We start from the raw sequence: 144,179 nt of genomic DNA on the forward strand, positions 1-144,179 counted from the left end.
GTGTGAGAACAAAATACTCATCCACGAACAAAGGACTCAAGCACAAAATGCGCATTATGAGGTATGAGGGGTCCCTCTGCTGGAATTTTTACATTATTCTAGTCAGATAAAATGCACGGAAAAGTTCAAACTACATAGTTCAAACTATTTCTAAATCATGTGAGCAAGAAATTAATACTTCTGCTAGTCTAATTACGGTAATTCTTAAGATTATTGTAATGTGCACTGGTATGGAAGACAATAAATGATATCACAGCCATGTCTGAGGAAAATGTATCAATCACATTCAGGTACATTTAAACTGTTGTAGAGCCATCTAGATTTCAACTTCAGGAAGAGTTATATAAATTGCAATACTTCTAAGCTACCATTTTCAAGGAATCCATGCTAGCTGAGCACTGAAGGTATGCCAGTTGGACACTTAGTATTCAGTTTTTCAGTGTTATAAAAACTTACATAGAAAGACAGGCTTGGCTGCAAAGTCACCTCTCACATTACTCAAAATCTTAATTCCAGATGGAATTTCAACATTACAATGCTAAACCAAACGGTTCTGACAGTAAGATGGAACAAACTTGGGAAAGTATGAAACGGTTAAATAGGAATCATAACAGGAAAACAGACATGTAAAAACATGCAATCTTCAGAAAAAAAAAATTGAATAAGCAATGTAAGGTAACACAGGTAAAGCCAATCTGGTTCAAAACTATTTTCTGAGCAGAACTGTGAAAGAAATTCTGACATAGTGCTACACACAGGATTGGAAACAGAAACAGAGATAACCTTCCGTTATGCTATCAAGTAGAACAATTCTGCTGGAAACTGTATCATGATGGAAAGAAAGAACACATAATAGAAAGAATAAACAAAAGTAATCAAGTAAATAAGGTTATAAACACTAAATTTTTTATTCTATAAAATTCCAATAGTTTTATGGAATTAGCCAAACTATGGACTTCAGAGGCCTGAAATTGGAGGTACTTTGCAGCTTCTCCTAACAATCAGGAATACACTAGCAACAGATCCAGAAAAGCTTAGAGGTGTTCAACTGCTATAGCATACGCTCTCCAATGTCTAAGAGCAACACAGGTACAGCGCAGGATAGACTGACTCCTTGTAGTGAGGGTCCTTCCCTAGCACTGATGAGTACCTGAAACCCTACATTGAATAAAAATAAAGAAGTATGCTTTTGAAGCAAATAACCAAGAGGAATTCTTTAAACTGTTCTGTGTATATCTGAGTTCTTCCACATAGTGATAGCTCCTGAAGTTCTCTCCAAAATCCTACTGCTCTAGAGCAGGTTATGTATTCTCAATGAATTTTTACTGTAATAGGAATGTCAGATTTCACCTGCATCTTTCAGCATACTAGGCTGATGTTTTTTCATTGTACATACAACTCATTCCATATGTGTACAAACTGCTTGAGTTTAATTTTCCTTATTTTATCATGACATTTCAGGGAGAGCCTGTTCTCCTTTAGAAACAATTTCTGGTTCTCTATGCACTGTAACAAGCATGATGAAATATCTTACAAAGTCTCACTTCCTGTTAGATGTTGAATGTTTTATTCATTTCAGCTTGCACAACTTATGCAAGAGAGACAAAGTGGATAGAAGAGATGAACAGAAAACCTGCTGGATGTAAATTAAAAATCCTCTTAGTGGATTTAACGCTGTAGCTCAGTACCACTTTGATGTCTTTTTATGGAGTTAACTTCACATCAGACTGTTACCACCAGAGGTTTGTTTCTAGGAGTCAAGGTGCATGTGAGAAATAGCTCTGCTCTGCCACTGTTGATGAAGTCTTTGAGAAAATGCATTTAAGCACAGCCTGTTAGTGCAATAAACATTTTGCCTAGTTCCTATTCAGCAAGAAAATGTCCTCTATTACCTTTTTTCTTTTCAGTCTAGGGCAGCTAGAGAAAAGATTTGCATTTAATTTGAATTTTTTTTTTTGTAGCAAAATGTAGCTTGGAGATTAGCAATTACTACATCAAGGGTGTGCAATACAGGAGTAGTTTAGAGAAAACTTTTTTCCTGAAGCATTTCACAAAGGTGTTGAAAGGAACACGCTTCAGAAATAGTCTTGGCCATTCACTGGGCAGCTCTTATCTGGACTGTTATCAGTTTAGCTGCTGAAGTTTACTGCAATTACTTTTCCGACATATGTATGAGTTTTTTAATACTCAGAAAGACTATTTCATATTGTAGTCCACTCTGACTTATTAGACAAAATGTATTGTTTCTAAGACCCACTCAGAAATATTCCTAAAGCTATTTAAAAACAAACAAACAAATCCCAAACCAAACAACCCCCTAGAAGATATAGAAAGTTTTAAGTACCACTTTAGGGAAAAGTATGTCTGATTTTTCTTCTAGGTTAGTCAGAGAAAGAAAATTTTCAGATACTGGCCTTCTAGGGTTAAAAATGTCCAGAGCAGGAGACATGCTCTGCCACAATAAAGCATCACTCACATGGAGCCTGATAATGTCACTGCACCAACACAGCAAAAGAAGGGAGTTCTGAGGCATGCTGGATCCTCAGCTGGCCTCTGACATGGTTTTGGTTTCTTTGAACACATTTTCTTCAAATAGTAACAAGAGTACAGAAACAGGAAGGGAAATGGTGTTGCCTCATCCCAGCACAGATTCACTTCTTGTTCCAACACGTTTAGGGCACATTTTAAGAGGTAATACCAAGTAATTACTCTGAAGTGTCTGAACACAGCCAAAGAGAAAAAAAAAGCACGAGTTCTGTGGAAAATATATCCACTTGAAATATAGACTAGGCTTTGTAAATAATAAAGCTTTTGTTTATAAATTCAGTCTTGTAGTCCTAACTAATCTGAGGATCTTTACTGAAGCACATGGAACATCATTAAGTTTTTAATTAGTTAAATATAAGAATAAGACTATCCCACCATGGTGAGACTCAATCTCTAATTCACTAGATCCAAATATAAAAGGAAATTATTTCCTGACTGAAATAACTGTGTACCTTTAACATATTCAGAAAAGGGAAACTAGCCATTATAGAAAAGGGTATAACACTCAGAGTAAATATTTGGAGCTGCAAGATGAGACAAGTATGAAGATGAATCAACAGGAATGTTTTGTTGAGCCTTTGTAGTTGTATTCCCATTTATCTAGAGCACTGTAATGGCAAAAGGCAAAATGACCATGTGATAGTTTCAGACTTTGGCTAGTTGGTTTTAAAGTTTAATGTTTGAGCTCATATTCTGCAGCTCTGATTTTACTGTTAAGCTTGGAGATTCCCAAACCTTTGACTAAAAACTGTTTCTTCATGCTTTTATAACTCATTCAACCAATTCTACTATCTTAGCAAGGGTTTTGACATGGTGTTCCAAGGTAGCTTTTAGTCAAGTTGGTGAAATAATTTCAACACAAGGGCTGTAAGATGAGTGGAAAATTGTCTGGCAGGCTCAAAAGAGTTGCAATCAACAGTATAAAGGGCAATTGAGAGTGAGTTCCCAACAGTGTTAGTCAGGAGTCTATGCTGGGTCTACTGCTTTCAATGTCTTTTTTAATGACCTGGACAATAGAATTGAATATACTCACAGAGATTTTTAGAGATATAATACTAGGAGGAAGGAGTCAGTACACTGCAGGATGGAGGAATTTCTGACAGAGCAATTTCAACAGACTAGAGATAAAGACTGATCTCAAGTTCAACAAAGGCAAATGGAAAGTCATGTATTTTGGATGGAATAACCGCACTCAGCCACACGTTCTGAGCGCTGCCTGCTAGAAAGTAGCTCTGCAAAATGGACCTGTGGTCCTGGGGAGCATGAAAATGAGTCAATGTTGCACCCTTCCAGCCAAGAAAACAAACTGGCTTCTATTAGCAAGAGTTGGCAAGAAGGTCCAGGAAAATAATGAGTCTCTTTTATTCAGCACTTGTGAGAACTCGTCTGGAGTACTGTGTCCACTTTAGAAATAAATCTAAAGAGAAATCTACAACTGCTTAAAGTTAGGGTATAGAGAAGGTAGAGCCAGATTTCTCTTAGAGGTGCAGAGTGGTAGGAGAACTGGCATGGACACATATTGCAATAAAGGAAATTCTGACCAGTAAAAAAAACATTCACAATGAGGGTAATCAAAAATTGAAAAAGGGTGCCCAAAGAGACTGTATCCCATCATACTGGAGATACTCAAACCTCAGTGGGACACACCCCTGTGACCTCCAGAGGTCTTTTTCCCCATCTATTATATTCTGTTAAGAAGATTGATTCCTCTATAGGCCAACTTATTCCACCTGTTCCAGGATGAAGTGACTTAAGTCCCTCTCTCTTCATTGCCTAGAGAAGCAGCATACAAAACTGCTTATAGAACTGATAACTCATAGGTGGTAAATATTATACAAAATTAATTCATTCTTTAGTATTCTTCATTAACCAAATTGCTCATAAGCAACTAGTTTGTTAGTTATTTAATGCCCAGAACAATCTACGAACTGAAAAGAGAAATACCAAAGAAAGATAAACTAATCCTTAGATGAGAAGTTTGAAGATTCAGCAAAAGAAATAGCAATATTTTATTGAAGTACACTTGCTTCTATACAAGATTTATTTTTGATAAAGAAATCCATAGACTAATACAATCACAAGCTACAATCCTTAGTCTATATACCAGAAATTACAAATGTATAACAGAAGCACTCAACAATTTCTTTAAAACACTTAAGCTTTTGAATAGATCCATTCTAATAGATCAGAGGTTTTTAGCCAAACCATCTAATAGCTGGGTTTGGCTAAAAGCCTCAAACACTTGACAGCTGATACTGATCAAAGAAAATGATGTTGTTTCATTTAGGAATAATAGATTTATTTTAACTGTTAAGGTGATCTTTTTTTTTGAGCAACTAAATAAAATACTTAGACTGATATTACTTACATATTAGTGAAGTTGGATTCTAGCTCAAAGCTACAATTTTAGCTGTTAGACGTCTAAGCCTGAGCTACTCGTAGATTCCTTCTATATCAATAAACAAAAAAAAAAAATTCAAGACATCAATCACAAGAGAGTGTCTAAGTGCCATTAAATCACATTTTGGAGTTGCTTATTTTCCACTATCTATTGGTAAAGAAACCTCAGATGACTAACTCAAGTATATTAGTGTTTTGTGTCAGGAATATGTTTCTAAAACAAATCTCCTGATCTTAAGCAGAGACAATGCTTTCATCTGCATCACAGAGTCATCTTGCAACATATGAACTAAATTCCTTCGAGAAGATGTATTCAAGGATCACAACTGAATACATCTTTGTTCATTATTTGACAGAATGAGACTAAGCAGGACTAATCCCTCCAAAACTTGCATAGTGTAGATCTCCACTCCTCAGAATCAACTGGTTTGGTTCTACAGATTCTTTCCTATTGCTTGCATAACTTCCTAATGAAGACGTAACCCATGAGTGAACTTTTGACCAGTATGTTTAATAGAGATTAATCTCATTTCAATAATCCAGTCACTAATTCATTCATAGAATCATTAAATCATAGAATCATAGAATAGTTAGGGTTGGAAAGGACCTTAAGATCATCTAGTTCCAACCCTCCGGCCATGGGCAGGGACACCTCACACTAAACCAGCTCACCCAAGGCTCTGTCCAACCTAGCCTTGAGCACTGCCAGGGATGGAGCATTCACAACCTCCCTGGGCAACCCATTCCAGTGCCTCACCACCCGAACAGGAAAGAATTTCTTCCTTATATCCAATCTAAACTTCCCCTTTCTGAGTTTTAACCTGTTACCTTTCTTCTATCACTTCAGTCCCTAATGAAGAGTCCCTCCCCAGCATCCTTATGGGCTCCGTTCAGATACTGGAAGGCTGCTATGAGGTCTCCACGCAGCCTTCTCTTCTCCAGGCTGAACAGCCCCAACTTTCTCAGCCTATCTTCATACGGGAGGTGCTCCAGTCCCCTGATCATCCTCGTGGTCCTCCTCTGGACTTATTCCAACAGTTCCGTGTCCTTTTACGTTGAGGACACCAGAACTGCACACAATACTCCAAGTGAGGTCTCACAAGAGCAGAGTAGAGGGGCAGGATCACCTCCTTTGACCTGCTGATCACGCTTCTTTTGATGCAACCCAGGATACGGTTGGCTTTCTGGGCTACGAGCACACACTGCTGGCTCATGTTCATTTTCTCACCGACCAGCACCTCCAAGTCCTTCTGTGCAGGGCTGCTCTGAATCTCTTCTCTGCCCAACCTGTAGCTGTGCCTGGGATTGCTCCAACCCAGGTGTAGGACCTTGCACTTGGCATGGTTAAACTTCATGTGGTTGGCATCAGCCCACCTCACAAGTGTGTCAAGGTCCCTCTGGATGGCATTCCTTCCCTCCAGCATTATCAACTGAACCACACATCTTGGTGTCATCGGCAAACTTGCTGAGGCCGCACTCAATCCCACTGTCCATGTCAGCGATGAAGATGTTAAACAAGACCGGTCCCAAAACCGGTCCCTGAGGGACACCACTCATTACTGGTCTCCAGCCGGACACTGAGCCACTGACGACAACTCTTTGTGTGCAGCCATCCAGCCAGTTCTTTATCCACTGAGTGGTCCATCCATCAAACTGATGTTGCTCCAATTTAGAGACAAGGATGTCGTGTGGGACAGTGTCGAACGCTTTACACAAGTCCAGGTAGATGACATCAACTGCTCTGCCCCTGTCCATCAGTTCCATAGCCCCATCACAGAAGGCCACCAAATTGGTCAGGCAGGATTTCCCCTTAGTGAAGCCATGCTGGCTGTCACCAAGCACCTTGCTGTTTTTCATGTGCCTTAGCATGCCATCCAGGAGAATCTGCTCCAAGATTTTGCCAGGCACAGAGGTGAGACTGACTGGTCTGTAATTCCCCGGGTCATCCATTTTACCCTTCTTGAAAATGGGGGTTATATTTCTCATTTTCCAGTCATCGGGAACTTCACCTGACTGCCATGATTTCTCAAATATGATGGGCAGCGGCTTAGCAACTTCATTTGCCAGCTCCTTCAGGACCAGCGGATGGATCTTATCAGGACCCATGGACTTGTGCACGTGAGATCCAGTCTTGTAGGCATGCTAATAATTCTAAAGAACTATCAGACAGGTGACTAAGCTTCTTTTCAGGGAGGACCAGTCAATCGGGTCTACCAGACTTGAAACAGTTTCAAAATTCAGACTCCTGGTACACAATTCAGATGAAAGTGAGTGACAAATGAAACAATTAAATCAAAATAATTTTATCTACTGGATATCTTACTGATGGATCACAGGGAACATATAGGAGCAGAAGTCACTGGTGATGGATTTCATAATTAATTTTTATATGAATTTGTTGTATATTTCTATTTAAAGTATTGTTTCTATTTTTGTTATTGCTTGCTTCATTTTTTCAAGGTTTATTCAAGTTCTGGTGTTCCTTTTACCTTCACTGTATTGTAAATTTGATTAATAAAACTAAATAACTACACCTAATAAAGATATGCCAAGTTTTTTCAGGTGGTATTACCATTTTATCCTTTCTTCCAATCTAGAAAGCCTGGTCCTAAATACTGACCTTAGCATATAGCAAGGAAATGGCCAGGGATACATGCTAAGGAATAGAAAGTAAATGTGTCAGACTTCATCTTAAAGAGTCATAAAGTGTGGGGTAGCTGTAAAATTCCCCAAGTCTCATTGTTAAGTCATGATCAGAGAAGTTCCACTTATTGTCAGGAAACCCACTAATGGAATTCAATGAGTTAAAAGTATCAACTCAATCTGGAATTGGCAGGAATGCAGTACACAACAATGGTCCATTTCATGAAATGGAAGTATAAAACAAAACAAAAACTGAGTTGCGCATTAAAAAGCTTCTGCAGGTTATTGTAAAGTGAGGGGTCTAATTTGTAGGAAGGGTGGAGAGTACTTTCCAGCCACTGCTTAAAGTGAAACCATTTAGTGCTAATGAAATGAAAGCTAGGTATTGAACATTATGATTTTGCTCAGTGAAAAATAAAGTCTGTTATGCAACTGGAACAATCTAAACCATAAGAAATTAGAAAACTTGCAATTTTAGCTATGTGTATATAGGAAGAGTATATATACCTGGCCCTCTAGTGACACTACTTTTGAAGACCAAGGCAAAGCTGATTGATTTATTACACAAACATAAGTTTTTCTATTCGGAATTGAGTTTGGGGCTTTGTTTGTTTGTTTTAAAAAGGTAGCTTTTTCAAACTTCTTCACTGGTTTTCTTACCAGCTTCTGGCAATATTTTTATACATATGTATATATTTATATACATACAGATCACTTTAGAATATCGAGTATCTAGATATTTAGAATACCTAGAATATCTCACAATTATGCATTCACCATGTAAGATATCTTACTGAATTCTGATAATGGCAAGAATGAAAATAAACATCTCTCGTTTTTTGTCTTTCATTAAGAGATGGGTAAATGTACTACTTTATGCTGCTCTGAAATATTCTGGGATTTGGGGAAAATTGTATCTTCTAAAAAAACATGAACAAGTTTATGACAAAAAATTAAACTAATTGAAATTACACTTGCTACGTATTTTCTATTCAGAAATAAAAGTTTCATACTTTTAAGTTTCTAGGTTGTGTGAAAAGCCAGGTACAGATTTTTAAGACCAGTCATTATAAAATGCCTTTGTAATGATGGTGCATTTTCCCATAAATACCCTGTTTAAAAAAAACAATCAAATATGGTGATTGTTACTGCAAGTCAAGACAGAGCTCCTTAGAACTAACAATCTAAATGATGTAGTTTTTCTAAATGTCCATTTCTCTGAATTGAATATAAACTGGCTTTATTCTCTCCACATTTGTTACCTCCTCTTCCCATTCATTTTGCATTGAAGTTAAGCTTTCCTAAAGCACTTTGACTGCAATGAAACAGAAACTGCAGAGTGCTTAGTATATGTAATAATTTAAAAAACGTCTTCTATAATTTTTGCCATCTAGAAATGATTAATATTACTAATGCTTATGAAAATCTCCTTAATTTAATTCAGTCTTGTTATACAACCAATGGGTGGAGGTAGTCCAACCCTGTATTAACCATTCCCAAACTACCTAGGTTCACTTACCACATTGTGAAAAATCTCTTGTCTTATACTAAGGTACTTGCCTTGTGTGCATCAGTCATTAATTTAAACATACCTGCACAAGTGCCATGAGCCTAAAATATTTTATTACAAATGGGGCTGGCACCATCTGGATTATGTGGCTGCAGTGCGTTAAGCAGAGGAGAATTCTGACCTTAGGTCTCCTCCTACTTTTAGGATGCGGATTTATTTACTGGGCTTTACATAAATATGAGTGGTCTGCTATGAATTTTTAAAGAAATGAAACCTCTTAAGTTTTCCCAAAAAACAAAATTATGTTGCTTAGTCTTTGGAGCCTTCCAACTGCACTGTATGGCAGCAAAAATGAGGCATTTGGTTTTACCACACACTCAGCTAGTTTGTCAAATCTGCAGTTAAGAATGGAAAACAGAAGCAGCAGTAATTGCAAAAAACCCATTTCAGATGTGTCCATACTCTTCTGCCATATTTTTGTAGATGAAAACCCCCTTGACTTCTGTAGATGTACTTCAGAACCGAGGACATTAAATTTTCACTAGAAAAAAATATATTCTTTTTATATTGTATTATCCTTTCTTCCTGGTTCCTCCCTTTTTTAATCCTCAAGATTCTTAATGCAGTAATTAGTAATTAACTACCAGTTTCTAAAAGGCTGAAAGTCCCCTGGACATTTCTAGTTTCATTCACTGTTTAAATGTCAGAAGTCATGTAATGAAATTTTCCTGTAGGTGGGTGGAATCTTGTTAATAATGGAGTTTTTCCAAGTTATATGTTAATGCATATTTACCAGCTACTGATATATTGGGGGTGGGGAGTGAGTGGGAAAGTAGCTATAATGGTAGGCAGTAATGTCTGCTTTCATAAAAAGGACTATTTTAGAACAAGTCCAAAAAGGATTTAATTAATATGATTAAAATGAATTAATTCATGCATTATACAATTATGTTCAAAACTTCAGTTCTGGAAGCCTTAGAAATGCCTGAATTTAACAGATTCTCAGCTTTTTTTACATTCCTTTATTCCAGCCATTCAATATTCTTCTCCTGTATTGTACTGAGCCTGTCCAGCATCTGATGTTTAAGCATGGAATGGATTTAGTATCTGAAACTCTCAAGGAAGCCAATCAAATACTTTGGGAAGACAAAATGGATCAGCTATCTAGAGAAGTCAATGAAGTCTGTTTTTAAAGCATGTCTGGAGAAGAAAAGTAGTGCCCCTCTTCTCCTTTACGTGATAATAAATGAAACACATATTCTTGAACTGAAAGCATATCTATCTCTCACATTGCCTGTAACTGCCTTAGCAATCAGTTGAGGCAGGCACAGGACTTAACATTAGCATTAGTTAGCACAAGTTGAGTGGTTATTATGCTCATCCACAGTCAGTACAGACTTCCTTAATCACCAGGTTATAGTTCATTATAAACTGAGGGCATCGCTCATGTTTCTGGCTGTGGTTTTCCACCATTTTTATCCTCATGCATGGCAGTATAGGTTTTTCATGTATCGAGGTAGATGTCAGTCATTTACATTTTCAACACTGAAGTACATGGCTAAATCCATCCATATTTTAACTGAATTTACCTTTAAATAAGTGAGAAATTGATGGGAATTAGTTACTTGATCAGAATCTTAGTTTTACATTTCAAATAATGAACTGTCACATTTTACTGAACAGCTGAACTCTAAGGCTAACTAATGTCCTGAAAACTTAAACCAAAGTCCTTCCAACATGAACTCAGAAATATCTGGCACACAGAGCTAGGTCATTGCATGGAAAATTGTACACAGAAAGAAATGAGTGAGAATTCTAAAACATGCGCATAAACTTCAGGAACAGAAAGCAGTGAGCATTAAATGCTACGGAAGGAAATGATACCAAAAGTAGTAAGGATTAGCCATTCTCAAACACGGTGGAGGTGCAACCAGAATGTTTAACTAATTCAATAGTTTGTACAATTTTAATTAGGGGTGATGTGGTTGTGACAGCATCTGGGAAAGAGTCATTTTCTGGCTTTTATATCACAATTCAATCTGGCTGAGTTAAAACATTCTGAAGGATGTTTAATTTAGCCCACACCTTACTAAAAAAAAACCTAACAAACTTCTAAAATCACCAAATCCAGCCTCCAGCTCGGACACACACTGAATATAATGGTTCTCATCAGCTTATAAAGCTTGTATGTTAATACAAAATATAGAAAAGTTGAATCCAAGAATCCAAGAGCTCCAGAGACTGGGATTTTTTAGAATTACAGCTAAATACTGGTATATTTAAAATGTTCCCTCTATAGTGGAGTATCTCTCAAAACAGCTGTGTTAAATACTCTGGAAAACCTGGCCCTAATGAAATCAGGGAGCCATGCGTCCTCTGTGATATTTCTCTAAATACAGGGAGGTTCCTTCAGTTTCTTAGAAGTACCTAACTTGAGATCTGAAGAATGACATCTTCGCACACTCTCCATAATTGTCAGTCTCCGTAACCTACTCCCACTACCTAGTGATGCCACGTACTCAGAGCTTCACTATAGCCAAATAAAATAGAATTAAACCCCCATACATGCCAAGTTGGACTTCTCCATTCACCCTCTGTATTCTTATATATCTGATGTCCTAATAGTCACAAAAATATTATAATGCTACAAAATTTCATTTAAGTTAAAAAGTGAGACAATTTAATAGCTGTTTTTTTTTAACCAACCTGAATTTATTACTCATTAAGCATCAGGTACCTATAGATGTCACAAAATACTGGTATTCTCTCTCCTTCCTGGTAAACATTTTAGTTTTAGGATTTTTTTATTCTAAGCTATAATGAATTTTCAGAACAGCTACCTTGAAACAATAAAGAAAAAGGTATACTGTGTAAACATTTCCATGGTTTACATCACCCTGCAGCTATCACCACTATGAATGGTACAAATGGTTAGATTATGGGAAGAAAGTTCAAATTGCTGAGTCTCCAGAGAGCTTGCTGTTCATGACTCTGCAACTGATACATGTTCTCACCTAGCTTTTTCTGCTTTATTCTGCAACAATATTCAGATGGCTTTCTGTAGACAGCAAACCTTCTGTTAAACAATAGTCCTAAATTTCCCTATGAACACTCATCTAGAGATAAAAATTAAAGTAGCGAAGAAAAAAGTGATTGCACAAAAGTCGCCAAAATAAAAAGTCTGGATGTCCAGATCTTCCAAGCTTTCAGTGCCTTAAAGATGAGTTCTAACCCACATTTATACCAGACCTAACTAAATGGAAGTTAATAATTTCCTTGCTATCCACCTTCTTGAACTAATGAAAGTAGAGAGCTACAATGCATTTCATTTACAGGACTCTAGTTCAGAATTCTAAAGCACTGAGTTTAGATGTTTAATTTCTGCTTTTTGGGTTGGTTTTCCTGGAAAAAGTAATGCAGGAAATGACTTACTTTCAGGTGTGTCTTTCACTTTCTTCAGACACACTTCATACAGTAAGGGGTGCCTTTTCAAAAAAACTATTAAAAAAAAAAAAAAAGGCAGGGTGGAGCACAAACACCCTTCCGACACACATCTGTCCCAAAGAGAATAGGAGCTTCTAGCAGGAGGATAATTGTATAGCAATACTGACAGTATTCAATTACTTCACTTTAAGAAAATGAGCTATTTCCTCTGGCAAACCAGCAGAAAGGGGCCAAAACACAACACAAACTATGGCTCTTATGTTCAATAAACACTCCATGAAATATTTTTCTTTAGCTAATTCTTATGGAAGTCTTTTGGCTTGTTTGTTTGGAAATGTTCTAGTTTAGAAGCACAGCATTGTAAAAATTTTACTACATCACTACCAAGCATCCTGTAAAAGGAAAACCACAATAGAGGGAGAAAACATTAAAGGAAAAAAAACTAAAGTGTTTCAGACGCCTAGCCTGCTAACTCATGGTGCGCCAGCACACAAAAGGAAATGACAACATTATCCTGAAGTGTGAAGATTAATGCTGAAAGCTAAGCAGAATGAAAAAAAACCAAAACTGGCAAGTTTTCAAATACAGACATTTGACAATCATTTTTCAGACCAAGAAAAGCCTATCACTAACAGCAAACAAGTAGTATCTATGCTTTTGTCATTAAAATAGTCTAATTTTAAAGATAAACACTTTTAAAAAATCTGGTATTGAAAGATTTGTAGGTTCAAATAGGATTATTTACACAGCTAGAAAAAATGCGTTGCTTCCTCTCTTTATTTGCTTGTTGCTCTTTTACCTCAAAAGAACGTATTGGGATTCCTATGTTAGACAAATGATTACAAACATTCACACAAGTGAATTGCAGGTTCACAATACGGTTATTTTATCAGTCTTCTAAGGAAAAACCTCCATTAGCAAACATAACATAAAAAAAACATCTTCATCTTTTGAAAGCTGATTTGGTTTAGCTGCAGCCCCATTGCAGTCCTTCCTTGAATATTCTCTCCAAAGTGGTCCAAATTAATTAAATTGCATACAATTATAGAAAAAATAGCTACAGTTTAGTCATGAAATACTACACAGACATCATTGTGCATCTTCTGTTCCCCAGTCTTGAACTCTCAAAAAGTCACATGGGGAAAAGGAAGATATGCAAAGACAAAAATAAGAAGTATAGGCAATTTTCATGCAACTCTCATCCCCAAAATGCTTCTCTAAATTTTTCCTATAGAAAGCTCACTGAAGGTGTAATATATAACATGCATTTTCCAGTTTTTACTGATGTGTTGTGGTTTAAACCCAGTCAGGTAACTGGTTCACTCACTTCCCCCCTTCTTTCCCTCCCCCTATTCCCGGAGGGACGGAGAGGAGAATTGAAAAGAATGCAACTCCCACGGGTTGAGATAAGAACAGTTTTAGTAACTAAGGTATAACACAAATCACTACTGCTACTACCAATAATAACAATGATAAAGGAAATAACAAGGGAAGAGAATACAACATCTCACCACCAGCCAACCGATAACTCACCCCCCTCAGCCCGACCAAGCTCTGACCGATACCTCCTCCAACCCTGCCATCTACTAGCCCTTCCAGCTAACTCCCAGTTACATCCTGGGCATGACACGCTGTGGTATGGAATACCTCTTTGGTCAGTTTGGGTCAGGTGTCCTGCCTCTGCTTCCTCCTGGCTTCCCTTCCTCCCTGGCAGAGCATGAGGCTCAGAAAGTCCTTAGCCAAACCAAAACATCGCTATCAGTTCTGTTACCAGGCCAAAAGTCAAAACATTGCACTGCACCAGCTACCAAGAAGGAGAAACATGACTGCTACTGCTGAACCCAGGACATGATGTTGAATCAAAAGCAAACCTTAAACTAAATATGACATGAAAAATTTAGGATACCACTGTTTAGAGATATTTATATTAACATACATAACATCCAAGTTAGAACCTAAAACATAACCAGCACGGTTTCCTGTACATAGGAGTAACACATATTTAGCCCCAACTAGCCTATTTAAAACATTTTACAAAGTTACTCAGTTCACAGGGAAACTAGTATTTTCTCTTACAAACAGGATACACCATTTTAGAATTTCAGAACTGCTCCTTTATAAGGTTGTTCATAGAAACCAAGTATCCAACTAGTAAACAATTTTCTGTACTGAATACCAAGAAATGTACAGTGAGGTTTGCACACAGCTTCAGTGGTCTAAAATTTAATTCTTGAAATTTAAATTAGTAATCAGTAAATTATCACCTTTCTTATTTTTGTTAGGTATTGAAAAGTCAACAAATCTGAATGTAAACAAATCCCTACAGATTCACATACGTAGCACCAAGTTAGGTAGCCAGGCAGCTTACACTGAAAGGTGTGATCACACTAAAAATGGTTGTTTTAAAATGTTCTAGCTTCCAGCACTGTACTGTTCCTGATGTCCTCTTTGCCCTAATATCACTGTTCTCTATTCAGTTCTCACATGGCATTATGCTAAAAGAGTAGTACCCAGAATCCTACCCTTCCCTAGTGGCTGCCTGCACCTTACAGTAAATCTACTGCTGAAAAGGTGCTCATGAAACATCTCCAAGACAAGATAAAATGAGGCCTGTCTTGCTACACTCATCTAGCGACTTACTATCAGAAAAGTGGCCAAAATTGCCCTTTAATTCCAGGTGCTAGGTTTCTTATTACAAATCCTGAAGTGTTATGAATGGCATATAGAGAATAGACATCTATTAGCATTAGTAAAGTATATTTATTAAGGATGGGCAGTATTCTGTAAAAGGAGAAAATGACAAAATGTAACAGATGAAAGATACAAATATGATCTTAATGAGCTTTCCAGAAGTTGGATGTTGGATGTCTAATGACTTTTAAAACTACAAGGCAATCCACCTAAAAAACGCTAACAATCCACCTTTAAAAACCTACCACAAAACCCTTTCTGTCTGCAGGTAATACAGTGCTTAACATCTGGACAAACTATCACATAGAAACTTTAGGCAGTAAGTTGAAAGGGCTCAGACAGGTATGAAATAACAAGAACAGTACAGTTGGATGCTAGAGTTGCTTTAATAGTACTTAAAAGCCCTGGGGAGAAAATGTAATGAAAATATAATATCATTATTCAGAAATTTTCTAATTTGGTGGGTATTAGCTCTCTTGTAAATTAATTCTCTTCAGTACACCTAACTTACAGTCAACAATAAACTTACTTTGCTGATCACTTCATAGCACTTGGTGTAACTTGGGGAAGTAACATGGATAGAAAGGTATGTGTGTGACATGTATGTATATGTGTACATATGTGAGTTCGGATTTTACATTTGAAAGTAAATATAATATTGCAGACTATCAAGTTAGATGTTCACATAGAATGAGTACAATTAAACTTTTTTACTATCATGTTCAACATTATTTATACAAGTATAAACCACATGGAGTAAGTTATCTGAAATTCTACATTCATAATGTAAATACAGAAGACATTTCTTCATTTCAAGAACAGGGTGTTTTATATTTTATCACCTGTACCTGAATATTTACAAACTTAACTATAAATGTGTTGTAAAATCAAGTAACATAAAGATTAACATGTTGACTACAGACTTCAGCAATCTAGTTTTTATTTGTTTAAATAAAAACTTTAAAATGTGGCCTCTATACCACCTACATATAACCTCTCTGTTGGCTGGAAATCATCATACCTGAAGAGATAGAATACTGAAAGAAGGAAGTTTCGCTCTGCATCATCTGCTGAGAGGAGGTGTTCAGACATTTGTAAAAGTGGGAGAAGAGCATTTAAAAGGGACTGAGGTAGGTGGCAGGTTGGTACCCCACAAGCCCTCCAGAAGAGTACATCAAGAGCTGAATATTATCCACAAGGTAGGCTTCTTTGATTTTACTGCTGATTTTTCTGAATTATATTAATTTACTTATTTCATTTTTCCTTTTTTACTTTACTTCTGTAATGCCAAATGAGTTCTGTGAAAACAAAATCTGACTAAAATATAATCTTACATTTAGAAGCAACAGCTTTAAATGTTACAAATTACAGGTAACAAGGTTACAGATATTACAGACAACAAACTGCTGGAGAGGAATAATACTTTTTTATTCATTATTTTCAGGCAATAGTTTACATTTAGTCAAATCTACTATAGCAAATAATACCAGTTTTCTAGACATGGCATTTGTTTATCCATATAGAAATAGTATTTCAGAAAATCAGAATAGAATTTTTGAAAAACACATGCAATAGTTTACATATTATATGAATAGTATAAAAAAGGTTTTCTTACACATTTTTTTTTCCTCTTTATACATTGGATAAACATTTTTAAATTTCAAGTGTTCTACTGCAAAATATGAACTCATTAAGCCTGTCATAGCATACCAGTAAATACAGATTAAAAGTGAATAAGCAGGAGCAAATGCTCAGCTGTGCTTGTGTGACTTTACAAAACTGTAAAACCATCCTGATATTATTAAGCTTTCTGTCTTCTTCTTCTTGTTCCAGACCACATCTAGACAATGTATTGCCCCAGGAACTCTTTCTTCCTCCTAACTGCCTGCTTTATTGCTACATCCCTTGGCAATCGCCAACGCAACAGTCATCAGTGCTTTGGAAGCGTGCAGTGGAGTGAGCTTTTAAAGGACTTTGAGGAACTGGTAAGTCAGTGTGCAAAATATTGTCACAATCTATAGATGTCATTTTCAATCTTTCTTCAGTTTGCATACTTCAAATGTGTAATAATTGACTGATTTTTTTTTCATTATTAAAAAGTTATGAGTCAGATGTTCCTTTTCTAAAAAGCCAAAAGTCCTAAATTTACTTTTTTCTTAATTCAAACTCATCCTGATGCATATATGACATCTGTGTGTCTTTCCAAGAAGAGCTCCACATCCTCCATGCAGAAGTCACGTTTCAGAGTACACAGTCAGCTGGGATTCCTGCTAATTAGCATCAGACTGAAACCATAGCACATTAATTTACTTTGCCATGACATAATCCCACTCCACTGGCACAAAGTTTTTGGGACGAATACTCTTTGAAGATGTTTTTGGAAATCAGCTATACGGAAAGATTGTTTCCTTTCCCAATTTGGCTTCTTTTGTGACCTGCCCTTTCCCCAACACTTTATAGACTGAGCCCTTTAGAGCATTTGAGATAAGGTGAAATAGGTAACTAGAAGCTATTTCTTGCATTTTAGATAGGTTTGGGAACATATAAGCAAATGAATCTTCTTCACACAATCTCATGAGATATACAATGTCCTGTATTGTTGTGTTCATTCATACATTTCTTTGTTAAGACACCAACTGATAAGTGAACTCTTCTATGAATTGTTTCTATAATAAACCTGTTTTTTCATATGCTTAAAATATCTACACTGTTTTGTTTAAGAACAAACAAGGCTTTTCTTTGGATTGTAAGGAAGTAAGCAATGAAGATTTGTGTTTCCCTGAGGAGATGCTAAAAGCAGTAAGTAGAAAATGATATGTACTTGACATGAGCTCATTGTAACAGCTTTACCTCAAATAGCCTATGCACCTTTTCACAAGAATTTACACTAGAATTTAATATTACATACTAAATTACAGGTTTAAATGATAAATCTGGCTGTTGACTTTTCATTCTAAACTCTTTTCCCTGAGAGGTTACATACGGAAGTTGCCACATCTTGCTTTTCCTATTATTTAAGTTATGAGAACACATTTACATGGATAAGGTTAGATACTTTTTTGTTAGTCCTACTGTTTAAAATGGAAAAGTACATGGGATCAGTCTTGTAGCCTGGAAACTGCCAGAATGGCATGCCAACTTCAGTTTCAGTCAGAAGCAGACCCCGTAGAACTAGTGCAGGGATAATTATGTGCTATTCAGTCCATGCATGCACCTTATGTGCACGATTCACCTTCAGTCGGGGTCTATAATGTCACAAAAGAAGGAGGTGCTGAGTTGAGGGTGAGCTACTGCACCAAAGCAATTCATTCAGCCCACTTCTAGTTCATCTCTTCAACAGAGCTTCTAAAATGCAACCAGGGAACAATAAGGAAGAGACAGCCTCTCTTGTATTTCCATCTTCTCTAAGACAGAGGGAGCTCCTCTTCATCGTATATGCGCTATGCTTGTAAGGAAAGAACTGCACATTCTTAGTCTATTTATTGTCTTGGATCTGAATTCAAAAGATCTGCTTTTAACTTCTGGCCTCTTACTGACTATTCCGCATGCACTGTATATACCCAAGATTATCAATGCGGTCCAAAAATGCAAGATCTATTTACATTACAAAATTGGGGTCCACTTTATGAAAGCAAAAATTGCAACTGGAAATCACATATATAATACCTGATTTTCAAATAAATACCATCTTTGAAATGCATGTTGCTTTCTAGAACTTTGTACAAAAAAATTTAGAAGACCGCAAGAAAGTGGTGGAAATTATAATAACTGGACTCAGGCAGTTTAAAAATGTACCATTAACTGAAACTTGAGTGCAAACTTCAGAAAGAAAATTTGCATTTTTGTTTTGTCATCACAGGTTAATTATGATAATGCAGCCATTGTTCATATAGTGCATGAAATTGCTGAGTTTTTCAAGAGAGCAGAAGCTCCTTTTCAAAATAAGAACATTTTTCTAAGAAGAATATATGAAGATCATGCTCAGCTCAAGACTTGTGTAAGTATAGGGTTTTTTTCTTTTTACACTGCATGATATTCAAGTCAGGTATTCATGGTGAACAAAACCAATAATATGTAAACTGAAAATGCAGTAGAAAACTTTAAAGACTACATTTTCAAATAATGGAACCTAAAACATCTGCATGCAAGTAATTACAGGCAACTTTTGCTAATTTTTTTTTTTACAGAACAATTTTACAGAAGTTTTACTTACCTCTATGATACAGGCACTTTTAAATTCACACATGTAAATTTGAGCTTATTTTGAGATGTGATGCCTAAAAATGTGACTAAGCCAGTATTTAACTTGCTTCTCCTTAAACTACACTAGTTGTACACAGAACTAAATATTCTCACCAAATAAAAATTTCATGTTTTTCAACTATTTATGGCCTCTGTTAAGACAAGGAAGAACTACATGTAAACTGTATGCAAAACACTTCAGGAAAATATTAGGTCTGCAGAACCTTTTTCACAAAACAAAAAAAATCCATAGACCTCTTACCTTCCTTTGAACATAAATATATTAATTTCCTGATCTCCTTGTAGACATAGCAAGTGTGTGCTACACTACCTTTAACATTAACACATTCAGCAGGCTTGCATGTGACAGAAGTGCTACAATGCTCTCAGTCATGACCATGTCTATCAGAGGTTACTGTTTTACTGACTCATGTTGAACTACTATTCACTTGTCACTGTTCAAGCTAACACTTTCTTTCATTTTCTGCTAAAATAACAGCTGAAGTCCAGACTTAACATTATCCATAAATCCATAGTGAAAGACTGCTTCAAAAAAATGGATCAATTTGTGGCCAAGGTAAGTAGGTTGTTTTTTTATACTTCCAGCTAACTTTAATGAATTTTAAAGACATAGAAGAGCTTTTTAGACAAGCAGTCCCACATTACCAAGTACTATGTATTTTCACTCACACAAAATGTTTTGGCCCACATCCATTTCGAGGTCAATGCATCATCACAGGCTTTTAGAAAACATTTAATTTCAATTCAGCACTAAATCCCATAGGAGTCTGCACCTTTTTAGAAACACTTTACATCCCATAGGTCAGGATTAGCCATGCAGCTGATGATACCTATTTTGTTTGGAAAATCAATGCTCATTCTATATACCAAAGAACATTTGAATCTTAACTAGATTTTATAAAAATATTTTTCATGTTTTCTTCAATTTCTTTGAATAAATCCTTACATGCTTGTTCTCAATTCACATTTTGCTTGCCATAATATTGGATGTCATTTTTTACAAATCATCTAATAAACACTTCTTAATAATCTTTTCTTCACAGTCAAATGATCACTGCACTTGGCAAGAGATCCATGCACAATCGAGAGAGATACTTCAAAGAATTGAAAACTACTCTTTCAAAAGAAGAGCATCACATAAGCAAAGTTAACTTCCATAATACTTTGAGAATCTACCATCATGTCAAGATAAATTATCCTATTTTTCTAAAAATTAAAGGAAGTAGTATACGTAGTTCCTATTTAAAAATATAAATTGCTTATTTTTTTCAGGATATTTTTTCTAAAGTACTAGAATAACTTTAGCCCTAATAAAAACAATGCAAGAGAGCATGTAAATATGTTTATGTTTATTGTTTTTGCAAAAAAAATGGGGACATTTTTTATAAAATAGATATCATAGATATGGCTCTCCAAATTTTGTGTTCAGGCTAAAAAGTGTGAAATCAACTAGTGTAACTGATATGCTCAGCACATTCATCAAGTTATGGGAGTATGAACCTAGCTTCCGGGTGGAAGTATGAACAGGAGCTTCCGGGTGGAACTCGTTTTCTTGGCCGGTGGTATCGTATTCTCTTCCCTTGTTATTTTCCCTTATCATTGTTTTAGCTGATAGTAGCGGTGGTGATTTGTTGCTGGACTGTTCTTGTCTCAACCCGTGGGAGTTGCACTCTCTCTATCCTCCTCCCCGTTCCTCCGGGAGCGGGGAAGGGGAGAGCCCCGGTGCAGGGGGGGGGGAGACGGACACGGACCTTGATTGTTGTCAGCTCGGCACCACTCACTGGGAGTGAGTGAACAAGTTACCTGACTGGGTTTAAACCACGACAGCCAGTCTAACGTTTTTCCAGTCAGATCTCATACCACACATTTGTACTGCAGTTACAAGGATACCTCGCTGCTCATGTGTGAAGATATGACTGTTTCCACAATGCCATGCTGCCAGGTTTCCACAAGCATCCATGAAAATTTTGAGATTTCAGTTTGATTGTCCTGGGTTCAGCAGTAGCAGTCATGTTTCTCCTTCTTAGCAGCTGTGTGTTTTGACTTTTGGCCTGGGAACAAAGCTGATAACACTAATGTTTTAGTCTGACCAAGGACTTTCTGAGCCTCATGCTCTGCCAGGGAGGAGGGGAAGCCAGGAGGAAGCAGAGACAGGACACCTGACCCAAACTGACCAAAGAGGTATTCCATACCACAGCACATCATGCCCAGGATGTAACTGAGAGTTACCTGGAAGGGCTAGTTCACTGTGGGGTTGGAGGAGGTATTGGTCAGTGCTTGGTTGGACTGGGGGGATGAGTTATTGGTCGGCTGGTGGTGAGGTGTTGTATTCTCTTCCCTTATTATTTCCTTTATCATTATTATTATTGGTGGTAGCAGTAGTGATTTGTGTTATACCTTAGTTACTATACTGTTCTTATCTCAACCCATGGGAGTTGCATTCTTTTCAATTCTCCCCTCCGTCCCTCCGGGAGTAGGGGGAATGAAAGAAGGGGGGGGGGGGAGTGAGTGAAAGAGCTGCCCAACTGGTTTTAAACTACGACAATTATCCAGATGAAAACTATACAGACAAAACCAGCAACAAACCAAACAAACCCCTCTGCATTTCATTATACAGAGAAGACCCTAAATAGCAAAACACCTTTAAACACTCACATGGTATCTAATAAGCACTGGCAGAACTGTATACTGGCACATTTTCCAAACAGGTCACTGATTATTTGAAAGCAGTAGAAGAAGATAACATCTAAGAAACTGACAGTTTTGAAGAAGAGAAAGGAGGAGTACTGTGAATGAACACTGTTTTGTTTCATCTTTTGGCAGAGATAAGCCTTATTCCTGTGGTTTCAGAGTTTCTTTACTTTATGGTAAAAGCTCTTTCCTGTCTGGTTGTGTTTTTATATTCTCACACCATTTTTCTTCCTGCTTAACATGCATTTTCCCTGCATACACCAAAACTGTGTATCAGAAAAGAACTAGAAAAGTCTAGCTTAGATACCAAATCCTTTTCCAAATAAGGCTTTTCTTGCAGCACAGACTCTTGAAAGAAATTACATCATCAATGATCTGAGTTCATAAGACAGTGTCACCATAAATACTGAGTTTACCTGGAACCCCAGCTTTCCCCTCCAGAATGGGTAGTCTAACACAGAAGACACTTTTAGCATTTGTTCAGCACAACAGATTCTGGATTTTTTCTATACTAAACCTTGAAACTGTCATGGTAACAGGACACACGGCTGTCAATGTCTATACTGCTAAAATCACGAAGATAACATTTTCCTCTCATGATAAGACTTTCCTCTTTCTTGTCATGAACCTGTTAATGTTGTTGGCTACAATGAAAGTATTACTTTTTAACTTCTGTTAAACCATAAAGCTGTAGCATACAGAAATGTTAGAACATGAATGTGCATGTCATGGATTCTTACTGGAAAGGGCAGTTGCAAACAGAAGACAGTACACAAAGCAGATAAAACTTGACAATATGATACTATTATCCTGTTTCTATGTTTACATTCATATCTTAGAAGCAATATGCTTCTTGTCACATTTCTATACAATCAGCACTACAAATGAACAAAGTGACTTTAAAATTAACCTGTCTTGGAGTAGTTCTGCAGAGTCAGGAACATGGATGGTGGCTAAGGTCGCTGACACAAAAAATCATACAAAAATGGTGGCCAAGTGTACTAAAAATAGTGCTTACAATATTGAACAGTCTTCAGTGAGAGGAATGACAACTGAAGACAGCTGAATCTTTCAGAGGAATATAAATTATTTTATGCTTTATATTCAAGAATAAATGTCAGTAATACAGAACCTAAAGTTACATATAATGACTGCCAAAATCAGCCTTTCTTGAAAAAAAAAAAAGAAGACCAGTATATCCCTAAATTAGCACTGGTAACAACAGTGTTACTATTTATACACATCTCAAAGTAACAGTAACTGTGGGAATAAAGATTACTATCAGTCTTTTTTAAAGTTATGCTTGATAATGAAATACTAAATTACTAGAAGATAAAGAACAGAAAATAATTTTGTATTGTGGCATCAGACAAGTGGCCTATCCAACCATTTCTACCTCAAACTTCTATGAAGTTATTAAACTGCACTTTCGTCATGAGTGGCACAGAGAGACAGGAAATAAAAAACATTTTATAACTTGCAGATAACTCTTATCTCATGCAAATGAAGTTTAACTTGGAAGCCATAATCCACACCAGTACAGAGCCTGCACTGTGAACACAACCATGAGAACTGCAATGGTTGTAAAACTGAATTAGCTCCATTATAAAGGAACAGAGTACAGATTTCCCCCCATAACATGATCCCTGTGCTGGACATACGCTCAGCTGTTTCACCTTCCAATGCCCACATTATAACTTTCCTGTTAAGGACATTTATTACACTTCGTCCAAGTGTTTGCGGACTGACAGCTGCTTGAGGTTACCATGTGAGGGACTGCTGCTCCAGACCAGCTGACTGCTGTCAGACCTACTCTACAAGTTATCTTGTTTCATTTTCACTACTGTCCTGACTCCATAGCAACATCCTACAACTTGATGACATCATCTACAGCAGCACAGACTGTGGCATCTCATCCATGTGCTTGGCTTTGGGGAAAATTCTGGTCCTAACAATTAAAAAGAAAATGACTGCAATTCCAGTGATTTTTGGCTTCTCCATGCTTCTCATGATTCTTAGAATCACAGAATCATAGAATGGTTAAGGTCAGAAAGGACTTTAAGTTCACATAGTTCCAAAACCCCTGCCATGGGCAGGGATGCTTACCCCTAGACCATGGCACCCAAAGCTCTGTCCAACCTGGCCTTGAACACTGACAGGGATGGAGCATTTACCACTTCTTTGGGCAACCTGTTTCAGTGCTTCACCACCCTCACAGTAAAGAGCAGCTTCCTTATATCTAACCTGAACTTTCCCTGTTTAAGTGCACATTCAGGTTTCTAAGATGATCTCAGACTTGATCCTCTACTTCATGGGCCTGAGGTCTTCATTCTCAGTCCCTGCATCTGCCTTCCAAGACTTGAGTGGTGTGGCTTAGAGCACTTGTCAGTGAAGACTGAGGCAAAGAAGTCACTGAGAACTTTTCTTTTTCTTTACCCTAGACATCTAGGTACTCCATGGGTTTGACTGTCTTCAAACCATGAAGTGCTCCCTGTTTGATCATTAATCAAATATTGCATTGACTCATGCTACTCATCATGCTGGCTGCACAGCAAGAGTTTCCTCTCAGGATCACAAGATTTTAAAACTGCATTGATTCTTTCTTAAAACAAAAATACTTTCAGAGCAGCTGCAACTCAGCTGGCAGTCTAACCATGCACATAATTTTCAGATGTTTTTATCCTGTAACTGTCACTCTTCCCTTCCATGCAAGATGCTATAAAATATCTGAAAGTACAGTCACAAACTACCATGGGACACAAGGGAACAGGTCAGTCACATGGACCTTCCAGTTCCCTGTGAAAAAAAGTTGAAGACAGCTGTACCACAACACTCATGAAAGCAATGTTGTGAGACATTCATTTTAAAGACAAGATATTGTGTGAGGCATTCAGTCTCAGCAGCAAATTGAGGCATTCAGTATACAAGGAACAGTGTTTTCCTGGAAGGGAAATGACAAGCCCAGGATAATTGACTATAAACATTAAACATGCTCCATCTATGTTTGATCAAAACAATCACCATTCAATTTATTCACAATATACTGACTATTTTCACATAATGATTCTAACTGTTATAGAATCATAGAATCATAGAATAGTTAGGGTTGGAAAGGACCTTAAGATCATCTAGTTCCAACCCTCCTGCCGTGGGCAGGGACACCTTACGCTAAATCATATCACCCAAGGCCTCGTCCAACCTGGTCTTGAACACTGCCAGGGATGGAGCATTCACAACCTTCCTGGACAACCCATTCCAGGGCCTCACCACCCTAACACAAAAGAATTTCTTCCTTATATTCAATCTAAACTTCCCCTGTTTAAGTTTTAACCCGTTACCCCATGTCCTACCACTACAGTCCCTAATGAAGAGTCCCTCCCCAGCATCCCTATAGGCCCCCTTCAGATACTGGAAGGCTGCTATGAGGTCTCCATGCAGCCTTCTCTTCTCCAGGCTGAACAGCCCCAACTTCCTCAGCCTGTCTTCATATGGGAGGTGCTCCAGTCCCCTGATCATCCTCGTGGCCCTTCTCTGGACTTCTTCCAACAGTTCCGTGTCCTTTTTATGTTGAGGACGCCAGAACTGCACACAATGCTCCAGGTGAGGTCTCACAAGAGCAGAATAGAGGGGCAGGATCACCTCCTTCAACCTGCTGGTCACGCTCCTTTTGATGCAGCCCAGGATACGGTTGGCTTTCTGGGCTGCGAGTGCACACTGCCGGCCCATGTTCATTTTCTCATCAACCAACACCCCCAAGTCCTTCTCTGCAGGGCTGCTCTGAATCTCTTCTCTGCCCAACCTGTAGCTGTGCCTGGGATTGCTCCCACCCAGGTGTAGGACCTTGCACTTGGCATGGTTAAACTTCATGAGGTTGGCATCAGCCCACCTCATGAGCATGTCAAGGTCCCTCTGGATGGCATTCCTTCCCTCCAGGGTATCAACCGAACCACACAGCTTGGTGTCATCAGCAAACTTGCTGAGGGTGCACTCAATCCCACTGTCCATGTCAGTGATGAGGATGTTAAACAAGACCAGTCCCAACAGCGATCCCTGAGGGATGCCACTTGTTACTGGTCTCCAGCTGGACACTGAGCCATTGACAACAACTCTGTGTGCAGCCATCCAGCCAGTTCTTTATCCACCGAGTGGTCCATCCATCAAATTGATGTCGCTCCAATTTAGAGACAAGGATGTCATGTGGGACAGTGTCGAATGCTTTACACAAGTCCAGGTAGATGACATCAACTGCTCTACCCCTGTTCATCAGTTCTGTAGCTCCACCATAGAAGGCCACCAAATTGGTCAGGCAAGATTCCCCTTAGTGAAGCCATGCTGGCTGTCACCAAGCACCTTGTTGTTTTCCATGTGCCTTAGCATGCCTTCCAGGAGAATCTGCTCCAAGATTTTGCCAGGCACAGAGGTGAGACTGACTGATCTGTAATTCTCCAGGTCATCCATTTTCCCCTTCTTGAAAATGGGGGTTATATTTCCCTTTTTCCAGTCATCGGGAACTTCACCTGACTGCCATGATTTCTCAAATATGATGGCCAGCAGCTTCACAACTTCATTTGCCAGCTCCTTCAGGACCCACAGATGGATCTCATCAGGACGCACGGACTTGTGCACTTTCAGATTTTTAAGACGGTCTCGAACCAGATCCTCTCCTACAGTGGGTCCAAGGTCTTCATTCTCACAGTCCCTGCACCTGCCTTCCAAGACTTGGGTGGTTTGGTCAGAGCCTTTGCCAGTGAAGACCGAGGCAAAGAAGTCATTCAGAACCTCAGCCTTCTCCAAATCCTGTGTAGTCAGTTCCCCCTGAGAGCTTCCTCAGGGGAGCCTACATTCTCCCTAGTCTGTTTTTTATTTCCTATGTACTTGTAGAATCCCTTCCTGTTATCTTTAATAGCTCTAGCTAAGTTTAATTCTAACTGGGCCTTAGCTTTCCTAACCTGGTCCCTAGCTTCCTGGACAACATCCCTGTACTCTTCCCATGCCACCTGTCCTTGCTTCCACTTATTATAAGCCTCTTTTTTCATTTGAATTTTCCTCAGGAGCTTCTTATCCATCCAAGGAGGTCTCCTGGCCCTCCTGCTGTACTTCCTTCTAGTTGGGACGCAACACTCCTGAGCTTGTAGCAGGTGATCCTTGAATATCAACCTACAGTCTTGGGCCCCTCTGAACTCTAGGGTTATATCGCATGGAACCTTAGTAAGCAGGTTCCTGAAGAGGCCAAAGTCTGCTCTCTTGAAGTCCAGGGCAGTGAGCTTGCTGCACGCTTTTCTCACTGTTCTGATGATCTTGACTTCGGCCATCTCGTGATCGCTGCATCCAAGCCTGCCCTGGTGAGTCACATTTCCAACGAGCCCTTCCCTGTTGGTGAGCACGAGGTCAAGCATGGCACCTCTCCTTGTCTGCTCCTCTATTACTTGCAGAAGGAAGTTGTCTTCTACACAATCGAGGAACCTCCTGGATTGCTTGTGCCGGGCCGTACCGTCCTTCCAACAGATGTCAGGGTGGTTGAAGCCACCCATGAGAACAAGGGCCTGTGAGCCTGAGGCTTTTCCTATCTGTCTATGGAGTGCTTCATCCACAGGTTCTCCTTGATCAGGCGGTCTGTTCTTGCATTCTTTTCCATTCTCCTCTCCGTCCCTCTGGGAGTAGGGGGAGGGAAAGAAGGGGGTGAGTGAGTGAACAAGTTACCTGACTGGGTTTAAACCACGACACAGATACCCACATTAATGTCTCCCATAGCTATATTCCCTTTAACCCTGACCCACAAACTCTCTGTGGACTGCTCACCTGTCCCCAGAGAGAGTTCCATACTCTCCAGCCTATCCCTAACATAAAGGGCAACTCCCCCTCCCCGACTGCCAGGCCTGTCTTTCCTAAACAGCCTGTAACCTTCCATTCCAACACTCCAGTCATAGGAGCCATCCCACCATACGATGTATTCAAATACCTCATAAAATAAGTTATAAGGCCACTTCTGTAAACAATCAAAGAAATGAATTTTTTGTTTATCAGAATTCCAAGGAATTCCAATGCAAGTACAGTCTTGGTTTTGTCTTTTTTTTTTTTTTTTGCTATGTTATGTGAGATAAATGCTATTTCTGGTGTCACAGTTGGCAAAAAATGTGCACAAATGCATTCTTACAAGAAATCAATATTAAATACATCTCTGCTATTAAAATTTCACAGACAAGGAGAAATGAGTAGATATTATTAAACCCCTCAACAGGAAGAAACCAGACAGCATTTCATAAGGCATCCAGACTGGCTTCCTGCAAATGAAAATTACTCTGCTAGTTATTAAAGGCCATTTTTCCTTATTCCACAAATGGAAACATTACATATTTTTCATCATCAATTATGACCTCAAATCGGAGTCATAAAAAATATTTAGAAGCAAGAATACAAAATGTGTACCTGTCAACTACTACATTGAAACTATCAACAGGACTGAAAAAAAACTCCTGACATTCTTCTTAACTTCAGCATTAAGACAAAGAAAGAGGTGGGAGAGAAGTTACAAGCAAGGAGGTGCAAAGTAAAATAGATTGTAGGAAAATAAAGGAAAGAAAGAAAAGGAAGGCTGGAGTGGGGAGAAAGTGAATGAAGAAGTGCATACTAGGAAATAACAAGTATTGACTGACCAGGAAACAGAGTAAATAAAAGTAAGTATGTCCACCTGAAGAAACAATCTTTGCTGTTATGTATTATTTACGATACCATAACAGAATAAAACAACAACAACAAAAAAGCAAACAAACAGAAAAAAAACCCAACAAAAAAACCCACCACCAAACCAAAACCAAACAAACAATCAAAGGTGAATACTGCTTCTTGAAGTGCAAATTATTTGGATCAAATACCTAACTTTATTGCTTTCTCTAAGTACTTGTAACCTCTCTCAGAAACTGCTGGCTGCTAACACACAAGCTCTAATGATGGCCCGACTATCTGCTTTACTGCCAAAATTGCTCTTTTAGTCTCCTCTGTCCTGCAGAAAGAGAACTTTGTGGCACTGCTCTCCCCAGATAGTTTGTGGAGGAGACAAAGATGCCCTTCAGATTCTGGAATACATTTCGTTTTCACCAGTTATGCTTCCCTCCCACTTCACAATTCCCTAAATTAATGTCTTCATTAGGTTCAGGCATTTTGAATACTGAATCCTCTTTCAATCCAATAGTAAGATAGCACACTATAATAAGACCATTTGAAGGACGAGGGTCATAGCAGCAACAATAAAAAGCAGAGTCATATACCATTCCATCTGAGCAATCTATCACTAATGGCTGCCTGAAGTCTCCACAACCACCCAGGTTATTTTAAACACTGCTAGAACCTTCTTCCATTTGCAGGCAAGCCACAAAACTGCAAAGAAAAATATGCATAACCTCTATTACAAAGAGTGAAATCTATCCTCAAAGGGAAAAAAAATCCCAAGATAAATATACGTCAAATCTATTGTTTATCAGTGCTAATTAAAGCAATATGAATACTATAACTTATGCAAAAACATACAGCAAGAAGGAAGTTCACTATTTAAAATGCAACAGAGACCAAATTCACTTGTTTAACTCTCTTGCATCATCAAGCATGTAAAGACTGCAGATCATAAATCAGTTTCAATTACTTGAATTTTAGATAAACAAAAATTCTCCAGCATCATGGGACCTGCTGCATATAAAAATATTTGGGAGGACTGACTGCATTTTTAATTCATCATATCAGTAACTGTGTAACTATATTACCTTAATTATACTACCATGTTAATTTGGGATTATAAAATTCAAGTATTTGTGAAAGGGAACAACCATTGTCATGTCTGTAGAACATCAGAGCCTAATTTAGAAATGAAGTTACACTTATCAAACCAACTGAATTAGATTAGATTAAATCATTACTACTAGTACCACTTCTTGAAGTATAATTGAGGGTATATAATTTTAGGTAGAAAAACATTTCTGTGTTTTTTGGTTGTTTTCCACATAAAAATGATCCCCAAGGTCATAAAAGAGGGGAAGAAGTTACTCTTTCCTTAAGCAAGCCTAAATTACACAAATCATGTAAATTCTTCATCTTCCCTAATTCTTTCAGATTTTTTTTTTTTTTTTCCCTTGCAGTTATTTCCATGAATTCTGCTGAGGGAAGAAATCAGAGACAGCTTCAGGCCAAACTGTCCATTTGGCCACAATCCACCTAAGCACTTAGTTATGTGCCCTGCATTCATGCCTTTCCGGAAACAAAAGACTAAGCATTATTCCAACCAAACTCTCTGGAAGAATATAACAAATCTTCAGAGAACTCCTTATTGTCATTCACTCTTCAACAGAAGTGACTTCCATGTAAAATTACACAGTGCTCACCTTTTCTATAATATGGCCTAACAATTACAGCATATGACCAGAATGTGATGCTCCTGAGATCAGTTTTGCTCAAGTACATTGAAGCCAGTTTTGCTCAAGTACATTGAAGCCTTCCTCCTCTGCCCTATCAGTCAGGAAGACGTTTTTCAGGATAAGGACACTCCAATGCTCATACTGAAGCTGTTAAAAAGAATCCAGTAATCCAGAAGTACTGTACAAAGGATAATATCATCTAATAATCACATAGTTAGGGCACTCATCTATAAGAAAGAAGTTCTGTATTCCAGACAATGTTCTAAGGTTATTGTTAATATTTTTACATTATGCATTAGAGCAGACAAACATAATTCAAATCACATAAATAGTAAGAAATCTTGGTATCTTAAGATCATTTGCACTACGTAAGAGAACACTGTAGAAGTACAACATTCTGCTTATACCATGATTAGTCTAATACCCTTTTACTGCAGACTGTGAATATGTACATTCACCCTACCCACTTCCCAAGCAGATATATACCCTTTGTGGCTCATAGTACAGCAAGCTTACAAATTATCCAGTGGTGCCAAATGATGGCTCACTGTGGAAGTTTTCTAGGTAAGAAAGAAAGACTTAAATATTCTTCTCCCCCAAATCAGAAGAGATAACTTAGTCAATTGTATGATTCATTGATCGTTTAATGAGCACGGTGTTTCCTTTGCATGAAGTGTCTTTTTCTGTTTCTGAGATTTTTTTAAACTCTGAGCAATTATTATACATGCATGACTAGCATGGCTCACTTTTTTCCAAACCTAGTGCATCTGACACAATATGTCTTTCACAATAACACAAATCCTCTTTGATCTGCATGTTTTTGGGTGGCACTCAGTTCAGTCATGAGTTTTCCTACCCAATAAAACAAGAAAAACATGCTCCTAAATTAAGAAGTGGTCTTCAGATTTTGTCAAACCACAGAAAGATGTATTTTTAGGGGCTTAGAGAATTTTTGGTTGTTTTTTTTTTTTTTTTTTTTTCCCAAGAATCAAACTTTGAAAGTTAGGTAACCTACAAATATATAGCATGGTAATAATACCTGTTTGACGGTGGCACTGAACAATGCCACACAATGACCCTGCTGAACACAAGTTAGAAATTTTAATATGTGTCATTTAAGAAAACACACATGAATTTATCAGGGAAGAAACAACTAACAAGCCTAAAGACCACACTGACCCTTCCTCCATATAGTTATGTTTCTATATAAGTATTTATAGAATACTTTCCACAAAAACTTGGAGGCTTCAAAACTCGTATGAGCTGAACAATACTTACTGGGTTTGAAGTTACATTCTCACTCAAAATATATTAGCTAGGAATTAATTTGCTACTGTTTTATCAGGTATTACATTTAGATTCTGAGATGGAAACTGTGAGGAAGAAATAACTTCTGGAAAAATACTTCTCAATCACAGCTTTTTTTTTTTTTAATAAAGAACAGTTATAATTAAGTAAACACAGGCATTATATTTGTGCTTTTCTTTCACAGAAGGCCTGATTCAAGTACCATTAAAAATCTTGCCATTTGATTCTAGTGGGAATTTCCTCAATGCCTTGGATTTGTACTTAAACTCTCAATCAAAGTCAGGCAAATTCAAAGCAACAGCCATTTGACATTCAAGAAGAAGTTGTAGCTGATGTTGAATATGTGATTTTCTTTCATGATGAATATGGTGATACTTTACATTATCATCCCCCACTGGAAATAATAAAACATCCTTTAGGGTTGACAGTTTTTCCCTCTCCCACGTCTTGTGTTAATGTGGGCAGTGTAAATGGCTTACACTTGCTACAGTACGTTAATAAGTATTTTTATCCCTGTGTAAAATTGGCATATTCATAGACCACTGATATGACTTTCTCTCTTTTAAAAGCTGACAGTGCAATCAATCACGACATCGTCTGTCTTTACAGAGAAAATTATTTTGATGCATTTTAGATTACTACTGTGAAGTATCATTAGCATTTTCACCACCTTTTCCATAATGTCTGTGTTGGTCAGTTTTAAGTAAATTTCTCTCTAAGGCTATGTTAATTGATGTTCTCTCTCTAAAAAAAAATCAGTACAAACCAGAGACAAAACCAGGAAAAATACATCAGAAAATCTTATTTGAATATTTATTAAAAGACTTCACTATTCTTCTCACAACTGAGTTATCTTTCCATTGCTTTCATCTCCCTTCCTTTCTCAACCAACTCCACTAACAAGTCGTTTGAATCTCTTGGAGACTTTCCTATACCTTTTGTACCACACTAGTTCTAGATTTACTCTCATTTACACCTTAAATTTCTAATATAAAGAAAGCCTTGGGTATGTTAGTGTCACTGGGACTGTCATTATGCAAGAGAGAAATTAAAAAAAAAAAACACAAACAACAAACAAAACCCCCCAACAAAACAACACTGAATCCAGCCCTTGTACTACAAAATTTATACTGTTAGAATGACACAACTGAAGCATGAAAACATACAGGAAAGAGACTAAGTAGTAGAAGAGTTTATGTGCAGCATGTAGGGCCATGGAATATTGTAGTATTAATGGAAGAGAGCACACAGTTCTCTTCAAGAAATCACTGTCACCATCTGCCCAGAAATGACATCTCGTGACTTCTTCTTTCCTTCTTTTCATGCTAATCTGTGCATTCCATGACTAGCTCGCTTCATTTTAAAATGCTGTGATTTCTATAAATCCTTCCATCTCATTCTCTGTTCTCTGCCTGTTTTTTAATAATATTAAGAGGTTGAACATGCAAAAGTTAATTGTCTTTATGATTCATAAGTCTCAAGGAAAAATGACAGCTAGGCAGAAGAGACAGCTCCTACAAGTGCCTCAGACAAACCTGAAGTGTGGGCTCACATACCACTAGACGCCAGGGAATCCACATATGAAAGAAAGGTCTAGCTGCAGAAAGTAGTTTCATTTGGCTGGAAATCCATTCATTCAACTCTGTTACTCATGCAATAACTTCATTCTTTCTGAACATGACTTGTTCATCCTAATTTAACTTCATTTCAATGGAAGATGTGCTAAACAAAGTACTGGACGCATCTGTGGTACTACATCTAGGATATGAACTGTTCTTTAGTTCAAAGGCAGCATGTGTAATGATGTTGGCACAGAAAGTTGAGGTGAGTAGCAATCCAAAATATATTTAAAGGGTCAATCAGGATTTCTTAGGTAGTGACAATACTTAAAGATGAGCAGATAGAGTAGATTTAGCTGGCAGGGAACAAATGGGAAATGGGAAAAAGATGCAGCAAAGCATCTGCAATAGCCAGTATCAGGGAACAGTCAAAACCCACCTGTCCTCTCCCTACCCAATGTAAACTGATTCTATTTCGTATTACAATAAGAGGACAATTAAAGCACCTAATGTAGTGTGCAAATTACCTGCTGAGGTTTTATTTGGATATTTATTATCAGTTTGCATATCTCAAGAGCCTATTCTCTTAGTGTCAGTATGATTTATACAGGTGTACCTAGCTGCATTGCAACCATATCCCACAAGGTTAAATAAGACTGTTTACCCCAACAGTCTTCAGTACTCAAGCCAAGCAGTCACTCCTTTTAAGTTTATAGGCAATTGTATTGCTGGAAGAGATTTAAATATATCAAGACAGCCTCAGGAACAAACAGTTCCACATCCCTTTCTCTCCTCCCACCTCTACTTTAATAACTTGACACAGACAAAATAGAATTATTTCCTGACAGATCTGTTGAAGAACAATGTAGCAGCTGCATAAATTATGAAAACAGTGAAATCACAAGCAGCTTCCTAGTTACACAAGGGTGGGGAAAAAAAAACATCACTCATAAGTTCATAATGCCCCATAAGGCAATTTGAGGGAAAAAAATACTTTCAGAAAATAACAGCTCCTTAGCATCAAGGCTGTATTTGAAAGCAAGAGGGACAGGTCTACCTACAGTGTGAATGCTAGAGTGAATAAACAAGGTAAGCCAATTCTAAAAAAGTATAAAGTATCTGCACCAAACCAACCAGAACCAATTCAAAGGTTCCTCAAAGAGTTGCTCAAATGACAAACTATCATTGGTCCATGATCTTGAAGTATTCACAGCATTTTATACTAGCTAAAGACTTTCCTACTGATTTTACAGGCTTTGGATCAAGTCACAAATCACTCAAAGAACTTAATTTATCTTTTGCAGAGCTACTCTCCAAGAAACTAATGTGATTCTAATTCAAACCACAAACCTTTAAGGAGACTATGCCGTTATTGGGGTTTACATATTTCTATAATACAAGTTCACCTTTATTATAATCTATGACTCAGAATGTTCTTTAGAATCAGGAAAGAATACAGTAAATTCCCCTGTAGAATCACTATTGTTCATGGTATGGAAACTATTTGGCAACATGTCTTTTCTGTCACACTCATTTTAGCCTCTGAGTAGATTTGCAAATGTGAGCTGCCCACATACTAGGTATAGCGATCTATTTGCAGGTATGGTTTCTTCAAACATTTATCTGTGAGTAGTTTCAACTGAACTGCTCAACTGACTGTACTTCTGCATGTGACTGTGTGAAAGTTGACAGAATGATCATGTATATTTTTACAATGTGAGCTAAGTCTAAAATGTGATGAAGATGTTGAGTAACAATAGTAATTATTACAACAATTAAAATATAAAACGTGAATCAGCATTTTGCTGCTGTTCCTGACTCTCTCCCCGACTTGCTTTATAATTTTGAGCAAGTAACTTAGCCCCTGATTCTGCAAATACTTTTACCTACACTAAGTACCACAAAGCATATGGGATAATATGGATTTACTTGCTTAAATTAAGAAAACCCAGGTCTTAAGCTGTTTCTGTGATGACATACATTGCTATGATCAACAGAATTATTCCATTGTACTCCAACATGGTGTTACAATACAGAGTTTAAGAGAGTGTTTCTCTACCAGTACTAAGCACTCCCCAAGAAAAAAGACTCAGTGTACAACAGAACGAAAAGGAAGGCAGGACTGGGATTCCTATCTAATCTCTTCCAACTGCTTTGTCTCTGTTGCCCTCTTAGATTCAACCTTTGCCTCCAAGCTGTACTTACAGGAGGTAACTACGTTTCCTACTGGCACCTGAACGTCTGCTACAGTTTCAAGGACGAAAGGGAAAGGCAAAAAGGGAATGAACAGAACTCTAGGCCTTTGGGTTTCCCTGCCTGACAAAGACATACGTGGAGCAGACCCAGTGACACAAACCCTGCCAGGCGAAGGCAGCAGTAACTCTCTTCGCTCATGGTGCATTCACTGTGTTCCTCGCTCACTGCAGAGCAACAGCTGACCATGGCAGGGCATTCCAGGCCCCCTCAGAGCAGTCGGGCGGCAGGAGCCGACACACCAGAGGCAATTCCCCTCTCGAGCCCCAGGCAGAACCGGGCACCCCCACACGTCCGCCTGCGGCCAAGGCTCGCAAGGGACAGCGGGGCTGCGCCGGGTCGTGGGTTCCGGCCGGCGCAGGGCAGACGCAGCCTCACCCCAGCGGGGCCCTCACAGCGGCTCCGGCAGGGCTCTGTCCGCCGCAGAGCTGCCGCAGAGCTCCCGCAGAACGGGCAGCCCACACGCTCGACAGACACGCGGTACCGCTCAGCCGCTACGACGGAGGGGATGAACTAACTGGCTCACCGCGCTGTCTACCCCCACCACTACCGCCAGCCCAGGCGCCAGCCATGCTCCCGCAACGCCCGCGCCTCGGGCGCCGCCGGAGGAGGAGGGCCGCAGGGACCCCCGCCCCCCACCTGCAGCCCCGCCCTCCACCTCTCCGTCAGCCTCGCGTTACCCCCTCCCCACCTGCCAGCACTCTCAGACCGTAACTGCACGGCCACGGCCACGCCCGCCGCAAAGGCCGCCGCATCTCGCCTTCCCATTGGCGGCCTGGCCCGCCCGTCAGCCGCCGCTCCCCGAGGGGGTGTCGGAGGGCGGTGTCGGACTGGGCTGTCAGCGGGAGCGGGGAGAGGAAGCGGCGGCGGGCACGGCGGGGAGGAGGCGGGAGGCTGGCTGGCTGCGATGTGAGGGCTGCGTCTCTCACCATCTTCCCTCCCTATCCCGGTCTATTTCTCACTGCCGCTCTCTCCTCTCATATACCTGTGTGTAAACACGCACCTACACCGTTTTTTCTCGGCTTTTTTTCCCTGCAGAGGCTAGATACTCGATCCGGCGGAGTGCGCACGCCGGGTTAGTAGGGCAGACCCCCGCGGCTAGGGGCTCCCTCAGCGACCGCGCTCCGTCTCGCCCGGCGGTGCCGCCACCACAGCGCCATGGATCACCAACCGAAGTTCTTCGAGAACCTCTCAGGCACCGGGAAAGCCATAGGGGTGCTGACCAGCGGCGGTGATGCCCAAGGTAGCTGCTCACGCCGTTCGCGCGGGGAAGACGAGGGGAAGGAGCCGCGGAAGGAGAGGCAGAAGATAGGGGAGGGGGAAGAAACCATGGATACTGTGGGGATTGGGGGCAGCGGAAAGGCACGGTGAGGAGTCCCTAGGGGATGGTGTGAGGGAGGCTGGGGAAGGAGCCGGTGGGGGTAGCAGTGCCGGAGACAAGGGAGCAGGAAGCATGGGCTGCTTTGGCGTGGCTGCGGCGGGAAGCCACGCCGGTAGGGGCACGTGGGGGTGGTGGATGGAGAGGGCGTCTGGGAGTGGGACAGGAGATTGCCGTGATCCTGTTCCTTTTACTGTGCTGGCCTTCTAGCTGTCTCTCTTAGTAAGAGCATTTAAGAGATAAATTACTTTTGTGCGGCCTGGGCGCCTGAGCTGCGACCATGCCCTCATCCTTCCTCTCTCACACATTTCCTCTGCGCCTGCCTTGTAGGGGAGAAGGTAGAAGCCGTCCGATAACTTTTACAACCAAAATGTCTTCACTCCGCGTGAGATGGAGGGGAGAGGAGGGAGAGAGGCCGTGCTGCCCTGCACGGCGGTGGGAGGCTGGCTGCGCTGCTGGGGCCGTGCCAGTCCTCGCCTCATCTGCTTTTCACTTCTTGTTGGTACCAGAACACTTATGTTCTTAACAGTGATTTAGAACGTTCAGATGGTAGTGTACACTCTACCCTCGTTGGAGTCTGTTGGAAACGTGCTTCACCTCCTGAAATATCTTCACGCATAGAGGCAGTGCTTGCTACAGGGCAGGACGCACAAAAGACCTGTAGATGTTAGAGGGAAAGGAAAGAGACTTAATCCCGATATACTTAGTCATAAAGTCGTTTTCTTACACTTTAATTTCCCCTTTTCTACGAGAAAATATTATATATGTTAATAGCTTGAAGTTTCAGTTAATTAAGATTTAAAATATGCGGTACTCCATGCTATTTGAGAGGACTTTTGCTCTGCTTTTGCCAGGAGAGTTGTTTAGTGATGATTGTTTTTAGCTAACCCTAAGCATTTCCTTAAATGACGATTTTTTTTCTTTTTAGTTATTATTTTTTTTGCCGAGAATGGCTTGAAAGTACCTTCACTTAAATAAGAAACAGCACTCTTAGTCGCGTTTCTGAACCGAATGGGGGCATGGGGAAGCCTCTCTTTTTTTTGTCTGGGCTTGGTACTTAATGACCAATTTTCCCAGCTTTCTACGCGGGGACGTGCAGAGACCAGCCTGCATCCGTGGCTGGGGGGTTCTGCCCGCTTTCCCGGCGCAGGCAGCTTCCTCTCCTCCTCTCGCTTCGCAGCGCGTCCATGCGGGTGGTGTAAGCCTGCATGGACCAGTGTCTCCACGCGCCCTCCCCACCGCCGGTGTGTACGTGATCCACCGCGAGTCGCTGCAGATTCCGCCTCCTTGCGTCATCTGGGCTGGGAGAAGCATCCTCCCTCCCTCCCTCTGACCGCAGGAATAACGGGGAGCCCCGGGGTTTACCTGAGATTATCTGAAATTTAATCAGGGGTGGAAAGGATTTAGTAGCAATCGGAGAGGAAAACGCTACACTTCCGGAGAAAAAGCAAATTGATTCCTCTATATGGCTTCTCTTTTGCCCCTCAGTGGGTTTGCACTTGTTTGAGTTTTATCCACAGTGTCATCAGTTCCACTGCTAAACGATTCTAGGAGGAACCATGAATCAAGTCATCCCTGATTCAATTGTCTGGTCCCCAAATCGCCATTTTAATTTTAAAGTAAGACAGAGCTTTGCCTGAAGCAGCAGTAGCATGTTCGGCAAGAGACTGAACCCTGCCACTTACTTCCGCGTGGCTGGAGATTATATAATGCAGCAGCAGATGTATCTCTTTATGAAGTATTAATCTGCACTACATGAATTAAAGCATTTAAAGGACTTGTAGAATCCATGGGTGACACCTAGATTTTATTTTCTGGCAGGTGCTGCTGGAGCACATTTACGTGGAGGCATAAAAAGTAACAGCTGGTGAAAGTTGTTCTGAGGAGTGAGGTTGTCACAAAGACCAAAGTAAACTGGATGCCTTCCATGTTGTTTTGCAGGCAGTGGTGTTGTCCTGACTTAGAAGAACAAGGAAAAAAAAAAAAGCCAAAACAAAACCTGGATAATTTCAACTGAATGATGCAACACAATTGAGGTTCATAACCCTTATGATCCTGGTAACAGTGTAGATGTGTGAAATGCACATCAAGTCTATTTGCATGCTAGGTTAGGAGTTAAACAAGGGACAGGGTGAGTCATGCCCTGTCAAGGTCATTTGCGTTCTGAAGGGCAAATGTTCAAGAGAAGTGAAGTTCTGAAGTATAAGCAGAAGGGCATATGTTGCTATTATTGTAGAGCTGTTCAAGCAAATTGGAGGTGAGGCAAAACTACTAATACTGAAGTAGGCAAAAAAAGTACTAACACTAAAAAAAGTTCCAGTCTCCTGTGTTTTTCTTGGAGGGAGGTGGGTGTGGATTTGTTGGTTTTGTTTTTTTTTTTTCATTTGGTTTGTTTTTGTTAGGGTTTTCTTTTAGTTAGACACTAGAAATTCTCAGAATATCTGTAATGCAAACTAAGCTCACAGGAAATTGAGTGGAATGAACACTTATTAGTGTTTCAGTAAACACATGATTTTCACATGAGCAGGTGCCTTGATTTAGATTTGGCTGCAAATCTCAACCCAGAAAAATATGCTTGAATCTGTTTTGAAATAAAGTTGTTACCTCTGCTGTTACTGTACTTATTAATAATTTAGAAGTAGCATTATGTAAATTACACAAGTCTTTCTATTTATAGGACATGTTATGTTTTAAATTACTTCCTGACATCTGTGGTATTTCCTTGAAAGGGTTTTTTGTTTTTCCTTTTCACTACCTGTGGAATATTAAAGACTGTAGAATGTGTATATGTTATACTGGAACTATTATGGTTTAGTCACTGTATTTTAAACAGGTATATTCTTCTGTTTGGTGGAGTTGAAGAATTTATCGCTGACTTATTTAACTGGAAAAAAAAGATTTGCATTTTGTACATTTAACATATATAAATACTAAACTTGTCCGTCCAACACTTCAGCTAGCCAGCTCTTAAATTGTGAGCTAAACCAAGTAATTTTAACCATAATCACAGTACATTGAGAAGCAAAAGAAGCTGACAGTTGATTCTCAAGATTTATGGGGTCAATTTCTGGACTATTTCTAGATTGTAGTGGTTGCAGCTCAGAAAGGTAGAGTAAGAAATGGGTTTTAAGTCATGCTTCTGCTTTCAGTGTGTGGGACTCTGGCCGTAGTCTGCTTCTGGTCATGAAGTACATTGGGTGTATTTTGTGCGGGTTACTAGTGGCTGCCACAGACAATTTTTGCTGCCATAGGTCACTTATATTTTCATTTCACCTCTGATCTGACTGCTTGTTCTAGGATTGTGATAGGTATGGCTCAGCAGCAGGAGCACTGTCATCTGAAAACTGCTGCCAACAGGTGTTTGTGCTATTGAGGAATGATGTGCTTGTGGCCACTTTGAGCTACTGCCCAATTTAGTGGCTCAAGATTACTGTCTTTGAATGTGACCATGTTACTTTTGAGAGAAACTCAAAGATTTAGTGTCCTGGAAGACAGCATAAAGGACCTATGGATTGTGTGATAATGGTCTGGGATACCATAGACCATGACTGTTGAAGTAAAGATTTACATATCTCTAAGTTTGAATCATTACAGGCTTCCCAACATTTCGAGGCATATTTAATATAGTAGTGTAGATGTACTACTCTTGTCCTGAAAATTTACATTGGACAAAGAAATCTTGCCATTGAACAGATAATAGAACTCCACTCCTGGGGCAAGTACTGAGATTAGAAACAACTAAAAAGAAGCCTATAGCCTCTTGTATTCCACGTTTTAGAGTACCACAGATCATGACTGTGGAAGCAAAGAGTTATGTATACTTCTGTTGAACCATTACAGACTTCTGAGGAACATGACATTTAATATAGTAGTGAAGGTGTACTGATCTTGACTTGCTAGCAAATGATGGAAAAAGAAATTTACCAATGGACAAAGAAATTGGACAAAAAAAATAAATGGACAAGAAATAAAAACCCCACTCCTTTTGTGCCATTCAGATTACAGAGTTTATTTAACTTCGGTAATTTGAATATAGTGTCAAGGAGTTTTGAATTCTAAAGGCACTTTTTCCAGATAAGAGTGTGTGTTTGTATAGACATCTATATGAAATACATATACATGTGTGTTCATATATATAGTAGTATAATTTGTATGTAGACTTGAGGGAGGAATGTAGATGTTAATGGATAAGTGTAACTATTTTGATGAATTTAATATTTTGGAAGAAGTGCTTCTATAGTTAGTGGATTCTATGGTTGAAACGAATCTCAAGATTTATTTATATCTTGGAGGAGATACATATGTAGATATGTAATTCTATTGTATATATTCAGCAGAATGCTCTGATCTTGTACAGTGTTACTGCTTAGAAAAATTGTATTTTCTTCAGATATCTAGAATCGTTGTTATATGCAATAAAATGTTAGGTAATCAAAAGCAAATTAAACCCAAATTGAAACAAACCCCAAATTGTTTTCTTAATTTTTTGTTCTTGTGTTTGACTGCTTCTTCTTATCTTTCTTTTTGATGGTTATATGCTCGTACAAAATTACTGCTGTATCTATCCATTTGCATACTTGAATGAAGTCTTTGTAGTTATTAATGTTTAGACATTTTGCTTAGTTTGTGTGTTTTGCTAAATAGTCTTTTAAATCTGGGTCTTTATTCCGGATAGCACTTAAACATACGTACTAAGTCATTACCATGCATTGAAGCCAATGTTTATCTTTAAAATTGGTGGTACTTAAGTGTTTCTTGATGCTTGTCCAAGATGCATAGTTGTGATTTTTCTTTTATATGGTTAGTATTACGGTTATTTAAAGGCCTGTCTAGCTGACTGAAGTGAGGCAAACTTGGCTTCAACATAAAATAGTGTAGCATGTCCTCTGTTGTGGTGGCGCATATGTATGTTGAACAGGATGTAAGTGCAGGAGAGCAATACTTTTGGGGGAAGGGGTTGCCTTTCAAATAATTCAGATTTCTGCAGAATTGTTTATAGCCCTGCTATTAAATTATTGCTTTCAAAGGCAATTGAGTAGACAATACCAAGAAGGACAGTAAATCAGCTCTTTAATTCAGACATTGTATAAAGCCATGTTGGTAGTTGCAGTTTAGTTAATCTTTGCTGAGTACAAAAGAGCAAAATAAATCTTTTTTGCTGTCAAAGGCTTTAATGCAAAAGCAAGTGGTAATTCTGGAAAATTTTAAATAATTCTTACATTAGTAAAAAATACTGGTTTTACTCGTGGCTTTCTTTTGAAGCTGCTATTCTAATCCTATGTTTATCAGGCTATATTTATTATTCAGGACTAAATCCATGGTTAACCCAGTAAATCTCTTTTTTAGTAATAAGCATATAATTACAATAGTATTGGTGAATTACCATAATAACTATGAAATGTAAGACTCCACAAATAATCAAATACAACAATATTTTGTTAGACAAGTTCTGCGGAGACTTCATGAAATTTTCTGTCTTCACATACTTGAATCACTGCAAGTAGTGTATTCAGATTTAGATAGCCAACATACAGAAATCTAAAACTTCAGTGCTCTGTGTTTTGTAAATATCAAATGATAACATTCTTCAGTCCTCAGCCATTCTGAAATGTAAGCCACTTCTTTAGGAACTTGCCAATAGACACCCAAGTCATCTTTCTGTATAAAGAGATAAAATATACATTGACAAATAATAATAAAATGTATGTTGCATAAACTGGTAAAGTTACACTGGTGCTACTGATAAGATGCACTCTAATATGTGCTTTTTTTGTTTCCTGAGCTTTTGCTCTTTTTTGCAGCAGGTAAATTATGAATTTTACCAAATCTTCATGTAAGATACATGGGAACTAGAAAGTATTCACTAAGAAAATATGTCTGTATTATGAATATATTCATATGGAAAAAAATAATGGATTTGTCATTTTGAGAAATAAATGCTTTCATTCTGCATTCATGCTTCTCTGTTTGGAAGAAGTATGAATGTTGAGCTAAATCAGCCATTAAAGGCTAATTTATGCATAACAAAGGTATGGCAGATCTGGAGAATTTGTGATGAGAGCAGAATAACTATCCTTCTTTAAAATACTGAGAGTTGCATGCTAAAGATAAAAAGGTAGGGTACATAGCCAATAAAGTGGAAATGTGAGCAAGAGCAAATAAAAGACAAGTATGTATGTTGGTAGACACGGATGTTTAGTGTCTTCCTGTTATTTTAAGTACTTACTTTTGCTGACAAATCTATTCTGCTTTAATCTGTTTGGATCATAGATGCTTTTTCTTTATTCTAATTAGATACTTGGAATACAGAGACTACTGCTGAATGAGACACTGGAGTCATTATAACTGAACATATGTTAGATACCTGGCACAGTCTTGATGTTTATTCTCAGATGACAAACATGAGAGCTGACAAAGCTGAACTTCAGGAGCAGAAGGCTTTTAAAAGGGCAGTTCTTAATAGTACTTTTTCCTTTCAGAAAATGTTCATTAGCTGCTTTTGGAGAATTCTGCAGCCAAATAGGTAATATAAAATGTTTTTCTTATCTGTAAAAAGATCTTCTTCCACAAATGACAGTGCCCTGCCAAGAAAAACAAAAAAAAACCAAAAACAACCCCAAACAAAAATAACAATCCAAGCAAAACCCAAGCAATAAACTACCAAAACACCTTCCTACCAACCCCACCACTAAAAAAAACAACAAACCTCTTGCACATGTTGTGCATTAGTAGAAGGCCTTGGGCGATATGATTTAGTGTAAGGTGTCCCTGCCCACGGCAGGGGGGTTGGAACTAGATAATCTTAAGGTCCTTTCCAACCCTAATTATTCTGTGATTCTATTCTATGACAGGACAAGGTGTAATGGGTTAAAATTTAAGCAGGGAATGTTTAGATTGTATATAAGGAGTAAGCTCTTTACTGTAAGGGTGGTGAGGCACTGGAATGGGTTGCTCAGGGAAGCTGTGAATGCTCCATCCCTGGTGGTGTTCAAGGCCAGGTTGGACAGAGCCTTACGTGGCGTGGTTTAGTGTGAGGTGTCCCTGCCCATGGCAGGGGGTTGGAACTAGATGATCTTAAGGTCCTTTCCAACCCTAACTATTCTATGATTCTATTCTAAGCAATCTGTGGCCTTTATTGATGGGAGTAGCTTATGCTTATGTCTTGTGTTTGAGGAAAATGGCAGTACAGTGAAGAATTGTCAGTTTTTTAAAGTTAAAGGACTTTGCAAGGAACATCATGTGTGAGAGGTGAGGGTGTTCATTTTGTTACAAAAACTGTTTCGCTGAGGAGATAAATTCACTCTGTGTAATAGGTTTGTTTTGATCTGAGACTCAGCATGCTTTCTTTTCAGTACAGCCTGTCAGATGAGATGAGATTTTTCTGTTTTAACTTGGCATCATCTAGTTCATTGTCCAGTGCTGTGCTTTTAGCTCTCTTGGCATTTGAAAACTTTCCAGCTCTGCCATAAGGCTGACTCTTTCTCAGAGAATTCTAGCTGTTATTTGCTGATGTGAAAACGCTGTTAGTCATGATTTTAATCTTAAGTGATGTCTATACAAACAGCAAAACAACTTTTGATTTTGGAGAATTTAATTTCATCTTTTGCATTGAGCAACTTCAGGGACTTTTTGTTATGTTCCCAAAATAATAAATCTTTGGGTAAACCTCAGTCTCATTCTTTATTCAGACAGATAAACTTTTATAGCTCAGTATTTTTTCTAATAATGGTTGATATTGTAGGAATAGATCTTTATGGCTTACTGTGCTGTGGGTTTATATATTGTTGTTACAGACTTGTATCTCCAGATAGGTGAACACTTAACACCTATGTTGAACAGCAGTGCTGACCTACTACTTTACTGTTAAGTGCAATGGATTTGGAGAATTGGTATTGGCCTAATATGTTGGATTGTCATGTTTCTGGCATCTCTTTTCAACTCATGTGCCAAGGCTGTTTCTTTTGGTGTAGCTCAACTACTGTTTCTGTCCTCATCCTTTGCATAATCTCTTGTGTCTGTTTAAGTGGTATGGGAGGAATTAGTTTATTACTTTTGAACACTTCCTGAATAGTGAGTAAGGTAATACAATATTGGAAGGGATGAGTTGTAACACAAATTCATTTGACCCATGTAGGGGGGACCAGTAGAACTTCCATTGTTGCTCAGAAGATTTAAGTGTTCGAGCACTGGACTCAACTGGAAGATTTTACAGGAGTTTAATGTCAGATGTCTGTAAGCAGGGAATTCCCATTTGAGCTTGCACTTCTGGGAAGTAAAGTGGCATTTAGATACTTTCTGTCAAATAAGTCCATGAAGCATTTCTTGTTTTAATGGTTTGCTGCTACTTCTGTCTTTTTAAGTGGGCACCTGTCTGTCAGTTTTGTCTGTGTTCTCCACAAAATACTGTATATGCACCTGTGTTACTTTGGAAAGTCTAGAAAAAAGAACTGTTACAGTCTAAATTCTTTGAAGAAGCTGAATTTTAACTTGTTCAACATTTTAAATTGTAGATAGAAAACCTATCATTATTGTGAAATAAATTTATTTTCTCTTTCTGGTTTGGTAGCTGTTACTTTTGGCAGCAATTTAGTGTCTGATTAGCATACATACTGGCATTCACATAATTATTGTAACAAAGCAAATAGTTCTGCTCTCTTCATGGTCTGATTGCACTGTCATTAAGCAAATTTCTGTTTTGATAGGTGCTGATAATTGTCTCTAGGAATGAATGCTTCAATTTTATTTTAAAGACATTAAAAATTTACATTATACAAAAAAACCCCACAACCCTCCAACAAACCCTGATAACCTGTAACAATGTGATTTTGCTTTTTTTCTTCCTAGGTATGAATGCCGCTGTGCGCGCAGTAGTACGTATGGGGATCTATGTAAAAGCCAAAGTGTATTTTGTTTATGAGGTTAGTTTCTGTTTTATTCATTCTTAATGTGTCTAATGACTATACTCGAGTTTTTGTGGGAACCTCATGGAAAATGAATAGTATAAAATAAAAAATTTTGTACGTCATTTAATCATATCCCTGTTTTATTTCATTTTTTTATTTTTGTCGAAAGTAATTTTCATGAGATATGCTAAAACTATTTCATTTAAAAGCATTTTTTTTAGTAAATGGAATTCTTCATGTGCCACCAGAAGCTCGGAAATACTGAGAAAACAAGAGGTGGTTGTTAACCAGCAGTGAGCTATTTACATGTGTACTTGTTAGATGTAGTTTATAAATACCTTCTGAAATCTAGTTAAACTTCTAATTCCTAACCCTCTGACTTTCCCCCAGTATATCTTCCTAGGGTATGGTAAGGATGTGCCATCATCCTTGTTTCACAAATTACATAACTTGATCGAAACCAAGAGTACTGCTGGGCTGGTGCTATCTTTCCTGTATTATAGTTAGCAAGTTGTAACTGAAAAAACTCCAACCAACAAACAAAAAAGACCACACCAAAAAAACTGCCCCCAAATTTTGTGGTTGAAGCTTATCACTGTATGTGCATGAAGATTGTTAATTTCTGTAACAATTACTTGATAAGAAGAAATAAGATGAGTTTAATGTAAATGCCAAAATAATGTATGAATGTATGTCTTACTGGAAGACTAAGTTATAGTTAGACTGCCACATGAGGGAAACTTTCAGTTTTTATAAAATTTGCAGATTAAACAATACAGTAAGTAACAGAGCAGGAAGTCATTCTGTTCAGAAGGTAATTCCTGTAGAATTCCTCAGAAGTTTGAGGTGATTACAAATCATAATAAACATTCAATATTGGGCAAAACATGGTAGGCAATATTCCTACCAAAATGCAATTTTAATGTTTACTGTAAAAATACAGAGTACTGGAATTCATCTAAATGCTAGGGAAGTACTTTGGGTTTAGTTTTGAGCATGCAAAATACACAATTCACCTTTAAAAGACAATTTATTCATTTTCTTTCAGTGTCCGCTTATTCCTATAGTTCCTTTACTAAAGAGATGCAAAGTAAATTGAAATGCAAATAAGCAGAGTGCTGTGCTCCAAAATTCTTTTGTACTACTACAGTGCTGCAGCAAGTAGTTCTGAATACTTAGTGTGTACTAATTGCGTGGCCAATCTCTAGGGTTTCTTCAGTGTTCAGCTGTTTTTCAGGCTTGCTGAAATGGGTCAGATACTTGTGTTGAAAGGAGGGGTTTTTGGTTTTCTCTAAAGGCCAGGTTTGTTTGTTTGTTTTTTTAAATGATGTTTAAGTTAAGAATTACAGTATTTGTAGTTCATTTTACGGTATGTTTACTTTTGTCACCTTTTAAAAAACTTTTCTATCACAGAGTGTATTCAGTGATAAATTCCTAGAGAAATCTAGATATTTCTGTTTTCCGAACTTGCAGTGTTTAATTTATCATGTTCCTTTGTTAAATGCTAGGGTTTGCCAATGTGAAGTCACAGGTACTTAGAGTCATAGAATAATAGAACAGTTGGGGTTGGAAAGGACCTCAAGATCATCAAGGTCTAACCCGCCTGCCATGGGCAGGGACACCTCACACTAAACCATGTCACCCAAGGCTCTGTCCAGCCTGGCCTTAAACACCACCAGGAGTGGAGCATTCACAACTTTCTTCTGCTTTACTTGAGAAGGAAAGAGGGTTGTAAAAATCAAGTCAGTGTTGGAGTTCTGAGTTTCCAGTATGTATTGTCATTCTTCATTATAACAGCGTAGTCTGGGAGAAAAATGCACATTTCCCTGTAAGTATGAGTAATAGCTCTGAAAGAGATCTTTGCCCCTAGATTAGTCCATTTAGTTTTGTTGCAGGAAGTTCCGAATGCTAAGTTTTTTTCTCTCTGACTTTGTGTTAATTAAAATATGAAGTCATTTTTCTTTCACAATGCACATAAGTACTTCAGAGAAACACTTGCAAGTTTTGGAATGAAAGAACTTTAATTTCAGCACTTTGAGATGCAGGTGACAAGTGTAGAGGAAGGTAAAAATCTTAGGGTAAGACTTACCACTAATGATCCTTATTAATAAGATTTTGCATAATGTATAAAGAAATACATTTTTGTATATACTTAAAGTTATTTTATTTAATACTTTCAGTAAAGTTCTTCTAAATTAGTTTATGAAATGCAACTTCAGTGTGTTAAGCAATGAGAGTAGTATATTTTTAGCCTACGTTATCAGTAGGCAGTTTAAGTAGACATAGGTGTGATACTTGCATTGAAGCTGCTTTGAAAAAGTGAAGAAAAATCCTGAAGTGACTACATCTGAAAGGTGAAAAATTTTGTATTGTTGGAGCCAAAAATGGAGTTGAATGTCTCAGCCTTTTCAAGCCTACTTTGCTGTAGTTGTTATACGCTCTTTTTCTCCTGTGACTTTCTCTGTCATTTTTTTGTACTGTAAACCCATCTGTCTTCTACAGTTGTGGCTAAAACTAGCTCCATATTCTAAGTCAAATGATAAATCTATTTTTCTTTTGTTTCCTAACTCCATTTTGCTTCATTTTTTAATAAGAGTACCAAGATAAATAAATAGTAATTTGCAATAAACTAGATATAAGTAATTTTATTGCCTTTTATAAGATGGGTTTACCAAGCCTGGAGAAAGAAATGGTCAGAAATTGGAATTGGACAATACTTTGATACCTAAAAGAAAAACAAAACAAAGCCACATGTCAAAATTAAAAGGATAAAATCATTTATATAAATACTATAAATCATTATAGTCATATACAATTTATATAAAAACTATACTTTTATATAAATTCAGAAATATTATAAAATTGAAAAGAACTTATGTGTCTTAACTCAGTGAAATTAGCAGATTTGAAAATTTTGCCGTTTATTTGTGGAAACAGTGCTTACTCTTGCCCTTGTTTCATATTTTAATCATGCTATCATGTTTCAGTATATAAACAGTCTGTAGTCACCCTGACTGACTAGCATCACAGCACAGGGTTCCTCAAAACTTTCTCAATCTGAATTAAAATTTGAATATCCATGGACTTAATTTTACTTATGCTGTGAATATCTAAGAGGTAAAAGTACATGTAAAAATACAAGGCTGTGCTAGGAGGTTAGTTGATTTTTTTTCAGTAGCAGAAGTGACTTGGTGTTTGTATTTTTTTTTTATTTTTAATTGAGAATGAAAAGAAAAAGTGATGCCTCTCTTTTTATGATAATTCATTTTAGAAACTGCAGTCTTAAGTATGTATACCCTGCACTTTTTGCAGGATTGAAGCACATAGTTCCCAGTGGATGCGTGCTCCTGCTACTAAGCTATGGACCTTTTAGATTCTTCATCTTGATTAAGAGTCTTTTTCTCAAGAGGCCAGCATTGGAAATGCAATGGTACAGCAGTCATGGATGTCTGTGAGGAAAACTTCATCTTTTATGTGGTGATTTGTGCACTGAGTGATGCTAGTATTTTATGTTGTCAAGCAATAACTAAAAAAGCTCAGTAAGTAAACTTAACTGTTAAAGCCCCAAATGCCCCACATATATCATACCAGAAGGCAGATTGTTCTTCTTGGAAAGCTTTAGCATTAAACAGTGTATATATGTATGTATCCTGTGAACATATGACCTGCAGAGATTTCCTCTTCTTCATCTTTTGAATATTCAGATTTGGGTAGAGGAAGGAATAAGCATAAAATGGAGTTGATCCTCACATACAGAGCTTGCTGTGTTTTGGACAGTTTACTTTCTTCAATTCTAGCCCCAAAATGTTAGTATCTTAGTATCCACGCTGCTATTTTTAGAATGTAAATCGACAAGTTCACACCTTCTTTTTACTAAGATGTGTATTCATATCTGTCAGTAATTTTCAGTTGCCAGACAACTGTGTTGAACTATTTGATAAAATATTTCAAGTTAAATTCCACCTTTAGAATGGATTGCCCAGTCCTCAAGCTAGCATCAGTGTGTAAATAACTAAAAATGATAAATGGTAATTGTGATAATTGTTAATACTTCCATTATAATTAGTCATCTTTCCCAGCACTAACCCCACATAGCTTTTCTGCAGAGCTGTTCTAATTCTATGGCTTTTGTCTCTCTTAAGGTATAAAAGAACAGTGTGGAAATTCTAGCTACATTGTAGATATTTAGTTGACATACACTACTTGGAAAACAGAACTGTTAGCAAAAGCTAATGTAACAGTTAAAATTGATCAGACCTGTTCCAAAAGCTTCCTGTTGTTACCTTGTTGTGAAAGGCATTGCTAATATAACCCCTATTCTCACTTCTCTTCACAGAGAAAGTAGAACCATTGTGGACTCCTGACCAGATGCATGAGTTCTTTCTACTTTAAAGATGTGTGGTGCAGGAGTCGGTCATAGCTTGTCCTTAGCCTAGCTATAAAGTATATAAAATAATCTTATAGCCAGTTTCAAATATTAGTTTATCCATTTGCTTTTCCCTGTTGTTAGGCTTGTTAATAAAATATGAATTAGAAATTTTCATCTATGAGTCTCATGATATGTAGGTAATTATTTGTATATTTCCTGTATATAATACTTTCTTGGACACATTTTCTTCATTTTTCCTTTGAAGTAAAATGAAAGGTGAATAGCTGGAGCAAATATGTGCACTATATATGTTTTTGTCAGCTTGTCGTGCAGCTTACTATATGGGTAGTGTTACAAACTGAGTTAGGATGCAACATCACGCTGTTCTTTCAGGATTTGTTGCCTATGAATCTTTGTGTTACTGTAGTTACTAATAGGAACACCAGTAGAAAAAGCTTTCAATTCATTGCTGAGTGATATAGGGAGTACTGGATACTTTGCTTTAAAAAAACTCCAACAAAACAGCAAAGCTGTGATAAGTGAACTTGGTAATTTATCAGCATTCATGAACCACAGTTGGATCCACTGGAGTGTTTCTGTCTGAAGATCTTTACACTTTATCTGAGAAAATGATTTTATTTTATTTTGTTGACTTGATATGTAGGTCAAGCATTCTCTTTTCTCTAACTTACTCTAATTTTGATGGAATTATGCAAATGTCTTGGCTTCAAGTCATTGTGTGTATACATTAGTATACAAGACTGTGTATACATTAGATACATATCAGAGTTGTCTCAAGAGCATGCAAAATATTAAAAAGATTTATCAAATGACAGAGATTAGAGACAGGTCATTTTCCATCTAGGTGTGTCTTTACTATGACTTGATCATCTTGTATGTAATTTCATTAGTCAAGTCTCACTGAGCAGGAACTTTAATGCTTTCCCCTTGAAATCTGTACTAGAATCCTAAAAAGCTTAATTTGAGTAACTCGTACTTTCCCTGAGTCCACATTATATTCTTATCCTATCATGCTAGTGAGGGACTCCAACTATGATACGGTATTCATTTAATATATATGGCTTTTTAAGCCAGTGTAGGTTTAGTACATTCCCAAGTTACTACTTACTGGATAAAATCTACATATACTCAGGATTGTGCCAAAGTAAGGGTCTCCAGTTTATAATGTCAGTTTTTCTGTCTTCTAAACTCCCTTCTGTTTCTAGTTCCACCTGATACGTTCTTCAGAACCCTAAAACTAAATATGTACAGTCTTGCAAGAACTGAAGAAAGGTTAACAAAACTGTTCCTCAATGTTATTACCTGTGTGTGCACATAATCTAAAAATGGAGACATAAACTTTGTTTATTTTTCTTTAGTGGTTTCTTGTTTGTTTTCTTTAACCTCCCATGTTGGGTTATTTCCATTTGGATTTAAATAAATGTCAAACAGTTGAATGGTAACTCCAGTTTTATTCTGGTTTCTTTATCAATTAGTTTTTTCCAAGTTAGAACTTCGCTGTATTTTCTTTTTTTTTTTGAATCAGTGTTTACAATACCGCCTAATGGAAAAGAATCAGTAATTGTCGGTATCTTTCTGCTAGTATTTGTGCAGAGGGTTAATAAAATCAGGCATAACAAAGCCCCTCAACTGCTCACTGGATAGTTTTCTGTCTTTCAGCTAAGTGTAGTTCTTTCCATGTTACAGCATGCATTGGTTTCTGAAGACTATTTGAGATAAGGTATTAAGGAGTTCTTAAACGCATCACTAAAATTCTGTTTTTCTACTAAATTTCTCTCAGTGACCTATTGTATAATTGCATTGAAAAAAAATCATGTGAACTGATTTCTTCCTCATTTATGAAAAATAATTTAGTTGTTGCAGTTTATTTTGTTTTGCTTGTACTTATCTTGGGGGGGAAAAGTGTACGAAGTGTTACATAGGTAAATTTTTCCTAAGGTTGTTACCACAGGCTGAAGTTGTGTTTTTAGGAAGCACATTTTATAATGCCTTTCAAAGTTCTTCCATCTTTGTAGTTTTTCAGAAATGACTGTTTATTCATAAGAAAGGAGAAATCCAATGTCATTCTAGTTCATAAAGTGTTATCTGTGTAAATTATTAACTTTATCTTCAAGTTTTCTTCAGAAACAATAGTTTAGGAAAAGGGTTTGGCTCCACCCCCCCCCAGTGTGATACCTGCTTGAATGTTGTTGCATTTAAATTGAGTAATTTTTTATTCAGTGGATTTAATTACTTAAAATTGCATTAAAATATACAAGGTGAGTATTACTGCAGTGGAAATGTTACACAAGTTTTCAAATCAGACTTCTGAAATACTTTTTCTCTTTCAGGGTTACCAGGGAATGGTTGATGGAGGTGACAATATTGTAGAAGTTTCATGGGAAAGTGTTTCAAGTATCTTGCAAGTGGTAAGTGTTAGGGGGTAGGACCCAAACCCTCACTCTTACAACAGGGAACCAAAATTCTAGACCCAGGCAACCACTGTAATTATGGATTTGAATTCTGTGATGACTGAGTGACCAGCACATACCACTTTTAGGCAGAGCCTGAATTCTACAATATGGATATTTGACGCTTTCTAAAGAGCTTTATGTGGTCTTTTATTTGGTGCACAGAAATAATCTTGAAAACCTTTGTGCTAGATTTTCAACAATGCATGTCATTAGCCTCCTGAAGCCATACTGACAAGCTTGTATTTAATAAAAAAGACATTATAGGGCCAAAGTATGAAACAGCTATTTTGTAAGGCAAGTGTTTTATTATGAAACCCTGTTGACTTTCTGTGTTAAGTGGATTTAGAATTATAGTAATGCGTGTAGTAACAGTACAGTTTTCCAGAGCTCAGATAATACCAGTGACTTAGTACATTTATATTACAGTGTTCTGCAAGGTGCCTATTTGACTCTGTACATTTTATCTCAGCATGGTAATGTTGTTACCTCTTTCAGAGCAGATGCAGTGTTTGGCAAAGAGGCCTTACTGCTTGCCAGGCTTTCTGAAATCTACCTCTAGGTGAAGCGTGGGTTTCTTTGGAACTTTCTGTGAAGCTAGTATAATAAACATAAAGCAGTTGGCAGAGAGAAAAATAAGGGAAAAATAGACTTTTCCTGAGACTTGTTGTCTGAACGACATCAATGTAGAAGATGTGTGAATAACTTACTTTTAGCTAGGTGCTCAGCAATTTTCAGTGGTAGGGTGATTCAGTCTTTTTTGAAAATAAAACTTTATTTCTGGGAGAAGTTCCATAAATCACATTAATAACTACAGCAGATAATTAATAAACCAGGAAATTTAACATTACTCTGATCTGCAAGTGACTAAATATTGATGCAGTTCTTCCCACAGCTCTGTGGAATGACAGATGCTAATTTTGATAAGGATATGCCTTTTCTGTTATTGGTCATATATCTTATAATATTTTTGGAAAAATGTCACACTTTGAAGCAAATTCACCTAATACTTAACTACTTCATAACATATCACTCTCACTGTTACCATCACGTGTAAGTAACAATTAGATCATTTATTAGCATGCTACTGAAGTTAATCCCAAATAATTTAACATTTTCCTTCAAGAGTAGCTCTTTATCAGTCAGTTTTGAGTGTTTTCTGTTGTATATATCTGCTCCTGTTGTATATATCTGCTCCTGAGAACATAATTTCCCACATGTTTGATAATTCCTTGATTTTCATTACTTGTTATTTTAAAATTGAAGATTGAGGTTATGCTGCAAGATCATGCATCATTAATATATCTTGAAAACATTAAAATACTGGATTATAAATTAAAACTGTTACGCTCCCTTTTTCTAGGGAGGTACAGTTATTGGTAGTGCACGCTGCAAATCCTTTCGTACCCGGGAGGGCCGCCTGCAGGCAGCCTACAACTTGGTTCAGAGAGGAATCACTAATCTTTGTGTTATTGGTGGAGATGGTAGCTTAACTGGTGCCAATCTTTTCCGTGAAGAGTGGAGTGGGCTTCTAGAAGAATTGGCACAGAAAGGTAAGTTTGCATTTAGACGCTATAGACTTCTAGTCCAATTTCCAAGGAAGTTATATACCTTAACTGTACATATAAAAACTATATCCAGAGCTTAAACTCAAAATTAGATGCATACATTCTAGGAAATTACACGCTTCTTCATAAAGCAATAGTTTTTATTTCTGCACATCCTCTCTTACATACCATAAAGGTTCAAAAAGGCCAAATAAGTTACTGGGCAACAGTCTGTATGGCTTTTTTTCCCTTCATTATGAATCATTTTCAGGGTCTGAACTGTGAACGTTCTGCTTGAAAAGCCTTTTGCCCTCATATCCAAACTGAGATGGTAGTTCATTTTCCTCAAATGGCCACACACGTGGTTGTTATTATATTATGATTCCTGACTGTATGATGGTGTTTAAGATCAGAATATAAGTGGCTGTTGGTAAAAGTGCATCCCACCTAGTAGTTGTCTTTGATAGCATCCAAAAGCATGTATAGGGAAGAGTAAAAGAATAGGACAAGAATAAATAATGCTGTGTTAATGCTGTATGTTATTTATAATTTATAAATACTCTTCATAGATTCCATCCATTTCTGTCTTTGGAACTTCCTGAACCAGATGCTATTAGCAGTCCTTAATGAATTTCTCTTCCATGAATCTATACAGTCTCTCTGAAAGCATACAGATTGTTGCTGAAAACATTGTGTGACAAGGAGTTCAACTTCATTGAATGATGAAGATTTTGAAGAATCTTCTGTTTATTTTGATCCTTCTGGCTTCTAATATCATTTGATGTCCTATAATTTTTGTGCTAGAGCAAACAGTGATGATCAATCCTGATTCCTTTCTGCATGCCACTTGAGACTTTACAGCTGTCTTATTTTCCCTTCAGCATCTCTTTTTCTAGATGGAAGTCCTAGTTTGCTTAGTTGTTCCTTATATGTAAGTTCTATACCTTTGATCATCTTTGTTGCCCTTCTCTGAACCTTTTCCAGTTCTACCATGTCCTTTTTGAGGTGGGGAGGACCACACAACTGCACCCAGTATTCAAGATGAGGGCAAACCATGGATCTACACAGTAGTATAATGATCTTTGTTTTGTTCTCTGTTCTTTTCCTAATATTTTCTAATATTTTGATTTTTTGACTGCTATTGAGCATTGAAGCTGATTTATTAATGAAAACAGCATTATTATATTATTATGCTGAAAATAGCATTTTTTTGTTTGTGCTGTTAGGGTGCATTTTTCATGTGCATTAGTTTACATTTGTCTGCAGTGAATTTCATCTGATATTTAGTGCTCACTGTGTCTTGCCAGTCTTCTTCATTTCTTCTCAGACACACCATACCTTTAGAATGCAAATAATTCGGTTTGATCGGTAAACTTTGGCACCTTACTGCTGTCGTGGTTTAAACCCAGTCATTCCCTTTTCTAGGTTATTGCTGAGTATATTGAACAGCACAGATCCCTGTAGAACTCCATTGGTTACCTTTCTCAGATACAAGAACTTGCATTTGCTACTGCTCTCTGTTATCTTTTACCTTCTTTCACATTATTTATTCTATCAAAAGTCTTCTCTCTTATGCTGTAGCTACTTAGTTTCCTCAAAATCCTTTGGTGACAGATGTTGTCAATGGCTTTTTGGAAACCTAAGTAGAATATGTCAACCAGATATCCCTTATTCATGTGATTATTAAGTCACCTTTGGAACTCTAGAAAAGGTTTGTAATGCATGGTATACATTCATAAAAAACATTTTGATTATTCTTCAGAATGCTGCATATATCTTTGTGGATATAAGTTATATTTTTTCATTGTGTTTTCTGTTATTTTCTGTAGTATAGACATTAAACACACTGATATAGTTCTTGAATCTCATTAAAGTATTGGCATTATATTTACTACCATCCCATCCACAGATACTAAGGTAGTTTTAAGCACTTAAGCAGCTAAGGTATTTCATCCTTGAGATCCTTTAAATCTCTTGGATGATTCAGCATTTTCACTGGTGTCTTGAGTGACTAAGACTTAGAAGAGGAGCTTTTCTATTGTATTTGCTTATTAATCATGAAATCAGAGCCTTTCAGTGTTGTGGAAGAGATGTCTTCAAATGTTTAACCCTGGGTTTTGATTGTTTACCAATGCCCATAATTACATCCAGTTTGCATCCTTTTACTTCTTTATTACCTGTCATACACTGAGACTACAATTTGAATGCTATTGTTTAAGTCCAAACCATCAATTTTAAGGTTGGTTGCAAAACTTGATAATCTGCTGACATTTTGGAATGGACTGAAAAGCTCTTGTTTCTTTCCTTACTGTAAAGAGTTCTATGCGGGATTCTTTTGTTTGGTTGTTTGATTGGCTTTTGTTTGTAGTTTTGACTAACCTTGTTACCTAAAGTATCCAAACATAATTTTATGTTTGGATATGTTTAATTTACAAAAGTAGAGCATCCAAGCAATATGTCTAAAAGTTGTTTGTGTTTTTTTGGTTCTTGTTGGGTTTTTGTTTGGTTGGTTGTTTTTTTTAATAATAATCTCACAGCTCTTTCTCTGGATACTTTACAGGAAAGATTGATGAAGAGGCTGTTAAGAAGTATGCTTACCTTAACATTGTGGGAATGGTTGGATCCATAGACAATGACTTCTGTGGTACTGATATGACCATAGGTACTGACTCAGCCTTGCACAGAATCATTGAAGTTGTGGATGCCATCATGACCACTGCTCAAAGGTAAATCATTCATATTGTAGAAAACTAACACATATACAATTGTTTATGCTTCAAATCTTAAGTATCCTACTGCTGTACAATAGTTGGGGGATAAAAGTTAATCTTAAATAGAAGTTAGGTGGCTAGCATTTGTAATATTTGTAGAGTGGAAATAATGGCTCTTTTAGCTGTATCTTTCAGATGTCTTTGTTTCTTTTTTTCTTAGTAACTGCTTTTCTGTCTTTCCTATTGTGGCAACACTTCAAGCATCTGGTTGTAGAGGTTTCATCAGCTTTAGGGGCAGGCTTTGTTTTTTTAAGATGTTTTTAGAGAAAATAAAGGCACATCTTTAAATAGTACAAAGTAGCACCTGTTTGTATGTAAGCTTTCCCTAGGTAAAATTGAAGCAATTACATGTTTTATATATATATATACCTTTTTTTTTTGGGGGGGGGGGGGGGGAGGGGGAAGAGTAATACAGGTATAATCATTACAGTTTTTAACTGTACATTGCTAGTAAATGTTCACCTCTTCTCTCCTAACTGCCCTTATGTGTTTTAGAATAAAATAGTCGGGAAAATGAATTATGTGTGGGAATATGCATAATTTTAAATACATTGTTTAATGTGACCTTCTGTTTTGCTAATGAGTCCTGTGTTTGGTAAGTGTGGTAAACACAGGCTGTTTCCTGATAACAGGTTCTGTTTTCAAGATTTTGGACTGAACTTTTGAATTGCAGTATTACAGTTCATTTGTTTTCTTAATTTTACAGCCACCAGAGGACATTTGTTCTGGAGGTTATGGGGAGACACTGTGGGTATGTATTATCTTCAGCAGTTTGTGTCTCATACAGATACAGTTATGAAATACGAGAGATGTGAACGATAGATGTCTAATCATCTGTTATGTTTTATTAGATATCTAGCTCTTGTTAGTGCCTTAGCCTGTGGTGCAGATTGGGTATTTATTCCTGAATATCCACCAGAAGAAGGATGGGAAGATACAATGTGTGTTAAGCTTTCAGAGGTAATCTATTACTATATTTGGGATTTCATGACATTTTTGCAGATGTTTGTTTGAAAACAGTGATTTAAAAATGTGATCAGGACTTTCAGCAAGCCTTTGCTTCTGATGTCACAGATGGTGCCATCTGACCTTTAGCAGTTCTTTTCCTGCATTTTGTGATTGTTTTGAAGAATTATATGATCTACTCTAGGGATTACATAAAACTATTCTTATAAAACAGCATGTGTACCTTTCCTTATTAATTTAAGACATTTCACTTCATCAATGAAAAGACTTATATGAAGATAAAATGTGTGAAAACTCTGAGGTGACCAAATAGAAGAAATATTTCCTCAAATCCTAGCAGCTTAGTGTATAGCAATTGATTATAAAATTGTGCTGTAAATTTCAGTAGTTTTATTATATGGAGGTTCTTTTGTTTTTATTACAGAATCGTGCACGAAAGAAAAGGTTAAATATTATTATTGTAGCTGAAGGAGCTATTGATTGCCATAACAAACCTATAACGTCAGAGAAGGTTAAGGATGTAAGTGTCAACAACCCTGTGATACATTCTCTTGTCTTGTTCTTATGATGGAGCTTGTTACTGTTGATAACATTTCTGTAAAGTAAATCTATTCCTGTAAAGTAGCTTATGACATAGTTTGCTGGTTGCATTTTATATTTATGCTTTATTATCTGAATCCATATCCCACTTAAAGGGGAATTATTTCAGTGGCTTTAGAACCTTTTCTCCATTAATTATTTCAGTTAATTAGAACCTTTTCTCTTTATAATGTAAGGCAACAGTCCAAAACACCTACTTCTTGGGTGCCTTAACTGATAGTCTGAAATCACCTCAGATCAGTAATTATAATCCTATATTACTTTATGTTTATTGTAAAATAGTGTTTTACATGGTCTGTGTCACAGTGAAATAAAACCGTCTACCCTGGGCAGAGTTTTGCCGTTTTTTCTTTCTAAATGGTTGCTTTGCCAAAATTTTCAGTGGCATTTGAGATTAAGGAAAGCTTTTGAGCTGAAATTATTCTCCTTTCATAGAAAGGGTCCTTTAAGAAAAGATGTTTCAAACCAGGATCTATGCCATTTTGATTTCACTGGGTGTTTATCTGTCCTGTGACTATGAAGTTTTGTTTTCTGTAGCTGTCAGTTTATAATTTTTACTGAAAGTTTTTAAAGTCTTGTCAGTTGAGGTTAAATCATCCACTAAAGTTTTACTGAGTCTTTTGGGATGTGTAATCTTACACATAGATGAAATGTGGAGTTAATCACACATTGTAATTGCAGTTCTTTCAAGTATTCTAATTATAATACTTAGACCTGTTTTTATAAGGCTGAGGACTGTGCATAATGGAGCCATTGTAACTGTAGTTAAAGCATGGTAATCTAAGCCACTGTTCTGCCATAATTAAATAAAATGTTCCTTGGAAACTAAACCTGGAGTTTAGTTCTAGTTTAGGAATAAACTAAAACTTTAACTTCTTGAAGTTAACTTCCTAGTTAACTTTGAGAAGCTCAACTTAGAAGCTTAGAACTTAGAAGCTTAACTTCTATAGTATTTTCATTTACTGTTGACACACTAACGTATAGTATATGTAAATTTTTATTATTCCAGTTTTGCATAAAGCAGAGTAATGCTAAAGCATGCATATATGAAATAATGATGATAAACGCACTGTATTTTGAAATTCTTTGCAGCTTGTAGTTCAGCGGCTTGGTTTTGACACACGAGTAACTATCTTGGGTCATGTGCAAAGAGGTGGAACCCCTTCAGCTTTTGACAGAATTTTGGTGAGTAAACCTAAAATACTCATGACACACCACATAGTGCAACTACATTTTGATTATTTACGTGGGGGTGGGGTGGTTCTTTAGCTGATAAACTTGAAAAATCCAATTACTGTATTGCGTTAACTGTTTGTATAGCTCAAATTCAGAACAGTGAAGCATTTTGTGTAAAGGAATCTGTATTAAGATTAAATAGCAAAGCTTCAAGAACAACTGTCCATATTTAAGGGTATTAAACAGCCTGTGACATTTTCACCTACCAAGGAATAAGTGGTTTCGGTTGGGTTTATGGTGAAATCATGACAAGTTCTGTGATTGGGAGCCTTGTCATTTTAAGCACTTGCTTGAGAACTCAAACATTATGTATTTTCAGGCAAGTCGTATGGGTGTGGAAGCTGTGCTTGCCCTTTTAGAAGCAACTCCAGCTACCCCTGCCTGCGTCGTGTCCCTGTCTGGAAACCAGGCTGTCCGTCTGCCTTTGATGGAGTGTGTGCAGATGGTGAGTTTCTGGCAAAAAGCCAGTTACAGTTATTCATTAACTACAACAGACCACTGTGTACAATAATTGTCTATTGTTGTTAAAACACTGATGGGAATATGTGCAGCACTTTCCCACATGTGAGAATAATGAACTTCATGTGTGTTTTCTATGTGTTATTATTTATTTCCAAACTACCAACAAGTAAGAAATATGTTGGGGTTGTTTTTCGGTGGTTTTTTTTTTTTTATTTCCTTTAAAATGTCATCTCAGATCTTCTGTTTTTATTGCCATAACAAATTATTCAGATGCTTGCATCCATTTACATGTCATAAGTGACAGTTAGGTTTCTGCACTAAAACTGTTCAGCTTAAATAGAAAAAAAAAAAAACCCACAAAAATAGATACGTTGATTTTTATTTTTCTTCCCAGGAAGGCTTTAGATGTCTGCTTCTACTTTGTTCTTCTTTCCTCTGTAGTTTATGCTATGATAAAAGGTAGCTCATAAGTTTATGAAATGTCAACATTTATTTTTTCCCTTTAGAAAGTTATTTCAAAATTATCTATTTACTGGAATATATTAAGTAATCAGCTTCCTGTGTTTTTTAAACACACTGAGTAATCCACTTCTTTTTTCAAGACTCAAGAAGTCCAGAAAGCCATGGATGAGGGAAGATTTGTTGAGGCTGTTAGGCTTCGTGGAAGGTATGGCCAATAACTTCCATTGGTTTATTTACTCTAGAAAAGCTGAATTGCTTTACTGTTCTGCTGGCGCTTGGCATTTTATTTTAAATTTAATATCCATATGCTTCTATGTATTTAGGAATAATAGAGAATACAGAAGAGTTGTTGAAATAGAATAACTAAAATTCTTATCTCCATAAAAACATATAAAGGGAAGAAAATTAGTTCAGTACTGAATCAGACTAGTCAGGCAGACTGATACTAGGCTAACTAGTCGCAAAGAAAAGAACTGTGTGTTGTATGAGCTGGCTGGTAGCAACTATATGTCTGTTCAAGATTTTGAGGCCAATCCCATGCACTTATTTGTAAGTAGCTGGTAGTTTTCCAACAGTAATGTTGGAGGGAGACATTCTGCACTCGTGTCAACAGAGCCTTTTCTGTTTCAAGTAATCTGGTAATAAAATGCTTTATCACTGATCTATAAATATACTGGCCAGCTATATAGTTATTTTATGTTTTCTTAATATTTTGTGTTTTCTCACTGTCTTGCAGGATTGAGTATTTTCCAGTGTGTTCTCATTTCCAGTTTTTACGGCTTGCATTCGTCTTTGGTGCTAATGTTACATGCCTGTTTTAAAGCATTTCTTTAAAATAACTGAGTTGAAAAAAATTACTATTTTCTTAATTTTGATTGATTATTTATTTATTTAGGAGCTTTGAAAACAACCTTAACACCTACAAATTACTGTCGCACAAAAAGCCAGATGCCGAGCTTCCAAAGGTAAGGATTTTTTTTCGAGTGTACAGTGCTTTTGGAATATCGTTAATAAATAACATTTTTCTTCTCTCCTCATCATACTGCCTTAATTATCTCTTCAAACCTATGACGTAGCATGATGAATTTGTGTATAAGCTCAGGCTGTCGAAGTTTTCTTGCATTTTGCTTATGCAGTTGCAATCATTTAAATTCTGTTTCCTAAATTCCTACAGAGTGGCTAAACTTTCCCAAAGGTCAGTCAGGTCAGTTTTAATTCTTTACTTATATTTAGCTCTCAGTATTAATTTCAAAGCTGTAAAAATAAAACAATATTAATGCATTGCAGTGCCATTTTCATTTTTTTTGTAATGGATTATGTTTTTATCTGTTGTAAATCAACACTTACTTATGCCAGTATTGTATTAAATTATGCTAGCTGACAGTTTCTTAATCAGAGATAGTGGGCTGTGATTTACATGGAAATAAGCTTTCTATTTCATGGAATACTTCATATACAGAAGATCTGCATTTCATGTTTTTCAATTAAAATTTAATCCAAAGATGCTTACTATCTTTTTACACATAGTAGCACTCCTGGTTTGTATACCCTTACAATGAACATTCAGGAATAATCTTTCTGTTATGTTTTTTTCTTCTTAATGCAAGTATTGATGCTTTTTTCCTTGGGAAAGAATCCATAATCTGAGTGATACAGGATTTATCAGTACAAAATGTTCTTAATTTGAAACCTGAGAACTGTTGTAGTTTTAGAGTTGGGTCTGTTGTAAAAAGACAGAAGTTATTAATAGTATTTTGTAGCTAGATTGTGTGATTTTGGCTACTTGTGGTGTTCAGTCTTTAATGCTTACATCCATTTAGATGTAGTTGTTTTACCTACAGTACAGTTAATAACAAAACAATATAAATGGGAGCTAAATGCGCAAGTAGGGAATACACATTATTTACAAAATATTTATTATTTCCTGTTATCTTTTTAATACATCCTTCTCTTTTACATTGCCTCTGGTTTAAATTACAAATGTATATTTGATATCTCAGACTTTTCTATTAGAGTCGATTAGTTGTTACTTGGGATGCTCATTAAACTTGGGGAGACACAGTATATAAGCAGTTACTTTGGGTTGTTAGGGAAAGCTTTAAAAACTGTTTTAATCTGAAAACAGATGATATTGAGAAATACATTGAGTGTTCCTTTTTACTGCTATATTGTCAGCTGCTCTAAAAACCTGGCTGATACTTTAAAAGTTATCTGTTCTGCTTTGCATGGTACTGATGATCCACACCAAAATCCTATGGTGCTAGAATTGGTTCCTGCTCTTTCCTGTTCTGTGTAGTGTTGCAAAAAGCTACTGCTTTGATAACATGAAACTGGTTGAATAACCAGTCGGAACAATCGGAGTAATCCCAGGCACAGCTACAGGTTGGGCAGAGAATTGATTCAGAGCAGCCCTGCAGAGAAGGACTTGGGGGTGTTGGTTGATGAGAAAATGAACATGAGCCGGCTTCAGTGTGCGCTTGCAGCCCAGAAAGCCAACCGTATCCTGGGCTGCATCAAAAGGAGTGTGACCAGCAGGTCAAAGGAGGTGATCCTGCCCGTCTGCTCTGCTCTTGTGAGACCTCAGTTGGTGTGTTGTGTGCAGTTCTGGTGTCCTCAACATAAAAAGGACATGGAGCTGCTGGAACAAGTCCAGAGAAGGACCACGAGGATGATCAGGGGACTGGAGCACCTCCCGTATGAAGAGAGGCTGAGAAAGTTGGGGCTGTTCAGCCTGGAGAAGAGAAGGCTGCGTGGAGACCTCATAGCAGCCTTCCAGTATCTGAAGGGGGCCTCTAAGGATGCTAGGGAGGGACTCTTCATTAGGGACTGTAGTGGTAGGACAAGGGGTAATGGATTAAAACTTAAACAGGGGAAGTTTAGATTGGATATAAGGAGGAAATTCTGTCCTGTTCGGGTGGTGAGGCACTGGAATGGGTTGCCCAGGGAGGTTGTGAATGCTCCATCCCTGGCAATGTTCAAGACCAGGCTGGACGAGGCCTTGGGTGAGCTGGTTTAGTGTGAGGTGTCCCTGCCCATGGCAGGGGGGTTGGAACTAGATGATCTTAAGGTCCTTTCCAACCCTAACTATTCTAGGATTCTATGAATAACATAGGGTAATTTGTGTTTCTTGAGCCTACCAGAGCTAGAATATAAAAAGCTGAATAACCTAACCTACAAACCAAATGAAACTGTGATAAAGTCTTATTTAAAACCAAACACTCTTTTTAAAAAAAAACACAAACTCTTTGTTTCTACGTGATAGTCTGCAAATGGAGAAATATGTGTATGTATCTTCTAGTTAACTTTAAATTTTGGATTAGGCTTCAAAACTTCCTTTCCTATATTCTCATATTTAGCATCTATGTGACTGTGTATGATGGACACATTAACTGTGTTGTATAAATTGAAGTGCTTATTAAATGTTTATTTTTTTTTGTTGGTTTTTTTTTTTTTTTCTTTCAGACTAATTTTAATGTGGCAGTTTTAAATGTTGGTGCCCCTGCAGCTGGAATGAATGCTGCAGTGAGGGCTGCAGTGAGAGTTGGCATAACTGAAGGCCATAAAATGTTTGCTGTCATTGATGGATTTGAAGGTTTTGCTAGAGGGAAGGTTAGTATGACGTGTGCCTGGCATAGTGTGTATCCCATCTCACACCACCACCTTTGTTGATATTCTTAGAAGGTATGTTCTGTCATAACTGTTGTGAGAAGCAATTCTGTAAGTTATTTCCTAAGGACATACAACATCCAGATCGTGGCTGTATTTCTCAACTATTCAAGTCTATAGATTCATATGCCTTAGGTTTTGCTAATCACATGATGCAGAGCTACAGAATTAGTGCAGATGAATCCTACCTTTACATTTTGGTCAGCATTTAGCACATGGCAGGTTTTCCACAGAATATTAACAGATGAATTGTCAATTCTGTACAATGAGTACAGAATGTGCACCTGTGTAGTTCCTTTGCTATAAGAAACTCTGCAGTGGTACTTGTTGAAGGAGGAAGCTATTTTTTTTACTCCCCAGGTGAGTTGGATTCTTCTGTTTCCCTGTCTTAAGCACCAGTTGGTATATTGAGGAGAAACTGGATTCAAGACATGATTTGTTTTATTTGCCAAGTTCATTTTTGCTGCTTTTTGAGCCTCAAACTTGTTCCAACAGCTTTACATTAAATAGTACCTGTTGTTTGCTGCATGTCAGGAGAAGTAATTGGGTAATTACTTAACAATCTCTTTTTTTACTTTTATTCAAAGATAAAGGAAATCAGCTGGGGAGATGTTGGAGGCTGGACTGGTCAAGGAGGATCAATTCTTGGTACAAAACGGTAACATCAGTGTTTTGCCAATTGATATGATGAATTCTAGTACTTTATATAACCACCATATGACTCCATGCTCTTCTCCTTTCACAGAATGTTTTAAGTGTTCAGGTTTTTTATTTTTCTTTAGATCGTTACTTTCCAAGTTGGGTATCTTTATAGTACTGTACAAGCCCTGAAGGGAGAATGAAAATGGGAGTCAGGACCTCGACTTAAAAAATTCCTGGGGTCCTTACACTTAAAAGGATTGCAAGCTCATTTCTTTATAGTTGACATGATTCCTTACTGGTTGTCAGGAAGAATTATTTGTGTGGACAAATACATAAAACAAAAAATATTGCATTGCCTGCTCTGTTTTAGCTTAGCAATTAGTTCTTACTGCTGCAGAGTCTGTACATTGTTTTTATTTTTCTTTTGGTTTAATAATTTTTAGTACTCTTCCTGCAAAATATTTGGAGAAGATTGCTGACCAGATGCGCACTAACAACATTAACGCCCTTATGGTTATTGGTGGATTTGAGGTACACTGAAATATCTAATTATGTTTGAGTAGAACTACTAACAAAATGAACCATTTACATTTTAATTTTTACCCAATCTTCATGTAAAATGTATTTGGTTATAACTAATCTTTTATATACAGCACAAGTAGTGTATTGTTAATCACAGATTCTGTGGAAAATTGACATTCAAGACAGTGGCCAGTAACTGCAAAACAGGATGTGCTAAGTGAATAAATACAGCCTGATAGTGTTGAGGCACCAGAACAGATTGCCTGGAGAAGCAGTGAATGCCCCATCCTTGGAAGTGCTTCAAGACCAGATTGGACAAGGCTTGGAGCACCCCAGTCTAGTGGAAGATGTCCCTGCCCATGGCAGGGGAGTTGAAACTAGATGAGCTTCTCTTCTAACCCAAATGGTTCTGTGATTCTATGCAAATATTTTTTATTAATAAATATATATATATTTTACTTCAGTAGTGCCAAGTTACAGTTTATACTGTATCAGTACTTAGAACATGCAGAAGTTCTTGATCTTTAGCAGTAATTGCACTGTGGTTCCTTATTTAAGCTGCTTTGTGTCACAGTGCATTTCAAAATCTGTAGTTGGTCTAGAGAAGTGTTTTCTCTTTTCCCATATTTCGTGTTTATTTCCTTTTACCAAAATAGTAAGTTTTTTGAAACCTTGATTCAGGAAAGTATTTTGCCAACTCTTCCCAGAGAAGACATGCTTGTTGCTTTTGGTAAGGAATGAATCATCCATTCTTTCCAACCTGTTAGGCAAGGTCCTAGTTCAGGAATATTAAGATTTCAAATGAGCAGTAACAGTACCAGAAGATTGGGGAAATAGTTTGCAGTTGCTTATGTCGTACAAAACACTTTGTTATGTCTGAATTATATATTCCTGTGAAAATGAAAGTTCTATTTATTGTTTGTTTTAAAAAGTGTACCTGTTTCTAATGCTTTCTTTTTTTGTGTGTGTGTTAGATTTAGTTCCTTAATGCTTTGACATGATGAAGTATGCTGTGGTAGAAATGGCTCCCCCTGTGGCCCTTTCCATTTTTTCACTCCAATTTTGCCCTTGTTTTATCCATCCTGATTTTTCACTCAATGCCTGTGCCCAACAGGCATACCTTGGACTTCTGGAATTGTCAGCTGCCCGAGAGAAATATGACGAATTCTGTGTTCCAATGGTTATGGTTCCTGCAACTGTATCCAACAATGTACCGGGTTCAGATTTCAGCATTGGTGCAGATACTGCTCTGAACACTATAACTGATGTAAGTCTATTCTGGTGTGTGCGCTTACTAACAAAGCAGTTCTGGTTAAAACTGTCTAAATTGGCTAGAACTGGATATTTTTATGGACCAGAACTTCGGAAATATAATTTGGAAAATTATACAGTTACTTGATAGAGCCACGTTCGTGGTATCTCTTAAAAAAGAGAACGTTTAGGATCCCATGAGTTTCCATTAGGTTTCCTTTGAAACTACAGGTTTCAGATGTGATATGGACATTTATAAACTACAAAATGAGATGGCAAGTATCTCTTGTATATGGAAGAAAGAAGCATAAAGCTAACACTTGGTGATCATTCGAGGCACTGTAGAGGAAAAATCCCTCTATATGTAGAGTATCAGTATACCTAGCTGTAACAAACACTGCGTGAATGTTCTGTTCAGGAGATCCTTATTTGTGTAACATGTTTATTCCTATAACAGAGAGTGTAAGGTCCACTATTCTCTAATGATAGGTATTACATGTCTTCTACTAATAACAGATTTACCAAGAAGACTTGAGACATATTATGAAATATTTTATAAAAAAACCCACATCCAATAATACACTATATATTAAAAATGGATTTATTCATACAAAACTGAGTTGGACAGAAATCATTGTCAAACAGCATACAAATTAAGGTATCAGATATGCACAATTACAGTTCATCTAGATCACCTGGAGAAGCATTAATCCACTGCTAAGAAGAGCGACTCTATATACTATGATGTAATTCTGTCTGTGAAACAACAGCACTTCTTTTTTTTTTTCAGCGTAATCTGCAGCCACATACATATTGCAGGTACAGCTATAGAGTGTCCATAGTTTGTTTAAAACACAGCAAAGAACTAATACAGCACTCATCTTCAAAATTTGATTTACATTTTCACTTCCAATGAAAAAACAGAATTATTTCATATCTTAGTGAATTACAATGAATTACTATAAGTTTCACTTTCTGATTTTTGTTTTCAGTCATGTTGGAGCCAGAATGTAGAATTTTTCACTGATTGTACATAGTGAGCTACATTTTAAAAAGTGAAAAATCATGAGCAGAGTGCTTATGTAAAGCAGGAAAAGACTTTCAAGTTGGTTTTGAAAATTACAGTATTATTTTCAGAAAAATGATTCTTCAAATGCTGTTAACTTCAAGAGCACTAACATAATTTTCACCTGTTTTGGTTTGTTTGGTTTTTTTTTTAGCATGCCAACAGAAATATTTTTATCTTTAGCAAAATAAACCTTTTAGTTAGGAAATCTCAGTTTCCTTAACTATTGCCTTGAACAAGACAGTAGCTTAAACTAACTAAAATTTACCTTGAACACATTCCTTATAGACAACTTAGTTTATAAATGGTGATGTTGTTTCCAGTTCTGGTAAATAAAAATATCTCTCCAAAATGATCACAAATTAAGGTGAGTAAAATGATTGTGCATAACACCTACTTTTCTTCTTTTCTTTCCTTTATAAGCTTTATTTACCTGACTTCTTTTTATAGGTTATTTAATGTAGGGAGGATATATCATAGTCAGCCAGTCTCTCCCTCTTTGCTGCTGTGTTTTGCTTTATATTTAGGTTTCTAAGTATCATTCACGTTCATTGCATAATAAAAAAGTCATTTTCTCCAGATTTTCAATGCAGTAGTTGAAAACTTCTCAGAATTATATTTTTTTTTCTTTTTTTTCTTACTAATAGCTTCTGTCTTGGTTTTGTGTTTTATTTTCTCTAGATTTTTCTCTGAAATAAGTAAGAAATGTAGCAGCTTTGCAAGATTTAGATTCAATCCAATGGAAAATTAATTTTTTTATTGGTGGGGAAGGAGCAGACTTTTGTGTTGGGGAAACATTTCTGCTTGGTATCTTTTCACTTTTCTGCTCTGATTGATTGAACGTGATTCACTAAAACTGATAATGAAAATATATCCTTTCATTCCTGTGTCATATTTTCAGATCAGGTTCAGTAGTGATGATGACCCTATTAAATGTGACTCGTAGACTCAGTACAAGTCCTACAGTTGCCAGTGATAAATGAAAGTAGCAGATGGGACATGAATATCTATTATATCTAGTTTATAGCATTTTTTTTTCTTATTGCCTCTGTTAGATCAATAAATGCATCATAGTTTCCAACACTCTCAGGTTAATACCTCTTATGAACACCAAATGTCATCACACTTAGTTTTTCTGTGGTATTGTTCTTCTATATTGTTGGCAACTTTTAGTAAGGTAAGTACATTTCTGCTGGGTAATGAGCCCTTCTTAGTGTTAGGCATTACTAGTCACTTGTCAGTATTAGGTTGTTTGAAACTCGTAAAGTATGTAAATGGTACCTCAAGACAGTTGCAGATAAAATGTGTTAAGATGCTGCATCTGCATTTAAAAAAAAACAAACAACAACAAAAAACCCCAAGAAAAAACAGACCAAGAGATACATAAATTCCAAATGAGAGATTAGATAGGAGTGTTCTTTTCCCTAATTCATAGATAGTAGAAGGAACATTTCTTAGTAATAAAAATTTAGATTCTGTAACGCATTTGTGAGCATCTGGAAATGTTCAATTATTTTTTTCCATTTTTGCTTTAAAATGTAGGTTTGTAATCAGTAGAATAGTAGAATTTGGTCTGTCTTTTGAGTAGTGTTTTAAATTTATGATATGCTGTATTTTTCACTTAACTTTTCAGAATGTTATTGAGAGCAATTGTTGATGAAAACTCCAATATAAAATACCTGGAGAAAGCTGAATGTTTCTGTACCTGGAAAGGGTATGCATAAGGCTTGTATATCTAGATATACGCATTAAGTTGTTCAGGACTGAAGGATAAGAACATGAGCTTTGAGATTTCTGTTGAAAAGGAAGGATTGGTAAAATAAGTACCATAATAAAAATACCTATGTTCTCAACTCCGTGTTGTTAATTCCATGAAATGGGTAGAATATTATCTCAGATAGGTGCTCTGGAATGTGACAGCAAAGAAGTGTTAGGTTTTTTTCCTGTATAACCATGAAGGATAGAAATTTCTTTCTAAATTAAATGTATTACTTGCTCAAAAAGAGGCATTAGCAATACATTTTGCAGGTAGAACTAAAATGCAGAAACCTACTCCATAATTAATCAGAATGAATAAAAAGTTAGACTCTTTCAGGTACGAAACATGGAAAGAGATTGGAAAAGGTGAAAACTTAACTTGAAACTAAGGCCTGCTGATAGGCTTAGTGTTAACTGATGGAAAAAGGAAAAAAACAGAACAAGGTATAGAAGAATATGTATTTGATTAAGGAGATTTAGAAGTAAATGAGAGATTTAAAAAAAAAAAAAAACAAAACCTGAAGAAGGAAGAGGCTAAAACTCACTAATGTGTTTCTTTGACAATCTGTCTTCTCCTTTCATCAAAGAGAAGGGGGTACAGGTTGATCAATTAGTTTTATAAGAAAAAGAATAGCAAACAGCCACTGAGGAGCGAAGAGAGCTACAGTCAGATTGCCTTAGTGCCATCCATCTCCGTGCATTTCCCTTGGAAAACACTGATTCCTGTATGCTCCCAATGCTGGTACTAGCATTTATGGCTTCACATTAATCTCAACTAGGAAGCTGAAAATCAGCTTGGCTAAGCTAGCTAACCAGTTAAATTTTCATCCATCCACTTCAGTCCTATCAACAGCTGCTGTAGAGCTGGGCAGTAAATCCCAAGTGACTATTTGCATTGAGATCAGCATGAAGTCAACAAACCACAGTCTTTGCTTGATTGTGTGTATTTTTTTAAAAGCATCCTTGGTTATGACAATACTCTTTTTAATAACACATACAATAAAAGGGTGTGAAATGGTTAAAACATTTTATTGATGTAGTAAGCATCCCTCTGTAATCTTACTGTAATACTTATTTAAGAAAAAGTAGTTGTAAAGCAGTTATTAAAACCTCCCATTAACTGTTTACCCTTTATAATTATTAAATGACCCTTTATTGAAAATATATTTTGCTGCAGTGATGCGAAGATGTTGCATTATAATCATCTAATGCTCATGCTTGGTGAAGGTACAGTCTTTTGATATGTTTGCTGAAATCACTTGCATCAAATAAAATGGCAATATTTAATGCAAGTAAAACATATCATAACTGCATTTTAACATATCATAAATGCAGACTAACTGATTATGTTAGTTATTGCTCTAAACCTCCCTTCAACTTGGTTTCCCAAAAAGTCTCAGTCTAACTTTTTAGGGAAACTAAATCTGTTTTGCAGATCTTCAGGAAGCCATGTGGTGTTACCAGACTGCTGTGACAACAGTGTATATTTTTCAGTAGAAGTAAAAATTCAAAGCAGCCTCAGCTAAGTTGAGCTGGGCAGTTACTGAAATTTTCTCAATAAAGTCTCATCCACTCGAAAAGAAAAATCCATCTGTGGCTCTTCTGGCTATAGTGCTTCTCAGAGCTACAGGTCTTAAAGTGCAGCGTTCTACACTGTATTTGGACTTATGAAAATGAATTCTATCACTGACCTTAACTGAAAGTTGCACTTTGAAATACATGAGTAAAGATACACTTTAGGAAGTCAGTTTGCAGTTACGCACCTACTGCCATGTATGTCCTGTCCCCTCACTGAACACACTGAACAGGGTCTGCTTGATCTACGACAAAAACCTAGAGAGCAGAACTCTCCCTGTAATTTTTTCCTGGAATTTTCTCCTAAGTTACTGCTTAAATCAGGCACTGAATAGGTATTTGTGGAGACAGCTTGATAGCAACCTAGTTTTTTTCTGCAATAGTTTGATTCTCTGAACTGATTTGAGAAATTGAAATGAGACTTCTGTGAACATCAGTCCTTTCTGGGAGAAAGAGATTAAGAAAAATGTAATATACTGTGTAATCAGGCTTTCTTGTGGAGAGTCATTACCTAGGCAGTTTAAAAAATTGCCACGCATCATGAGAGATGCTGATTAGTTTACATTAGAAAGAACTGGAATAATGTAACTTAAAAATATGTTTGCTGACTTAGAAGAGCTGCAAAATCTTAACCTTTAAGTATTATTTTGACATCTATTAGGAACGCCTAATCCTTATCCCATGATGATTTATTTCAAATAAATTTGGAATCTTTCCAAGGACCTACAGCTATGCTTTTGAAAGAATCCTTGAACTATACTCAAAAACTTTATTAACTCATCCATGTGCACATCCCTGCATTTTTCTGGGCCAGCGTTCAGTCTGTGTGCATAGAGGCAGATGTTTGATGTTAATAGAATCCTAGAAGGCACAGGCAAAAGTTTTTTCCTTTTTCTTAGAAGAAATAGATGTGTGTCTTGACTATAGGATAACATATTTTTTTTTTTTAAAAAGCTTTCTTTAAGCATTTCCTTCAAACTGTAGGTGTTTTACTAGTTAACTTTCTAATCTCTCTAACACGTATCAAACTTCATTTCTTTAAGTGGTTTCTTGTGGGATGATTTCCAGTCTACCTTTATGCTGCCCTTTTCTGCTCAACTGCTTCAGATGCCTGTGCTGTGCACACTTTGCATTCGCTCTGTGTTAGCTTGCACTAATCTGCATTTCTTCAAAGAGCATTGTGCCAATGCAACCCCAGTGCACTGTTGTGGTACGTACAGGATATCCACCCGCAAATAATATCACCAACTGTATTTATTTGGGCCAATGGACAGCCAAATGTACCATCACATACAAGGAGTCATTAGCAGAGCAATCCAAAGACAAGGAATGTATCACTCACACTTGTACCACTGCTTCAGGCCTATGAAAGTTGTCTGCAGCTACATGAGGCACGTTCCCGCTTTGAGGAGTTTTGCGTACCTATCTGTGTGTTGCCTGCTACTATTAGCAACAATGTGCCAGGCACAGACTTTAGCATTGGTGCTGACACTTCCTTGAATGCTATTGTGGAGGTAAGACTGCATATCTTCTTAAAAGTCAATTAAAAAAGTTTTAAAAGACAATAAAATGCGTAAGATGAGGATACGTAAAGACCTTGAAATGTCTAGTTTTCTAGAATCATTCAGTTACTGGTTTTTTTTTACAGTTTATAGTTAAGAAATTTTTGAAAGCTAATTAAAGATTAACCTCATAAAAATTCATTATGTTGTATGTGTGACTTCTGGGGAGTCTGTTTTGTTATTCAGGATTGCTGCATTAGTGCTTAGGGCACTTGCTTTTACCGAGAATAAAATAGTTTGCGTGCGTTGATTTTGGTTTTTATCTTATGTATCTCCTCAGCATTATTCAGGTGAAAGAAGAAAGGACATTTTTTATAAATAAGTGCCACATTATTCCATTGAGTCTAGTGCAGTAGAGCATTTTAAGTACGTGGTTAACACTAAACACGTGAATAATCCCATAGACTGCATTAGGCTTAACACGTATTAAGTGCATATAAATGCATGCGTAGTATAAGCAGTTAAGGCTGTCACTGATGTCACTGTAACTGAGCAGTGTAAGGCCAGAGCTTGCTATGAATGAGTTTTCCATTTCAGTCGGAACAATCAATTTTCTAGTTTTAGTCTGCCACAGCTTTTTCCCTTGGGTAAAACTGCTGTATGAACTCTTCACTATCCTATTGAGTCTGCTGGAGCCACTGCAAAGAGAACTGAGTTGAGGTATAATGCAGACAAGAGAATAAACCTCTCATCAGCTCCGGGTTTTATCAAGCCCCTCATTATCAATCTGTCTGTCTAAGTAATTATGAAGTAATTGGCCAAGAAAGTTAGAAGTCCAGGGGTTTGAGAAATGCAGTTTTTTTTTCCTGCTCTGACACTGTGTTATTTATTTACATGGAATGAAGAAGCCCCAGTAGATAATTGAAAGATAGGTGGATTACATTCTGTCCTAGTCTTCCCTGGGGTGAGGATGACTTAAGGTGTAGTGTGGGTGAACTGTAGCAGTACATTTATAGGCAGGACCCAGTTACTTTCACCACTCTATTAGCTGCTTCCCCCTCAGGCTGACATTTATAGAAGTAGGTTAAGTCAGTTAATTGTGACTGATACCACTTCTAATAGTGATCTACCTATAAAAGAGAAAACATGAAGACATAATGGGAAAATATATTGCTGCTTCCTCTTACTTCACTGGTTGTATTATTAATTGCAATTTGTACAGCTTTCAGTAATGCTGTGAGTAAAATAAAAATGGTATCTATTGTGTTTCACTATGGTTAGAATGTTTAGTTTATGCTAGCAATACCACACTGTTCAGTCGGTGAAGTTTTGTATATCACATTTTTTTCATGAAGCTGTAGCAATTCCTATGAAAGCTCAGCAAGCATTGGAATTCCGGAGTCCTCCAAAGATTCACCATGCCTTTTATGTTCAAACTTCAGAAATCTGCATCAGGCACTTGAGCTTTGGCCTTTGCTGCCTGTGGAGTTCACTGTGAATTAATGATTCTTTAAAGTCAGTATGTGCCATTTTTGTGTTTTGGTGTTTTCATCACAGTCATTCTGAGAGAGTAAGAATAGTAGAAAGTTTCTACTATGCATCTTGTATAGCCCAGGATAGAAATCCTCCTCAGTGAATCTAAAGTGGGTAGTCCCAAACACAACTAATTACTTATATCCTTGTTTAGAACTTGGAGCTTCTCAAAAGGCAGAAAATTTTATTCTACTACCAGCAGCTGGCAAGCTGTTTTAGAAAGCTTGAAGTTTACAAGTGGTTTTGGTTTCTCAAAATGAGGGAGATGAATGTGCATATATTAAAGCTTAAGATTTTTTTTTATAGTATAGGCTAAACACATTAGTATCCATCCAGTTCCAAGGAACTTGTTTAAAAAAAGAGTTAAAATTGGTTCAGTGTTGCACCTGCCATTATTTAAATTGATGGATTTTAATAAATTTGTTCCTGCTTACCATATGCTAGAAGCCAGTATTCTACAAAAATTCTCATGAAACCACATCTGGAAGGGGAAAGTAAGTGCTTGAGGTCATTGTAACTCCAAAACAAGTAAAAGAAATTGACATTTTCAAAATGTACGTGTATGTATTTGTGTGTCTGTGTATACACATAACATGCACATATGCAAATATATAAATATAAATGAATTTAGGTGTACCTTTTAGTAGCTGGACACAAATAAATGCATACATTGATTTTAGTCCTTCAGTGCGTTAAACCTTGCTATGTTAGAAGTTCTAGTTTTCTATTTTACGTTTTCTCACGTATCAATTCATTATTTGTTCTGTAGTATGTTAGGTATATTTTTAAAAGCCGTATTGCTCATGATCTTAATTTCAACTTGAAGTATTTTCAGTTAGCTGAACTGAAGGTTCTGGTGTAAATATCTGTGAAAGAGAAATACTCAAACATTACAGCATCTGCAGTTACTCAGAAAATCAGTAAGTCATGGGGATTTTTTGACTGTATCTTAATGCAGGTTTCAAGATGATGAACTTCATAGGTATTTCTTGTTTAATTTCTTGTTTTTACTAAGCAGGACTGGTTTAGGGACAGTCCATCAGTTTCACGCTATTAAGTTTCCTATGTCCTGCCACGCTGGAGATTTTCTCTGTTATTTTCCAAGTCTCTTAGACAGCTCTAATAAATATTGGTGTTGATTGGTGGCATGTAAGCAACAGACTCTTTGTAGAGAACATTCTATATGGTGGTCAGAGTCAGATGCAAGTGGAGATTACAGTCTTTTTATAGTATGTTTTTATCTACTCATAAAAAAATAAAAGCATTACAAAAATGTGCCATTAGTGCTTGAAAGAATGGTATTTATGTGGATATAATTTTTGCAAAGGAAACAGTAGGGCAATACGTGCTCAGAACTTTTTTAGTTAATGAAATTGTACCTTAAGTATGGTTGGGAATGTGAATTTTAAAATCAATACTAAGAGAAAATAAACTCTTCAGTAACAAATAGAGTTAAAGCAAAGAAGATAAATCATACCAGAATTGATTAAAAAGCTTCATTTTATCTATTTGTATCCCTGTTAGAAGACTATCACAACTTTTAATTCCACACACAAACCAAAAATAATTATTGTTTTAGTATTTCCAGGAAGCAAAAAAATAAGATATAGTAGTAGCAAAACATTTTACTTTCACTGTTCAGTGTATGATTTATAAGAATTACTTTATTTGGTAATTGTTATAGTTTGATGGGTTATGGTACTTTTTTAATATTTTTATAAATGTTTCAGATTCTTTTACCAGTAAGTGATGGTATGGATGAAAGTGATGGATGCATGAAATCTAAAACCATAAAAATTCAGGTTTTTTTTGTTTAAACTTACAGTAGCTTGTCTTTGCCTAGACATGTGATCGCATCAAGCAGTCAGCCAGTGGTACCAAGCGTCGTGTATTCATCATTGAGACCATGGGTGGTTACTGTGGTTATCTGGCTAATATGGGGGCCCTTGCAGCAGGAGCTGATGCTGCATATATCTTTGAAGAACAGTTTGATATTCGAGAACTCCAGGTATACAACATTAGAGATGTTTTTCTCATTTTTAAGTAGATACTAAAATTGTTATACATACATAGCATAATGTGTATATTTGAAGTAGATGGCTCATGTAACAAAAGTAAGTTTAGATTGTATCTAAAAGCTGTGTTTCTTAGCACTTTGGTACAGCACCAGTTCTTATGCTGTATTATGTACAAGAACATGTACCCACTTACCCTTGGCATCAGGTTCAGTTAAATGACAAAATCACTGTATTAGTCACATTACTAGATCGTTTCATTTTTGGTCTTCTGATGGAAATCCAATTTACATATAAATGAACAGACTTGGGCAGGATTTTTTTTTTTAAAAACCCACAAAAAGCAAATGGGGGAGGGAAAGAATACTTTTGTGATACTGTCTCAGTTCATTATGTCAGAAGGCTATTCAGGTCAGGAACTGAGCAGTATATAAGGTATATTAGGTACTGGCTTTGATAGCACAACCATTCAAAGCATGTCTGAAGGTGTTACTAAAGTAAAGATCTTTAAGTCTTTAAGGATTACATATTAGAGTGTAAACTGATGCAGAACTGCCTGTGGTTATCAGCAAATACAAAGCTAAAAAGGCAAAAATTTCCTGAAAGGAAGAGAAACGTGAAATTTCCTGAAAGGAAAAGAGGTGTGAAATGAATCCTAATTCCTTCCCACACATTTCTCAGTGGCGTGTACTCTTCATGTCATATAGGGGAGTACCAGCACAGCAATATATCACTATCCAGTGACTTTTACAAGGACTGGGAGTAAGGGCAAGCTGGTTTTTTTTTTGGCAATTTCTGTATTTTTATGTATGTTGAGGTTACTCAGCTCAGTGCTGTACCAGTATAGCATACAAAACCAACTTTGTGTTGCGATTCAAATCATTTAGTTGTGATATAGAAGAAGTTTTAACCCAGGGTGAATAGCTGTACCCAGTGTATTATCCTGGGTCTCCAAAACCAATAAATGACTCTTTGAATTTGAACATAATACTTGATGTGGAATTATTTACAGAAGCTCTCAGGAGATGTAGGCTCATTAAAGTTGTTTTATATTTCTCTATGGCTTATTAAAAAATTCTTTTGTTGTTTCTAGGCTAATGTGGAACACTTGACTGAAAAAATGAAAACCAGTATCCAGCGTGGTTTAGTGCTGAGGTAAGTAAAAGTAGTTTTCATAGTGATGAAAATCATCAGTGATGCAGAGCACTTCCAGCCAGGTAGGCTGTTGGTCCACTTACAAAGACACTCTGAGTCTATTTTCCTTGATTATTCCTTTAGCATGAGATTTTTAGTAAAGCTGTTGCTGCAGAAGGTAATTCTGGGAGCTGTCTGGAAGCTGAAGTCCAAAACTTCCTTCTTTCTATGTAAATATATTTGCTTATAATCTTAACATTTCATCGTGTTTTCTCATCGGCTTTGTCTTTTATAGTAGATACTTTCTTATGAAAGACAGTGTGAAAACTAGCATACATGTGTACCCATATAGTATGGCCTTTACTATAAAAATCCTGTGTAGACTTTAGGAGATAGCCACAGAATAAAACAGCTTTCAAAAATCAAAACATGTTGTTTAAAACAGTGTGTTTAAAATTACACCTTCTTAGGCAGCCTGAATCAGACTGTAACTTCTCTTTTGAGGATTTCAGTCTGCCAAATAGCAAATGGCTGAAAGAGGAATACCACAGTAAGTTGTATGGGGATACCATTGTATTTGTTCATGTTCTATGAATTATATGGTTAGGGTGAAAAAATACCCTATGTTTCCAATATCGTTAAGGAATAAACTAAGTTACTATTCATTATTCATGCTTCTATCAACGGCAAAATGACAACATTGGATACTGATGACTTTTCACTTTAATACATTTTTTTTCTCTGCATAATGAATTTGTCAGACCTAAAATGGTATTTTTCACTATTGTATTCAACAATGGATTCCAAGTGATGTCAATCACTGCAATTACAATGTAGTAAAAGTAATGCAGACTTCAAAATCAGGAGCATGTTACATGGAAATGAACATATGTCATTAGATGAAAATATCCAAGCCATGATTACTGGTATCCAGAAAACGGGAAAACATCTGTCATTCAGTAGCTGTAAGGACATCCCCTACTTGCTAGTATATTTGCTAACTATATCTGGCCTTCACTGTTACAGAAATGAGAACTGCAATGAGAACTACACAACTGATTTCATTTATCAGCTATATTCTGAAGAAGGAAAAGGAGTGTTTGACTGTCGAAAAAATGTATTGGGCCACATGCAGCAGGTAAAAAATTACCCTTAAATTACAGACGTGTATGAACAAAGAGCATACACTATTCAAGCATTTCAAGCAAGTCTGACTCAGGATTAAAGAAAAAAAAGTGGATTTTTTTTGTAGGTAACTTGTAAGTATTTGTTAGTAATTTCTTCTTAGAAGTCGGTGGGAAAAAAAGGCATCACATTCATAAAGATTTTAATTTTTTATTCTTCTGCCTATATTAATAAACAGTTACACTTTTTAAGAGATAATACAACTGTCATTATTGTAATACGTCTTTAGAACACACTTAATTTGCCTATCTATCTGTAATGTATCTGGCTTCTGAACCCTGGAAGATATGAGTTTTCATTAAGAAAATATGTCCAGATGGATTGTTCTTGTAGAACAGACAGTAGGAAGCTACTCCTTGTACCTCTATCTCACCACACTGCTTGACAGTGGGCAAATAGTACTACAGTACTACAGTAATCACTACAGTATTGGCTACAATAATCACTAAGACTAACGTAGAGTGAAAAATACCATGTAGAGCCAAATGTTTTAAGTACTAGTAGTGAAACAACAGTCTTTCATTTTAAATCAAGTTATATGCATATTCCCCTTAGTCATATTTTTAGATTATTTAATGCTGAGGTTGGCACTTTCTGTGTAAAATTTAGTGAGGCTTATTTTGAAGGTCAAGACCAGCATCAGTCAAACAATCTGTTTAGATCTATTTGTAACTACAGCACATGATTTCAGTCCCATCTGCTACATTGGAAATGCATAAGAAAGTCAGACTTTGTGTAACAAACCAACCCCAAAGCTGAAAATAACCACTTCTGTTCCCAGAACATTATAAAGGCTGCTGTAATGCTTGGAGTGAAAGGAGCCAAAAAAATACAAAACAAACCAAGACTGGTTCAATAACTAAACTAACCTGCACTCAATTTTCACACAGGGTGGTGCACCTTCTCCATTTGATAGAAATTTTGGGACAAAAATATCTGCAAAAGCTATGCAGTGGATCTCCAAAAAACTGAAAGAAACCTACCGCAAAGGTGAAGAAATATTTGATGCTCTCTCTTTTACTGTCTTTGATATCAGTATGTAAGACTACTACTTTGCAAATATATGAATATATATTCATTTATTAGTCAACATACTTCTTCCCTCTTGATTACCTTGTTATTGTTCAGTAATGGCTTGCTGTGCTTCCTCAAGTGAAGTGAGTAATTCAGAGAGCTGTTTTCTTGTCTTTTAAGAAAATGCTAGTATGATTGCAGTTTTCATTGCATGAAGGAATTGGTGGTTATATAGTTACATCTGTTCTTCCTTTTTGTTTCATGGTGGCTACATGGGAGACAGAAAAAGGTAATATGTCTTCTTTGGGAATTTTCATAAATTACTGTTTACTAAAATCTAATGTAAAACTGAATGTTAAAGTTCAGTCTTATTATTGCTTAGTCACACAATTTTCATTGCTAATCACCAAAGCTAAACTAAAAAAAATGAAGATCTCCTAACCCTATTAAAGTACTAATTGATATTTTATCACTGCATTAAATGTTCAGTAACTGGAATTAAGCTGTTAAGCTTCCTATTCTGATTAATTAAAAAAAAAATGGCATGGCATTTGCCCTTACAAGTGAGTAAGAAAGATCCTGAATTATTGCATTTTTTTAGGAAAAGTATTTGCCAACACTGATGACTCAGTCTGTTTGCTGGGAATGCGTAGACGCAACCTCGTTTTCCAACCTGTGGCTGAGCTTAAGACTGAAACAGACTTTGTGTACGTATACGCTGCTTCCATTTTAAACATCTCTGCACAGGCTTCCTTTCACCACATCAAACGAACAACTTCTCCCCACTGCTGACACACAGAATTTGCTGGCCCTTTCACCCCACTTTTGTCTCTGGCCTACATTCAGCCAGCAATTCACTTTGATTGTTCACTTTTCTAATGACTCCTCCCTTTGTGCTTTCTTTTCATCCTGTTTATACTTGGAAGTATCTTGTTATGAATTCTGGGATTCCTCTGTTAAGTAACTTTCTCATAATTCTGTCATAAAACTCTCTCAGAAATCTAGGCTATAATGCCTAGAATTACTTTACTTCTGGTACCCTTTAGTGGGGCAGCATTTTAATGCCAAATTTGGTATTACACTTACCTATATAGAACATCTTCCAGTAAAATCTCTTCATTCCTTCAGTATTCTGACCTTATTTCTCCCCATTTTAGGACAATAAATATATCACATCCTGTTTATAAGGAATGCCATTACTGTTGGTATTGTCCAGTGTGTTTGTCTTGGCCACTAAGTAGATCACCTGATGTTTTTTCCCCACCACACTTCTCACACAGACACAGGATTCCCAAGGAACAATGGTGGCTGAAGTTACGACCGCTGATGAAAATCCTGGCCAAGTACAAGACTAGTTATGATGTCTCAGACTCAGGCCAGCTGGAGCATGTTGCTATGCACAGCCCAAAGGAGGCAGAAACCGGAGCTATCTAAAGGCATCACTTCTAGATTATTGTAATAGATGCACATTGTGAGTAACAGTGCTTTAGAATCATTACAGCTTTGTTTTGTAACATTTAAATTATTGTACCAGCACTTTATGTGAAAGGAGACGTTCAGATGTCACACAGAGATTTTGTCCTGCATTTGTGTTATGTTTGAAAACAAACCCTAGCATCTAATGGATAAGCACCAGTTACTGATACTACCCTTTAAGAGCAAGTGCAGCACCGTTCTATGCACTCTGTAAGTTACTCATCTCCTGCACTTTGATTCAGAGTACTTACACCCAAAAATAGGTGTAGATGGCTAGCTTTGTGTTGAGTTACAGGATGTGCTTAATGTATCTGAAGTGAAATAAAATTCTGCTGCAAACATCATGAGCCATGTGTCAGGAATTGTATTCACTTGCTTTTAGACAGTTGGGGGAATAATGCTTCACGAAATATCCACTGTGTGCTCCAGTGAAAGAAAAAAAGCACCTGCCCTATTGATGCAGGAAGCAGTCACAATACCAAATGCTGGTTGTGTTGCTTCAGAATTGGACTTAGAACTCAGAATCGTTTCTTCTTACATAGGCTTAAAACTTTTTTTTAAGGGGAAGCGGTGGTGGGAAGCAAGCTTTAAAAACATGAGATCCATGAGGGTGTAACTGTGGTCTTTGTTGCATGATTCCCTTCTCTCAGCTTTTTCAAGACTATTAAAACACACTGATGAAAAACATAAAAATGGTTCTTCATGCCAGCTTATCTGTTAACTAGACCTTCACAAAATTTAAGCACTAGCCAGTCTCATATCAAAATGTTGCCCAAATTGGCAAGATAAACTGAACTTTATTTTATACACTAATTCATTCGTGATGTGCCCACTACCCTGCCCTTCACTGCACTCTCAGTGTGATGCGAGGTGCAATGTACTGTCACGTACAGGGCTCCTGGCTGTAGGTGGTTTATGCAAAGGAAGCTGGAATTATCACACCAAAGAATGAAATCTGTCAGTATGAGAGACATAATTCTTTATATATCCAACAGCAAGCATGATTTCAAACAAACACCATTTAGAACTCTAGAGGTTTACATGTACAAAAATATTTAATTTATATAGTATTCATATGCAACTGGGAGAGTGAGTCTTCAATAAAATATTATGGTCTGTCTTTGCCATACAGCATGTACAATACTTGCTGTCAAACACTGGATGGTTAGAAAATTTTTCACATAGTTATTTCAAGAAGGACAGCTTTTAACTGTTTTTTTTTGACACTGTTAAAAGCAGCAGTAAGCATTTAGGTTGGACCATAGCACTGTTAACAGTTACTAAAAAGCCTAATGAGATAGTCACACAGATTGGCTTGTTATTAGCTTGGATGTTCATCAGCAATTCATCGTTTGACCCAGGAGGGATCTTTGGTGATATCTGCATTCTCTGGGCCAAGCACAGCTTGACCACGAGTGCTCTTCCCAACTGCAAGGTACCTGTAAGAAAAAAAACAGAAACAACCAAGGTGCTGCATTCAGTTATCCCTAACTTTGCCACATAGTAAAAAAATACTCCCACCTCAGTAAAAGCACTGTTTGATACATACCCCCATCTGCCTTCACAGCATCTTTTGGATTTACAGTGTTTTTTCCCAGTCATCATGATACAATGGTCTCCTAAAGCACAGCCCTAACTATTCTATCTCCTTACCCTGGTATTCTTCCATAGTGGAATTCTTAATCTAAAGAGGAATTTGCAAGTCTAAAGAAGCACAAAATGTTATGGGCCCAGAAGCCGGGAGGTGATGTCTGAGGGAACTCTCCAAGCAGTTTCTGGACCTTTCGCAAGCAAAATAATCACCTAAAAAGTCAGAAAGTCAGTTCCATCTGCTAGAATGCCATAAGCAGGACAAAATTAACATCTCTCTCTATATTGTAAAAGCAAATACTGGAAGTGGAAGTCTGTGACAACTTTCACAAACTGTTTTCTTCTTCAGGTTACGCTTTAGTTCCATTTTTCAGTATTTTCCTGAATTGAGCAAGCTTACTTGTTTGATACATCAACCAGGTTACCACTGTTGACAGCAAAAAGCTGTTCCCTGTGCGACTGCTTCTTTTCATCCGAAATCCCATATAAGAAATGATCCATTCCTAAGGAAGAAACAAAACAAACTCAAGCACGGTATTGATGCCCTGAATAATCTCAGTGACACGTTAGTGCAAGCTAAGACCAGTACATGTCCTAGAAGGGAAGAGTAAGTCCTCCATTGGGCCATTGTTCGGAAGCAGTTATCTAAATGTAAATCAAAAAGGTTAGAATTGGGTAAAAATTAATTTTCTGAAGTAGGCAGAGTTTCCTATTTAGGGGAAAAAATAATACTCTATTTTGGCAAGGAATTTAGTTCGTCAAAAATCTGAATGTAAGGGTGACCCAGAAAACCTAAATACAGAATCATAGAATAGTTTGGGTTGAAAGGGACCTTAAAGATCATCTAATTCCAACTTCCCTGTTGCTGAGCTGCCAGACCAGATAAACATAGATCTTTTCTAGGCCCCATGTCAGAATGGTACCTCAGGGAATCTAGAGGCACTTGGTATTTTTGTGTACCTAAATCTCCAGAGTAATTCCTTAACTCTCTTTCTTCAAAAATTTCAACACTCTGTAATAATATTTTAGTTAAAATGTATTTCATGAAGTATCTTTATTATGGTAACAAACTCCTAAGATTTGCAATCAATTATATGTGCAACACAAAGATTTGATCACCTGTCTGTACTACACACAGAAATCTGCATCCTAATGCTTTAAATGCTTTTGTTGGAATACTTGCCTATGGTATTTTAATATGACTATTAATATTATATGTTCCTGAACAAACAGAGAACTCCAAAACAATCACAGCAAAGCTTTCTGTGAAGCAAATGACCATAGGGTAAAAAAAAGCGGCTTGGGAGGACATCTGGCTACTAGCTCCACCTCTGGCCCCAAGCAAGGCTGTGTTCCAGGCTATATAGGGCTGTTCAAGTCCTCACAAATAACAGAAGCAGAAGGGCACAGGTAGCTCTCTGCAACAGTTTCCAGGCCTGCTAAACAACATTCTTTTCAGTGTTTCACTAAGTTTGCTATGGCTCTGTTAAGATGCTTATTCAAACATCAAAGACTGCAAATCGCTGCTCTCACAAATGCCAGCATTCCATATGCATTTCACCCATAAGCACCTAAAACTAGTTACTTTTTCAACTGCCCAGACAAAAACCAAGTTCCATCAAGTGAATGTTAGCTTAATTTTAAGCTTTCTTTTTTAATAAGTTAGTGTTAATACAAGTACACATTAAATAATGCTAATTTTAACCTTGCAATTTCTTTATGTATAGAAAATTAACGTATTCTAATTCAGCAAGTTTTGAACTGAAATTAAGCTGAGAATGGGGGAGGGAGGGAGGGAAAGAGGAAAAAGTGAGGAAAGCAAAGCAGTGTGAGCAAACTGAAAAGATGTGAAGATACTGCCAAGCCAAGAGAAGTACGCAGATGCATAAAGAGGGTAACACCCTCTATCACAGCAGACAGACTTCTAGGCTTTAGCCTCTTAAAAAAAAAACATGCACAATAAGTCAGTGACATGAATCTTCAACAGGCAGACTTGTGTCAGGAAAATAATCCTTCAGTGTTACCAAATCAGAAAAATCAATATTGCCTTTTATTGGCTTGCATTCAATGCCATTTCCAAGCCTTGAGTTGTTTCCTTAATCTACACCCAGCTGTAGCTGTATTCACCTGACATTAAGGAGCCACATGAATACAAATACTTCAACAGAGCCTGAATGCATGTGGTGTTTCTGAAAAGAAATAACAGGAACTGACTGCTTTGTTGAAACTGCAATTGTCTTACATCTGCCAAGTACAAATCCTACCTTATCATACACTTCAGCAAACTATTTTCTTCCCTTTAAGCTTAAATAAAAACAGAACATTGACAATGCTGGGGAGCTGATGAGAATGTACCTTTATCTGAAGGAGCTACTGGTGCATCTACAGCAGCAAACACTGCTAGCTTCGCTTCATCGATATCTTGCTGTGTGAATTCTCCAGATTTGGCCCATTCAACTGCTTTTTCAAATGTTTTCAAGGTGGACAAGGAATTTGGGTCTCTTAGAAGGGGAAAAAAATTAATTTAATTAAAAACTGCTTTGTTCTCATTTCATTCATAGTTACTGTACATCATACATACATACATGGATCGGGATTAAACCAAATGATAAACTTATTTCTTATGTACAAGAAAAGGTTTGTTTTTTAAGAAATAAATGTTATGTGTGCAGAGATCTAGTATTAAAAAAGCTGGTAAACCAGCACTGTTTACCATGTGCTATCATTTTGCTTCAACAGCTTCATAAGCGTAACTACCACTAATATCAACAACAGTCATATTTATGATATGCCCTATCTTCTCTAAGTTACTTTTCCTGCCACACCTGCTTTTGCTCTCTGTAGAACAGGTGCAACAGGTTAACAACTACTGAAATACTAACCAGGACAAGTTCTACCATGCTGAAGCTCCACAGAGAGGCAAAGCTGCTCAAATTTTAGCTAGGAATCCAACCAAGTGCTGTGCTAGGCTGTCTTTGTCATAGGAAAATTATTTAAGCCAGGACTGTAGCCATATTTTTAGTGGGGGATCAACTAGTCTTCAATACCTCCAATTCAAATTTCATCCAAAAGGGCTTTGGTAAGAGCAATGAAAAGTAACTGTTCTAGACTGGCAAAAAAAAGAGGAAAAGAAAAGAAGGGAGAAAGCAGTTCTAAACTTATCACCAGCCATGCTTTCTGCTGAACCTCTGATGATTCCAGCCAGTTACCAAAGGAAGCTGTGTATTTTCAGGCTCAGGTCATTAGGGACCAACATTATTCTACTTGTCTCAAATTTTGAGTAGTCTTGAATTCCCTTTTTCAGGACCTCCTCAACCCAGGAAGCAACAAGTGAAACCCAGTTTTACATAACCTGGTAATGGGACAGCAAACACCTAAGTGCAGAAACACAACAACAGTTGCTATCAGCAGAGGCAAGTTTTCCCAAGGACACAAACCAGAGAAAGTAAGGAGGGGTTTATTATATACCTTAAGCAATTAATCTTAACATCATTAGCACTGAATCACTTTCTTGCTGTGTCATTCCTTTTACTGCACTCAGTCTTGAAAGAGAGCTACCATCAAGTTAAAAATAAGACACATGCAAGTGCAGTCAGTGGTCCCCTCAGACATGAACAGGAAAGAATGAACCCACTGTTACCTGTAGGAGTAGAAAGTGAATATGCCGTTGTGACTAAGTTTAGCACCTCCACCATAAGCCCCTCCCTTCTCTCTGATTTCTCTATGTAGGAATTTAGCTGTCATCAACCGTGCAAGAATTCGAAGGCTGTAATGAGAGAAACATCAACAGCAAAGATGTTAAATGAACTGGACAACAGTAATGTTCTCAACGTTCACAAAGATCCCCATTTGCAATGTTCTGCTTCTTGTAATCTACAATAGTAATGATAACAATACTCAATATTTAATAGCAGCTAAATAATATGACACCATTCTAAGAGTAGCACTGTTTGGAACATTTCTTCACTATTTCCATGCATTTCACTTTAATGAAATACAAGAGCAGCTTCCTAAACCTTGTTACATGCAGTAGGACTGCCAACTCAGATGCATCCAAGTAGGCAGGGCATTCTATTCCAAAGTCAGGGAACAGTAACCCCTCATTATTTAATCTCAACATTTACTAAAAACAGGGCATTTCTGGGCCAGGCCACACAAAGGTTGCTCCATTAAGATTTTGTGACAAATGCACTGCAAAGCATTTTCTCTTGACGTTCCATTTTCTGTGGTCAACCTAAGACTCTCCATTTTGTTTTGTGCTGTGCAACACACACAGAAGCTCCTTGCTGGTTCTGCTCTTACCTTGCATAGTCTGCAGCGGTGTAGGGAACAGTTCGAATGCATTCCCCAACATAGTTCACTGGGAAGGGAAGTACAAAATGGGTCTTCATCTGACATGGTTTGAAAGTAGGATCCTAAGAGAAAAATGCATTTGTGTCACACTTATTTAATAGTAGTGAGATGATTTATCCATTTGAGAACTCAAGACTTCTCTGGAACTATGAAATTCTGCCAAACACACAGACACACAATTGCTAAAGTTGCCACCTGACCTACACTGCAACCAGTGACATCTCACTTGTGCCCACATCAGTCCAGTACACAGAATTGCCTTGGAAACTAATGTATGTGGACACCGTACACATCAGCTACTCATCCTGGCACAGCAGCTTCTCAGATGTGCAGATCTTACAATATTACCAAAGAGTTTTGACTGGCTGCTGTGTCTTTACTTCGATTGAAACAAGTCTTCCTAACTCTCCACTTCTATGTCCACATATGTAGATGGTCACCACATCATATTTCAGTACATCTCTCAATTTTAGATATTGAAAACAGATTAAGAAACTGAAACCCAGAAAAAAAATACAAACTAGTTATGAACAGCAGCCAGCTACATGAATTTCTGCTCAAACGTCCCCTGCAATAAACTCAATTCTTCCTTACAACCCCACGTCAAAACCTCCAGTCCTCTTCATGTCTCCAGGCCTCTGTAGCACTCACTTCTTTGTCTCTTTCACACATACTCCTGCTTGTACTTAAGCATGAGCAGAGCATTAAACACTTCCAGTGGCTATTACCCCCCCATTTCAATATCCCCCAAGGTTTTCCTAACTTGAGACCCGTGCTGCAGCCTCTAACCCAATTCTGGCTGGTTGGGCCAAGCAGAGTAATGTATCTGTCACTGGTCAGCACGCAAAACCACGGGCTGAGCACGCTCTGCTTTCTTCTCAAAGGAGGACTCAAGGGTATGCAAAGGTGGTTTTATCTCCTGTAGCCAAACACAGATTTTCCTTTTTATTTTATTGTCACTGATGCTCTTCTGTTAGACGTCACTGACATTCAGAATCATTATGGGAGGAGAGGAAGGAAAGGACTAACTCGGAGTGACACCACACCAGCCTGGTTCTGAAAGAAACCAGGCAAAAAATAAATTAAGCATCACCTACAAGAGACAGCACAAGCGAGTATTTGCCTGCAGGCATGGATGTGGAGTTAGCTAAAAGATCTTCACATTGGAACCAAAGAGAAGACAAGAAAAAGGACACAGGGATTAAGGAGTACAATGGCTAGTTTAAGGAAACAATTCAGAGGGTGGAAGTGAAGGTCACCTTGTTTCAGTGGTGTGGTTCTAAACAGTAAACCAATCTGTAACAGCTTAAGACATAACAGCTTAGTATCAATAACAGCCCTGTAATGCCAGTATCCCCAACCAACAACGCACTTACATTAACTAGCTTCCTTGTGATCTGTAAACCAGTAAGCATTTCCCTTCCCACAGGTGTAACCTCTGATGATTTCTGCAAAAGACCCAGCCCTCATATTAAAAGAGGATTTAACAATTTAGACCAAGACTAATACAAATGCAACCCCTACCACTTAAACCTCTTTGAAACTATCATCAGGCTGTGTCTTCACAAACATCAGCAAGCTACTCAATTACTTCCTCATATTTTAACTTCTAAGCAAACGTCAAACAAATTACCTTTTGAGAGCAATTTGGCACCAAAAGACACCATGAAGATTAAATGAGTCCTGGGAAGTTTCATGCTATCATTTCCCTCATGGGTAGGGAACTGAGAGCTTACACAGCCTCATCAGAAATTAAGACAGATAAGCCTATTGACAGAGCAGATCCTTTGTCAACATTGTTGAATTTAGCATTGTGTGCCAAATGTCCTGAACACCCAAATAACAAAACAAATTCTACGTAACTGAGGAACTGCACGTCATGCCCCATTTCCCTTTGGCCAACATTTCAAGTGAAGTTCAGCTAAAAAAGAAACTGCAGTTTTATGCAACAGAGAAAGGAAGAATTTTTTTTCCCCACATCCCACGCAAAAGCAGTGACCTCAGGGTAAGGCTTGACAGCTGATCTACAGGATTACTACTGCTTACTTCATGGAGGTGAAGATAGCACCCATGGCAAAACGCACAGCAGCTTAGCACAGAGCTGGCTCTTGCAAATTTCTTCAGACATCTTTTTATGGACACACTGTCTGAGTTAAAACATCTTCACCTGATTGCATAGGTGTCTTTACACAACACCGAGTCAACTGTACTTGATGCCCTAGTCACAAATGAAGTAATGTACTTACTTCAATCACATGGGGACGAACAGGTTTTCTTTCTTTTTTACTTCTAGCTATACCCTTTATAAATTTCTCTACTTCTTTAGCTGCTTCTGATATTTGCTGAGGTGCTGCATTCACTGAACATCTGTTAAAAATACACACAAAGTTTTTAAATACGTTGTGTTTTCAGGCTCTCCTTTGTAATTTACACCCCTTTTTCTTAAACACTTTCTATGAAATCATCAGAAAGTTAGATCTGTGCTCACTGATAACCACTGCCACAGAAAAAAAAGCAATATATTCATAATCCAGTATTTAATGTGCCAAAAAAAAAGTCACAGTCCAATTGCTTTTCTGTTGCTTGCACAAAAACACCTTTGAAACTAAATTTTATCACCAGCTGTCAAACCACTTCTGTGCACAGGGCTGGACTACATTAGTTTTGCACAATACAGATGTCTCACAAAGAACCTAATGCCCTCTGTGTTCTCACTTTACAGGCAGCCCTACCATGATTTTGAACAGTACAGGTATTTCCATTATTCCATTCACCATTTCATGCTTTGCAAAACAAAGCTTTCCAACTTATATCACTTCAAAAGGACCTATTTTTGGAATTTATTCATTGGACACTGAACACCTTAAAGTGCCCCCTTACTTTTTCCAACAAGGAGATTCCAGAATGTCACTGTTTTCCTTTTGGGAGGGAAAAAAAAACCCAAAACAAAACCAAATCAAATTGTATGCTCGTGTTACAATACGATCTGTCCATATTTGTTCAATGGGCATGTGTAAAGAAAAAAAAAGGGGGGGGGTATGGGGAGGGGACAATTTTGAGTATTTCTATAAAATCCCAGAAAAAGCCATTTGCACACTTTGGTATAACAGGTACACATAAAATTTACCTTAAGTTTCTCACACCTGTTAAATATTGAACAAAATAAGCCACAGCTACTACCTTGTAAATAAGGAGAACTTAAACTAGTAACATTTCTGTACTTTTCCCCACAGACAACCTGTTTCACAAAATCTCAGTATTCCATGAACCACAAAATGCATATTCACAAGCCGTGGCCTCTTTTTAACCAAAATGTCCCTTTTCTTTTTTTAGCTGGAACTCACCTAATGTTGTCACTATTTAGTAAATACTTCTTAATGCGTGGTAGCTTGCGTAGTACTGGTTTAATATCAGACGTTTCTGCTATTCTCTTCATTAGCTTCACCTGTGCAAGAAGAGAAGGCAAGAAGACTTCAGATTAAGCCAAATAGAAGAAATGCAAAACCAAGCACTGTAGTTCCAAAGTTGAGGATTTGGGCCTTGCTGAAGGACACCACAACCTCTTCACCTGATCCATCCCACTGAACATTTCTTGCAGTTCTCCAGAAGATGTAAGGTTTTTGCTGGCTCTAATAGAGGCATATAAATGCCCTGAGTCTGGAATCCCATTTGACAGCTCCTGGGCAGTCTTCTTAACCAGCACTCTAAAATGCTCTTCCTCCTCAAATCGGGGGCTGAAAAAGAGTAGAAGCGGTCTCTGGATCTGATGCAAAAGCATACCAATGGAATTTATAATACTGAATCATCCATCACCCCAAGTTCAACAAACAGCTTTTAAACTATTGGTTGTCCATTTAATCCGCTATACAGTCATGCAAATGATGGAATACTTAGGTTTAGAAACTGAGAGCCACTAAAGATATAGCTATAAAAAGAAATCCCAAAGTAGGATCTCTAAGAGGAGAATGGTTGGGGGAAGAGGGAAAAAGAGAACCCCAAAACACATGCAAAAACACAAACAAATGAAGCCCCATGTACTGTACTTGTTAAATATTTCACTCCATAAATGCATCATGTCTGGCAGATTTCTATCCAAGCACAGAGATGAAAAGAGCACACCCTGAAGGAAAAAATAAAAACAAAACACAAAAAAAACCCTTCACACAACACAACCAAAGCAATGGCCTGTGAAATGCACAGTAACTTTTAAATGGAAGTGATACAATGATGCCAACCTAACGCTACACATCACAAAACCACTTTAAGGCAGGCTGTGCTACTAAAATCAGAGCAGACATGAAATGTGATTGTTCTTCACACAAAGCAAGCTTGTCACTTCCTCCTCCTCAACAGAAAGGAGCAGTTTAGAAAAAGAATTTCTTATTTTTCACGTAAAGCACAAATGAAACTGTTCTGGGGATGCACCTTTCTGCAAAATAGTCCCCCTCACCCAGCTCTGGGATCCATGAGCAGCAGGCCACAGCAGCAGACTCCCAGCAAGTCTGAGAAAACCCTAGGACTGTTATGTCCAATTCTAAGATCTAATGACCTTGCAAACGTTCCATGTTTCTGAACCACATCAGCAGTGACATACGCACTTAACAGCCATCTCTATGTGTAACACCATACCATTCTGTTCTCTAACTTCTGCTTCCACATTTTTTTGCAGCACTCAGATACATGGTGACAGATGCTAGTGGAGCACTGCCTTAAAATGGATAACCAGATCAAGCACTCCCCCTACGCCAAAATATGAAATCACTGTAATGGTCCAATTTAAACCTTACACAAAAAAAGTACCAGTCCTTTTATGCACTTTTCTAATTCTTTTCATACAGGGTTTCCAATGCATATTAGCTGACCTTCCACCTGGAAGCCCTGACTGACAGTTAACTACAGAGCTGTTATCGCAAGTGCAACATCTTGACATTTATGATTAATTTACCTGTTCATACACATCCAGGTGTGAATCGTCTGGAATGATATGTGGGCTGACAGACATCCCACCTGTTTTTAGTTCTATTTTCTGGGCTTGTTCCCTGTAATCAAGGGCTCCACATCCCATCCTGTGAAAAACAGGAGAGATTTACTTCCATTTCCAGTGTATGACAAAACCTGAATCCATACGGTATTTGTGAAGACTGTTTAGGCCAATGCTAATTTAACAACTAAACAACTAGGGCATTATCAAGCAATCATAATAGTTTACAAGTTATAAAACCTTCACGCCAAGCTCTTCAATTAAAGCATCAAAAGGGTGTATTAAAAAGTGTGCTTTATGTACAGGCTTGCTGCCAACATCTATATCGAAAATTAAAAACATCACATAAACTGTTATCACCAATAAAAAGAACAGATTCCTCCAGCTCAGGTCACCTGGTCTGCTCTATGCCACTCTTGCCTCTCTGATAGGGTTAGTGTTTCTGTGAGTACATGTTGAAATTAAGACTAAAAATCTATCCAAGTGAAAACCTTAATTTCTGCTAGGCTATTTTTCACTTCTATGGATTTTCCAATCTGTTCAGGGAATGCTTATGTTAATATGAAGGAACAAGGCAATGCAGAGACTGACGAAGAAGAGGAAAGGAGCTGGCAACTCTGCAGGGAAGAGGGAACACTACTGTTTCTGCAGGACACCAGCTTACCAGCACTTCCCTTGTATACCAAGGACAGATGTTGAAATTATTAAAACCTCTATTATTTCAGTAAGCTATAATACAGCCTGTTGCTTCAGCTTCTGAGAAAGTAAACCTCTCACTTTGTAATGACATTGCAGAAGAGCGGCACATATGGTTTGAGCTCCTCAGGAAGTGTGTTCAAGCTGGAAACAGCTCTGAAATAAACCACCCCATTGGTTGGCTGAGCACAGTACTGGACAGGGGTTTCATCAGCTGGGGATAAGAAAAAAAAAAGCAAAGATCAACCAATAGCTTCCTACTATAAAACACATAAAAGCAAAAAAATTTCTTACAATATCTTCCCATTAAGAGTTATTTTCTGTTGGCACTTTCCCATTACACTGAAAGCTGCACTAAAGGGGGTTGTTGTTTCTATTCATGGTAAGGTAATACATACCTGGACAATTTGAAGAGAGAAGTCTGTTGTCGGAGGCCACATTTTAGAGGTAACACTCAAAGTGAATTTTTCTCCCTTATTTTTTGCCTTCATCATGTCAAAGGTTGAGGAAAGCAAGTTCCTACACTGTACATTCTAAGTTATGGCATTAGAATATACACTCTAGCATTTTCACAAAAGCAGGTCATTTTGGCATCAAAATTATACAGTACTTGACACCTGCTGGCAATTTTTGCAGGAAAATGCTAGAAATACGCTATAGAATAGTATTACCTGCAAGATACTGACAGAACTGTAAAAAAATTGAGATCCACAGGGTAGCCACCAGCAAAGCAGGGAGAAACTGGCACTGCAGTTATGAAGAATGACAATTTATTTTTTTCCTATAGCTCCTGTACATCGCATTCTGTAAGAAATGGGTAGGCAGGGAGAGCAGTAATGAAGGCTCCATGTGCAAGCTGCCAGCAGCGCTGCACCTTGAGTAAGTCTATGGTAAGATGGGAGATTGCTCAAGAGCGGTGGAGCATGCCACCTAGAGGTTCCTCTGCCCGTGCGTCAGGGCAGGAAGCAGGGAGCTTGCTGCCATCAGAAGCCTACTGCCAGACTAGAGGAAATGGACTATAACTATGCACAACAAACTGAGTACACACGCTCTGCAAAGTGAAAAAGGAGGAAAAGCTGGGCAACAACCCAACAGTGCTGCTCTTTTGAGGACAAAACAGTGGTTACACCAACCTACAAGCGTGGTTTCCAGCACGGTGAATGGGATTTTGGGTTCAACGTCAGACACTTTCAGAGCTGGGAGACAAGAGGTATCTTGAGGTTTGCTCTGAAGAGCAATTAATTCCAAACCTAGTAAGGTGACAGAATACCAGTTTGTCATTTTCAGCTTTTAGTGAAAGTGCTGTCAAAACCTACTGCAGTAATGCAGATTAGAAAAAACCCACAAGAGTCTGGAGTTTAGACTTTTCTATCAATTCTTCCAAATATTTTACTGAAACAAATTCTGCAGATTACCACATCACAACAACAAACAGAACAGTCACTCTATCTTTGTAAATTCTCTTTCCAATGTGCCCTTCATATTCTGTTTGCAGTAACATGCAATTTAGACTTAGAAGAAGTAACATCTGTCACCCAGCTCTGCAAACACCAACCCAGACAACTCCAGAACTTGCAGGTAAGAAGCTCCTTCCTAAGCTGCTCCTCCCAGTTCTTACTGAAGTGCTCTGTCAGTACACTGATGCAGCTAAATTGTGTTTTACGTTTCAGCCTTTCAGTTTCCAGCTGGCTACCTCTAAGTACTCTTTAATTTACCTTCATAAGTAAGACTCATCTGATTTTCTGCTCCTCTATCCCCTGCCTGGTAGCAAAGATTCAGAAGACTTCAGAAGATTAACGCCACTATTTTGGAGGATTTCTGTGATCAGATCACTGCTCTCACAAAACCAGATGACTACCCAAGGTATCCAAGTTTACGTTATTGCCCAGAGTAAGTTAAACACAACCCACCAATGGCTTTTTAAGTACAGAAAATAAGAAACAAAACTACAAAATAGGAATTTTATAGGAGCATAGGGCAGACCTTGTATGCTCAAAAATAAATAACAGTTTCAAGGTAAATGGTGGAAATTATCTCATATTTAGTGCACATTAATATGCGAAAGAATAAGCAGATCAGTACTGTGAAAGAATTTCCTTTCTTCTACCCTAGTGGAGACATTGATCATTCTGGTTTTGCATATTGAAAAAAATGAAACATATCGATCATACACTACAGTATAAATACTGACTGTAAAGCCCCATAACACATATACACAAACTTCCAAGAAAAAATACCACCCCTTTCAAAGCAAATGCTGGACTTGCCTGAGAACTGGAGATATTCTACAGAACAGCTAAAAGAACTGGCTGTGTTTTTAAGCAGTTATCCAAATGAAAATATGAAAAACCACATTAACCTTTTTCAAAGATTTGTGTTTTTTCTTCTTCAGAAAGAGCATTGACCTTTTTTTCCAGCTTTTCTGCTTCCATTTTTGCTTGTTTATCATGGTAGTTTTCCTCTGGACTCATTGTCAGAGTCAATCTATGTGGATTATCCTGCAGAAATGTATCACAAAACAAAGCATTATTAATTTTGAGGGCAACTGCCTCCTGTTTTGCCTCAGACTGTTGCTTCATCATCAGCAGATAAAAAGCAGTCTTGTGCATCATTTGGCTTGCATATTATCAAAAGTATCACAAACAGGCAACCTGAACTCTTCATTTCATACAGAACAGCCTGCTGCAAGGGTGGGGAAGAGAGGCAGCTCACCACAAGAACGAGCATGAACAACCTCCTGTGAAGTTTTAGTATAGAGTCAGAATCCCTCAACAGTACTCATTAGTTTAATTAAATCAAAGTTAAACAACCGTACATAACACAACAGAGAAGCATGCCCCAAGTTTTATCTGGAGAATGTTCCAAGATGGGGAATCTGGTTAAATGCAGGAGGGTTGCATTAAACACCTCTTTAAACCTGCCCAAGCTTGAGTGCATAGAGATTCCATATGATGCAAAACGTGCATGCCTCATCCTGCTCAGAAATGCTTTACATCAGTCTTACTGCCAGAGAACTCTCTGCATTATGAAAGTGTCACAACTGCTGTTGAATTTCTCTTTGTTTATACCGGACTGTGGAATTTTAATAACAAAATTACTCAAGCAGCTTCCATTTATATAGTACTGGGAGGCCAGTCAAATGACAGTGACTGCCCATTTTGAAGTAGGAGTCAAACAGCAACATCTGTCACTGACAGACACTGATATTACTTTGGGACAATGTAACCAGACTCTGTTCTATGAGTATCTCTCCTATGCTTATGTACAAAGACTATGGAAAACTGATTGACTATGGAGTTGAAGAGGGAAATTCAAAATTATCCAAGCATAATAAAATGGACAGGATGAACAGCATTCTCTCCCTCACTCTTAGCCTTCCTGCTTTATTTATGTCCAGGTACAATGTTCACAGAGTGTAATCTTCTGATGTAAGAACATCCAACTATTCTTGCTGCTTCCTACCCAGTCATATTTTTGCATTAGGTCCCTTGTCAGAATTGCACAGTAAAGGACATTCTCAAAAATACTGCACCTGTGTTTCTTCCCTACAAAATCCAAAACCTTAACAGCTCTCTACTACTTTCAGACACTAATAATGCCTCTATGAAAACAGATTTAAATCGATGCCATTGCCTCTTGTCTGAGTATAGGAGAACCAGCACCCACTCACTATTAAATCAGGTTGGCAGTCACTTCAGAACAGCTTCAACAATTTGACTGGGGAAAAAAGAAAAAGGAAAAAAGGCCAAAGACAAAAAAAAAAAAAACAAAAAAAAACCAAAACCATCAAGAAAAAACAAACAAAAAAAGGAAAAAAATATCCACAAAAGGAAAGGCAAATAAAAAATAAATCAACAGAAAATACCAAAAAACACCCCACCCCTCAGGAAAACAAAACCAAAAATCACAACAACAACAAAAAAAAAAAAAAAAAATCACCACCAAAAAAAACCCACCACTTTTGCATTGTTATCATTGGATTTTTTCTTTCTGACATTAGTTAGTTCAGGTCTTCAGGACTATTCAATGTTATAATGCCTTCACCATTTCTATTTCTTCAAGAACGTATGGAGGGGAAAACAAGAAAACAAGCAGAAAGCAATCAGAACTGACAACACAGTTCAGACAGCAGTTCAGTGAACATGACAAGCACTAGAATAGTCTTACTTTTTCAAGGGGAAAGAGATACATCTTGCTATGCCAATACTAAGAAACACATAACTAGGTCTGTAACTCTCTGTTCACATCTGAGCTTCTCATTAGGAAACCCTCATGTAGCATCAGGCTCTACAGTTCAGTAAAACACTGGTGTGTTTTACCAATGTTCTAACATGTATGTTTTCAAATGTCCAACCATACAATTTTTTCCATTTCAACTATTTAAAGTTAACATGTCTCACTAAAAGTGCTGCTGTTCATCTGCATCTCAAATATGCAATACGGTTATAAGAAATTACCCTTGAGTTTAATTTTTAAAGGTAAAACAGTGATTTAAAAATTAATACCAAAGACACTTATCTATAAGTTTGCCTACCTTAAAATATGTTTTAACTTTTTCCTGAAGAAATGTGGGATTTTCTTTAAGGCACTGCCTGAACCGAGAGACTTTATCTGCAATCTTCAGAAGCTCCACTGGATCCCCATCTTGATTCCAGCAGGAGGCTATATACTGAATAGGAAAGATTAATTAGGTAAGCAGGACAATCCATCTGCATTTCTATAACTGACAAAATCTGTATTCCAAAACCACCTTATCATTTATATTTGACTAGCAGACATATAATGAGTAGTTCTATATATCTGGAGAGGCAAAAAAGGAAAAGCAGCTGAAATCATTGTTCAGATTAAAGGACTATACTTCATCATCATCTGTCCCCTATTCTATCTTCTAATTTTACCATACCAAACCACCTTCTTTTTTTTCTTTTCCTTCTTTGTTATGCTTACATGTGTATATCTGTATTCTGGAAATCAATCATATTCTTTCCTCCTTCCCATTTAAAATGAATTCATTTTTCAGCCCAAGAAAGAAGGAGAAAAGAAACAGGTGTTCAAGACAAAGCAGTACATAAATTTTACAGTCTACCCATTAAATGTATCAGATGAAATGATTTATAAAAAGGTAACTCAAAAATGTAATGTAGCTGGGACTTTGGAGAAAGAAGACACTAAATAACCAGAAATATCCCCAGGATACTTCTTTTGGAAGGATTTTTATTCTAGTTTTATTCTTTAGTTTGAGACTATTACGTTTGCTCAAGTTGCTATTGAAAGTTATTCAAACACATCACAGGGCAAGTTATCAAAACCTTCTCCATTTCTACCCCATATGAGTGCAGTAAAAATGAATGAAAGCAGAATAAAAAATTCCAAGACATATGAAAGAGAAAAGCCCTTAAAAGCATATAGAAAACAAATGCATTTGCACTGTCAAAACCACCTTACTGCTTTAGTTACAAGCTGGTATCAAAAGCCTTCCAGACTTTTAAAGTAATATCTATTATTATCTATTCTGTGGAAATTCCCTAATGTGTTTTAAAGAAAGTTAAATTTTAGACTACACTCAAGTTAATCACTTTGAAATAAAAGCCACCTCATTTGAGGCTTCCATGGGGTCATTACAACAACTCAGTTCTGGTTCTCACTAAGTAACCTAAAAGCTGAACCATGTATCTAAGAGCATTGCCGGAATGTTTCTTGAACACTGACAGGCCATGACCACTTTCTTGGTGTCATGGTTTAACCCCAGCCAACAGCCCAGCCCCACACAGCTGCTCACTCCCTCCACTCACCACAGGATGCAGGGAAGAAGCAAAAGGGTAAAAGTGAGAAAACTCATGGGTTGAGATAAAGACAGTTTAATAGGTAAAGCAAAGTTACAAATACAAGCAAAGCAAAGAAAGGAATTCATTCACCACTTCCTGTGTTCAGGCAGGTGTTCAGGTATCTCCAGTAGAGCAGGGCTCCATCAAGTGTAACATTTACTTAGGAAGACAAACACCATCACCATGAACATCCCTCCCTTTCCTCCACCTTTACTGATGAGCATGATGTCAAATAGAATGCGATATCCCCTGAGTCAGTTGGGGTCAGCCGTCCTTGTTGTGTCCCCTCTCAACTCCTTGTGCACCCTCAGCCTCCTCACTGGTGGGGTGAGAGGCAGAAAAGGCCTTGGCTCTGTGTAATTGCTGCTCAGCAGCAGTCATCCCTGTGTAATCAACAGCGTTTTTAATCACAAATCCAAAACATACCCTCATACAAGCTATTATGAAGAGATTTAACTCTATCCCAGCCCAAACCAGTACCCCTGAGGACCTTGTTCCAGTCCTTCCCCATCCTGTGAAGAACTCTTTCCTAATACCCACTCTGTACTTCCCTGATGCAGCTTGAAGCCATTTCCTCCTGTCCTATTATTACTGGACAGCAGAGAGAATACCCCAATACCTCCTGCTCCTCTTCCTGAGGGAGTTATAGACAGTAATGAGGTCACCCCTCATTTTTTTTCTTTTCTAAGCTGAACAAACCTAGTATCCTCAGCAGCTCCATGTAAGTCATGCCCTCTAGTCATTTCAGCATCTTTGCTGCCCTCCTTTGGACGTGTTCTGATATTGTTACGTGCTTGTATTGCGGAGCCCAATATTGCACACAGTACTCAAGGTGACAACACATCAGTGCTGAGTGTGGGACAACCACTTATTTCTACCAGTTAACTATACTGTCATTAATACACCCCAGCATATGGCTGGTCCTTTTTGCCTTTATGTGACTCATACTGAACTTACTGTCAACAAAAACCCCAGATCCCTTTGATCATAGAATGATAGAGTAGTCTGGGTTGGAATGGAACCTTAAAGGTCACCTAGTCCAACCCCCCTACAACGAGCAGGGACACCTTCAACTAGATCAGGTTGTTCAGAGCCCCTTCCAACCTGATTTTGAATGTTTCCAGGCCCTTTCTGAAAGGCTGCACTCTACCCTAACCCCCTAGTCTATATGTACATCCAGGATTACACCTTGCCAGGTGCAGAATCCACATTTGTCCTTATTGAATTTCATACAGTTTGTGATTGCCCAGCATTCTGATCTATCAAGATCTCTCTGTAAGGCCTCTTTACTCTTGAAGGAATCAACAATGCCTCCTAATTTAGTATCATCAGCAAATGCCCTTAGTGTACACGCAACTCCTGTGTCCAGGTCATTGATAAAAACATTGAACAGAACTGACCTTAAAATTGAGCCCTGGAGAACACCTCTAGCGACTGGCTACTACTCAGATATTATCCCATTTACTAAGATTCTCAGCCCCACCTTTCAGTCAACGGTTCACCTATGGTGTTGTGTCTAAAATCAATAAATCACACACAGAAAAGTCCTAATTTTAAAGCTTGCACAGCACTGGAATACAGCATGGAAGTTAAGAGAATTTTTACCACATGACATTTAAAATCACACACGCTGTCATCTGTGATAGCCAATATGGCTTCATAAAAGGCAAACAGTGCCCCACTAATCTGGTAGCATCTCCACACCTACGCTGGGGCAATGACCAGTAATCAGTACAAGCTGGGCGATGAGTGGTTTGAAAGCAGCCCTGCAGAGAAGGGCTTGGGGATATTGGTAGATGAAAATTTGAATATGAGGCCGCCGTGTCTGCTTGCAGCCCAGAAAGCTAATCATATCCTGGGCTGCAACAAAAGAAGCGTGGTCTGCAAACTGAGAGAGGCGATTCTCCCTCTTTACTCCACTCTCATGAGACACCACCTGAAATACTGCATCCAGCTCGGGGGCCCACAGCACAAGACAGCCATTGACCTGTTAGAACAGATCCAGAGGAGGGCCACAAAAATGATCAGAAGGCTGAAGAACTTCTCCTGTGAGGACAGGCTGAGACAACTTGAATTGTTGAGCCTGAAGAAAAAGGCTCAGGGAAGACCTTATTGCAGCCTTTCAATATATGAAGGCAGCATTTAAGAAAGACAGAAACTTTTAACCATGGCCTGTACTCACAAGACAAGCTGCAACAGTTTTAAACTGAAAGAGGGTAGATTTGGATTAGACGTAAGGAAGAAATTCTTCATAATGAGGGCAGTGAGACACTGGAAAAGGTTGCACTGAGAAGTTCTGAATGCCCCATCACTGGAAACATTCAAGGCCAGGTTGGATGGCATCTAGTGGAAGATGGCCATGCCCATGGTAGGGAGGTTGGAACCAGATGATCTTTAAAGGTTCCTTCAAACCCAAACCATGCTGCAATTCCATAATTAGTTATAACTAGGTCCCTTTCACGCCCTTTTCAAGGTCAGCTTCTAAAACATGACCTCAAGGAAGCAAACTGAAGTATAACCGTCCTCTATGGGAATATTAACGCCAAATGCTGCATGACTGGTCTTTAAAAGCAACAATGGTTTAAGAGCTTTCTGTTGTAGAATTAAGTCCTAATAACTGAAACAACTTCAGGACTTAATGTTGAAAGGTAAAATATATGCATAAATATTTCATCAGTCACAGTAACTCGCACAATCTGAAAACATGCTAGGAAGTGCTGGCTATCAAAGTGAGGCATTTTACCAGATCCTACTATGAAACATGACAGGCAATTAAATATCCACAATCTGTTTCACTGTATGGCAATCTGATTTGAAACAGCTCTTGGTTGTGCTCCCCCATTTGTAAGTCTCACATTAATCCAGGGCTCTGGCATACAAAGTTACGTAAAGAAGCAAAGGAATGAACTCCTGTTCATGCTGAGGATGATGAACACTTGAGAGACAGAAAGCAAATGAGCTGCTAAGCAACTGAAATTGCTGTAGAGCAGAAAAAAAACCCAGAGGACGCTGGAGAACAAGGGGCAGCAGGAAACCCCAATTTCCAAACTGATTGCAAATACTGCAGCTCATTCCCAAATTTACCAATGACTTGCAGACTTACAAAGACACCGCATTCTGCTGTGGAATATGTTTCTGTAACAGCTTTGTCTCAAATTCTGGTAGAGCTTTGGTATAAAAATTTGATGCCAAGAACTGAATTAGTGTATTTTCACTTGTGAATCATGAAATTAAATTACAACAATACAACCCTAAATTCCATAGAAAAATACGGGCCTTCTATTTGATTTTTAAAAATACACAGACATCTAGCTAAAACATAGTTACAAGAGCCAGTATGGCATGCCTCCTGCAGAGGTAATCAGTGCTTCTGCAATTAAATCTACTATTCAGGCAAAGAAAACAAGCTCACTGCTTGCTTAAGTCATATAGTGTGGAATCCAGTGATAACTTAAAGGCTACTGAATAGAAGAAAGAAAGATATACCTCAGATGACAAAGAAAAAGCCCTTAAGTTAAAATTTACAAAATGACCCCCTATTTTTTAAAGCCACAGACAGTAGATTTCTTATCCATTCCTAAAAAAACACCTCACACAGGCACATGTACGGACTTACAGATGTCAGGGCAAGTCCAAAACTTGTAGACTGATGCTTCAGCTGGATTTCAATTTTGTGAAGTAGAGCTTCAATCCTATCTTCCTTAAATCCTTTCCTTTGGGAAGGGGTGATGAGAGAAGGAAACCATATCCATTAACACTAATCACTTTAAGTGAAGTTATGAAAATGAATTATAACATCGATAAAAAAAGCATTACAACATAATGCCTTCCACACTGAATTAAAATTGATATGAAATAATCTTATCATGCTGTGTCATTTAGTGAAACTGCACTAATATCATTAAACTGAAGGTTATGCTGATGAATATGGTACAATAGAGGAAGTGGCAGATGCAAGTTTTGAGAGTATTGAACAGTGGTGCATTTATTTTACTATAACTAAATTTTTAAGGTATGCTATTATATATATGCCTGTATATCATTATTACTACCCAATTGTAAAAAAAATGTAGAAAAGAATTAATTCTATTCTCAAAACTTTAATATTACTCACGCAATAACATCATCAACTGTTCTGGCAATTATCTGCTTCACAGTATCAATGTCTCTCTCAGCAATACCCTGTAGACCCACACTGAAATAAGCTTCTCTTGTTGAGCCATTAAACCTAGAATAAAGCATATTCAACTTGGAGAGAAGTACTACAACTTAAACATTAAACCTGCTAACAAAGGCAAAAGAGAGGGAAAACACCCATTATTTTCACATACACACATGCAGCATTTTAAAAACTAGACAGAAAGAAAAATAATTACCAAAGAGGTAAGAAATGGAACTTAAAAGCATTTTTTTTTGTTCAGTTTCAGTAGTAGCAGCCACTGTTAAGACTACATACAGCATATGATATTAGAGAAACAAAAAACAGTTATGGAAGAAAAGCTGGTCTTTTCTGTTCATCTTGCCATCCATATAAAAAAGATTTCATCTTGTCATTCAGATAAAAAAAGTGTCTGGTTTCAAGGTGAAAATTTTGGCTGCCTGTGATGCCAAACATACATTATACTTAAGCAGCTGAGTGGAATGGTACTTTTAAAGCAGTGCTTGTAAAGTAAGTGGTAAAGGTGAATGAAGTGTTCCATGTTAGTTGCAATTATTTTTCAGTAGTACTTAAACCCACAGAAGTAAATATAATTTTGTCCAAGCTGTCAGGCGTGGTTAATCCTAAGAGCTCATCTTTACAGAGACGAATGGACACTTGCACAAATACAGAACACCTAGCAGTTTGAACCAAAGCCAGAAAACAAAAAAGCATTGTCCTGGTTTTGGCTGGGACAGCTAATTTTATCTAAACTCTAAACACCCACTATTCCATGTCTTAAAACCACAGAAAGAATTCAACGGCAGACTCAGGTGCTGGATTCTTGAACACTGATCTCTGGACTCAAACGTATTCTACACTGATCCCTCAGCAGTCACTAAGGCAAATTAAAGCCAACTCACTACACAGTCCAACCCCATATTACTGTAGTCAACCTGGAAGAGGCTCAGCTGACAAAATATACAACTCAATCACTATTTCATTGTCTAAGGATAGATTTCTACTGCCATGCTCTGTAAAGTTAAGATGCCTGCATGGCACTGTCATGCATGACACAGGACTTGCAAGAAGCCCATGACTTCACACAGAGACAGTTCAAGCCAGGCAGAGTATGACATTAAAATCAGAGATGAATATATTAAGGTTTCCCAACCAAACATTTAAAGACAGTCAGTGGAGACAAAGGCATTATTTTTGTCATCATGAAGCAAAAAATCAGATGACTCACACCCTGAAAGCACTGCTTGCTTTATGCTGATGATAAAGGCAAGCTACAATGAGCAGCTGAGTGTGTAGTTAGGTGAAGACAATCCACCCCCCTTAGTCTGCAGCACCAAGTTTGCTTAGAAGACTGGCTGCAAAAGCTATAGCTTGAATAAGTAAGTGCTGGCAGAAATACCCTTTTGTACCAAGGCAATGGCAACTTAATGGCACCAAATTGTGCAAAAAAGCAAAGATAGCACAGTACACAGAAGAGCTAGCAAACTCTTCTAAGTAGTACTAAATGGCCAAGATGAAAATCCCAAGCAAATTAGGGCACTGAATGTATGCCATGTTCTTATCTACACATTTTCTTGTTCATAAGCTTTAAACAGCACAAATTAGTTTAAACTAACATAGCTTCTATCAAATTATTTTGACAAGCCGAAAATTACACTTGAGAATGCTTTATAGATCAGCAATAAAAACTCTTAGGATGTTTTAATATTTAAATATTATTCTAGCATAAATTGACTTATGAGAGATGACTTCTCACAACATAGTACCAGTTTTTTACTTTCCTAATACTGCTTATAGAAATATAAATGGTGACACTTACCCAACATCAGGAGAAAAATCTGTACCAACACCAGACTCAATTAAGGCTTTGTAAAAAGGAGAATTTGGCCCATCAACCAACAGTGAAGACAACAGGCTTAGTGTGAATGTTTCAAAAGTGTCTGTAATACTGAAGAAAAATTAATAGTTCTTAAAAAGCATCAAGCTATGAGTATGTGACACTCAGCATCACTGAGTTAATTTCAAAAGAGTTATTTCTACAAAACAATGCAGAAGATGTGAGGCAGAAGTAACTGTCAGTTATAAACACTGCACCAAACCTTGGGGAAGTAAGAAAGTTCTGCATCTTTCACTTGTAACTAGAATTAAAGCAAGTTGAATTAGGCTGCAAGGGTAAAGTTAGCAGTAGGTCATATGGAAAAGCTTGCACATGGCAGGAAATTGAAAGACAGGAAGCGATTGTTCCCAATAGCCTAATCCACTGAACGATTCTGTAATTTTAGCTTTCTTTATATCCATCTGCCGAAGAAAAAGACAGGAAAATTTCTGCTTAGCAACTGAACTTTCATTTGCTAAAGCAGGATGTGTCTGGCTTTCCCATGGCATTATTTACCTTAAAGATGACATTTATGAAGAGGGACTGGAGAACATGAAACATGGTGCATCTTGCCTAAAGTTCTAAAATGAGCCTTTGATTCAGAATTTCATTTTGATATACTTACTCTGTCAACAAGTAGCTCACACTGACAGTTGTTTGTTTGGAAGGATCTGCAGCAAATGAATCTAAGCCACATGTTACACTGTGTTCTCTCTGTAAAATATAATAAATACCTTTGATGCAGACTGAACTCAGAGCAGAAGTTACAAATAAAAAATGACTGCTCGCATACAGATACTCATGACTAAGTTAAATATTCATGATTAAATACACTAATAGAATATCCTAAAAAATACGACTGGCATCTCAGTTTTTACAGACGGAGAACAGATGAGAGGCTCAAGAAAATTTGGCCATAATTAACACTCTGAGCTGGGTTTCAAAGAAATGCTTAGACTTCTGGACAAGCCAGGAAGGAAAGGGGCGGGGGAGAGGTGCAGAGAAGGAAAAGAATGGAAAAAAGTACTTTTTACACCAATGTTTGAGAGCTTAGGTACCATTAGAAGGCATATTTTCTGACACTAAGTACCAATATTTCTATCAGTATCAGTAGCACTAAATGTTTTCCATTAGTAAAAGCTTCAGAAGGACTTGAAAACTGTAAATAAGAAAAATAAACAACTGCACACAATCATTACATTACTGAAACTTGAAAATAACTGCAGTTTTTCCCTATTGTAATCAAACCTAAAAATGCCTCAGCTCATTTATACGCAAACACACTTCTAAACAAAAAAGCAACACCAGTAGCCTGGGCTAAAATATTAACCTGTTATATCTATGTTCTGCAATTTCAAGATTGGATGTGTACCACTTCTTTTTGTTTATTTCTTTTTTATTTTTACTTACCGGCTTTTCCCACAGTTTCTGTTTCGGGATGTCAGTATTTGACTCAATTCTGTCAAATTTTATCAGTGTTTCCTCGTGTATTTGTTTCAAATGTTGCTCCAGTGGAAAATTACCGTAAGTGAAAAATCTGCATTTCAGATTAAAAACTGATATTAAGTAACAGATTTTACATGAAATTTACAGTAACAGCTTTTTTCATATTCTCCTACATTAAAGACCCACCAGTTTGCACAGATCTCCCAGTAGATTACACATTTCCCAGCTTCTGTTTTATGCTCTGGAGCCACAAAAAACTAGAATTTGTTTAGTTGCAACAATATATAATCTCCCAAGAAAAAAATAATAATTGAAGCCAGAATCCCAGTTTTGGGGTTTTTTTCTGAAGTTTTAGAAGACAAAATTACTGTGGTCCTCACACATCATGTATAAAATACTGTGATCCGCATCTTGACAGATCTATAAAACATGCCTGGGCTCTGTGGGTCAGTCTACCGTGCGCATTCCCATGCCTGCAAGAAACACTGATGATTTCCACTGGATTAAACATGAGTATGAGGTCTGGTTTAGTCTGAGGTGTCCCCGCACATGCCAGGGCGGTTGGAACTAGATGATCTTAAGGTCCTTTCCAACCCTAACTATTCTATGTCCCAGGTGAATCTTACTCCCCCATTAAAATCTAAACATAGGTACAGCAGAATACTTGGGATGAGTAAAGGAAGGGTGGCGATTCATCATCATGACACAAATTGATGTTCCATAAGTGAATTCATCAGACTAAGACTGACAACCACTTTGGCAGAGAAGAAACAATAGTACTATAGATTTTCCTGCATATCACTTTCAATTTGACTTTTAGCTTAAATACCTTATTAGTACCAACAGAATTAGTATCTGACTCAAATGAATATCCACTATTTAGAACCTGGTACAGTAATATGTGATTCAGAAGCAAATGAGAAGCCATTCATTTGGATCTCCTTTTTATAACTTAATCTGTGTTGACTTCAAGGAGGGCAGGAACCCCTAGACCCATCTGTACTAAGTGTATCATAACTCCCTAACATTATTGACAAATATTTTTTAATATGCTCACTCCACTTCCCCCACAACCCATGAGTTCAAGGTAAAACAGCTGCATACAAAAATCTCCCAAACAGATCCTCATAATCAAACAGGAAAATGAGCTCTAGAAAGTCAGCCCTATCTGTTACATGCCTCCAATCCACCCTTCATTGCTCTTCTTAGAGCAATTCATTGCTTTAGTGCTGTCCTAATTACTGTAGGCCATAGGTTACTTAAGTTGCTGGCCAAATGAATATACTGCTGGTTTTGTATTGCTGGTTTTCCCCTCACAAACACACTCACAGAGTGCTAACACACTACATAGCCTAGAATATTAGTCACAAATTTCAGATACCTGGAATTGCTTGGATGATAATGTGTTGCATGGAACTGTTTAAGCTGCTCCCACGTAAGATCGGGAATACATAATGGATCTCCACCAGATATTACACCGTATGTGTGATCAGGTAGGATTTTATTCTGCAGGTGCTGCGCAAATATCCTCTCATTATCTGTCTTAAGATGAAAACACCACATTTTAGTAAAAGTCATTAAAACATTTTAAAAATAAAAGGTGCTCAATAATAAGACCTCAGAGCTCTAACTTGGACAAGAACTCCTCGAATGCGCATTTTGTTCTGTAGTCCATAAACAAGGTGCTCTTTTCTATGTAAACAAACTTCTGACAGGCTAACATTAAGAATGACAATGTAACAGACTGTTAACTTTACAGAGGACTTTAAATTCCATAAAGAAGGAATGGAAATCTCTGGTAATTGATATTGATAGCCTGCCATTGATAACCTGCAGCTTAAACCACTTCACCATGTACAAGATCTCAAACCAAACATTCACAAAACTTACAAATGCCCCTTTCATTTCATTAAAAACAACCCCTTTGAAGACTAGAGGTGTCTGAGGATCAGCTGGGTTCTCATGCTCTAATCTCCACCCTTCTTGCCTGAAAAAAAAAACAAAACAAACAGGAAGCATTGGGAGTTCAAAAGTTTTATTTTCTTCTTGTTTTTAAATATAAAGCTTGCATATACTTCAAGTTGACCACATCTTACCAAAAATCTAGTTGCCGCAAACATGGAAAGAAAGCTGCATCCAAGTACACTGACAGGAGATTCTGAAAATCCTTGGGATTTTGTGTTGAAAATGGATAGAGGGTGTAATCACTAGCTGTATATAAATAAATGTAAAAAGATCAGAATTTTAGAAAGTCTAAGATGCATTTTGCCCTCATTTATTTTTTATTTCTCATCCATATAAATAACTGCAAGAGAAAAAACTTACTAAATGAAACATTTTTGCTGAGAAATACACAGAAGTTTAACACTGCAATTATTTTGCCATGAAAGCTTTGCTTTCACCATGTATAATTAAATCCATTGTTGTATACTATACAGATCCAGCTCTACTGGGGCTTTGTAAAGTGCCAAGTTAACAGAACTATTTTGTTGTCTTGCGTTGTTAGTTTTTTAATATCTCACAACATTCACAATAATAATGGCTCTTCAAAGAGAAATTTAAGAGAGCCAACAGATAGCTCTACTGCAATAAAACCTCTTGCACTTTAAGTGGCATTATTTACTCTTGGCTCACCTGTGAATGCATTCATAAAAGTGGACAGTGACCTGTTTAACATTTTAAAGAAAGGATCTCTGCAAGGATACTTCTGAGAACCACATAACACAGTGTGCTCAAGAATATGAGGGACCCCAGTGCTGTCCATTGGAGTGGTTCTGAACTGTATACTGCAAGACAGAGAGCACAGAAGGGAATGTAGTTATTTGTGATGAGAAATCAACCCACTTCCTACCTGCAGCTGTGATTTATAGGAACGTTATCACCTTCTAGTAGCTAACATGACACAAAGGAGGATGCAGAGCTCTTAAGATTCTTGAGTACTCAGTCACCGCTTCCAGGGGATGTACAACCTATGCAAGTCTTTTTGTGGAGGTAATACACAAGTTTTCAGCACATAACTAAACACATTTCTTTTACCCAAAGGGCTCAAAAAAAAAAACTTCATGGAAGGTTACGGAAAAAAGAACTGGTCTACATCTTGTAACTATTAGGCAGTTTATCAGAAAGTCCAGTTTTCAGCTCACCAATGCAGAAGAAATTATAAGAAATCTGAAGTAGTTCAGTGTAGAGCTGTAAAGACAGCTGGAGACATGCCCTGCAAAAGAGGCTGAATATATTGGGCTCATTTAACCTGGAGAAGGAAATAGCTGCCTTCCAATACCTACAAAGTGATGATGAAGTCAGGTTCTTTGCACAGATATGCCTGATGGAAGGACAAGAGACAACGTTCATAAACTGAAGCAAGGGAGGTTCCAACTCGATCATACAGACAAAAAAATCCAACCATATCAACAGTCAAACATTAGGAATGGGATGACCAGAGAGTTTGCATTATCTCAGTTTTTTTAAGTTTTCAAGGCCCACCTGGATAAATGTCTGAGGAACCACACCTGAATTAAGTGTTGACCCTGTTTTGAGCAGCACACTAAACAACAGATCTCATGACACCTGTTCAATGTGAAAAACTCTAAACAAGTCCCACAAAGGAAGAACTATCCTCTGTTATCACAGAAAAATCCAGTTATGAAGCTGGATTCCAATTTAGAAACTATAAGGTGCTAATGAGATGAAATGTGCTAAACATGTATTAATGTTTTACCTGAACAGATTATTGGAGTCATCCCGGGCCACATGTAAATACCTGGCTCCTGTTTTGTCATGACTAAGCTTCACTGCAGTGAGAAACAGCTCAGGAACAGCCGTCACCTGCATTGGAAGAAAACATCTGCATTACAGTGTGACTGCAACTAGGTCAAATAAATCATGCATGATAAAGCAATGATCAGTTTCATCCTGTATACAGTACTGCCATGTACAGTGTTACATAAATTCTTTGTTTCTGTGATATGTGGGAGAAAAAAATACGTATGTAAACGAAAAAAATATGCAATTTTAAGAACCGATGAAAATAAGACTACAACCACAGAACTATACTCTTCTACTATAGATACGTAGACCTGAACAATTCCATCAAAAATACACAGAAAAGGCATACATTCAAATGCCAGTGGTTAGGGCAACCAAAGAAGTATCAATGAACCCAGTTCTACCACTAGCTCTGGCACTAGCAACCACTTTTTGCAAATTACCTCTACTCTGCATCTGCTTTTTACTTTCAGAAAGCAATTTGACATATTATTCCCACTGCAGGTTCTTAACAAAGGTATTAAAAGCATCTTAGAAGATAAAATATTAATTAGATATATTTCATAAGGCAGCACACAGTGAAATTGTCACCTGTCAGGACTTTTGGAAGACCACACCAAATGCTCAGAATCTGTGGCAGACATGCAAACTCCTGGGGCATGTTATTTTCTTTAGCATAGAGCTAGATCCGTACAGGAACATGTCTTAATGTTACCTAAAGGATGTGGTTGCAGAGAGACAACTACAAGTAACGACTATACTTTTTTAACTGACCACCCAAAGCATCTAAGCCAATAATTAGTGGGAAGCTCCTAGCCTCATTTACGCGCTTTCCAGACAAGGCAACATTTACCTATACACAAACACAGAGGACGCACAAGCGGAAGTCGATGCTCACCTGCTTTACAGTGAACCCATGGATTTGCTCGCCCACCCGGTACTGCAGCGCTCGTTCATTAGCGGAAATGCTCCTCCATCTCCACGACTTCCGATCCGAAGACCTGAAGGCACACTTCCCTTTCAGACAAACACGCTCCCACCACCGGTGCTACATCACCGAAAGAGACACCGGCCCTCACCGCGGTGCCGGGGTCAGAGGCGGGGGCAGCTGGGAACAGGCTGCCTCCCGGCCCGGAGTCCCACCAGCCCGCAGCGAGGAGCCGCCCTGAGGAGCGGGGCCGCCCAGCTCCCGCACGGCGCCTCTGCTCCCTGCCAGGGACACAGCACGTCGGCCCCCGTCCTTGGGCTGAGGGCGAAGGAGCCCGCGGCGGCAACGAGGGGACCGCCAGGGCCGCGGCAGCACCAGGCCCAGGAAGGGCTCGCGGAGCCTCCACCCGCTCTCCCCATCTCCCTCCTCGTCCTTACCGGCCGCGGCTCAGCAGCACCCTAGCCGCCCGGTAGCGGCTCCACATGGCTCGGTGCCTCACTGGGACAGGACGGGCCGCACAGCCGTACCAGCGCAGGCGCCGCGGCCCCCGCCCGCATTGGCGGCGGAGAGAGGCTCCACCCGCCCGGCCGCGGTCCGCCCCGTGCTGCGGAAGCCGTCTTGGGGGAAGGGCAGCGGTAGGGTCACTGCGAGGAGGCCGCAGTGGGGGTGGTCCGCTGTGAGGCGATGGTGTGTTGCGGTGCTCAACCCCAACGTGACAATTCAGATACATGTGTCAAGGGCTGTATCTCTGCTTGCCCGTTTCTTGCTAATGAATCTTAGTATGTTTATGCAAAGATTTTGCGAGGAAAATAAGTAAACAGGAGTAAGTGGGAAGATAAACCAGGCTTTAATCCTGCAATTCTGTCTGTGTGTGCAGAGCCTTTATCAGCTGCACAAGGCCAGGGAGGTGCAGGGACAGCATGGGTTAGATAAGCTAGCAGAGACACAGATGTACTTCTCCCAGTCATTGTCATGACAAGGACCTCGGCGAAGATTCGCAGGATGTCCTTGTACCCACCAGGAAAGTGCGGGTACATGCCTAGGCTTTTATTCCTTCCATTTTACAAACCCATACGATTTTTAGGTAGTAACTTGGTAACTGATCTTACATGGCACATCCATGAGGTTTCCCAACATCTGCGAAGTGCAGCCACCAAACTACTCTCTCATTCCTGAACATGAAAGCATGGTTACCTGTTTAGATTTAAGAGGCTTGATGCTAAAAGAAGAGGCTACATGGGATTTTAAACAAAACCAGGTTGAGCAGCAGGTGCTCATCGCATCCCATGCAGCTTATCTCCAGTTCTATGGCTATGATGCTAACTGAAAAAAATAGGAATTAAAAGTATCCCAGAAATTTTTGTCTCTATAGTCTGACCTCTTCCCTCTCTTCACTGTCTGGCATGCAGTTGTTGGCCTCCCACTGCTGCTGTCATCTGTCACGTAATGGATTTTATCGTTGCTGCCCTCTGCCCTCCCTGCCCTGCCTGCCAGGCACGCTGCCCTAAAGCACATCCGCCTCCATCGCTCCAGTAGCTGCGTGGCTCTGGTCTCTCTAGCACCATTCATGTCCTCTTTTTTTCTCATTTGTGCTTTCCGTGTAATTTTCCTATTTCATTAATTTTTAAATTAAATAAAAAAGCCGATAACATGCTGTTGTTAAAGTCTGGATGTTGTGCATTAACCTATAGAATCTGTCATCTATCTTAATTACATACCTTTCTCATTCTTTTTAAGGGTAGTGAAAAGATCCAGGAGGTCTCTTGTGAAGCTTAGATTCTGTGTAGTAGCAAATGCAATTTGCTCCTTATTTTCATTATACCTGATTTTCTGCCTGCCTTCTACCATTTCATCTTTTGTAGGATTTGTCCCTTTTTTCTGCATATGTTTTAGATTAAATCCAAGTTACACCACTTTGATAGGAGCTGCTTCCAGTATGTTTCTTTTTAGTATAGGTTTAGGTATTTTTCCAGAAAGTGTATGTTTCTAACACCATGAAGAACCAATCCTGATGGAAATGTCTACATATTTTCAAGCTAAAAACAGTGACATAAACAAAATAATGGACAATGTTCTCAAAAGAATTAACATATGAAAAGAATCACATCTCACATAGAAACATGAGTTTACACTGTACAATTAAATTTTTAAATATTTCTAAATATTTCATATACTTACAGTTTATTATTAGTCACAACAGAGTTGGCGTGCAACAATTTTTATGTTAAAAGGCTGTACTCTTTTTTTCTGTTGACTGTTCAGTTCCTTAGCTTTACTAACATTTTCTTAATTTGACCATAATCTTCCATCTCTTTTTACAGATTTCTTGTCATCAATATTTAGTTTGCTTCATGGTTTATAACATTCATCTTAATGGAACATCAGGCTGGCATTCTGCTGCAGACATTTATTTATTTTTAGTTGATGTTTATATTGGAAGGATGATTTACTAGCTGTCTGTTTTCATATTGCTGACATAGCATTTGACAGGCAGCCTTTCACAAACTTAACCAATCTGAGCAGACAGGGGTTCAAAATACATCAAACATAATTCTGAAACTTAAATATAAGTCTTTTATGCTGCCCCTCAGACAACTTTATTTTCTTTTTTCTTTCTCTTGCTATTGTCTTTGATGTATTTTGTACATTAGAGCTTTTCTTCTAGGAAACGGAACAGACGCTGATCTATTATTTTTTCTTTGTTTTCTTGCTGTATAGGATTACTGCTGCACTGGTAAAGTGACAGTAGTACACCATATTCTTCGTGAATGTACAGGCCCACACGTGTGCATATATATAGATATGATTTTATAAACATGGCTTTTGCATCTTAAGGAAAATATAATTCAGAAAAAACTCACTGCCGTGTAAAAGCATAACAAGCATAAAGTCATGTAGGTCAACTTGTCTTGATAAATCACACAAAACTGTTTAGATTACCATGACCAGATTTTGCTTGCAGTTGTTATATAGTGACAAATTCTGCATAACTGCAATTACTTCAAAGAGCTTTTCCACTGGTGCAAATGAGATGACAGTTTAATGCTCAGTGTTTGACTAGGGATATATCTTTACTTAGTGTTACTTTCCTTTAAAAGATTTTGTTTTCACTTACAAATTTATCTAAATTAAATATTTGAGCTAAGGAGTCCCATGCCTGCACAAGCTGTTTCCTTAAAAAAAAATAAGCTAACAATCTTCAGGGATGAAAATGATATTTTGTGTTTAACTAAGAAGCTTCAATCTTTGTCATCTGCCACAAAGGCTGGTCCCTCCCACTCGTCAAGTACATCTTATCTTCATGGAAAAGGCTCAATTTTTTCCAAGGTAAAATCTCTGAAGCATGCTTAGTAGATGTTACAGCTTGAAAACTGTGTTTTCTGTGGTGTCCCCTACCACGCATGATCTCGAAATTTTTCCCTGCATGGAGCATAGGTTGTGCCTGCACCTTTCTGATAGGGTTTTTTCCAGAGCTAAAGTTAAAAAAAATTATTTCCTCTGTGACTGTTTTACCCTGCCAGGGGAGAGACCAGTGATTTTCTGCACAGCCCTGTTCTACATGTTGTCAGAAGCAACATAAAACTCCTTATGAAAATCAGCAAAAGATAAAAGAAAAATGCTGTGCTCAAGGTCTACTGAAAGATAGAAATTTAAAGGGGGTACAGTTGGTATATCAGAAATCGCACTGCCAGTGGACAAAATAAGGCCTGTCAACCAATTTTTCGAAGGCCATGAGTAAAGACTCTAAAGGGAGTTCATGACAGTGGTGGGGCTGCCAGTAAGTTGAGAAGAATGAACTTCCACATCCCAGATGACAACCCTTCTCTTCCCCTGGGTCCCTGCAACCACTATTTCCTTTTGCTTGTGTAACAGTTTTGTTTCCAAAATTATTCCTGTTCATTTGTATTTTAAATGTATTCTTATCAATAACAAAACATTAGCAAGCCAAAGGTTTGCACCAAGGGTGTCAGCCAGCATTCAGGGAGGCACTGGAATGGGTATTTTACAAAGCCACATGGAGAGAAACGTTTCCTAGGTCTCAGCGCATATCCCAATTTACTCTGACTATGTTTTCTTCCAGACAAGATTGTGAGTAACAGGCAGAGACAGGAGGCTGTACTGCTGCTGTTTTTCTGCTTCCTTCCTACTTTCGCAAGTGTCTGTTAACAATGACAGCTGAAAGAGTATGAATCTCAGGAGTAACAAAAACAGTGAATTAACAAAGTGGCAGCATTTTATTCCATAGAGTATGGCTTAAAAGTTTATAACTCACTTTCTTTTAAGATGATTCTGTTTGGAAGGATCTGCCTTTGCTGCTTGCTTATAATACCCAGAAATTCTCAGCTGCAGCCTTACATATTCTTATCAGTCTTTTAATTCATCCTTTTACAAAAAATTTGGGAATATCTCCACTTAAACCATTAGTGGTGTTACCTGCTTAGTGATATTACTTGCATTAGAGTCCATTTTTTTTCCAACAGAAGAAAAAAGCCTCAGTGCTGAGAAATTCCACTGTTGTTGGCTCAGACCCATTAATAAACTACAGTCCACAACACCAAGAAGATAAACAAGCTCTTGATACTGCAGAGTGATCCACATTTTGTGAATTTTCTTCTAGCCTTAGTTGGGTTATATTTCATTTCTTAACTTCTTTGTTGCACCAAAGTGAGACAAGCCGGAATAGAGATTAATGCTGTGCAGATGTGATCTCTCACATAGCTCTTAACAAGATACCTCAGTCTTGCTCCTGTCACCCTGTTGACAGAGAGCCTTTATTAAGTCCTTAACAGTGCAGACACACGTATAGCATAGATATAGGCCTATGTGTACTCTTTGTGTGTGGGAAGAACAACATTTGCATAAAGGAGTTGTGGAATTTATGTACAGTTAAAGATTTCATTTAAGTGAGCTCACTGCCTGTATCTGAAAAAAACACATGGTAGATCCTATGGAGCTGCAGTAATGGAAAAAACATGAAATGTATGCCTTAGTTTAGTACAACTGAAATGCATTTTGAGAAGATGTGGGTTCTTTCCATGTCTGATGCTGTCCGGAGTAGCTGGAAAATTGCTCTGCATCTGTTTACATTTCAGCTGCCACATACTGGAAAGAATTTTTTCTTGTTATCTCTTACCTTCCACTTGGGGGAAAGAGGAAAGGGAGAGAAAAATATTTAACCCTCAGATTGCTTGCATTTTTTAGCATACTTAAGTGTCAGGGTAGCAGGGCATCCTCATGATAAAAAGCATCTTCTAACTGCAAAGCCAGAGAAGGTTCATTAAAATTAATGTCTGCACTTTGGAGGACCTTTGGTCTGCACTTCAGAGACCTTTGATCTCCTCTGGTCCCTGTGTGGTCCTAAGATACAGTTAAGTGGAATTTCAGTTTAAATTATCTGAAATAGTTAGAGAGCTCCAACACAGCTTACCAGGGTAGTGATTTTAAATATGAAACTGGGCAGCATCCCTCCATGTGTGGGAAAAGGTTCTTAAAGAAACCTGAGTTGTAAAGCACCAGGATTAAGTCTCAGGGTTGGTAAGGTGGTGGTAGCCTAACCCAGTGAAATCTTGCTCCTGTTGCCTTTTAGAAGAGGTCTTTGAGCAAACTATCTCCATACTTTCAATAGATTTTTTTTTTTTTTCAGGACTAGGTTATTCACTCCAAAAGAGAGCCTGAGAAAAGAGAGCCTGAGAGTGAACTAATATTTATGTGATCTAAACCATCAGAGATCAGTGTATCCAGGGTCTGTACTTCAATAGCCAGAGGAGCAATTCCTTACTAATCTTCAACCTTCTTTATTTGAATCCTTGTTTGAACAATTGTTGTACTCAGCTGGATATATTCTGACATACTGAAGCAGTCGTCACAATGAAAATGCTGTATTTGCATCTGTGACTACTTTAGGTGTTATTGGAAGTTTGTTATACGAAGAAGTAGGTGCTTACAGAAGTTGTGCCATGACCAGCAGATATAAGAAAATACTATTGCTTGTTAGCTACATCCATTACATTGAAGTTAAGCAATTCCCCATTATCTGTCCCCATATTGCAATGCTCTCACAACCTTCTCATCCCTACTATGATTTTGCATTGCTTACGCTAGTAGTGTAAAACCATAGAATCATTTAGGTTGGAAAAGACCTTTAATATCACTGAGTCCAACCATTAACCTATCTCTGCCAAGTCCACCACTAAATCATATACCTAAGGGCCACATCTACACATCTTTCAAATACCTTCAGGGATGGTGACTCCACCAGGTTCCATAGGAACCCTGTTTCAGTGCCTGACTACCCTTTTGGTGAAGAAATTTTTCCTAATATCCAAATCTAAACCTCCCTTGGTGTGGCTTGAGTACATTTCATCTTGTTCTATCACTTGTTACTTTGAGAAGAGACCAACCCTTACCTTGCTCCATCCTCCTTTCAGGTAGTTGTAGAGAGCAATAACATCTCCCCCAAGCCTCCTTTTCTCCTGACTAAACAACCCCAGTTCTTTTAGTCATTCCTCATGAGACTTGTGCATAAGACCTTTCACCAGCTTTGTTGCCCTTCTTTGGACACCTTCCAGCACCTCAGTGTTTTTCTTGTAGTGAGGGGCCCAATACTGAACACAGTATTAGAGGTGCAGCCTCACCAGTGCCCAGTGCAGGGGTGCAATCACTTCCCTAGTCCTGCTGGCCACACTGTTTCTGATACAAGCCAGGATGCTCTTGGCCTTCTTGCCACCTGGGCACCATATGGGCCACCTGGGCAATCATACGCTGTAGCTGATTTGGAGTGATCCGTGGATAGATTGCTCAGCAAACTGAACATATAATGGATGGGCTCTTCTGCTTTTCCCTCATCTGAGCACTTAAGTTTTTCTACTGCTCATCTGTCTCTTTTAACAAAACATGGAATTTAATATCCCTGGGACTTCTGCTCTCGTCAGGCTCCATTGCAATCAGTCAGTTGGTGGAGGAGAGGGGAACTAAATGATAGACAGGAAAAGCATGAGCTGCAAGTTTAATTTTCTTAGAAAACCAAGATGTATAAATGATATCAAGTTAAAGTAATCAAAACATTCTCCGTTTCACTGACTGATTCTGTGAAAAGCAAAGAAGCACTTTATTTTAAGTTGTACTCGGTTTCAGATTGTGTACTGACTCTTAGACAGCTGTTTAAAATGCAGCACTTGACTTATACTTTATTATTATAAACAAATGCTAAGCAGAAACCATCTGTATCTTCCACTTTTAATGTCTACGTGGTGCTGCAGATGGCCAACTCCTATAATCACATTCTAGACATGAATGTTAAATGTCTGTATTTCATACCATCATTTGATACCACTGAAGTTGAACTTTAAAATACAGGTCATTGTTCTGAAAATTCAGTCAAAACAGTTCAGAAATGTTGAACACAGTGCATATTTTTTTTTAATTTTCTGAGCAACCATGTTTTCAGTTAATCTTTAAATCTCATGGGTCAGACAATTTCTGTTTAATTACATATGGTGTAGTCAGTCATACTGAAGTAAATAGCATTTCATGAAGTAAACACCGGTGAAGTATTGCCCCAACTCTTCTGTTCTTTATGGTGCTTTCTACTTATCCATAGCTATAATGATAGCCACCTGAAAGGGGAGGCACACAACTACCATTGCCACCTCTCTGCACTCCCAGAAAAGTAGAAAAGCGTGCCTGCTGATAGCTGAAATGCAGCTTGGGAAGCATTTCAGCCGGGGTACACACAGCTCTTATTCCTACAGCAGTGGCTTTCTGCTATGTGTGTCGCTGGGAGATTTACCTAAGAAAGGCTACAGAATTGACCCAGTGTTTTTATCAGCACATTTTACTTACAGTTTTCAGGACATATAAGTCTCTCTCCTTTGAATAATCCATAAAGTCTTCAAATAGGCAATGTGACCTAATCTGCTGAATGATCTCATGCCTTGTCAGATATAAAATATTATCTGAAGTGAATGAAATGAGATGGTTTGAAGTTTTGAAAAGATGTCTCTGGAATGTATGAACATGTTTGTTTCATCTTCCACATGTAACCCAAATAAAAAGCCCATTATGATTTACTCCACATAGTGTACAGTTCATTATGTTCAGCAACATGTCTCTTCTTCTTGTATTAAAGTATTCTCTTTCATCTCTCTTCCTGATAAAGACCTGCCACCTTTTACTGCTTAATAATTGAAGGCAACCTACTACAGAAGCTGAATGTTGAATGGCTGCCTTTACCAATAATATGAAAAAGAATCAAGTTATTATTTTTGATGGCTTTAGTAGTTTTTAAAACTGAAGACTGTGTGTCATGACTCCGGGAATCTCAATTCTGCCACTGACTTAAAAAAGAAACCCTGGCATTGCTGAGGTTAATAATGACTTCTGCATCACTATAATCTCTACTTCAGTCATCAGATCATCAAGTCTCTGAGTTGCACAGTTTCTCAAAGAAATCATGGGTTAAGATTGCTATCATTATCTATTTTAGAGCTAAATTAATGGAATTACATTACTTAATCATTAGGACTCAGGAACAATATTTATTGCGTTGTCAGAATCACATAGCACCTATGTGTTGGCATATATGGGTGAAACTTCTGGAGTTCCTGTAAGACTGGCACACTTTTCACAGCTATGCAAATTTATTTGTATGTATTTAAAATTCAAATATCTATTTATCTTAATCCTTCATTATAAATTTCAAAACAAGGTAATTTTCAGAAATATTTATTTTGATTAAATGTATTTTCTGAACAAATGGATCTGGTTTGAACAAAGACTTCTCAGTCCCCTGTGGTGGTTTTATACATTTTGACTTTAAAAAAAAAAATTAAAAAAAATCATTTTTCTTGGCAAGCTAATTGAGGGGTCACAAGACCAGCAAATTCTCTGAAGACTGCTTTTGTTTATTTTGACCAAAATCATCACAAAAAGCAGTGTAAAAAGAGCTTATGAAATTAGCATTGTAGTTTCTGTCTCCTGCATTGTTAAAAAACAAAACAAACCTCCAAACTGAAATAGTATGGCTTTCACCCATAGGTATGTGGAATATATATGTCACTCAGCTGTTTTATCTGTTTCCTGCCTTTCACAAACAAATGGAGAATGAAGAGGATGTGAAAATTTCTGATCAAATCAAGGACCACTCTGCAAACAGGATCAGCACAACCAGGTTTCACATGTGGGCTTGTCCTTTCATTTTATCCAGGGAAATGATACCCAGAACAGAACTGTGCTGTGACTATGAGGTACATAGTCACAAATAGAAAGATCCCAGCATGTAGTTGTGAGGCGAGGACAAAAGTGAATGAAAGAGAAATTAGAAAACTTTAATTAAAAATGTGTAGCTATGACTGTTGAATCCTTAGAATCTCTGACACTTACTGACAATAAAATATGTATAACATTTTTCATTTTACCTATACTATATACTTGACATTTCTGTACTTAGCAAATCTTAGAGACACTCTTGTTTCTGGAGCATCAAATACCATTTTCCAATTTGCCCTGTAAAATGAATACTTAATAAAAAATTAAGACCAGGCAGCATGTAAGTGGTAAGTGGCAGAAGACTGTATCCCCAGAGCAACAACTGAGCATAAAAGTGACCATGATAATAATTTTGACTTATTTAACTCTTAAACATAACTTAGGGTGCAATTATATTTGGATGAGACAATGTCTAACCCTGGCATACAGAAGCTCTGCTATGGGCCAAAGCTTTTGCCCTCTTGCAGTTTGTGTGCCATTATTATGATAAGCTTTCCTATTGTGATAACTCAAGCACATGCAGTTTGCCGTTCAAAAGAGAACCAACAAAGCTTGCAATAAATGGAATCATGTATACCCTGAATGTCAGATACAACATCACTCATTAGAAAAAATCATTGTACATGCAAAAATCATTGAATGTACTTGCCCCAGGCATGCTTACAGGTACATTTCTTTCAATAATTTATTTATTGATAATAGAACTTACCCAACACACATTTTGCCTTTAGATAACTGTGTTTGGCTAAGATAGCATATTTACCTGTGTGCTATGCAATGTATCAAGCACCCGTGTATTTATCATAAAAGTTCAAGCAATTTAAATGTAATACCAAACATGCAAAGAATACATCCAGTTTGCAATTACAGATTATGCTTTTTAATGTTGGCCCTACACCTTCTTCTGGTACATTGACAATTCTCAGAGGGAGGCTTGATGTAATTAAATCACAAGGAGGGCTGCATTTATTTACAAAACCGGACAGGTATATTTTCTGACCCTGCTTAAAATGTTCAAAATAAAAGACACGTGCTCCAGGTAGGAAATCAAATACATTTTCATTTTCAAAAATAACAATTTTACAGAAATAGGCTTTGAAATAATATCTCATGGGTAAGCTTGTTTTGGGAGAAGATTAATTGAAGAATTACATAATGTTGTTAGTAAGCAATTAAAATTCAACTGAGCCTTAAAATTCACACCTTCGAGAACCCTGGTCATCTTTACATATATTTCAAAAATAAACGTACAAATTGCTTCCAAAGTGCTGTTACTTGCCATGCATATTTTAGAGTTTTCTCTTAAATGGTCTATTTAGCCTTGCTTAAAGGATATCAGGAATACAGTTTCAGACTACTGACTTTGGAACTATCAAAAAATACTTTGTCCTCCACAACCAAATATAGGTTTTATTATACCCAATGCATTCTTCAGATGGCAAGTTTTGCATTCTTCATACCTATTAATGGCTCAGTTTTTATGGAACTGATACTGACAGTGGAGAATTTTAGCTCTGCATGATGGTGGGTGTTGAATTAGTGGAAATTTAAAAAACTCCCACACCTTCCATGCCTTTTGGGACTGTGGAGAAGGTAGAAGGAAAACTACAGAGTGCAACAGCCTTTGCAGAGGCTTGTGCAGCCTATGGGGAAGTTAAATCTGGGCAGGGAAAGGGCAAGAGAAGAAGTGAGAAGCTGAGACTGTGCAATGGAAAGGGTGATAACATCAGTTTAATGGAGTATGGCAGAGTTGTTCCTCAAGAAACGGTATTGGGAAGTGACACCTGCTCTGATTTGTTCCAGGAAAGTCACAGTCTGCAGGTTTATAGCTCCAGAAACTCTGAATCATCTTCCAGACATCTTCAGTGTTTAGACCGCTAGTAGTCTTTCCCGTGACAGCTTCTGGGAAAGCGCATGGTGTTTAGTCCCCTCCTCTCTGGCTCCTGCACAGCCTGGGGAGCACAGCAGAGCCGATGCCAGGGGAAAGAAAGGACTGCAGAGGGAATATCGGTAACTCGAACCGTTCACCAACTGTAGTAAAGGGTCTATGGGGTTTGAAGTCAGAGAGGAGCTGGCTGATGGTTACTAGTCCTCTAGAGGGCGAGTGCTGCCTGTTCTATCTTAAAACCTGAAAGCATCTTGTCCTGTGTTACAGCATTGCTTCTACGCTTGTCTCATTGAAAACTGATGTTATCTCCCCTTCTTACGACAAAGCCTCATCTTAACCCTTGCTTTCTTGCCGGTCACACCGCTGGTTTTAGCTTCCTTTCTTTTGCCACTCAGATCACGTTATTGTGATTGGCCAAAAGGAACTTTCTGTTGGCACAGCAGTGGGACGAGCCGAGCACATAGAGCACTTTAGGTAGGTGGGATTATATTCTACAGCTAAAATCTGGCACTGCAGTAAATGATAAAACACCTCCAGTGCTAATCACTTCTACAATGCTACATCTACTCTGAAAACTGAGTGCAGTTGTAAATTGCTTTTTAATGATCTGCTTTGAGGTGTGCATATCCACGAAAATCATGTGAAATTCAGAATATGTGGTCTAGGCTGGGTTTTTATTGTTTATCTTTCTACAGAATTGGCCATGCCATGACAGAACTTTGAAATGATTTTAACTTGAAACTGAAAGCAAAATCTGTTGGGTTTGCAAATGGAGCTAAAAGGAACTATAAAGTGCCATAAAAATGCTGGTTGCTCTAAAGAATCAAGTTGAAGATATTTCAAAGTAGGAACAAAAATGGATAGTCTTTTTCCTAAAATAGGAAGAAAAATATCTTCTTTTTCACATTTAGCAAAGATAAGGCAGTGTTTGTGTGATACAAGACAATACTGTGTTCCAGATTCTTCTGCTATCTTCAAATGATTTGGTATGGGTAAACAGAATTCCCATGCAAAGATACTAGTCTGACTTACAGAAACAGTGTGATTCTCATACTGTGGAAAAAGTATCTCCCTGAGGCAAGATGCAATGTGGCACTGATGCATTTCTAATGCTTCTAGTTTTGTGACTAGCCTGTCCAGCACTGCACTGCTTGGTGCAAACATGCCTAGAGTTAATGAGTATTTGTGAAAAACTGAGCTATGACCATGAAGGATAGCATGCAAAGGCCTGTGAAGATATGAAACATCCTATGTACTCTTATGGCTTTAAATAGCACACAGTCAGTAAAATCACAATGCTGGGTGTCCTGAAGATTACTAGGATACCAGTTTATGGTGTAGTATCCATTCTCTGCACTAAACAGCACTGCAGAAAAAAACCAGCATGTGACCAAAGACAGCACTCATTAATTAACAATTAGCTAGTAGTCTTCAGTCCTTCATTTTCTGTGAGCTTGGTTTTGTGTACCAGCTAAAAATCTCTTAATTTGGTTTTGTGAAATGTAATGCAAAGATGGGTATCTAGTGAATATTTCTCTAAAGGAGACAGGACCTATGGGAAATGCCCTACTCAGCAGTGTGGGAAAGAGCTAATTCAGAAGGATGATGACTGAATTATGAGAAACAGCCTAAAGAGTCAAAGCCCAGACTATGGAGGCACTGTAAACCTTTCTGGATGTTACAGAACTGAAGGGGAGAACAAACCAGAAGACAGAGGAAGCCTCTCAACTTCAGATGTAAGCAAACAAAAGTTTGGGCACTCACTGACTGGTGAATACTGCCCAGTGCAAAAAGTAATTCTTTAATTAAAACTCTTCCTGCCTGGCAAGGGAGAGAACACCATGTGATTGAGCTGTCAGATAGCTGTAACAAATAGATTGTAGGATTCTTTACATTTTCTTAAGGAATCAGAACACTGTGATTGAAAGGAATTAATGTTTCCGCCCTTTGCACCTTCAACAGAGGGAAACACTAATTGCCCTATGAGGCAACAGCCAGCTAGGTTTTCCCATGTCCATTCAGGCTCTTTCACTTCTGCACAGAATTGAAAGTTGTAATTTACACCTAAATATGTATGCAAACTATATATTTATTAATTGTAGTTGTGTTTAAATGCCAGGTTAAAGATCAAAATCTTCTTGCCTGAAAGACTTCCCATGAAAATGAAAGAACAGTCCTTGTCCCCAGACTGGCCAAGTGAAATCCAATTAAAATATTTCCTCATCATGAACTATAAGTATGATTAAGCAATGCCTTGAACTAAATGTAATGAAAACATTATCCATCATTTTCAATTATGGTTTTCCAATTAAATCAGGACATAACCTATTTGACGATTATTATGCAATGATGTCTGTCCTGGTGGTAAATAAATATCAGTTTGGCTTTGATATAATGAGAGCTTTTATTTTTTAGCTGTTGAGGTACACAGGTATTTGGGCCCAGGCTGATACAAAAGGCATCCAACTGGAATATATATCCCACTCACTGAATGGAAATCTATTGTAGGGTGTTTCTTGTGGAATAAGTCCAATACAAAGGACAGGGGAAAAGGGCCAATATTATAAGGGAGTTTGAGCTGCACAGAAAATACTGAAAGCGCAAGACAGAGTGCTGAATGACACAGGGTGGCAGCACAGATCAGCAATACTGGCTTCTGCCCATTGAAAGGATAATAAACCCACTGTACCCTCCTTGCACAGATGTGTGGGATTTATTTGGGTTATTTTGTTCATGTCTTATTGTTATGATATTATCGTTTTCTTTAAAGGTCACTCACCTTAAACTGAATTGAAGTCAATCTCACCTCCAGTGGCTTGGTTTTGCTCTAAATTAAGTCATTAGTGGGTGAAAAAACAAGCTGCTAGGGAATGCTTATTCTGCAGTGTGTAAAGTTAGACATCCCAGGTGAAATACTGATTGTTGAAATCAAATGAGTGGTTTGTTATTGATTTTAATGGGACCCAGGTTTCAGTGCTCAACTAGGATTTTTAGGAGATTGAAGGAAAGGACAGTAAGATTCAGGCATTTAAATCATTTAGTCACTTAGGTTTGAAGACAGTGCTGAAGAGAAGTTACCTAATTTGTCTGGAAAATCCTAATCCCATATCCATGTTTAGTCACTTACCTAACCCTGGTTTGTAGGGGTTTTGCATGTTTGCACTCCCTGCAAATGCATTGAGGGAGTGTATAAGACTATAAAGGGTTTCAGTTTACAAATTTAACATATTGTTTTAATTTTATATTCCTGTTACGTAGATATCCACAAGGTCAAATTAAGCTATCATTTCCAGTAGAAGTAAACTTAGTATTTATTTCTTGATAGCTAGCATACAGAAATTTGGGTTAATTTCTGTGCAGCTGAGGGAACTGCGGTTGTTTAGTCAGGAGAAAAGGAGGCTTGGGGGAGACCTTATTGCTCTCTACAACTACCTGAAGGGAGGATGGAACGATGAGGTAGCTGCTCTTTTCTCCCATGTAACAAGTGATTGGACAAAAGGAAATGGCCTTAAGATGTGCCAGGGGAGGTTTAGACTGGATATTAGGAAAAATTTATTCACTGAGAGGGTGCTCAGGCATTGGAACAGGCTGCTCAGAGCAGTGGTGGAATCACAGTCCCTGGAAGCATTCAAAAACTGTTTGGATGAGGCCCTCAGTGACATGGTTCAGTGGTGGACTTGGCAATCCTGGGGTAATGGCTGGACTTGATGCTCTTAAAGGTCTTTTCCAACAGAGTTGATTCTATGATTTGTATCACCCTTGTGCACAGGGGTTTCCATCGCACAAAGGCTAGTGCAGCTTCTTAACTTTAAGCATGCCAGTTTTTCCATTACAGTCACATGAAATTACTTCAATGTTCTAAGTGCATGTTAACAGGATCAAGGACCTTACGTAGTACACTGTGAGATAGTGGATGTTCTCTGAATTCTGTGACTCAGTGGGGTGTCATAAATGAATAATGACCTTGCATTTTCATGTCACAATGTCATCATTGCATTAATTTAATCCAGTGCATTTATTTTCTCAGGAACAAAAATCTCATTTAATAGTAATCTCCAAAAAGGAAAAAAGTGGGTTTTTCTTTCAATTGTTTAGTCATTTATTCTTCCTTTATGTGCATTCAGCTCTTGTCCATCCTGAAAACTCTATGGCAACTGGAGATACAATGAAATTATGACATCTCAAGACAAAAGAGGCTGAAATCTGAAGAAATGAGAGAAGAAAGGATTTTTAGCCACTGTTCACAACTCTTTTCACTCATTTTGACTGACATCTACTGAGCAGCAGTGTCTACTAAACAGTACATGAGAAAATAGGGTCTACTTTCTTGATACAGCTAACACTAAAAATAGATGCTTTTTTACACATTATATTTCATGTCTTTTGAATTAAAAACCAAAACACTTCCCCCGTCCTTTAAATGCTGCAGTGAAGATAAAGGTCAAGTGCTTTATCTTCATATAAAGTTTATTACAATAATCTCCTTACACACTCCCTTCAAAAAGCTGACTTTTCAGTGCCCTACGTATCTTTTTTGGAGTCCTTTGCTTCTGGACATCCTTTTTTCATTCCCATTTACTGGGGATGCATATAAGCATACTTCTTTGGTCCAAACAACTGCACATTGCACCCACTATTGTCAGATACAGTGAAGATAAATGAAAAAGAATTTGGCTATAAGCAGGAAGAATTCTGTAATGAGTTGAGGCAATCTGTGTCAATGTCAAAAGGACGAAGGACATTTGCACAGCATATATTATGCAGCTCTAAACACTTTCTTGAATATACATTCTGAGCACATAGTCCTTATGATAGAGTCTATAAGGGGATTTTAAACTTTTATTCCTCAGGGCTCCATCCTGCAATGTGGTGTTGAAAGACTGCAACTCCTGAAATCATGAAAGTGGTGGCAAAATATTAGCTGATTCAAATTATCATAGATACATTTCAGTCTTTCTCCTCATTTCAGTAACAGTTTACACCAGCAAAATTCTTAGTTCTTAGAAGAAAGAACAATTCCAGAAGTTCAGCCCTTTACAGGATCAGATCAGCAGACCTCAACAGCACCACAAAGCATATTCCCAAGTGGCAGCTGGGATTTTGTGCATCTTAAGCATCTGTAAGAATTTTGGTGCTAAAACAGCAGGTTGCATAATTTGAAGAGGGAGAAAAATCAGAGTGGTAACTACTTTGTTAGTAGTAATAAGGTAGTATCTGATATTTGAAGCTCTAATCCTGTTATATTCTGATGTTCTCAAATTAGACAGTAAATGAATGAATTTTCAAACTAGCCAAAATGGTTAGGGATAATTACAACCAAATTATCCTCAGGATATGGTTGATCATTAAAAAGTTACCCCAAATAGGTCAAGCTATATTATCTCTCCTCAATGTAAATGTACCCAAGATGATTCCAGCAGTATGTCACAGCACTGAGAATTTTTATGGAGATGTAAGGTATAATGGATAATCTGACAAATGTAACTATTATGGTTTAAGCACAGCACCAAAATAGCTCCCTACCTTCTGGATAGTAACAGTATGTTTTGGAATCGCTCAGACTCAATTCATATTGATCCACGTAAAGAATAATGACCAACCACACTGTTTCAGTAGAATTAATCCAATCTCTTTCCCTGCTTCCCTGTTCAACCCTCAAGAGAGAATTATAGATTTCTTATACTGTTATGCTCATTCACTTACTATGTGGCAATGACCTACTTTCTGTTTAACACAGTGAACGGGGAACTCTAAATGTACAAACATACAGCATTAGACTTGTGCATATAGAGTTGTGATTGTCAGAGATAAAATCTGGCAACCAATAAATCTTTGATCTTGAAAGGAAACAGTGCTTATCTGCATCTAAATGCTTGCAAGCAATTGCAGGTAATCCAAATGGAGAATCAAAGCCAGGGAAGCTTTCTGTGGGTAACTCACATTTAAAAATTCTAGGCAAAAGCCAGAATTCAGAGAAGCATGGGTGCTGAATTTGAGCAAATATACAAAAGCTGCTTCTTTACAGATCCCTGTGACCTTGCCTTTGGTCATTGCAAAAGAAATGCTAATTAATGGAGCATAAAGTAATATTTATATGTTCCTTGTAAGTCTCTTACTTGACAGGAATGCATCCTGGAGGGAACGTTGGTATTGGTTATTATAGAAAGCAAATAACTTGTCTCCTCAAATGCTACAATCTTGCACATGTACTGGAAAGAATGGAAAGCCAGGTAATGAATAACAGGAAGGTTTGACTCAAAGGCTTGTGAGCTGCAATGTAAACATTATACCTCAGAATTACGGGCACGTAAGAGGTATGGTTGACACATGGTATACTGGGCTTTATGTTGTGACTGCTTTGGTACAGGGCAAAGCAGTAATAATCCTGCACATTTTTACACCAAGAAGAAAACGGATTTGCTTGAAATGTGGAGAATTGATGATCCCACTGCTAATGAGTGATGTCCTTCATGTGAAGGCAGAAAGGACTGAAAAATCTAAAAAGGATTGGAAGATTAGAAAATTTGACTTGAACAGAATAAAACTTCAACTGTAAAAATTATCTGCCAATGGGATTTGGGTGGGATTTTTTGTTTTTTTTTTGTGTTTTGCTTTTTGTTTGTTTGTTTGTTTTTTTTAAATGACAGTCTGGCTTTTTTTATGAAGGCAATTTTAAAATACAAATGAGTATTTTGCTCATTAGCACTGGGCAATACTTTGTGGCATAAATAGAACTTCCTTTTAGATTTTGTCTAATTTAGATGCCTCAAAATGAATGCAGACTGTGGTACATACATTGCATATTGCAAGGCAGATTTTAATATTTTTCTTTTCAGTCAGCATTCCTCCAGTGTCTTCATAAGATTTCTGGTGAAGCTGGGTGCTGTTCACTGGAGGTAGTTACCATGCTGGCTTCTAGGTGAGTAATTGTGACTTAGCTACATGAGAACATTTAGCCAAAGATAGAGTTTAGCTACTTGTCTTAGTGTGCATGCCCTAGTTTTCTGCTATTGTAAGCTTGTGAATCATGGCAGCTGAACAGTGGATGTACATAAAAAATGTATCAGTCAGAAGTTCCTTTATTTTCTATTGTAATTGTCTGAGGAATGTAACTTATTTTCATCTACCCAAAAAGAAAGGAAAAACAAAAATAAAAAAATATTACTTTGGTTTTTATAAAGTCTTATGAAAAGTTTCTGGAATATTTATTTTTTTTTTTTCTTTAAATTGTTCCCTCCTCATGTTTAACAAAAATGAAGTTTTTTCTTACAAATAAAAAAAAGCCTCCATAATAAATGGAAAGCAGTACTGCCAAAAGACACTTTCAGTGACAGATCTTTAGGTTTACTTTTAATGTGCATATATGAGGACACATTTTTAAAAGTTCAGAGCTATGTCTTCATAGATGCTACTTGCCTGTATTACTTGGAAACCAAATTTTCTGCAGTGCTTCAAAGAACATAATCAGTAGTCATTAGTGACAGACCAAGTTTCAAATACAAGTTTATCTGCTTTTAGAGTGATCTCTCTGGGGGGGAAAAGTGCTCATATCACTGTTTTTCACAGTTCAGAAGTATGGTTCTTCACCTTCTCATAATTCAAAATACCTAACCAACTTTACTCAGACTGTAAAACTTAATTAGTGGCTATTATAACATTCCTTTTACTTTCTGACAAGCTGTACGTATATAATTATAGCTTTACATACATTCATTCAGTGTGTTGCGTCATCTAAACCTGCATGGTAAATGAGAATTATTGTCTCTGTTTTCTAGCGATATTAATGTTCAAAGTCAGAGTGAAATGTCCTTCATATAAAGAAGTTTAATCCTAAAGTAATTAGGTTCTTTCATCTTCACTCACAAGGCAGAAAAGGGAAAAAAAAAATCCAAACCACTAAAAACACAGTCATTGCATAAGTCTTTCCATGATGACTGTAAGCGAACAGATAGACCGCAAACTTTTTGAAACAGTCAAAAGAAATCCTTTCATGTGGTCTAGATCTCAGAAACCATGTTCAAAAATGTCATGTATAAAATGAATAATGTTGGAAATAAGGCTTCTACACTCCAGCAGCTTTGTTCATAGTGCTTTCTAGGTTGATTGAAAACAATCAGCTGGAAAGACCTGCATACACAGGGAAATGACACAAGTGGCCCTTACTAAGATATGTAATTTTCCTCTTATTATGCTAATTAAAGAAAATTGCCTTCAATAATACAAAATGATATATCTATATTGGTTCAATTTAACTAATGTTCCATAGCTGCATAGGCAATCCATGAAAGCAAATAAAAAGATACTCAGCTAGAATTTATGGAAAGCTTTCAAGCAGCTCTTCAAAAGGAGGGCTGAGGTTTACAGTTTCTCCACTACAGATCCTGCTTTATGCTGTTCAAGAGATTTTCTATATTCTTTTTCTAATTTTATAATATAACAGTTACTGACTCTCCTGATAAATATGATTCGATGGAGACAATATTGCAAAGTGACAAATGCTTTCATTCTCCTCTGACAAAGAGAAGAACCATATTTTCTGTCAGAATTATATGATTTCAGTTCCAAAGAACAAGAATAAATAAAAGACAAATCTCATTTAGGTTTGTCCCGAGCTACTCAAGATTCAATGGGTATCTTTTCAGTTAGCATTAGCGGAATTTCAATCTAAGCTGCCTTCATCCTGATTTAAGGTAAGTAAAAGAAGTTATTCTGCAACTGCATTATGCAACATCAAAAATATAATGGCTGTGGTCAGAACCATAGTTTTATGTTAGCTTATTCATTTCAAAGCTCTTATTATATCTTGTGATATACTTTCGTGTAATTTCCATTTGTTTTAGGAGACTAGAAAACAGAGAAAAACATATGGTTTTTGAAGTGTTCCCATTTATTTTGAGCAGAGAGTCAGTCTTTAAATTAAATGTATTATTGATTGCAATGATCACATTTTCTGTTCCAGTGTTAACTATGAGAAACCAGCATTTTCCAAATGTTATTGCAGAACACTCTCCTTTTTTTTCTCTAAATGTGGGGGGATCATGAACTTACACAAGGAAGCATGCAGTACTAGAAGTTTGTTCATGCTACATGGTGACCTGGTAACTATTGCAGAGTAATTTGGCTATCTACGGATGTATTGTGTTAAGTCTGACAACCATAAAGCTTATACCATTTGAAGATGAAGGATCCATTTCTTTACTATGGGTTAGTGCCTTCCTAGCACTATGTGCAGGAGCCTTACAACATACCTACTGCCAGCTAATGAACTTCAGTGATAAAGTAATGACACTATTGTCATTAATAGTCATAGGCTTGACAAGCTGGTGAAAAGGGCTTCAAACTAAAGGTACCCAGGGGAGGGGAACTTCAATTCATCCCACTATTACCACTTTGATGCCAGTGTCAGCAATAGGTGCTGAGTGCCTGAAGAGGGATCACAGGTCAGCAGAAGAGCACCTGAAGTGCAGCACAAAGTAATTCCAGCTACTCCGGCCAGTAAATTGGCTTCACTGGGGCTCAACTTAAATGCCTCTTTGCCAATGCAGGTAGCATGAGGACTGAACAAGAGGAATTAAGGGATGTGCACATGCTTGCAGCACTGTGATTAGAGATGTAGTGGGATGGCTTCTGTGATTGGAGTGTTGGAATGAGAAGGTACAGGCATTGAGTGCCCCTTCAGAAACTTCACCAACACCAAGCTGTGTGTTGCATTTGACATGCTGGAGGGAAGGAATGTCATCCAGAGGGACCTTGACATGCTGGAGAGGTGGACCTGTGTGAACCTTATGAAGTTCAGCAAAGGGCCAGACACAAGGTGCCACACCTGGGTCAGGACAATCCCAAGCACAACTGCAAGGTGAGCAGAGAACAGATTGAGAGTCGCCCTGAGGAGAAGGACTCAGAGGTGCTGGTTCACAAGAAGCTCAGCATGACCCAGCAATGTGCACCTGCAGCCTGGAAAGCCAGCTGTATCCTGGGCTGTATCAAAAGAAATGTGGCCAGCAGGCTGAAGGAGGTGACAGTCCTGCCCCTCTACCCTGCTCTTGTGAGAATCCACTTGGAGTACTGCTTTCAGCTCTTGGGTCCCAAACACAAGAAGGATGCAGACCTGTTGGAGTGAGTCCAGAGGAGGGCCATGAAGATGACCAGAGGGCTGGAGCACCTTTCCCATGAAGACAGGCTGAGAGTTGGAGAAGAGAAGGTTCCAGGGAGATCTTAGAGCAGCTTCCAGTGCCTAAAGGGACCTACATAAGGTCTTGAGAGGGACTTTTTACAAGGGCATGTAGTGATAGGACAAGGTGGAATGGCTTTAAATTGACAGAGGGGAGATTTACATCAGAGATTAGGAAAAACATTTTTGTTACGAGGGTGGTGAGGCACTGGCACAGACTGCCCAGAGAAGCTGTGGCTTCCCCATCCCTGGAAGTGTTCAAGGCCAGGTTGGGTGGGGCTTTGAGCACCCTGGTCTAGTGGAAGGAGTCCCTGCCCATTGCAGGGCTTTGCTACCAGATGATCTTGAAGATCCCTTCCAACACAAACTATTCTCTGATTCTATGAGCGCTTCCAGAGCCACTGCAGAGAAAAATTAAGTTAGGCTTAACTTGTGAACTGAAGCCCATATGGGAAGTTGCAGGACTCTCAGTGATTCCAGCTAGGGAGCTGAATCTGTCATCTACAGCAGCAGAAGGACTTCCTGCACTCTTTGACACTTGGAACAGATTCAGTTTTTAAACCTCTTAAATCTTAACTTGTTCTCCTTAGATTGCCAACAAGTCAGCTAGTAACTGCCAGTTAAAAATGGTTTCCTGTTCAAGGAATGAGGTGCAAGCTGTCAGTGAATTTCATAACCACCCCATGAGAGGTTATGCTTTGATTAGGTTTTAACTGGTAATCAAAGTTGAAAGATTCTGCCTGGTTGCTGGTTTCCTAAATCATTAAAGCTCCCACCTCTGGGCTAAACTTATCATCATCAGCTAGTATTTTAAGTTAAATGAATATTTGGAGACTTAATTTAAAGTAAAGTGGCAGCAGAATGAATGAATGAATGAATGAATGAATGAATGAATGAATTTATTTTGTAGCATTGGCAGAAAAATGGAAACTGGACAAAGTTAAACATTTCAGCTTTACTGGCAAGAGATTCATAAGGGAAGACTGTGTTTTAAAGTAGTCTAGCTTTTAAATAATGAAGATAAAGTGTACATTGGGTTCCAATTAGTTCTCCTGTTTTTTTTTCAAGAAACAAGGGTTTTTTGCAAAATCTCCCATTTCTCGGAATGAACCAAAGTCGTTCTGATGGCACTGTTGTCAAACCTTTATCTGTCTACGTTTCCATATCAGCATTTATGGGTATTTTTTGTGAACATACTATCTAAACATTTCACAAGATTGAATTTTACGCTCACAGCACTCCTATTAGGTTTTTTTTTCACCAAATTTTGCAAATATGTTATCTCAATACAGAATAAAAATTTTCTAACTTTACCCATGTTGTGAAACCATAAATTTCAAAGAGATTATGTCACCTGCCAGTCCCTTCCTACATTATTCCTACGTCATATAACTTATTGATAGCGATTCTTTTTTTCTTTCTCATGTGCAATATTAAAACACTTCAAAAATCAGTGGTGGACTGTGATGCTCTACTGACTTATAAGTAAATGAGAGAAGAGGGCAGAAGAACCAAATAACAGAACCAAGAAGACTGCTGGCAAATTTTCTAAGCTCAGAGGAGTGGAAGATCATGGTAGGTTTCAGATACACTGTAAAAAGGAAAGGACAGGAAGGAAGAAAATGGGTGACCAACCTCCTGTACAGATGTTCAGCAGAGCTTCCAAGGCCAGCCTAGATAGCAGTGTGCTTTTGGTATACAGGAAGGTAATTATGGGCTGAAAACCTCTACGTTGGGTTCCAAGAGTGGATCCAAACTGCTGTTACAACTATACAGCCTGTACAGCCAACTCTACATACGGGTAATAGATGCTGTTCTCTTTTGGGAAAAAAATCACTGTGCTATTCCCCATTTTCTCCAGCGTGCTTAGCCCCATCTCTGCCTGATCCATTCAGACCTCCTGGGGGAAATATTTTGCACCATGTGTATTTATGCTTTCCACTTTAGTAGCACACTAGGCATCAGTTAATCTCATGCACTGGTATGTAGTGAACAGGTAAATCTGTGTCTGATATTGAGTTGAGACCATTTGATGATATAGGTGCCTAAGGAGGGGGAGAGGAGAGGAGGAATAAACTGTAGCTGCTGAATGGCTGTGTAGCTCTTTGTGAGAAAAAACTAAGCCCTGGGGATGGGTAGAACATGCACAGTTCTGCATAACTTCAAAAAAGAGTGTGCTTACATGTATTTTTCTTGGGCAAATCTTGGTCTTTGCACATGGTCATGCATGTAAGGCACAAACAGACCTCGGGATCTGAACAAGGCCATGAGCATGCAGCATTCCCAAATACAAATTGAATGGTGTCTGCAAGAAAAAAAATTACAGTCATGAGGTATGGCAAAATAATACCATTTATCCATTGGACAAGGCCTTGGGTGATATGATTTAGCGTAAGGTGTCCCTGCCCACAGCAGGGGGGTTGGAACTAGATGATCTTAAGGTCCTTTCCAACCCTAACGATTCTATGATTCTATGATTATCTGTAGAGTTGATTCTAGTCTGCATATTGTAAATTTTGCCAAAATAAACTGCTACAATGAGAGATAAAAAAAGTATACAGAAATCAAAAGCAAAGCAGCAAAGGTATGCAACAGGTAATTTTCATGCTGAGAGAAGTAAATGATTTTACCGTGACTTTTTGGTCAAATTGTGCAAGCTTACTGATGTTTCCCTCAATAGAAATTTACCTAATCTCTTACAAAATCTAGTTTTAAGATTTCTTATGTACCTGTCTTGAACTTCATTTTATATAAAACCTAGTTCTGATAATACCATGAAGCGATATCAGGAAAGAAAAACCTGTGCTTTTAGTGAGATGATAGAAATTCATTATTCACAGCTGCATGCACACGATTTTGAGTTCCAACAGCCAGCAATTAGTTTAAACAGTAATACCACCAAGGGAAGCATAACTTATTTAAAATTTACATTTAAATGAGATCATTTGGAGAAATAAAATGTGGAACAATCTGTTATTTTTATATAACATTTCATAGTAGATTTTCTTAGTAAGGTATTCCTCACAGTATAGTTTTATTACGTGCTAGTTTGGAATTACCATGATGCATCTGTATGTGGAGGGAAAAAAAAGCCTCACTTACCATTTGTTCATTAACAACTTGATGCAGAAGATTTTCTCTGTTCAGGAAAGCATATTAACCAAATTTAACTTAACACTTGTGCTTGGCCCTGATGAAAGCTAAGCACTACTCAAGTGTTTTTCTGAATATGAATTGAAATGCTAAATGCATTTACTTGCTTTCTTCAATGATGTTCTCAACCCACAATGAAAAAAATCTCTTTCTGTTATGAAGCTCTTCCAGTTTGTCAGCTATTTTTACTTATTGTAACCAGTTAAAACCCAATGATACATCATCCTGCAGCAAGACTTTGTGGAGACTTTTATGTCAGATAGGAATCTCTTGAGATTTAATTGTGAACTTTGAAATTAGAACAAAATGAAAATTAGATCTTTCTTCTTCTGGGAAGTTCCTGCATTTCAGATGTTTCGGTTTTTTATTTTTATTTTTTCTTTCTGATTTTTGGCCATTATTATAGTAAAAATTTTCCTCAGAATAAAATGTTTCTAAACAGAAATTCTTGACCTTCCCAAGTGAAAATAAGTCCGTTTGGTTTTGTTTGGATGTTAGGCATTAAACTGCATCTGCCAATTAAGGGAGAGTATTTCACAGGGCTCCTGAAATCTCCTTTTCCCATTTTCCTCCATAGCTGGACTTCTATCTGTATTTTGTAACACAGAATATGTCATTTTTAAGGACTCTAGAGAATAACTGGCTCTCCTCTGTGACAAAACAAGATTTCCAGCTATTACTTTAAATAGGATCCAGGCAAGGAGCAGGAGAAAACTTTAGAGGCATAGCACTCCTGGGAAAATACCTTCCAGGAAGACTGGCAGAATAGGACCCTTAACTCCTAACCACCTGGAGGGCACTGCCATCCAGCCTGGGTAAATAAACAGGTTTCTTTACTGGGGACTATATAATGGAGTGCCTGCACAATTTTTACCTGAGGTGGCAGGTAGAAAGGGCAACTGGCAAGCAGTGTGCAGAGGCACCACAGGAACATGGCTTGTGGAGTTTGCTGTTGAAAATATAGTCAGCCAGGACTGTGTCTCCTACTGCAGGGGCTGCAAGAGTGTCACATCTATGTCCATAAGCCACTTTTCTGCTAAATACACTGAGTAACTCAATGACAGGTTAGACCAAAAGCCTGTAATGGGTAATGTCATTATCCATTCAAAACCTAGAACAAGCGTTTCATACAGGACACAGAGTAAGATGGGTCCATGACAGAAAGTATTTATATGAAGATATGATGGAACAGCTAATAATAAAAAAGTATTGCATGTGCAGAGTAAGAAGGTCAGGAACACAAAGGTACCATCTGAACTGAATTTATATTAATAGTGAAAAGCTTTATAATCAATTATGGAAGAATCTCCTCTTTAATTTCTTATTTTTATCACTATTACTTCTTATTTCCCTCCCTTTTGTTCTATTGACTCACTGCAGTGGTTTTTAATACATCAGCGGCATGGCATTTTCTGACTAAAAGCGAAATGGGGCTCTTTCAACTTTCCTCTCACCACTAGACAATGCTAATAAAACCTCTCTTGAAAAGCATGAGGTAAACCTACTTTGAGATGGGTAGTTGGATGGGGATCAATAAGGCCTGTGCCAGCAAAAAAGTTTAAAAACATAACAATGAATGAATAGCCAAGGCCAAAAATGATGTAAATTAATGAAAACTTGGCCATCCTCAAACCTGAAACCCAGACTCATCACTCATTCCTAATCACTGCTGCAAGCTCCAGTGTAATAAAACAGAGTTTTAAACAGTCTCGTTTTGACATGTTTATGCATTTGTGATGCACTCTTGTCTCTATCTGAAAACGACCCTCTGGCAATGTCAGCAGACAGACAGACCAGGAGTAGGATAGGCATGGAGGCTCTGATCTCTAATGGTCATCTGTCTGCCCTGGTCAAGAGAGAGCAGGGCGTCAGAGGTGGACAGCTCTGATACTGCTTGTGCTGCCCTTGTACTTTGGTCTCCTGTGCACCCAGCCATGCTACTAACAGAAAGCACTAAAATTCACTGTTAAAAATGTCCCTCTTAGGAGTTTTCACAGCTGACGACAAAGCTCAAAGTGATATAATTTGTTGAACTAAGAGATTTCTTTTAATTACCAAGTCAGCTTTTGGTGCAGCCTCCTAAATATGTGGTTTCAATGTTTATTTACTTTCTTTTGGACAGATCCTTGCGTAGAGCCACAGCTTTTCTTTCTTCATTGTAGGCAGAGTGACATCTTGTCAGATTTTATTATAACAGTTGCCTGCAGTTTTAGCTCAGAGTTAGTGGAAACCTGAATTTGAATATCTTCTCAGCTTTAGCATTTCTTTTACGCATCACAGACATGTTATACAACCAGGAGGTCAGGCTGGGTGGAGTTATGTGTGATAAATATTTGGTTACTTGTCTTGATCAGTTGATACCAACTGAGGAAACTTGTAAGTGTGAAAATGCTTCAGGATGGATGGTTCATTCTGTTTTGGGACCCAACAGCCTCCTGACTTCAATGGGCTTTGGATCAGACCCTGAGCTTCCAGCAGACGTTCAGATAGTTGTTCTGCTGAGTGTCTATGGAAGAGAGTGGGCAAGTTAAATTAGAGTTAACTCCTTACTATAAAGCAATTCTAATGCAGATCATTTGTGTGAGAAAGTTTACCTGAAATGGCTACACAAGTCCTGCTTTTTAGTCGAGCTTTCTCCATTATGTCATATAAAAAACAATAGGCTTTCCACTACACTGTTGCAGCTGGCAAGCCTCTTGCCAGTGGATCCAAGCATAACTTGAATTTGCCATCCCCAAATCTGCAAGCAGTGATGCATCTGACTATCTTCAGCTTCTCTCATACTGAATCATATTGACACAACCCAGCTTTGAGAGAAAACTGATCTTTGTAGAATGTGGATAAACTGTTTCTTTGTACACAAGCACCTTCCTTTCCTGCACAAGCAGAAGTATTTGGCCTTATAAGAACAATAGATGAGATAGATATAGGCTAGACCTGTAGTTTCAAGAATTCAGGTCCACCAAAGTTGACATGATGCAAAAATATATTTGAAACATTGCACTTCATTTTGATAATATGACCATTTCTGTCTGTAAGGGGTAAATTAAATCTTCCCATCTCCAGAATTAGACTTGACATTTTTAGGTTTTTTTCTTTTTGAAAAAACCAACCTGAAACTACAGAAGTAATCACTTTTAGGGTGTTTTCCATTTTGAAGAACTTTCAAAAATAAAATTTTCCTACTCTAATATTTTAAAACAAACTTAAACCCTATTCAGTTGTTTAAATGGAGAATGTAATTTGTACAGCTGCTTGATTCTTAAAAATTGCCAAAATTGTGAGTTTCCGTTCTGTAGTGGAAAGGAAAATTTTCAAGTCTTAATTGGAAATCTTCAGAATTCATATAGTACTGACTTTTTTTTTTTTTTTTTTCTGTCAGCACTCTTGCTTTTTAGCTCTCCTGTAATTATGGAGCAAAACTCAGTGTACATTACATCAGACTTTGGAAAATGAGCTATATATGTCAAGGAAGTTCCTCTGGAATGCAGAAGGGTACCGGTTTACCACTATTCTTTGCTAGCAGTTTAAAAAAGTTGTCCCTATTTCCACTGCCATTGGGCATGAAAAGATCATGAATGTCTTTTTCTCAGTCAAAGCTATTGCACTGCTTTACTGCCTGAAGAGATGCCAAATAGATACCGTTAACTAATCTGACTGTGCTGACTGTAGTGCAGGTGAACAGAGCAGAAGAGAAAATATTTTTACCTCTCTGGGAAATGATGCCCTGACTTCAGTAGATTACAAGAGTGTTCATGCTGGTCAAAGAGGGGATGCCCAAATGACTCAGAAGTCAGCAGGGACAGGCAGAAGCCATTGATCCATCCTTTGTTTTAGACAAGATGGTGACTAAATGCAAATATAGTCTTCACTTGTCTTCTTTAAGGGAGCTTTGTTCCTCCTGAACTCTCCTAGGGTAGTGTGGAAACACCACAATCAATGCCAGGCTGTGTACTCATGGTGGTTCCTGAGCTAATTTCTTCTTCAGCAAATAAGACCTTGGTACAACACGGTGGATGGTCTGACATGGAGTATGCTGCTGAATGGTAATTGAAACTGAGATTAATTTGTGTGAGATTATGTTTTGCCCCATTTTGCTTCTATCTATTTGAAGTGTAAAATAAACTGGACATGTTCATAAAAAGTTTCAGCAAATGCTTGTTGTATCTTGGCTCTCATTTTGTGTGTGTGTTGATCAAATACAGACAGATGGAAGCTACTGGTGATTTAAGACATTAATGCAGCCGAGGATTGTGCTGTCACTGTAAACCATATTATAATCCATGTTTTGTACAGAAGCTGAGATTCTAGACTGAATTACAGTTTTACTGTTCAAATACAGTGCATTCACTGTCATTTATAAAGTAAAAGGACAACTACAGAGTAAAAAAAATAAATATATATATATGGTGTTACTTGCAGGAAACTAGAATATTTATGTATTTCAGCTGGAAAAGGTGTCTTGGGCTGTGATTTAGAGGGAAATGATTGAAATAAATCAAATGAAGCAGGGTTCTATATTAAAGATGAGAAAGCTAACATAACCAAGATAAATGAATTTGATTAAAGTTACTTATTTGTGATATTTGCAAGACCAGGTTCAGAAGCTGGTGTAAGACCCATCCTTAATTTTCCTGCTAACATAATAGGTTTATAGGAACCGTGTTGCTTTGTACGCAGCATCGTGAACATTTTATTTTATCTAGAATTCTGCCATATTGATGTATATTCTGTTAAAACAATCTGACAAATCAGTTTGTGTCTGAACATGCTGAGGCATAGCATGAACTGGCCATAATTCTAACTCAACTGTTTCATTGACTTATGTCGATAGGACTCATAATGCTCCCAGGTAAGTCAAAAGTATGTACATGTGTACATGTATATATTTAGATCTGTGTATGTAAGTAGTTTTGTATACTTATCTGTATTTATATAGAAAACATCAATAGTATTTCTTTATTAACTTATTCATTTTCATTACTGGGGCCTTTGTCCAAAGAACATACTTTGTTACTAATATTTTATGTCCTTGGTCTCACAGAAGAGTTTTGGTGTTTGTTTTTTTTTTTTTTTTAATCAAACTCACGAACACAAAAGTTTGTGATTTTATTTTATTTTATTTTGTAAGCTTCAGACATTTTATCTGATTTAAGTACTTTTAAATTATTCCAGTTTTCATTTTCAGGTATACAATGAATAGAGCAGTGGAGAAACTCATAACAGAAACTGAAAACACTGGGATAAAAACACAAATAAGGGAATGTGATAAAAATATGCTAAATAATAAACAGTATAGAAGAGGTAGATCAGGAATATCAGTTCTCCCTGTCTCATAACACAAGAATATGGGGACTTCTATGAAATTAAAAGGTGGTAAACTCAAAATAGATTAATATATTGTTGTACAGAGCAATAAATATTAAAACATCTCGCAAAGAACGATGCTAAGGCTGAAGACTTAGTAAGATTAAAAGGTAGCTGAATGTTTATATAGTTCCCAAGAATATTCCCATTTACAATAGTGAATGATAATCTAAATTCTGAGAGATTTAGTAAGTTTCATTCCAGGAGTTTGAACAAATCTTTATCTGTCATGTCTCTGAACTCTGTCTTGCAGGTATTATGTTTCTTGTATGTTACATGATCACCTACTTTAGGTGATTCCCTGGGAAGGGCTACCAATAAGGCTGATGTTCCTACAAAAAGAAATGTGCTTTCCTTATGGTATTGATATTCAAAGTGCTTCATTGTATTCCTCAGAGGATCTTAGTATAGAATTTTTAAGTTTTATATAACTTATGGGCTGAGACTACAGGCAGGTACAGTGTCCGAGGGACATACCTCTACACCTAATTATTGTTACTCACCACAGAGGACCTGGGTGGATAGTGAATTAGGAGCTGAGCCCTCACTCATCTTTGTTTCCAGGGAGGTGATTCTAGCTGATATAAACTGATTCATAATCATGAGTCTTGTGGTGCAGCTAAGATAATGAGGACTTGTGGGCAGCAGAAGGATAGATTTGCTTAGGCACCTTGAAGGAGGAGGAGTGAAATGTAGAGCTTAAACTAGAGTAACTCACAGAAATATTCTGAAATACACACATCACGAATCATGCATTTTCAAGGACATAAGCAAGTTTAAAAAAAATCTAGCCTCCGTGGATTAAAAAAATAAAATCAAGAAAGATGGCTTATAGATTTATAAAATTATAAACATTTAACAGTGGGAGGAAATGGAGGTTTGGATTTGCAACGAAGTGCAGAGGGATTAGTCAGATCCTATTTAGTTTAATTAACAGATGAATTATTTCCTTCTCTTATCAGCATTAAGACTTAGATGACATTTTAAATGGACAGTCTATACTATTCCAGCCCTGGCAGTATTCCCGTTGCCTCTGGGCGTTTGACTGACTGCTGTGCTTGTGCCTCACACACTTGGCTCACATACAGTGAGCACTTTGGATAGGATTCATCTGACTAGATGTAAGCATCTACCTTGGACATAAATAGGATGGGTACTGACAAGTAGAGGACATAAAGCCTAGCTTTCCAGTCTGAGTCTACTCCTGTATAACTGGCCTTTTTGACACACATCTTTGGGAAGTCTGTCAGCTATTCTTCATTAGGAGTAAGCACCATTCCCAAAACAGCAATTCGTAACTTTTGCCTAAAGCAGTACAACATTTCTAAACATTTTCTTGCTTTATTGCCCAGAATTTTCTTTAAGCTTTTGAACAAGAGATGAAGATACCTTCAGAAGCTCATGAATCACTTCTAAATTTGCATCTTCTCCGCACTGGTCTCTTCCTCTTTGTCCATCCCTTTTTAGCAAATACTGAACTACCAATTGTCTTCCCTTGCCATGCCTTCCCTTGCCATGCCTTCCCTTGCCATGCCTTCCCTTGCCATGCCTTCCCTTCCCTTCCCTTCCCTTCCCTTCCCTTCCCTTCCCTTCCCTTCCCTTCCCTTCCCTTCCCTTCCCTTCCCCTTCCCCTTCCCCTTCCCCTTCCCCTTCCCCTTCCCTCACCTTCTCTTGTCTTTACCACTTTCACCACTTGTTAATCTAAGCCATGTCTTCAGACTTGGAATATTGGCACGTCCTGGTCTACAGGCACCACCTTGTCCCTGAGTGTTTATTACAAACAGATGATAATTAAGATTCAGATGATAATTAAGGTTTAATGACCATTCATTGTTATCCATGTGTCAGATGCAAATTTACTTCCAGTGGAGTGAAGTCAATACAGAGTGAAAGGCAGCAGGGATGGTAAACAAGCACCACATTTATCATGACATAGTGAAAAATCTCCATTATCAAGTAGTACATAATGAGGTTCTTCATACACACAGCTGGTCATGATTCACAATATAGGTATGGATTAGTTGTCATTTATTACTCCCCTGTTTGACTAACCTGCAAACAAACAAGTGCAGGTTTGACATTATACATAGACTAATTATTATTTAAAACCTTTCATCAGTTCTCTGTGTTCATGATTTTTCTTGCCTTTTTTGATTTTGAAAAGTCATTGATACTTACCGAATAGACCCCATTCAACAATTCAACTTGAGAATCTAGCAAAAGCCTCATTGACTTCTAAAGGGATGGTCGTGCTACAGAGAAATATATTTCTTAAAAATAACAAAATTAGTTTTCAAACCTTTCATTCCTCCCACACTAATGTATTCCTAAACATATGCAGAATCCTTGCTAAGCCTTTCAGTTCAGTTCCTGAGATTTAACCAGAGCTTCCCTTAATTATTCAAATAAATTAACTCCTTGTTTAACCAGAATTGTTGGAGATGAACTCTCCAGATAGAGTTCATATATGTAGCTCTGGTGCTTCAGCAGATAATGTCCTGTAAGACTGAGTGAAATTCTGTACCAGAGACAATAAAATAAGCCTAACACAGAATATATTTTGTGAAATCTAAATCCAAGCATGATACCCCAAGCACTAAGAGCGTTAGTCCTACAAATCAAATGAAACTGCTGACTACAAAAAAAAAAAGTGACTGTAGCCTAAGAGAAAATGGGGAAAAGCAAATGGGACTGAATAACCTAGCACCGAGGAGCTTAAAAGAGATGGAAATGTTTGTAAAAAAAAATAGCATTGACCTTTGTAGGAGGATAAATGTTTACATGGGTGCTGAGTGCTTGCTCAAATCGCTGCACAGATTCCTTTCCCAAAGCATCTAGAATCAACAACCCGAACTAAAAGGGAGAATTAAAAGGCGTGTTCAGTTTCAGAAAACATGTCTGTTCTGGGAAAACTTACCATGTCTACAAATGTGGTGATGCATTTCAAGTAAAATGATAATAAGCATAAAGATGATGCTGTTCTAGTGAACAATCTCTCAATTTTTAACCATACATGTACCCTCAGATTTAACAGCAGTCTACTGCCTTACAGCTATAGATGCTGGAAGCTCAGATGTACTTAGCAGCAAACTAGTTAAAAGATGTTTATGGTTTTTAACATGAAGCAATTTTTTATCATAATGAGGTCAAGGGGCTTTGGAGTGGAAGAACTCACCCTTTTTTCTCTGAATGAGGAGCTAACAACATAACTGTGACTTTAATAGGATATAAATCTTCAACAGGGGAATGTTTTTATATAACTGTCACATATGCCTTCTGGTTTATTCCAGACTGTCCTATAAGTTCTTATTGAAATGAGCCAGTTCCAAGTTACTGTGGTTTTCCTCATGTATTTTATGGCAATGAGGCTATTTCTTACTCATTAGCATGCAGTGGCCATGTTATAAATTATGATAGAAGTGCTAAAATAATTATTCCATTTTACAAGCTCAGGTTCACCTTAATGAATATTTTAAAATAGTCAAAGAATGAGATAACA

The 144,179-nt window shown here is 37.8% G+C and overlaps 2 protein-coding genes across 5 annotated transcripts; one reads left to right on the plus strand and one right to left on the minus strand.

The window, feature by feature from the left end:
- The first annotated feature begins 36,547 nt into the window (after nucleotides 1-36,547).
- On the plus strand, nucleotides 36,548-81,557 carry PFKP (phosphofructokinase, platelet). 4 transcript variants are annotated; one of them, XM_061468048.1, is made up of 24 exons: nucleotides 36,548-36,620; nucleotides 36,750-36,954; nucleotides 45,934-46,007; nucleotides 52,713-52,790; nucleotides 54,196-54,385; nucleotides 56,940-57,105; nucleotides 57,857-57,901; nucleotides 58,002-58,110; nucleotides 58,541-58,636; nucleotides 59,809-59,901; nucleotides 60,272-60,397; nucleotides 61,017-61,081; nucleotides 61,772-61,841; nucleotides 64,339-64,485; nucleotides 65,130-65,200; nucleotides 65,628-65,715; nucleotides 66,821-66,973; nucleotides 72,718-72,870; nucleotides 76,235-76,399; nucleotides 77,500-77,561; nucleotides 78,567-78,678; nucleotides 79,616-79,715; nucleotides 80,341-80,446; nucleotides 81,020-81,557. In XM_061468048.1, exons 2-24 carry the CDS (start codon nucleotides 36,870-36,872, stop codon nucleotides 81,171-81,173), a joined length of 2,508 nt encoding a protein of 835 aa, XP_061324032.1. In that variant the 5' UTR covers nucleotides 36,548-36,620; nucleotides 36,750-36,869; the 3' UTR covers nucleotides 81,174-81,557. The 4 variants fall into 4 exon arrangements, with proteins under 4 accessions (XP_061324032.1, XP_061324028.1, XP_061324030.1 ...); XM_061468044.1 differs by lacking the exon at nucleotides 72,718-72,870; XM_061468046.1 differs by lacking the exon at nucleotides 66,821-66,973.
- A 614-nt stretch (nucleotides 81,558-82,171) lies between these two features.
- On the minus strand, nucleotides 82,172-111,422 carry PITRM1 (pitrilysin metallopeptidase 1). The gene is made up of 27 exons (XM_061468043.1): nucleotides 111,272-111,422; nucleotides 110,805-110,907; nucleotides 109,860-109,966; nucleotides 108,776-108,927; nucleotides 108,238-108,352; nucleotides 108,032-108,128; nucleotides 107,523-107,683; nucleotides 106,106-106,232; nucleotides 105,321-105,409; nucleotides 104,639-104,767; nucleotides 102,775-102,888; nucleotides 102,277-102,373; nucleotides 97,370-97,504; nucleotides 95,195-95,333; nucleotides 93,969-94,085; nucleotides 92,917-93,049; nucleotides 92,104-92,224; nucleotides 91,202-91,278; nucleotides 90,727-90,892; nucleotides 90,503-90,603; nucleotides 89,405-89,525; nucleotides 88,535-88,606; nucleotides 87,108-87,220; nucleotides 86,446-86,571; nucleotides 85,161-85,306; nucleotides 83,206-83,308; nucleotides 82,172-82,654 (listed from the first exon to the last, which is right to left on the minus strand). Exons 1-27 carry the CDS (start codon nucleotides 111,316-111,318, stop codon nucleotides 82,561-82,563), a joined length of 3,102 nt encoding a protein of 1,033 aa, XP_061324027.1. The 5' UTR covers nucleotides 111,319-111,422; the 3' UTR covers nucleotides 82,172-82,560.
- Between the last annotated feature and the right edge of the window lie 32,757 nt (nucleotides 111,423-144,179).

Source organism: Pezoporus flaviventris, unplaced genomic scaffold (assembly GCF_033815535.1).
Source record: "Pezoporus flaviventris isolate CSIRO_AGI_PZ_B2104156 unplaced genomic scaffold, CSIRO_AGI_Pfla_v1 ptg000047l, whole genome shotgun sequence".
In the NCBI taxonomy this organism is placed as follows: domain Eukaryota; kingdom Metazoa; phylum Chordata; class Aves; order Psittaciformes; family Psittacidae; genus Pezoporus; species Pezoporus flaviventris.

Excerpts from the sequence above, each read along its gene's own strand:
- PFKP (XM_061468048.1), top strand. The coding sequence starts at position 36,870 with ATGGATCACCAACCGAAGTTCTTCGAGAACCTCTCAGGCACCGGGAAA. Across the intron at positions 54,386-56,939 it reads AGAAGAATTGGCACAGAAAG|GAAAGATTGATGAAGAGGCT; the intron begins GTAAGTTTGCAT and ends GATACTTTACAG. Across the intron at positions 59,902-60,271 it reads CAGCTTTTGACAGAATTTTG|GCAAGTCGTATGGGTGTGGA; the intron begins GTGAGTAAACCT and ends ATGTATTTTCAG.
- PITRM1 (XM_061468043.1), bottom strand. The coding sequence starts at position 111,318 with ATGTGGAGCCGCTACCGGGCGGCTAGGGTGCTGCTGAGCCGCGGCCG. Across the intron at positions 109,967-110,804 it reads ATGGGTTCACTGTAAAGCAG|GTGACGGCTGTTCCTGAGCT; the intron begins GTGAGCATCGAC and ends CTTCCAATGCAG. Across the intron at positions 107,684-108,031 it reads ATGAAATGAAAGGGGCATTT|ACAGATAATGAGAGGATATT; the intron begins GTAAGTTTTGTG and ends TTTCATCTTAAG.